Genomic DNA, 144,179 nt, shown 5'->3' on the forward strand with positions numbered 1-144,179 from the left:
GTAACAGGAAAGAATAGCCAGAGGGCTTAAGTGATTACTAGTAAAGTTCCTGTCACTATGATGAGCTGTATTTATTTTCTCTGTTAGACATTAATGGCAGCTGTTCACTTCTGTGGGAACAAAGTAAGTGGTTGCAGTTAGGGACACAGTGGAGGTAAGGAGAAAACATACCTCCCCCTGACATTAGGGTGCCACTAAAGGGGCAGACGGCAGACTGAAATATTGCTTCATCTCCTATGTGTTTCCATTTGAAGCTACTTCCTTCCACAGAAGTGAATGAGTGCCATTATATTCTAAGAGAGAAAGTAAGTACATTCTACATGGGAACACTTTGCTAGTTTGAAATGAGAGAACCCTGTGGGAGCATCTGTTGTATATGCACCCTCAACAGGAGAGAAATGTGCAGTGCTGTGCCTGAGAGTCAATTGGCTGATAAACCATTGTACATTAGGCAGGTATTAGGGTTGCCATATTTCAAAAAGGTAAAGGTAAAGGACCCCTGGACAATTAAGTCCAGTCAAAGGTGACTATGGGGTTGTGGCACTCATCTCGCTTTCAGGCCAAGGGAGACAGCATTTGTCCACAGACAGTTTTCTGGGTCATGTGGCCAGCATGACTAAACCACTACTGACGCATGGAGGACTGTGACAAGTGCCTGAGTACACGAAAACCTTCAACAAAAATCCCCCCTGACACCATTTTTACATCCAAAAACCAGGACATGTCAGGAATTTTCCTGACATATGGCAAGCCTACAGGTATAAATCACAAAGAGTTTCTCAGTTTCTTACAAATACCTTTAGTGATCTATTATGGAGCCTGTCCTGTCTGAAACCATTATAATGTAATCTGTCTACAGTAAACATAAAAGGTGAACAAAAGTCTGAGTAACATTAATTAAATAAGTAGACTAGTCTTGGTGTATTACGGTGTTCTTTGGTGCGGGAAGTTATTGCTACCAGATAATGGTGCCAGCAGAGGAGGGGCTCTAATGCCTTACATATGGTGTAAAAATCAGGCCATATTTTTTATGATAGTGGTCATGTTAGAGTGGTTGTTGTTTAATTCATGAACACTTCATTTTTCTGTTCTTGATAGAGACATTTATGGAGCTAATATGTCTTAGGTGAGATATACCCCTAAGTTCTTCTCTGGTTTGGATTTCACCCTTTCACCCTCCTCCCTCCCATCCAGATAGGCCCTCATCCCCACTCATCTCCAATCTCCCAGATTCCCTTTTCCCTCTGACCCATTTCCCTGGTAGCTGTTATTGCCTCAGTGTCAGAGATAGAAGGCGTAGAGGTCTCCCCACTCCCCACTCTGGTACCTGGTCATGTGATGACAACTGTAGCACAAACGTGTGGGATAGTGAACTTCTTCTTGCTGCTCTTGCTGCAATCTCCTCCACCTGCCCCCTAAAGTCATTGGAAAAGACTCCCTTTACTTTCCTCATTAATAATCTTTGAAGCACATTCAGCTCCTTATCTAGGAAAATAGATTTCTTGTGGGATTTTCTGACACTTTTACCTGCAGCAAATTTCAAAGCATATTCGCCAAACATCTTTTAGACAAGAAGGGGATTTGACAGCCTAAAACTATAACCTTTTTTTTTTTTTTTTTTTTGCCACTTGAGGCCTGCAATCTTTACAGTCAGAAAATGTTTCCGACATTTAAATGATCAATGTGATCCCCCTTTTATCTGCTCCTCATGCCTATTCTAAATTTCTGCCATGGAAAGTTGCCACTAAAACAAGCAAGAATTCTCTTATCTATAGCACTACCACTTCCCCCACCCTTTTGGAGCATATTAGTTTTGTGGGTAATTCATTTTATCTGACTAAGGAGCAATAGCTCATTGCCTTTATGCATACTCCAGAATGCCAAGTGACCATTTTTCATTGAGGATGGTTACAGCATTTATAACCATAAGGATGCCTCCGTTGACAATGCAGTACAGTTTGTGGTACCTGGTCTTCTACATTTCTTCATGTTCATATAATTTTTCTAACAACTTAGAAATGGAAAGGCTTAGTGTACATATAGGGTTGCTTTTAAAGCAGCGTTTGGATTGTCAAGGGTTTTGAACTTAATTGGTCAGCACCAGGAACTGTAGACGGAGATATAAGAACAGGAGTTTGTGAAAATACTAGAGGAGCTATGGGGAGGAAGAACAAGAAAATCATTAGAAGCTGGCATGGAAGCCCCATACGGTCATCACCTGACATTTGCTCCCATTGCCCAAGTCCCTAAATTCCAATATTAACAGGAACACAATGTCAGGTTCAGGTTTCACCACAAGTAAGAGTGAGATATTAATTCTCATCAATATCTAGAGCACATATTAGAAACATGCAGCCCTCCAGATGTTCTTGGACTTCAGTTCCCTCAGAGCCACATGGCATGGCCAATGACCAGGGATGATCAGGGATGACAGAATTCATTCCACAGCAGAACTGTGAGGTTTACTTTATATTCACCATGGAAGACACTGAACGCATTATCACACTGCAGTGGTGGCACATGGTGCAATGCAATACTGAGAACTATCTGAGATTTGGATTGTCACCAGTCAAAGGGAGAGTCTCCAAACCAGTGCCACATATTCCTTTTGTTCATTGGTTCAGCCACAGAAGCTATCCAAGCTATCAAAAAGACCATGGCTAGGGTGGGGATCCTGTGGGACTCCTTAATGTTATTGGCCTCCATCAACTCCAGCCAGCATGGCCAATGGACAGGGAAGGCAGAGGTTGTGGTGCAGTTAATATAAAGGGCCATCCCTGGACTTTGGGTTAAGAAACGCTCATGGTCACTGTATGGAGCTCCTACTTTGTGAATTGAGAGCAACAACAAGGATTCATGTTCCATTTATTTATACAGTAATGTCCCCTTCACCTGAAGATCCTGGGGCAAAAATATACATAGCTCAAACAAACAAAAAGTTAAACAATAAAACTGAAAGTTAAGATATAGCTTCAGAATCCTTGATTTTCCATGTCTAGTAAAAAGATAGCAAGTTCCCAATATCAACCAGATGTTTCTAGGCAACTTAATTGCTTTTCATTTCAACTCCCGCTCAATTATTTGACTGCTGTGTTGTTGGATATCTCATGGCTAAAGTCTACCAGCAGTTAGAGGGAAAATAAACATTAACCTTGCTTGTTATTACATTTCTGTTGGTATGGGGCATAAATGATCTGACTGCTTCCTCATAATTTCTACTGCTTTCCAAGGAAGCATCCTTTTAACATCATACTGTTTCCCACATAACTGTACTATGCATGGATCTCCACAATAGCTTTATGATGCATGCACCATTCCAGCTGGTAACACCCCCTGCCCTCTTCACTTGGTGGTATATTTGTGCTGGTTCTCATCTAGCACCCATTACACAGGAACATATCCCCAGGTAGTGAAAGATAGCTGTGCTAAAAGTGCTGCTGAATCATTGCTATTTCCTAAATTACAAAAAGGAAAAAAGAAAAGAAGATGTGTATCTGGATGCTGGTCAAATGAAATGTACAGCTTTCAAAGAAGTCCCTTTTTTAAAGAAGAAAAGAAAGGAAAATGTTCATGAAATTGCTAAGTGGTATGTGCTTCACTCTTGCTGGTGTTCATCACTTTTTTAAAGAAAACTTCTTCAGGGAGACCGAGCACTCTCATCTCCACACTGCATCACTCAAGCACCAAAATGCTTGGGTTGCCCTTTTTAAAATTATTGAGATCATTGCTTGTAGGGCGGCAGCGGGTGGGGAGTCTGTAGAGCTCCTCTTCTGGCATTTAAGAAGAGATTTTCAATCAAACCAATACTCTCCCCATGAAGAGCTATTTCAGCTTGAAATGCATTGTGCTTTGCTGAATATTGTTTCATTAAAGAACGACGTCCTGTTCCAACAGCCATCTGCTCAATTTGAATTTGTAGTGCTGTTCACTTCAGATGTAACTTAAAAATTGCAAGGTTTTTGGTTTTTTTAAAAGTACATGACATTTAAGTTTTCTTTGTATAGAACGTGTGTTTTAGTGTGTGAAAGGGAATAATGCATTCTTCTGCTATTTTTTTCCCCCCGGGGTGGGGAATCATGAAAAAGTGCCATGGAACTTAAAACTTTCAATCAACCAGTCTGAGTGCCGTTTTTACTGAGCATACCACACTGCAAGAGAAGGAGGTCTTCTAGAGATACAGAAGAAAGAGCCCTGCAGGTCTGAAAATTCAAAACTATGCTTTTGTACAGCAATGGAATTCCATTGACTTTAATTGAATCCACTAATGAGGATTCAGAATAAGAATAGAATCGCACTCTCCAGTTCTTAGCATATCAATCACATCATTTTCAGTGACATGCCTGTCCACATTGTGGCCACAACCCAGACATATGATGGCATCAGGCAGGTGTTAGAGGTGCCATTGGATTGCTCTGCCCAAGATTTAGCATTATCATTAGATATATTGTGCTATTTACCCTTATAACGTCAAAGATATGTTCCTATATATAATTTCGATACATTGTATTTTAAAAAATTCTAATTCTTACTTCGTATTTAAAAGCTGTTTTTTATTCATTTCTTTTATTATCTACTTTTATTTAACTGGATATCACCCAATGTTCTGCTAGTTTAATTTTAACCATGACATCTGATTTAAAGGCCTCTTGCTACAAAACATAGCTGTGTCAATTGTGAGATAAACACTCCTATTTAATTAATCTATTTCATGGATTTGCAACAAAATGTATTGGTATAATTAGATAAGTCAAAAGGAAGCACTCTGAGCATTGATACGGCATCCTATCATCTCATCCTATCGTCTCATCTTTTGCTTGACCCAAATTTGGCAAATTAAGCACGAGTATCAATGTAGAAAACTTTCTGCAGTCTTTTATTGGCAGTTTCCTGTCTGTTTAATTTCAGCTGTGATATCTGATTTTCCTGGGCAGCATTCTTAGAAGTTGTGCAGGGGAAAATATAACCTTGAGAACATCAGACGTGCTGTTGTGGGTCAAAGCAATGGTCCATCAATCCCAGCATATCTGTTGTCTCAAACAATAACCAACAGTCGGTACTTCAGAAGAGGCAGACAAGAAACAGGTCAAAAGTGGTCAGGTAGAGGAAGAACAAAGTACAGGCAGCCAAAGATGATTTATTTCCCCAGATTACATCACTTTGATTGTTTCAGCATTGAATTCAATCCAGCAGACTTGGTGGTATCCTAATGTTGATGCTTGAATGAAAAAGGAACTGCGGAATGCCATCGAACTGAAGTTTAATCCAAACAAGACAGATATGCTCCTGATCAGGATGGATGGACAATGGAATAGGGCTTTTGATAAGTCTGACTTATTTGATAAGCCTGACTTACAAACACTGGTTCATAAACTGCAACTCACTACATGGTATTGTTGCATTCTTGCACACTGATGAGAGCCATATGTAATTGATTGCATTTGATGTTGGGCGGCTCCCAACAGACCACCAATAACAATAATAAAAAAGCAACAACTTCAAACATTAAAACTTCCCTAGATAGGGCTGCCTTCAGATGTCCTCTAAAAGTCAGATAGTTGTTTATTTCCTTGACATCTGATGGTAGGGCTTTCCACAGGGCGGGCGCCACAACCAAGAAGGCCCTCTGCCTGGTTCCCTGTAGATTCACTTCTCGCAGTGAGGGAACAGCCAGAAGGCCCTCAGAGCTGGACCTCACTTTAGAAAGGTCTGGATAGGGTTGGTTAAGACAGTGGGGGGGGGGGGGAGCCAAGCATAGATAATGTATCCGTGCACAATCTGTATAAAAATCCATAAAGGGTAATGACATGAACTATAATACTTCTAACAATGTGAGGTACTGTAATTCATTTTAACATCACAAAGACCAGTAATTGAAATGAAAGCCTCTAAATACCCATTTATTCCCCTTAAAACATTGTAATGTGGGATTGTGTGCATGAGCAGGCTATGTTAGCCTAAATCATTCAGTGGAGAAGGCTTAGGAGCTTTGGGACAGAGGAAGGAAGAGGATCTTCCCCAGAACGGTGGGCAACGCTTCCGAGTGCAGACCCATAAAATCAGCAGTAAATAAAATATTGTAGCTAAGAAATGTGCACTATTAAATGATGCACATAAACTCCAGTCAAAGCTATCTTTCTAACAAACCATAAGATGATTAGTAGTTCAGGCAGAATGGTGAGTAGGAGGCAAGACTAATGCCAAGCAGAGTTAAAGAAGCAACTTCTTCCTGCATATAATAGCCCTTTGCTAAAGGCCCTTCTGGGCAAGGTTAATGAAGCAAAGAAGTTGAAGCCACTCAAGAAGAAATGACACATTGTCCCTGAAGAAACAGTCTCAATGGTCTTAGCGAGTCACAGCCAGTATTTCTTCTCCTCTAATGGCAATAAGCAGAGCCGTGACAAATATCTGTTATGATCTGGCAGGCTCTCCAAGGCATGGGCCAAGTAGATCGCATGAGAAAGGCAACAAGCCTCTCATTGAAACTGTGAGGAAATAGCTCATCTAACTTCAGGGTAACATTTTAATAGGACAATTTAGTTGAGCAATCTGAGGAGGCTCAGGTTTGGATGAAAGAACACTGGCCAAAGCTCAAGATGTTTCAAGAACACTGTGCAAAATGTAATTTAGGATTTCCCTTGGTGACAATATTTTCTTCTATGGTTGTTGATTTCAATATCCCCCCTCCCATGATTGTTCATCGCATCATATTCATTTTAGCCTCTCCTGGATTTTGATCTTTTCTCACTGCCCTAGATTTCCCATCTGTCTCTACTATTATGGGTGTTCCACATACAGATGGTCAACCTTCTGCATGGGTATTGCAAACATGATACAGGTAGCTTTCCGTAGCATACTTAGAAAGGAGGGCTCATGGGGAATATTTTACCAGATCAGAAGTTTTGACAGACTCTGGAAGAACATAGTCACTGCTCGATTTTGAGACAGATCAGCATATATCAAGGTGATTGAAATCATTATGTGGTCTTTAAGGCAGAAACAGTAACAGAGAAATCCTAACTTGAGGCCTAAGCAGGCACTTCCACTACATGTGAGTCCCTGCTGGCACCTGCTAGCTACGGTAGTGTCACTGTGCTGAGGATAGCTGTACTGAGGAGGAATGATGGGAGCCTCCCCCTCCCCATGCTTCTGATCAGGATCCTGAATCTTCCCAGGAGCAGGAGGACAGTATAGATTTGGAACACTGGTTTGCAGAGGCACTGGAGGAGGAAGAGGGGGGGGCAGGGGGAGCACATTGCCCCCGGCAGCGCGATCCCGGTGGGGTGCCATCGGGGCTGCCCCCCATGCAGGTGTACACCATGCCCCTGGACGTGCGCCATGTCCCCAGGACGCACGCCAGTCACATGTCTGCCTGCTCCCCCCCCCCCCCAGTGCCGGAGCATGAAGCTCCGCCACTGTGCAGAGGGACATAGTTCAGATGGCAGAAGCTGGGAAATACTGGATGGGGAACAGCTAGGAGAAGAAACACTGGGAGAGAGAGAGTTAACAGCTTTACTGTCTCTGGAAAGCATCCATCCGCTCTCCCCAAGATCAAGAAGAGCTGAGAAAGTGGCAAAACAGAAAGCACAGAGGGTACAAGCTCAGGTTTACAAAACGTAGGAGTGGCGTGGGTGACCAGGGACTTAAGGGGGTCTTAGTGGGGAACACTGCCATTCCTAGGAGATTGGTTCTTTGTTCTCTCGCTGTGAACATTAAAGTTTCTAACTGGTAAGAAGGCTCCTTTTCCTTTGTTCTGCTTATCTACTGCCACAGGGGGAGGAAGCCGATTACCTGAAGCCTGACAGGTGGAAGGCATGAGGGCTTGTCCTTTTTTGCTCCAGGATCCGATCTCTTGCTGGGCTTTGTGATGCCAAGTGCTTGGGACTGACCCACCCATGAGGCACCAACCTCGAGTGGTGGAAACCCATGGGGCAGTGGCACTGGAGAAGCGAGGACAAGCGGTGATGATGACCTCCAGTAAGATCTCACAAGACCCATCCAGAAGCCGCTGCCATGTGACCTCGGTAAGCAAGGCTTTGGTAGAGGGGGGCAGCAAGGGTGTGTGTCGGGGTGGCGTCTTCCCCTTGCTAGGGAAGAAAGGTCTGGCCAAGATGGAGAATCACCAGAGGTAATAAAATAAAAATGGAAGAGCTTAACCCATGCATTTTGGAAGTGACATAAAGGTGTACAATGTAAATACTGATAAGAGAAGATGTAAAAGCAGCTGCCTGGAGCCATGTTATTCTCAGATGTAAACTGCCGCACACAGGGTTGACATCTTCGTTGAGCTATCCATAGTGACTCCAAAGTCTCATTTTATTCCACACATCAATTGTAGAGGTGTGGACCAGGTCAGTTCATATTTGAATTTGCAAAGAACTGAACTCCTTAAGTCTCTTAGGAGTACAGCCTGTTGTGGTGGGATTGCTCTCCAGCTAAAAATCGGATCTCTAGCTTTCAGATATTCCTGGAGAGTCAAGCTGTAGCAGCAGTGACTATGAGTGCCTTTTACTAGCTTTGGCTGGCGCTCCAGCTGTGCGCTTTCCTCAAGCTGCTGTTGCTTAATTCATGCTCTAGTCACTGCCAGGCTACGCTACCATAATGCAATCTATGTGGGGTTGCCTTTGAAAACAGGTGGAAATTTAATTAGAGCAGAAAGTGGCTGCCAAGGATGTTAGCTGGAGCAGGTAGATCAGAACATACAATGCCAACCTACAGTGGCTAACAATTTCATTCTGTGTGCAATTCAGTATGCTGATTTTGACATTTAAATCTCTAGATGACATAAAGAACAGCCTTTACCTACATGGAATTGCCCACCGAGGTCCTGCTGAAATGTGATGAGTAGGCAGAAGAGACAGGGCTGTATCTATTGTGGTACCAAGATGATGGAATGCTGAGTCAAAGGAATAGTGTCTGACCCTTTCATGGCTCCCCTCCTGGTGCTTAGCCAAATCCAATCTCTAAGCAGGTGCTTCTAGGCATTGCCTTTTAAACTGGACCCCGAGTGCTGCTGTTCAAATCAGTCTTGCCTTTTACTTAGTTTTAGGGTAATTTTAAATTGATAATTTTGGATATATTGCTTTAACTTTAGTGTGTTGTTTGCCATCTTGAATTTTTTAAAGAAACATGGGATAGAAATAAAACATGTGTCAAAGGTACAGATTCACTTCCGGGTGAAAATCCCATCTTCACTCATCATCTTCCTGATCCAACTTTGGGACTGAAATGTGCAAAGCAGAGGACCTCCTATAAAAGCCTGCTTCTGTGTGCAATTTCCCTTTCTGGATTAGATATGTATGTAAAAAGGTAAAGGAACCCCTGACCATTAGGTCCAGTCATGGCCAACTCTGGGGTTGCAGCGCTCATCTCGCTTTATTGGCCGAGGGAGCAGGCGTACAGCTTCCGGGTCATGTGGCCAGCATGACTAAGCTGCTTCTAGCGAACCAGAGCAGCACGGAAACGCCGTTTACCTTTCCGCCGGAGCGGTACCTATTTATCTACTTGCACTTTGATGTGCTTTTGAACTGCTAGGTTGGCAGGAGCAGGGACTGAGCAACGGGAGCTCACCCCGTCGCGGGGATTCGAACCACCGACCTTCTGATCGGCAAGTCCTAGGCTCTGGTTTAACCCACAGCACCACCTGCGTCCCTTTTAATTATAGATACTTAGGACCAATTGTTGTCTTCCTTCAGGAAAAGGTTTAGGGTTAGGTATGGGAAATGTGCTGCTTGCACCAAGAAGGAAGAAATGGTGCACAGCAGGAAAGGGAAACTGTCTGACTGATTCACGGGCTCTCTGATCACTCCAGGTAGCTTTCATCTTAAAACAGTATTAGATCTGAGACTATAAAGACTGTCAGATGTTCTGACATAATGTGAAAGAAGGTGAAGTCAGAATTTCTCTGATTTGCTAATAAAGGTTACTTCCCTGCACAGCCAGATGACATGCCGCCCACTACCCCACTCTTCACCTTTCTATAGCTGCCTCCTATTGGGTTCTTATCAATTCAGCATGAAGAAGTCACCTTTCATCATCTTAAAAAAACACACACATTGAGCTGATCTTTAATTAACTAGAGATAAATCTCCTCATGCAGACTCAGCCCTGCTGTGAAGGAGATGCTTTTCTGACTAATCGGATTGTGAAGAAATTTGGGGGAGGCTTTTGTTACATGAAGGAACCAGCTCTTCAGACCATAGAAAGCCAGATCCCAATCTGTTAGAAACCCGCTTTGTGATTCTTTAGTCGTATAAAGCAGCAAATGCTCGCAAAAGGCATCTCAGAATTCTTCTATTCAGGCTCAAACAATATGGTCATGGCTTCCCTCATTTCTGGAAATGTCAGTTAGTGAAGCATCACTGTTTGTCGTATGTGCACTGAAGTCCACGTCCTCACAATTTAAGAGCATCAGAAACACTCAGCTGAGTATCCTGCATATCACAAAGCAAAATAGTAGAATAATAATTTATATTTAAGCCATATTTATCTCTGACAGTTTCACAAATGGGAGAAAATAAGGGTGCAACATTCCAAATGGACTGTTTCAAGACTGAACTGTTTCAAGCTGATTTGGACAGTGTTGGATTTCAACTAAGTCAACTGGAGACCCAGATCAGCTCAGCCTGCTATGGGTTGGACCACCCAGAGTGATCTGGGGTTGTCATGGGGTGGGGTGTTGGATGGAATGAAAGAGAAGCAGGCAGTAGGGAATGTGTCAGGGAAGCAGAGCCCATCAGGATTGCTCCTCCTTGCCAATCTTGCCTTTAGTGTAAGCACCAAGCACGCCCCTTTTCCTTGCAGCAGAGCCCACAGAGGGCACCAAGTCTGGCTGCCTGGCTGGGTTTTGGGGCCTCTTCCACCTTCAACTGATCCTGGTGCTCTTTGTGCTCACTGGTGCCCAGCTGCCCCTTGAGGTCTTTCAGGTGGGACACAGTGTAGCCACCAGCCTTGCCCTCTGGTGCTTCTGCAGCACCTCTTAGCAGTGAGGACAGCGGACGATGCACCTCCCAAAACAGGAGGATTCAGGATTGCTGTTGGCTGCAGGGCTGTGATTCACCAGCATGTTTCCCACAGGGAGTGTGATGGGGAAGCAGACCCAGCGAATGGAATCCTTCACTAACGAGCAGGTCATCATCACAAGAGTTACCTGTTTTAATCAACCAAAATCAGCACAATTAGACAACAAAGAATGGTTGAAACCGGGGATCCCATAACTGTGACCCACGGGCCACATGTAGCCCCTGAGTGCTTTCTGTACAGCCCCCTAGCTGCTTGGTTGCTGCTGTTACCTTCCTGGGTTTTCTCTTAAGCCCTACACTATTCCTCATTGCCCCAAGTGGCACCATGTACTTCCTGGAGGGGAAAAAAAAGGAGGAGGAAAAAAAAAAACCAGCTACATGGTTTCTTCTGATGCCCAAGCAACTCCATGGATGCTTCTGTCAGTCCTCTCTTGGGCTGGATCTAGACACATCAAAGAAGTGTTTCAGTTAAACAGGTTTCAAGCTTTGTATGAGAAATCGGGTTAGCAAAAATGGAACTCCACAGTGCCATCTGGTGCCATAGTGTTAGAATGCATAAACAAGGCATCTAAAGTGCTTTTTCTGTGCCAATGTAGCTGAGTTCTTGGTCTTACCCTCCAAACTAGCATTTTGGCCAGTACGGTGTTTTGCCAAGCAGCAAATCTCATGGATCCATTCACTTATTTGCTTTGGCTCTCTCCTGTGCCCTCACAAACCCTGCAGAGGGCTTTGTGTGGAAGCAGGGGGAAGCAAAGCAGCTGAGTGAATGGGTAGTGGTGTTCTGTAAAAGGTAAAAGACCCCTGGACTGTTAAGTCCAGTCAAAGGCAACTATGGGGTGTGGCGCTCATCTCACTTTTCAGGCCAAGGGAGCCGGCTTTTGTCCACAGACAGCTTTCCAGGTCATGTGGCCAGCATGACTAAACTGCTTCTGGTGCAACTGAACACAGTGACAGAAGCCAGAGCACATGGAAATACCTTCCTGCCATAGCGGTATCTATCTACTAGCACTGGTGTGCTTTCGAACTGCTAGGTTGGCAGAAGCTGAGACAGAGCAATGGGAGCTCACCACTGTCACTTGGATTTGAACTGCCGACCTTCTTATCGGCAAGCCCAAGAGGCTCAGTGGTTTAGACCTGTGTCCACCGTGCTCTGTAGGAGCAGCAAAACTGCTAGTCTGGAGGAAGGATCCAAGAGTGGGTTGGCAGAAGCAATAGCAGATCCACTCTGCAAGCAGAAGAAACAGCCCTCTGGTGTGTTTTTGCAGATGGCTAAGAGCAGGGAAACGCCAGGAGGCGCACTGGCACATTTTTGCAAAAAAAAAAGGGGGGGCATAATGTGTTTTAAATAGTGAACACATCTCAAGGCTCCTCCCACCAAGCCGTCTCCAAGTGGCTTCCAAGGTTCCTGGTGGGGTAGCTGTTGCCATTTGCAGGCAAAGGCATTTTTCCTTCACCACAAGAGCTGCTAGCTCTGACTTCCTGCCTTGCAGGTTCCTGTCTTTTCTCCTGCACCCACTCCAGCTAGGCGTCTTCTCTGTGATTGCAGGACTAAGCCCCATAACATCAGATGCACCTCGGGTTACAACTCTGCTCTGCTATCTTATAGCTTGAATTCTGAATCCAGTTTTTACCTCTAATTCCCCTGTTCTGTGCTTACTTATGATCACACATCACCCTTAATGAGAAGGAATACATTCAAGACTTGTAGGATTTTTTTTTGTTTTCTCCTTAGTCTCTTCCTGAGGAGTAGTGTGTTTTGAGAACTCCCCCTCCCCCCAAGTCACCACTCCTCTGCAAAATATTCTTATTTGTTTTGAAGAAGTATTCAACAGCTTAGCAACTTTATATTATCAGTACTCAGGGAACAAGAGCACAGTTATGTAGTTGTATTCATTTTTCTTGATACCCCCCAGTACAGCATCGTGAACAATGAAAGGGAGCCCCTTAAGTCCTTTTCAACAGCCTCACTATGGATGAAACACAAGCTGTGTAAAAAGGCGCAAGTGCTCATGGCTTGCTTCTGTTGAACTACCAACCCCACAGACACAATGGCTGACTGCCTACACATTTTTGGCAATGCACGGTCTTAAGTAATTTCAAGGACTTCAGACTGTTGTTATCTGCAGGAAGCACCTAGTGACCTGTTGAGCCATATTCCATAATCACAAACATTATCTACTTGAATTGAGGAGGTTGTTGTAAAGAAAGTGTTGCATGAACCCGTCATCTAGCTTTGAAATTGGGAAGGGGTGGGGGGAGCTTAGAGTTTGGCACTTGAGTTTCCAGCAGATCTTCCTCTTGAATCTTTTTTGTTTCTCTTTGAACAAGTTCAGCGAAGATCCATCCCACTGTCATACCAAGTCTTCCTCCACATGGAATCAGAATCTGGCGACAGAAATTGACAGATTCATCCACCTCTCCTTGCCACTTTAGGCCTGGAAAATGCAAAAAGAACTGATGACAGTCTGTTTGCCTTGCATAGCAGTTCTCTAAATCTGTGTGTAATAGTGGCACGTAGTTGAAGTTTCGACAGGAAAAGGTATGCCTCAGCCATCAGAAGTTCCGGAAACAGTAGGCATTTGCAGAGTGGGAAGATCCTGCAGTGTAAGATCAGGGATGATATTATTTTCCCCTTTGTCTGTTCGGACACCCTTGTTGGCATCCATCTGTCTCAGGAGACAACGTAAGTGTGTGCCATTGGGAGTAAAGTCTAACAATTGGAGAGTTACAGCACTTGCTGTGGCTGTAGAGACCAATATGAGACATACATTTTTTAATTGCAGCTAGGGCAGATGAAGGCATCTCGTTTTGCTACTACTATGGCTGTCTCAGAAGTCATTTGTCCTCTGGTCACTACTATGGATACATGACCTGCCTGTCTGTCTCCAGGCAATGCGGTCATCTGCAAGGAATTCCCATACTTAATAAATCAATCAATTATGGTGTTTTAACATATGGCTTTCGCTTTTTCTTAGAGGCCCTTGTAATTTATTGCAAGAACAGTGTGGCCTTACTGTTTGTAAGGTACTGTATATCTGTGATATCCTGTTGCTATATCACTCACCACCACAGGAAGGTTTAAAATAGCAAAAGCGGTTGATATTTAATTTCCTCTCAAATGGAATTAGGTGTTGAACTCTGATTCATCTGCAGTGCACTAATTTTCTAAATTAAAATTCAGGGCTGAACCATCTATGTACCCATTTTTCTTTCAGTTTTCAGAGTGAAAGTAGTTTGTGTGTGAATGTGCAGAAATGTTTTCCAAATCCCTTTAAATATGTGACTGTCCACCTTATTTAGTCCTGTTAATTGACATTCCCCGACCCTAAATCTGCTACTGGTTTGGTGTGTGGGTGGGTTTTCCCCCTCCCTTGTCGGGGATTTCTCCCCCCCTTTACAGAGTGATCCCAACCAATCAGGAATCAGAAAGTGATTGTAAAGATGTTATGATATAAAATAGCCACTCAGATTTTTATATATATTAGCAGCACTTAGTGCAAATGAAACCTAGGGCAGCATATCATAGACATAGGTGAGGTAAGTCAACTGGGAAATCACACAATGAACTTTTTCATATGTGACTTTTAAATATGTGATGGCAAATTATGTTTACCCAGGACAATAAGAGAAATACTTTGTCGTCTTACACAGCTGTCTCCCAAAAGTATCCTAAAAGGCAAAAGAGGCTTTCAGCAATGACAGAAATGTTTTGGTAAATAATTTCATTCAACTCATTCATTTTTAAAAAGCAGAATCTCTAAACCTTGCATGTGCAAGCTTCTAATTGCACCTTAGTTTTATTCATAAACTAGCTTTTATTTGCAAAGTTATTAGAGTTTGTGTGTTTTGTTGTAGTAGTTAATTTTGCTTGCCTCACAAAGGTTGTCACACGTCGTTTTCCCTTCCAGTTCAATAGAAAATAAGAGGTATTAGCCAGGCAGCAGAGGGGAAAAATATCTTACTGTTTTTAGTTCAAAATCCTCTAGAGTACTTTGCATGGAGCTGGATTATACAGCAGCCCAAATCAAAGCTCTGTGCCCTGCAGCTTGCTGGAATCTTAGGAATCTCTAAATTCTGATTATTAGAGTATCAAGCTCTAATTACCCTGCCCAACTGTGCTCATTAGAGCTGACGGCAAAAGATTAAGAGGCCTGCCCCAGCAGCCCCTGCTGCCTTTCAGAGATTCTGATCATATACATTTGGTGTGGATTCACACATGCAAATTGCTTCCACGCAATCCCCCTTAACTGTCCCTGTGCTTTGTGGATGAATTCGCATTGTGACATCTACAATTGCGGAGACACTTTTTAGAGCCAATGCAATTGGGGGAAAGTGCAGTGGGAGCATTTCTATGCACAATATATTTATATTTCACCTTTACACCAAAGAGTTCAAGGCAGCCTACATGATTCTCTCCCACCTTTTATCCTTGCAGCAAGCCAGTGAGGTAGGTGAGGGTAAGAAATAATGTCTGGTCCAGTGTCACCACAGCCATACCCACCCATGGGTCAGTGAGAAAGATTCCGCCTCTGCCATTGATCTCAGGGTCCAAGTAGGCTAATATGTGGGTTCATGTGATTCAGGGAAGAGTTGATCCTACTTGTCCTGTGATCCCATTGCAGATAAGGGTTCCCGTGGCACCACAGAGCAATATGCAGAATAAACTCTACTGTGGCTGCACCTTGCAAGCCAAGATCAGCACTTCTGGGAAAGCTGTTCTTTTGTTTTGTAGTTTTTAGCTAAATTTGCCTATTATTATTCATCTTCCCAACGAAGGTGAAGGTTTCAAAAGGATTTCAGAGTTCCCTAGAACGCAGTTTGAAAACTGCCAGATGTTCTCTTTTTCCAGGACCTGTCCTCTTTTTCATGGGTAGAGTTGTCATAGCAATCCATAGTTAAAAGTAGAAGTCGGCAAATGTGTCCTCTTTTTTGCTCTTCAAAATATGGGAACCCTATAATTAGTTTATATTGAGGATCTTGATCAAAACTCAGCCAGTGGTTTACTATCACCACCATCATGGTACCAGGCTAATAGTGACCTCAACTGAGCTGCCAGCATTTAATAACATGCTGGAAATTTGCCCTTCGTAGTCATTGTATACACTTTTTTGGGATTTATTGTTCCATTAAAAATTTATATCTCTAACTCCTCCCAAGTGTTGGTTTTTTTAAAAACTGGTAGCACTTGAACTAGAACATCAATTATTGGTCTCCAGTTCATGATTATTATTTCTATTTAGTCAGACTGGGTCAAATTTAATTTTCGTCCCCAATATAACATGTTACTTTAAAGCTTTGAAGCAGCAGGATAAAAATTAATGCCATATTACTGACAGAAGTTTAGAAAAATACTAACTCTGAAGTATTTTATCAGTATACACAAATCCTCATATTTTCTTCAGCTGCCTGGCTATAGTTTTTGCTAGATCTACCTTTAATAATTTAGATTTGGTATAATCTCCTTGAAACCCTGATATTTCACTGAATGCACTGGATTATTCCTTTTAGTCATGGACTGTATCAGGTTTGTAACTCTCACCACTACAAAACTCATATAAAGGCATAGTTTTGTGTTCAGCTTTCTTGAACTATTTCTATATCATTTTTTGGAGCCAAGGATTCAATAAAATGGGCAAACTATATAGAACACCCTTGCCTAGCGTTCTGTGAGAAGCAGCACCATTCCCTTGGCTCCAGGCTATTTTTGCTGTTCTAGCTGAAGCCCATTTATCTTGACAGAGCTTTGTTTGAGATTTCCTGTTTTTTGTTGTTCTCCAAAGTACCTAACATTCTACTACCATTTCTCTTGTGCTCCTGACTTTCCAGTTGACTCACATAGTCCTATGCTCTAGAGGGCCACTGCCCTCTTTTTTTGGATCAAAGAGTGGTATTTTGACTTTACATTCCAAGGAGAACCCCCAATTATATTTTTAGTGTCATCGTATTCTTAGGACTGTAGTAGTCTGTTGCAGTTTGTCATGCTTGGTCTAGTTGGTAGGATACCTTCTACTGGGGAAAAGCAAAGTGCCATGAACCTCTTCCATTATTAACTCAAGTTGGGGTGAGGACAAGTGCCAGCAAGCACAACTGTGTCAGTTCCAATGCTTTCTTTGTCTGTTCTTCAAAAGCAGCAGAATGAAGAAGGAATGAGAGTAGAGTAGGATGGCCAGAATCAGAGGCACCAACTTGAAGAAAATATAGAGGGGAGACAGACAAGGACAGCGATGTGGGAGAAGGCCAGGGAGCGGGGAGGAAGAAGGGATGGCAGAAAAGAAACTTGAAAGGAAATGGCGAAACTCTGGAAAATGTCCCTCTCCTCTTCCCTCCTCCCCTAGCTCTTACAGCACATCTTATGTCATTGAAATTGTGGGTCTGGGAGGGATTTAATTGAGAGGAGTCCTTGTTAAATTTTTTAAAATGAAAAGCAACAGGAGACATGTCCTCTCTCATCCCTAACAGAGCTCTGTGAACCTGCCCCGCAGAGCAAGCAGTTTGCATTCTCTCTCTCTCTGCTCTAATCACAAGGGCCGTAAGAAACGATGTTGGAGGTTTTTGCCCAATCCCAGCTCTTTTACAAGTTCTTTTACAGGACTTGTTGGGAAACAAAGTCCAAAGATGGAAAAGAAAGAAAGAAAGAAAGAAAGAAAGAAAGAAAGAAAGAAAGAAAGAAAGAAATGCCCATCAACTTGGGGGAGTAGGGAGAGGGCTCAAATATTTTATGGGGGGGTGGGCAAAGGGACCTGGGCCCCTAGGAGTTGGTGCATATGGCTGGAATACATCACTGGGCAATCCTACGGGAGGGAAAATAGGTGATGGTAGAGCTGCCAAGTCCTGAGCCCTGTGCTGAAGTTTAATAAACATGTCTCACAAGTGTACAGTAAAGTTGGTAGTACAATGGCTTTGGTACTACAAGCCTTTGGTACCACCACTGAAGCATGAAGGTTTCCACAGCCACAATGAGGAAGCTTCATGGTTAGACCTCCTGCTCCACCCATGGATAGGGAGACCTTCAAAACCCAAGGGCCCTCTGTAGGATTGTGACTTAAGATTAAAAAGTGCAGGTGAAGAAACAACCTTAAAATATGCACCCCAGACCTAGCAAAGCAAAGCAAAGCAAAGCAAAGCAAAGCAAAGCAAAGGAAAGGAAAGGAAAGGAAAGGAAAGGAAAGGAAAGGAAAGCGTACGCGCACACACCTATTAGAGTAGGAAGCAGTGTGAGCTAAAATCTTTCTACCCAGTGTGATAGCTTTCTACTTTATGTGGAACATTCAAAACTTCCAAACTTGCATTTTCAAGTGGTGCAGTCCAGTGTGCCACCTCAGCACTCTTGCGCCTCATTCCTATTCCACTTGAAGCTCTATGTGAAGGCCAGGTCCTTATCTCAGGAAAGATAGGCATGTCTTGTTCTACAGAGAAAAGGCATCTCGAAAAGGATCTGCTTCATTTGCATTTCCCCCAGTAGTTTAAGGTGTTGGATAAGTGCTCCTTAGAATCGACAAAAGTTTTTAGATGTGTATTTTGGGTAGGGCAGCCGAGGGCAATGAGTTCTCCTGGATAGTTTAGGAAACCCAAAGTGAGGAAGACAGTTGTAGATTAGCTCAAGAATCACCCAGGCCCTTTGATAATGGCAATGTAGGAGCTGCTTTATTGGCCATGAAATATCAGCTTCATTTTCACCTAATTTTTCCAACTCTGCAGTTGCCGCTGGGGAAACTGCAGCCCACTATCAAACGAATTTGCTTTTAATGTGTCCCATTAATTGTTAATGTTGTTTCTCTGGCTTAATTTGCAAATTTTCTAAATAAAACATTGTATGAAGGAGAGTATGTTTCCCCCCAAGTAACAAATCTGCTGTTTCTCACACATTTCTGAAACGGCCCTGTTATTCTGATTAATTTCCCCCTTGCTGTGTGATCCTTCATCAAACCAATTGCACCAGATTCCTTTACCACATTTGTTGAGATGATAAATATAAAGCAAGTGGGGTTGTGTAATGCATGGCAGGGCTGTTCTCCATCATCCAAACAGCCTGGGAGATTTTTTCAGAGTCACAAGGCAAGCTCAAGAACAGAAGCAGAGCCTTGCTAGATCAGACCAAAGATCCATCTGGTTCACAGATGGGAAATCTTTTTCGGTCTGAGGGCAGCATTCCTTGCTGGGCTGCTTTCTGGGGCCACATGCTTATGGTGAGTAGGGCCAGAGGCAAAAGTGAGTAGAACGACAAAGATATAAATTTGACCTTTGTAGGTAGTCTACTGTGCTGTAGACACACCTCCCTGTCCAGGGCAAGCAAGAAGTGGCAGTAGCAGAATCCTCCAGCAAGGTAAAAAGACTCAGTGTCATGGACTGGCTGAATGCAGAGGAGTGGGGAGAGGCACCAGCTGGGGAGCCCCCAAGGGAACCTCCAGGGGAAGAAGGCTCAGAGCCAGGGAATTTGTGGTGGGACAACAATGAGTGTTCAGAGAGAAAAGAGGGAGAAGACGGGGGGGAGAAGGTGTCAGCAGCAGAAGAGGTGACAGGATTTAGTGAGCAGGAAAAGGCTGGGGCAGAGGGCAGTTCACCCTCAGAGGCAGGAGGACGGGATCCAGGAGACAGAGATGAGGCAGGATGCTGAAAATACTGGGAGTCTCCCCCTCCTGCTGTAACCAGCTCCCCTCCCTCCTGGTCTCCCAGAACACAGAGAGGAATGAAGAGAGCAGGGCAATGAGAGGGAAGGGAACCATGGGAGGAGCCTTAGAGAGTGGTGGGAAGGCAGAGACCTTCAGTCCTCGCAACTGCCTCATTGGGGCTAGGCCTACTGTGACCACTAGGTCTGCGCTGTTTTAGTTTCTTTGAATAAAGAGTTAACTTCACTTACACTGTGTGTTATTGCTGACCTACAGTACCAGTAACTCTGACTCCTGACATCAAGGAGGGTGCAACTGGGGGAGGGGCATGGCCTGGAGAATGTCCTGAGGGCCAGATACAGAGTCTTGGAGGCTCACATTCATAACATGAACTCATTTCCTTAATGACTGTTGCAAAAACCTGTATGGCAACATTCACCCCAAAAGATGACTGTTGCCATACACTCGTTCACCCCCCAGGTCTCTCAACTTGACCATCTACACTGTTATGTTACACTGGGGTGATAGAAATTATATTCTGACAACATCTTGTGGACATCATGTTCATTACTCCTGCCTTAGGGAGTTTAGCAGTGGCCATATATAGCAGTATTCTCCAGCATCTTTCTCTCGCTAGCATTTGCTGTCTGAGGCAGTAGCTCCCTCTGTCCAACAGCAGAGCTGTCCCTGGTGCTGACATGGCTCACTTTCCACTGATGACAATCTGGGCTTATGCACAGCACAGCACCACTCACACTGGGAGCTGGAATACTCCATTAGCTGTGATAACTAGAGACCAGCTCTAATTAGAATTTGATTAAAATATAGATTTTGAATGTGGTTAATGAATTAATCATGCTAGGTAATCAATCAGAGCTTGGTGCCAAGAAGTGTTTTAGACTTCTCTTTGTGTTGGGAGAAATGTTTATGGTGTAGGATTTCCAGCTGGTCAAAGATGGTTTCAGCTTCCTGAATGCTGAAAGGGAGGAATTAAATATAGATGATACAATTGGAAATGCCTTTTGCATGCTGTAAGCCCGTTGCTAATGTAAAGGCAATTTGTTTGCTTTTATTGGAAAATAAATAAATTATAAATTTTAAAACTGATCTCCAGTTGGTGCCTCATCTGAGCAAACACAAACTATATATTACCGAAGCAGCAATATATAGTTAGCGCCAAGCCTTCTCACTTATCTTCTTTGCAGTCAAATGGGGGAAATTGCAAAAAGGATATTTTTCTTTGCGTTTTAAAGCCAACTGAAACCAAGTAAAGGACGTTCCCATCAATTATGAGCTCAGCTTTCCCAAACAGCTGTTTTTCTAAGCTATAGGAGGGAAATGAATTTATAGACTGAACTGCTGTTTTATGTATCTTCTCACCATAGATATGCCAATTTCAACTTAAATGAGACCAAAATTGGAATTTCCTTGAGAAATGCAAAGAAGTGTGCAAACATTTTATCAGCTTCACTCTCCATCACTTGAATCCACACGTAACTCCTTGAGCCTTGAGTGTGGGGTCTCCAAGATGGCATCCACAGACACTCCCCCACCAGCTGCAAAGGCACCTGTACAAATCCAGATTTCTATTTTTTTATTTTTTTACATGGGGTTGGGTTTATTTATCTTGGGTTGCAGTTGTGGTGGCTGAAAAGAAACATTCAGGCCTCTAGCTACCCTGCCCTCTTTCCTTCCTTTATCCAGATTGCCTTTCTGGTCCTCATGTGGACCCAAATACACTCTTCATTGGAGTGGAAGAGGGCAGAGCTGCTGGGATGCCCTTTGCATACTCTGACATGCCTGGTATGTTTGGGGATGGAGGCATGACCTGGGTATGTAAAATTTGCTTGCTTTTTCAAGGGGAAGGGGATGCCTGCTTTTTCATTTGTCCCCCCTGCTTTTTCCCTATGCTGGGAGGGATTATTTCTCCTTGTTTGTTTGTTTGATTCAGTGGATGTGTTTTGCCTATTTTGTTTCGTTGCAGGGCGTGGGTGTCTCCTATTTTGTTTTGTATGATTGAGAATATGTCTTTGGAGGGGGAGTGTTTTGCCTCTGAGGTTATTTTGTTTTTTGTTTCGGGGAATGTACATTTCTCTGAGCACCATCCAGTTTTCTCACTGAGAAATGGATAGTTTGTGATGCCTATGACATTTTCTCAGATTTCCAAATGTATTTCCAAAAAACCCAAATAGTGTTTTTTTTTTGGGGGGGGGGGAAGGCTTTAGACTGTTGCTTAATAAAGCAGCTGTATTTTTTTACAAAGAGAACACACCTGAATTTGAAACATAGATCACTCAGGCATTTACCTCAGAAACTGAGTTCAATGTAAATAGGAGGCAGTGTGTATGGTGGGTATGATATCTGGCTTGGACTTGGGAGAGTGAGGGTGAAATCTTTTCTTATCCATGAAGTTCATGGGATAGTTACTATTTCCCACCCTGCTGTACCTCACATGGTTTTTTTTGAAGATAAAGTAGGTAAAGGTAAAGGTAAAGGTACCCCTGCCCGTACGGGCCAGTCTTGACAGACTCTAGGGTTGTGCGCTCATCTCACTCTATAGGCCGGGAGCCAGCGCTGTCCGCAGACACTTCCGGGTCACGTGGCCAGCGTGACAAGCTGCATCTGGCGAGCCAGCGCAGCACACGGAACGCCGTTTACCTTCCCGCTGGTAAGCGGTCCCTATTTATCTACTTGCACCCGGGGGCGCTTTTGAACTGCTAGGTTGGCAGGCGCTGGGACCGAACGACGGGAGCGCACCCTGCCGCGGGGATTCGAACCGCCGACCATGCGATCAGCAAGTCCTAGGCGCTGAGGTTTTACCCACAGCGCCACCCGCGTCCCGAAGATAAAGTAGGAGAATCCAATTTCAGCCCCCTAAGCTCCTTATTTAACCAAGACCTGCCCATTGTCTGTGTTTGCTCCTTTGGCAGGGAGTACTGAAACTCAACCCATTTCTTCTAATGAATAATGTCACTTTTATGCTTAGCGTGTCTGGATTGTTCCATTACAGAATATGATTGAAACAAATACCATTTCAGATACAAAAATATTGTTGACTTTGTAAGTTTAAAAATAGACTCAGCCATTGCACAGAGCACTCTGTCTAAAGTTTTCACTTAGGCTGGCTAGCTATGTGTTCATGGCTCCCTGGCTTTCAATATGGGGATATGCTAGCGCAGACCAAAAAATGAGTTGTTCATCTGAGTGTGAAGCCCACAGAGACACAAACTTCCAATTGCAATGTTTATTTGATTATCTTTCTCGAGGTCGTTTTCTCTCTGTGTTGAGTAAATCAGTATTTGCAGTGATCTTCAAGAAGATGAAAAGCCAAGAAAATGTAGACGTCAGATGATAGCCCTGGAATGCAAAGTTACTCCTGAACAAATAGAGCATATGCTTGGAGGATCCCCCCCTTCTTTTTTGCTAGTATTAGCCTCCTGCTGGCACCTGAAAGTTTATTTGTGCTTTGGAAAGCATTATGTGACTTGGTTCTTGCCAAGTTGTGATGGTGTGAGATCAAGGTGAAAGTAGCCAGTAGTGCTAGCCAGCATGAACAGCATCAATAGCAGAATAGGAGGAGCGGATAAGCTGGCTGGGTTGAGGAGACAATTATCTAGTTCCAGCCCTCCCTCTCCTAAAGAAATTCTCCTTTAACCCAAAGGACCATAATACTTATCAAGTAATTGCAAATGAAACATTCCTTTCTTGGGCAAAGTGCCTGAGTGGGTGTTTGCTATGCACTTGCAGGAACTAGTTAGATCCATTCTAATCTGGTTTCAGACCTGGTTTGCACCAACATTGTATTGGATGCCCTGAATGGATGACCTATAAGGAAGGTACAATTCTGCCAATTATCCTGGACCTCTCAGTGGCTATTGTTGCCACCAATTATTGTATCCTTCTGCATAGCTATCCATGCTGGGGATTGAAGGTGTTGTTTTCCCACTGCTTCCTAGAGGACCAGTAGTAGAGGGTGGGCCTGGGGACCTACTGCTTGATTCGGTGGAACTTGTGCTAGAGCTGTACATGAATCTCCTTTGTCATCTTCTTTCTCTCCTGGGAAAGGAGGTGGGAAGTGGATTTCTGCGACTTTCCAAAGAGCAAAAAATTGCACTTTCAGGTGGAGGGTACTTATTATTTCAACAAGTTGAGCAGGTGATCTTGGCTGCCCTAACTTTGAAAATGGAGCCAAGAATGGAGCACTGCTTTCATCATCACTGTTCCCAGGTGCATACTTAGTTCCATTTGAAAAGAAAAGAAAAGAGGAAATGCCACCAGGCTACTGCATGTAAAAGACCCCTCACACCTGAAAGATCCTCTCACCTGAATATTCACCCTTCCGACCTTTAAAGGCCCCACCATCCCAAATGTGCCCAACAAGAGCTACTTTAGGACCCAGCCATAATTTAACCCACTGGACTGCCAGGTTTCCATCTTGTCTCCCATACTTGTTAAATATGTATAATATTGTATTATATTATATTATATTATATTATATTATATTATATTATATTATATTATATTATTATATTATATTATATTATATTATATTATATTATATTATATTATATTATATTATATTATATTATATTATAGCACAGCACAGCACAGCACAGCATAGCATAGCATAGCATAGCATATAAATACTAAATAAATTAATTAATAACTCCCCTCCACTCTTTGAGGTAATTTTTAAAGGAAAGCTGGGAACAGAGGCAGAAATATTTACACATTCAGAGAAAGGTCAGTTTCTTCCTGCCCTCACCCTGGGTTGTCTTCATGACATGGCTATATAATAGCGGTTGACATTTGCACACAAGGAGTCAACTCTGTCATTTCCAGTGGCAGATCTGGCTGTTCTAGAACAGTAATCTTTACCATTTTTATCCAAGATACTTTAACTTTACGTTAAAATGTTCAGCGAAAGTCTATAATTTGTGAGCCAATTACGTGAGAACAGCCCCTTTCTAACTCTCGCGCTTTAATGATAGCTTCTTACATAAAGATGTGGCCTTTCAGTTAGTGTGAAGAGGGGGAGGCACAAAGTGGCTGATATATTTTATATAGGAGGTTGATATATTTTATCTTCCCTATTCAGCTTAATGACCCTTGCCACACGTGTCTAGGGCCTGAGTAATAGGATGGTTGAAAATTTATGCTATCCATAAGTTGACTCTGCATCGTTCACTTGCAAACATCCATGCCGTTGACTTTAAAAAGTACAAACTGAGAAATCAAAAGCAAACATACACACAAATCCACATTAAAAACTAAATGTCAGGGAGAAGTGTTCTAGGCTGCCTTCTCCTTGAGACCTAGATTTAAAAATTAAAATAAGCAGAGAGTTCTTTCTGGGTGGAGGAGCAGGCGGCCACATGAGACCCTCACCTGCAGCCTGATGAAGTGGCGTAGCCCAAAACAGGTTTACTTCCTCACTGAAGACTATCCCTAAGGCCACTGTGGTGTTGACTTTGGTTTATACCTCTGAAAGTCAGTGGCAAGAATATTTGAGAGTAAATTATGGATCTGCACCTGGATATCTTAAGACTTTAATCATTCTCAGTGCTTTTCCTTGGTACAAATGAGATGCAGACACTCTAAAGAACATAAGATGAGCCTGCTGGATCATGGCCCATCTAGTCCAGCATCCTGTTCTCACAGTGGTCTGTCAAATGCCTGTGGGAAGCCTTCAAGCTGGACATGAGCACAAGAGCACTCTGGCCAGCTGCGATTCCCAGCCACTGGTATTCAGAGGCATAATGTTGTCATGGAATTCTACTCAATATTGATCCAGAGTAGATTCCAATGTATAGTTAGCAGAGTAACAAACACGTTGCAGGATTCCCCCCCAAAATAGACCAGAGGCAATTGTATTTCAACCAGCAGAGCTTTACTGCTTCTGAAGGCAAATGAGCATAATGGTCACAAATCCAATACATTCAGGATTGGCACTGTCCATAAAACATCCAGTTGCAGCAGACTTAATTTAAACTTACAATAACTTACAATAAGACTAAACCTTAACACTCAGCATACTATGTGCATAACACCACGCCAGAAAGAATGGAGATAGAAAAAGAAAAGAGTGAAACCCAGGCTCCTTCTGGCCTCTTATTATAGCCAGCATGACCTTGAAGAAGAGATAACAGAACCAGTTTAAACCAGCTGTACTCAGCTTCTCTGAAGGTATAACCAATGGGTAGGCAAACTAAGGCCCGGGGGCTGGATCTGGCCCAATCGCCTTCTAAATCTGGCCTGTGGACGGTCCAGGAATCAACTTGTTTTTACATGAGTAGAATGTGTCCTTTTATTTAAAATGCATCTCTGGGTTATTTGTGGGGCCTGCCTGGTGTTTTTACATGAGTAGAATGTGTGTTTTTATTTAAAATGCATCTCTGGGTTATTTGTGGGGCATAGGAATTTGTTAGTCCCCCCCCCCAAAAAAAATATAGTCCGTCCCCCCCACAAGGTCTGAGGGACAGTGGACTGGTCCCCTGCTGAAAAAGTTTGCTAACCCCTGGTATAACCCAAACATCATGAACCTTCTGCTTGCTTCTTTCACACAGAGGCTTCCAGAATCCTCTTGAATTAAGTAGAACAGGAAAGGTCCCTACTTTCTGTACCAAGAAATGCAAACTAACAAATGTCTCTGGCAGTGGAGGTAGAACACAGCCACCATGGCCATCGTCATCATCATCATCATCATCATCATCAATTAATTTGTTAGTCATTTTATCTTCCCCAGGGCAACCCAAAGGGCCTTACAACCAAATGGACAGAACAAAAAACTCCACATAGATACATTAAAACTGAGAGGAAAAAGAAAACATCCCACCCACTTCAAAAAGGCCACAAGAAGAAGAAGAAGAAGAAGAGTTTGGATTTGATATCCCGCCTTTCACTCCCTTTAAGGAGTCTCAAAGCTGCTAACATTCTCCTTTCCCTTCCTCCCCCACAACAAACACTCTGTGAGGTGAGTGGGGCTGAGAGACTTCAAAGAAGTGTGACTGGCCCAAGGTCACCCAGCAGCTGCATGTGGAGGAGCGGGGAAGTGAACCCGGTTCACCAGATTACGAGACTACCGCTCTTAACCACTACATCACACTGGCTCTCAATAGTTTAAAGGCCCAAGGCCTGGTTATAGAGGAAAGTTTTTGCCTGGCGCCTAAAGATTGATAATGATGGTGTCAGGTAAGCCTCCCTAGGGAGAGTGAGCATTCCACATAGAGCTAGTAGTCACTCTTAGCCTTGTATTCCATGAATTTATCTATTCCTCTTTTAAAGCTATTCCAGTTGGTAGCCATCGCAGCCTCCTATGAGAGTAATGCCGCAGTTTAGCTATGCACTCATTGAAGTGGTCAAGTGAGTATATATGGAGGCAATCCTTCAAGCATAAATACACAGTGTAAATACATATATGATAACTTTTCACTAAGGTGAGACAGTCGTTTTAGAAATTAAAAGTCTTTTTTTTAAAGAAAAAAAATTAAGCACAGCGCTATCCAACAGTGAGGAGAAGGGGATGTTGTGATGAACTGTTGGGAGCCTGCATGACTCCACACAAAAATGTTCTGTTCATTTACCAAGTCATTAAACTGGAGCTGATTTTATGATCATAATTTTTTCCCCCGCTGGCATGTGAGGAAGCTTTATAGCCTTCAATAAAGCACTCTGACTTCTACGAAACCAGTTTGATTTTTACTACAGCAGCTTCTGGCAAGATTTATGCTCTTGTTTTGCTTAAGATTCACATTTTAATGTAGCTATAAAAACAAGTTAGATTTGCTTATTTCAGGGAATCTTATTTAGTTATTTATCAGGCCCCACATGGCAAATCATTTCATTTGGATTCTATTATAAAACAATCAGTACTTGTATTCTTGGTTGCTTCCCAGTGAGGATTTTTTTAAAAAAAGAAAAACAACAACAGCAACCATAAACATTGCAAAAATCCACTTAATAACTAAAGCCCCCCACTTGCATTATTTGGAGGAGAGGCAATTTGGATTAATAATGTGCCATCCTGTCCAGTGCAAAGCAGCCCATAATGCTTGAATGGTAAAACTTTTTAAAATGCATGTCTCTTGTCTTGATGCTGATACCTCCTCTTCAGTCTGAATTTGAATTACTCAGATTATGGAATGCCAAGAGGTGGGATTTTCTCATAATATGATCTGGAGTGAAGTTTGGCATGAAGCCTACAACTGTTAGTATTTTAGACCCCCCCCCAAAAAAAACCCCACATACATATATGCTGTGTAGGCAGAAGGTAGATGTTTATTCCTAATTCAGTTTTGACAAAAATATAATTATTTTGAATTCCGAAATCTGATAGCCAAATGATATAAAGAAACTGAAGCCTCTCCTTGCTCAGCCTTTTTACATTTCTTAACAGCTGGCTGCTAAAAGAGTTATAACCCTGGGGGGGGGGCAGGATTATGTTCATGGGGACCAAGTCCCTTGCGAGCATAATATTACAGTGGTACCTCGGGTTACATACACTTCAGGTTACAGACTCTGCTAACCCAGAAATAGTGTGTCAGGTTAAGAACTTTGCTTCAGGATGAGAACAGAAATTGTGCTCCGGCGGCGCAGCAGCAGCAGGAGGCCCCATTAGCTAAAGTGGTGCTTCAGGTTAAGAACTGTTTCCGGTTAAGTACGGACCTCCGAAACAAATTAAGTACTTAACCCGAGGTACCACTGTATATAAAATTGCTGGGGCATACAAAAAAAGATCATTATCCGCCTTCTTATTATCCCACCGCGCCTGGTTCCAGGAAAAAGGTTAAGATTTTTCTGGGTGTTTTCTAGTCAGTTATTGTACCCTAAAGGAGAGCTAACGGTATCATAATTTGCTTTTTTATAATTATCCCTAGCAGTGCTATTTTTCTAGAAAAAGAGGTGCTTGTTCTCTTATAATGGCAATGGTACCCACCTGAGAGGCGCCGGACCTTACTGAGAACTGCAACAAGATTCTTTAAAGTGCTGGCCCTATCAAGGGAGGGCAGGATATTAGCACAGCATCACTTGCCTCGCTTGTGCTCCCCCGCAACTGATGTTCCAGATACTGCCTCTGACACTGGAGGTGGAATATTACCATTGTGGCTAGTAGCCGTTGATAGCCATGAATCTATATGAATCTATATAATGAATCTATGAATCTATAATGAATCTATGAATCTATATAATCCTATTTTAATGTCATCCTGGTTGGCAGCCATCATTCTGGTTTGTGGAAGCCAACTCCATAGTGTAACTATGTGCTGCGTAAAGAAGTAGGTTCCTCGTTCAGTCCTGAATCTTCCTCCATTTAGCTTCATTGGATGCCCAATGAGTTCTAATAGAGAAGGAGAAAAGCTTCTCATTGTCAACTTTCTCCATGCTCTGCATAATTTTATGTCTCTTTCTCTTGCCCTCCTCACAACTGCTCAGCTTTAGGGAGGGGGAAGCCCCAAATGCTGCAATCTTTCCTCAAAGGCTCCAACCCCTTCATCACTTTGGTTGCCCTTTTCTGAACCTCTTCCAACTCTGCAATATGGTTTTTTAAGGTGAGGCGGCCAGAATTTCTGAAGCAGGGAGCTTCCTGCACTCTTGGAGCAAGTTTCATTCACATGACCCGATGGATCTGAATGCTTCTCAGCTTGCTGCTTCATCTCATGGGAGTTCTTCTGTGGAGTGCTGCAGTATTCCAGCTTGTCCCCCATGTTGTTTGATATCTGCCACCGAGAGAAGTACCGTGAGGCTTTGGAATGCACTGCACTATATTTCTCATTTTCCTCAAACCCTAGTGAGACTGTGGAATCTCTGGCCAGATGTCTAGAGTCAGTAATGAGCTGGATGGGGACCAATAAACTAAAACCCAATCCACATATACTAATGGTAGGGGGAGTTTTAATCAGGAAGTAGTTGCTAAGCCTCCTCTGGATGCGGTTGTGCTCCTCATGACAATCATAGATGCAGTTAGGGGCTGCTTCTGCACCCAGCTATGCTACTTGAGATCTAGGCCTGTTTGCTTGCTTTTACATTTATTTCGTATGTATAATTCCCACTTTGCAACTGCTGTTCAAAATCTCCGAGCCAGATTTCAGAAACAGTTTGTATACCTTCAGCCTGAAGACATCCATCTTAACATCTAAGAATGCCTATGAGCATTCAACATTTAAGCTGCTTTTCAAGGACAAAATCACTGGGTGATTTCAAAATATGGTCCAGGCTATGCCCTCTCTGGGAATTTTAATGTGCCTGCAAAAGTGACCGATAGGGGGGGGGGCTATTTTTCTTTAAAGAATCCAGTGTGTCCCAAAATGTTAACTTCTTTACTTTCCAAAGGGGAGTTATTTAGGAGTCATATGTATATATATAGGTCTTGCAATCCTTTGGTCCCTGAGATGGTGCCCCAGGGGTCAAAGGAAGTATTGGATTTCCCTCTCTTAGGACACAGAGAGGGAGGTCTCTATTTCTCTGCCATTGTTCCCAGGGGGAGAGAGACTGCTTAAACAACAACAAGAACAGAGTTGAGTCCTCGCTATTTGCAGTAAAAAGGATGTCAGGTAGCAGGACTGGCAAAAGCTCCTTCTGCGGTCTTGGAGAACCACTGTCAATCATAGTAAACAATCCTACGCTAGATGGACAGCAAAAAGAGTCTTTGTGTATCAATTAGCGCCACAGCACCAGCTTTTCTGAGTCTTGTGGCCATATTGGACAGTTCTGAAAACTTCAGAGGCAGAAAATGTATAGTACACTCAACTACAGTTCCATCCCTTTGGGATATGGCTTCTGGACCTCAGCTGGAGATGGAGTTGCTTGATGTATAGAGATTGACAGCTCCATCCTATATATAGCAGAATGACCAAATATAAATTCGCGCCATCCAAGTCCGCTCATTTATTGCTGCTCTTTATTCTGTTCCTTTCCTGAAGGAAAATATATAGCTCACATCCTTCACTTACCACAAGTTTTCAGGGAAGTGCGGAAGGAGGCAACATCTACTATAAAATATCAGCTCTTGACATATGCTGGCTCTGCAGCTGCTGTTTGGTATTACTCAGATTAGACTGAGATTTCTCTCAGTATTCCCATACAGCATGTGCAGTTCTATACACAGTACTAATGAAGGGAATTGTGTGTGTTTATGAATGTGCTACACCAGCGGGGCTTTTTATGTCAGGCAGGCAGAAAGACCACCTGAAATCCCTTTTCCAAGCCAAATTTGGCTATTTCTCAGATCTTTTCTAGCCTACTCATTCATTCGACATGTGGAGTGCCTTTTCTTATAAACAATAAAGGCCAAGCTAGATGAGATTCTGTAAAGCTGCAGGGTGGTGCAATTTAAAATGTAATGTGAGCAACTTTCCTCCTCCAGTCCATTCTTTTAAAGCCATTTTTCTTCTAGTGCAGCTCAGTGTCTGGAAGAAAAGAGAAATGCAGCTTAAAAAATGATTTGGGGCAGAAAAGTATGAGCAAGAATGGGGAAAATTTAGTTTGGTCTCTTTGTAATGTCGACCTACCTAATTTGTACATCCCCTCCAAAGAAACAACAACCACCCACTGCTTTCAGCCCCACAATTGAAATCCAGTACTTGTATAGTTTGCTTGGCTTCCCACACAGGTATCTTGTCGGCCATTTTGAGAGCACGATGTTGCATTAGATGGGCCATTGGCCTGATCCAACAGGCTTGTCTTATGTTCTTTATGCTCTGGGATCAGCTTAGCCATTTGTACTTTCCAAAGCTGCAGGGTGGTGGACATGAAAATCCCAGCCATCTTTTTAACCTTCAAGTGAACTATGCTCCAATTCCCATTTAAATCTAAGACAAGTGGTTTTCTTCTGCACTTGTTCATCATCAATCCCTGAAAAGTCAGCAACATTATCTGAGCCAAAGGATGTTTTATTCATTGTGCTGACCCATATTCTTATAGCTATAGAATAGTTATTTAAGTATTCTGAGGGTAAGCACTTTTGGAATCATTAAGGCCTTGAAGATTCATCAGTTGTGCCAATACTAGGAAAACGACTCAATCTGTGCAAGACCTTTTAAAGATAGGTGTGATGTTGATAGGGAATCGTTGTCCTAAACATATAGGCTTTTAATTAATCTCCTTCAAGGCCAGAATCCATTGGATCCCTTTATTAAAAGATGGAATTCTGTTTCCATCATAGAAAAGGAAACAAAATTCAAAGAATTGCATTTTGAGTAAGGGGAATGTGCTGAGTTAGGATTAAAGAATGTCATATGGTATCAATTATTTATATGTTTTTCCTGAAAGTAGTTGCTTGAATTGTTCTTTTCCATTTTTGTTCCAAAATTGGTCCAGCCCAACCCATTCTGGTTTTGTGGGATTCTTTTCTTTTCTTTGCTATGATGGATTGATGGAAACAAAGATTTGGCTCCACCACTGAAGATCAGGTGTACAAGTATAGTGGTACCTCGGGTTACAGACTCTTCAGGTTACAGACGCTTCAGGTTACAGACTCTGCTAACCCAGAAATAGTACCTCGGGTTAAGAACTTTGCTTCAGGATGAGAACAGAAATTGTGCAGCGGCGGCACGGCAGCAGCAGGAGGCCCCATTAGCTAAAGTGGTACCTCGGGTTAAGAACAGTTTCAGGTTAAGAATGGACCTCTGGAACGAATTAAGTTCTTAACCCGAGGTACCACTGTAATTTCTTTCCTTTCATCTAATCTAGTGATTTAGCTAATTTGGCGGTTTTAAAGAAGAAGTGTTTGACAATGCTGGTTTCCAGTTCTCCCAATTAATAACTAAATAAAGGCTCTGGGATGCTGTGGTGATTTTTCTGTGGCCTCAGCACTGCACACTGCTGGCTTTCTGCTTATTAATGCACTGGAAGCATTTGATAGTAATGGAGAAGTGACAGTCAATGTTGTAATGGAAAGCATGTCAATATTGGCTGCCTTGTTGAAGGCATTTATTTAAATATTGATAGAGATTATATTAAATATTTAGAGATGACAGTCTTTATTAAGATGGCTTTTCCATTGCCTTTATTAAGTTGCTCTGGCCATTTATGCCACTTACTCTATATTGCTTTCATGAGGCAGAGAATGCTGATGATAAACAAAAGGGGGAGGTCATAGCAGTCATGCTCTGTCTTCTGAGAGTCTACACCAGTGGTTTCCAAACTTTTTCTTCCACAGACCACTTGGAAATTGGTAAAAGTCTTGGCAGACCATTTAACTATTTTTCTGCCTGTTGTAGTGATTGCAATGTGCTAGATGCTGTATGATTTTAAAGTGCTTTTTGTTGCTTCTTTTATTTCTTATATATTGTATTTTATTGCATTACCATCTGAATTAAACAGATTTTGAATACAGTGGTACCTTGGGTTAAGAACTTAATTAGTTCTGGAGGTCCGTTCTTAACCTGAAACTGTTCTTAACCTGAGGTACCACTTTAGCTAATGGGGCCTCCCGCTGCTGCCACACCGCGATTTCTGTTCTCATCCTGAAGCAAAGTTCTTAACCCGAGGTACTATTTCTGGGTTAGCAGAGTCTGTAACCTGAAGTGTCTGTAACCCAAGGTACAGTAAGATACAGTATAAGAAATAAAAGAAGCAATAAAAATATGATTTAAAATCACTGGATGGAATTTGACATCACATTCTTCCATTCATTCTATCTGCGCAAACATTCCAGCTTGCAGGATGGAAGGATCCTCCCTTTCTTCTGTACTGTTCCAGGGATTCTCCTGATCCAACTCCACCAATCCAATTTCAGGGGATGCATAGTGGGAATGGAGAAAGCCCCATTGCACAAGCAAAAGTCCTTGTACATGGTTTCACTGCTGGGGCTGGTTAGGTGAATCCCACTCATTTTTAATATTTAATGTGATGGATGTACTGTCTCTTGTCTTCAACCACAAATCTACAGATGTGTTGTGGACCACTTGAATGAAACTCGCAGACTGCAGACCACAGTTTGGGAACCTCTGGTCTAGATGCAAGCAGCTGACCACCATTGGAAAAAGAATGCTAATTCAGCAAAGCAATTTTGATATAGGGGGTGGAGTTAGTAGGTCTGGAGAACCTGTGTCCTTCCAGATCCGGTTGAATCCATAGCCATCCATAACCATTGGCCAGCTGGCTGTGCAATCCCTATATGGACAATATGGACACAGAATCCCTAGCCTTGGCTTATAGATAGGCTTGTGGTGAGCATCTAACAAACAAAAAGCAGATTTTGATCCTGGCGCACTACAATTATGCTGGACTGTGGTTAGTTTTATTTTTTGATTTGGAGCTTCGTATTTTTATATTGAGGGTGCTAAAATGTTTTCATAGCAACTTCCCATGAAGAAGAGCATTATTTAGAATAAAATGACAGGTCTGCTTGCAGGTGTTTACTCTAACCCTTTACATATTGGACTTCTGGCCAAATCTCGGGGTGTCCAATGCTCCATCCTTCAAACTGGTCTCATTCATCCAACGCCATCTCAAAACCCTATTATTTGCCTACATTCTGATACACCAGGGACAGGGCAGCTCCCATTAATTTGTTCCCCTACAATGCCACCACTGTTAAATGTGCACAATGTCAGCCACTGAATTTTCGGAAGAGAGACTGTTTTTGAGTGTGCATGGGCATGCTATTATTTTTGTTAGTAGCATTTACTTACATCCCTTGCTTCCAAGTTCAGGGCCCCCCCAAATTTAGCAACATGCTCAAGAGTGTGAGCACTAGAAGCGTCAGGTCTAGGTTGAGGAGTGATAACATAGTATGTCTCCATGGACTAAGAGTTGTTGGTCTAGTTGTAAGTTAACAATTCCTGATATTCCTTCAATACCAGCAGTTGTGGTTAGGGTGTGGTTTAGGAGTACAAAGCCTTTAAGTCTTCCCTTGCAGATCTCTGATTCCTTGTTCCCTGTAGCCTCGTTCTGTGTCCCTGACTCTAGTCACTCCTCCTTGCTCTGTTCTACCTTGTAAAATACCATGTAATATTGACCTTGAGCTTGCTTCTGGATCAGGTTTGGACTTATACTGATTTCTTGTGTTTGACCTTGGTTTGTTTAGACTGTGTGGCACCAGAAATCCTGTCTGTGCTGGTAAGTGCTTTAGAGATAGGATTTTATTTCTCAGGTCTGGGACTCTAGCTCCTGAGAACACCCATTGGAGTGTGACACCTAGCCTGAAAACCCCTGGAGGTCACCAAAGCCAGAGAAGGCTCATTCAGATTCCAACAAGGGCATTCTGCTAGCTGTGACTACAACTGTGACTGCAGCAATTTGCCCTGACAACCTGAAGAGGTCCAATAAGTAATATTGGCTTTCTTGAGTTTCACATAGTGAATTGAACCAGCCAGCCAGTTCTCTGGCTTTGAATCTCTCTTAGACTTTATATCCAGAACTTTAAAAAATAATTGCCAATAGATAGACCCCTGTCTATAGCCCACAGTGTCCTGCTGAAGTACAGCAATCTGCTTAAATAAGACATTCTGCTGGAATTTTATGCTGCAATTTGCCATTTTATGATCTCATATTTTTTAAATGTATGTTATTTTATTTGCAAGCTGCTCAGAGAACATTGTTTGATGGCCTTATATAAATATAGTAAGTAAAAAACTCTCCTTCACAGGAACTTGTTAGTTCCATTGGAGACTTGATTAGAAACTCCATAGAGGAATAGCTTTTCAAGCCTCTCCTGTTGTGCATTTACGGTATGTCTCTGTGCTATTTCTCAGAAAGGCAATGCTTCCCTCTAACTTTACCGCAACTGTCTTTTTAATCCTGTCATTATAGTGCTGTTCTGGTTGGTGTCATGAATTGTTAACTGAATATTGCATTGATGATTGAAAGTGCCTGTCCTGCAATCATTTGTGTTGGTGTCTTTTTCATTTTTGTAATGACCTTAATCATTGTGACACACACACATACACAGAGACACACACATGGTGTTGTGAACTCATTTTGAATGCAGTAACTGCAGAAATAGAGAGGTCTAAGCAAAAGAGTGCTCCATGATCACTGCAGATGGTGACAGCAGTCATGAAATTAAAATACACCTGCTTCTTGGGAGAAAAGCGATGACAAACCTAAACAGCAGCTTAAAAAGCAGAGACATCACCTTGCCAACAAAGGTCCGTATAGTTAAAGCTATGGTTTTCCCAGTAGTGATGTATGGAAGTGAGAGCTGGACCATAAAAAAGGCTGATCGCTGAAGAATTGATGCTTTTGAATTATGGTTCTGGATGAGACTACTGAGAGTCCCATGGACTGCAAAAAGATCAAACCAATCCATCCTGAAGGAAATCAGCCCTGAGTGCTCACTGGAAGGACAGATCGTGAAGCTGAGGCTACAAAACTTTGGCCACCTCATGAGAAGAGAAGACTCCCTGGAAAAGACCCTGATGTTGGGAAAGATGGAGGGCACAAGGAGAAGGGGATGACAGAGGATGAGATGGTTGGACAGTGTTCTCGAAGCTACCAATATGAATTTGACGAAACTCCGGGAGGCAGTGGAAGACAGGAGTGCCAGGCGTGCTCTGGTCCATGGGATCACGAAGAGTCAGACAAGACTAAACGACTAAACAACAACAACAAAACAAAAGAGAGGTCATCTGCAAGAGAAGCTCAAGGAGGCATGATTTGTCAGCAGGTCTTCTCAGCAATGGTACCCCCTTTATGAACACACACCCCTTGAAGGTTTGGTCGGCTCCAACTCTGTTCAGTTCTAGATGCCAGATGAAAACCTGTCTCTTTCAACAGGTTTTTGAACATAAACTTCAGTCCTTGGACTACAGAAATGTGGTACCCTGAGTAGATGTATGTTTTTACTGAGATTGATTTTAATATCATATTGTTGATTGTATATTTTATTGTAGTAAATGATCCCAGGGCATTTGGATGAGGTGTGGGTAGAAGTCTTTAAAACAAATAACTAAGTGCCGCCATCCTTCCTCTTCTTTTTCTTGCTTCCTAGATCATAGGAAGGCAGAGGGAATGGCGTTGACCAGCCACAACCCAGAGACACCCTAGGTAGCATCATCGGTAACAGCAAAAGGGTCACAGCATAAGACTTGTAATTAGAAGTCTGCCTTTTTCCTCTCTCCGCCGTCATAAAGTCAGAAAATGATCAAAAATATATTTGGAGAAAAGCATACTGTATTCTCCACAGGCTTGACTATTCTTTCTTCGTTTATCTTGAACTGCTGATATCTAATATGATCTCTCCAAATTAGATGGGGGTGAATCAATACATGATCTAAGTCTCATGGACACAGAGGAGAGTTACAGAAAAGGTGAATCTGACCTAGTGCTGCTCATTGTAACTGAGAAGGCAGGCTCCTGGTGTTAGTCTTCTTGCTTCACTCCTCGAGTTTATAATCCTAGCAGTCCTCAGAGACAATCCTCTGCTGGTGAGAAAAAAAATATTTTGAGAATAGGGGAAATGGTGGGAGGGAGGCAATATGGAGGGAAAGCAGAGGTGTCCAATTAAATGTAAGCAGTGTATTATTAATTCATACGTGGTGGCAGTTCTGTTTTACATTGAATGGCAGCCTGCAGCATGTTCTTCTGTGTTCTCCTTCAGATGGATTTTCCCCATAGTGAAGGATCTGCAGTTGCGGATAGCAGCCATGTCTGATCAGATATTCATAGCCAAGCACATCATAACCCAACAATAGTGAAGCTGCATAATTAACACAACAGTGGGTGGGTAGAACTTCTGTGTCGACTTTCCCTTGGCTTCACTGCAGAAGCTTTGATTCTGGATATGACATTGTCTTCTCAGCTACAAAATGGACCAGAACCAGTAGGATCTGTACAAAGAGCATAAGATTAAATCTATGACATGGTTTCTTCTTCCTCCTGATGCTCACAAACTGCAGGTACACATGAGTGTTTATCATGATCCTAGGGATGGATTCCCCATGCTTGGGGGAATTAAGTTGTAGAATTTAAGGAAGAAGCAGAGTGGGGATGAGATTCACCTTTCATATAGGCCCCAGAAGCCCCTGCTTCCCTGATTAAACCCCGGGAATTCATCCTACTTCCTCTTCTCCAAACTTCTTACCATCACCCTCAGATTCCAAGCATTCCATCCTAGAAATGCCAGTCAAGCCGCAATCCCCTCCCCCGCCACTCAGTCCTGTTGGACCCAGCACTTGCAGAATAAGGCATATCCCCTTTAAATACAGGGGTGCGTGTGTTTCCCAGTGGGGTCATACTTATCAAATAAATTCTGTTATTTATTAAATTTATATACTGACCTTCATCATAAGTTCTCGGGGCTGTTCATAGAATAAAATACGAGATAAAAACACGAGTAAATAATGAAAACAAAACAGCAAAACAATGACACCCCCCCACACACATTTAGACTGAGCTGCACCGTATTTAAAGGCATAGTGGTCACAGATCACAACATCTGGGCCCTTAGCATCCGTCCTGACCAACGTCCTGCATGTGCTGGAGACTCTCTTTGGGCCTGAATGCCCGTCATTATCTGTATTCCCAGCTGAATCCCTGCTCAGGCTTGCACACGAACCCGGCTGCAATCACTGCCTTGGACAGAATAATAGAGAGTGGAAGTATTGTACACATAATCACTCTAATCATTGCACTCGCCATTAACTCTGAATTATACATGTGGATAAGGAATTGTGCAGGCTGCATCCAGCCTGCCAGACTTTTCCTCTGGAAAACATTCCAATCCCCTGTTTTCTAGTGAGCAAAGAATAAGAAGAGCAGGCTCACACAACCATTGTTTAATTTAATTCAATCTTTATTCCAAATAGGTTTTTTTAATTGGCTCTCGTGGAGGATACCCATGGGAAGGCAATTTTTCTGCTCAGATGTCCTTCTGCCAACTTTATTTCCTTGGCATGTATTGTCGAGGCTGCTAAGACTGCTTAACTCATTTACACAAAAAGCTTTTATATGACTCTTCTGTAGAAGGCCTTTTGTGGCAAAAATGTGTGTAAGTTGCCTCCCAGCTTGTTCCTCTTACCAGCAAGTATCCACTATTCACAAATCCTGTGCTGCCAACCAGTTTCCATTGTGTACATCAATACACGGTTGTGCTCCATGTTAAATGTCATGCCATTGTCAGGGTCTGGGCAGAGGAAGAATGGTGGAGACCGCCTCCCCAACCTGACCCTTCCAGAGAAGAAGAAGACAGTTCAGAACTACAACAGGGGTTTGAGGGAGATCACAGCTCAGAGGAAGATGAGGGAGAAAATTGGGAAATAATGAGAGAGGAGGAGGAGGCAGAGCCGGAGCAGCTGGCTGACACGTTATCACTAGAAACCATTCCAGACCCACTATCTCCTAAAACCTGGCAAGCCTTAAAAGTAGGAGAGCAAAGGACTCAGAAGCGAAGGGCCCTCAGTGCCACCCATAGAAGAGGTGACAAATGAGGAAGTGGGAGAGAAGGGGAGGGGACCGCTTCTCCTGGTATGTCCCACGGAGGACCTTACGGTCTTCAAATAAAAGCATCTTGGAGGTCCCAGGCCACAGGAAGGTTAGGCTGGCCTCAACCAGAGCCAGGGCTTTTTCAGCTGTGGCCCCGATCTGGTGGAACTCTCTGTCACAAGAGTCTAGGGCCCTGAAGGACTTGACATCTTTCCGCAGGTCCTGCAAGACAGAGCTGTTCCACCAGGCCTTTGGCCAAGGCACTGTCTGACCCCCTCCTTTGGTAATCCTCACAGAACTCTAGCCCAATGGTTGCCATTAATTTGATTCAGAATTGATTTTAGCATGAATTGATTTTAGAATGTATTTCAATTAATTGATTGTGATTTTATGTAAACTGTGTTATTTTTACTGTTGATAGCCGCTCTGAGCCCGGCTTCGGCTGGGGAGGGCGGGATATAAATAAATTATTATTATTATTATTATTATTATTATTATTATTATTATTATTATTCCAAGAGGCTGCATTCCCAAGCCTCTCTCTGTAAATATTGAATAAAAGCAGATGGTAAGGACTTTTCCTTGTCTTATCCGTTCCTGGAAACCTGCCATGGGGGCTGGTTCCTCTGCTGCCTGACAGCCATGCACATCTCAGGGCTGTGCTCAGAGGTCTGCTGCCTCATGCATGCACTTATTATTTCCACCACTGAGCATGTGTGGCATTGAGCATGTGAACTGGCTCTTTCTTTCAAATGCAGTTTAGAACTGAAGTGCAATGACATAAATGCAGAAACATTTTCAACCCGGTTTGATGTGTGCACAAAGTTTTCGTTCTTGTTTTAAACTGGCTTCAGCGATGAAGTAAAATGTTCTCAGTGAAAACTAAACCCTTTCTCCCTCTTTGTGTGTACTCACATCTGATCTCTTAATGCTTTCTAGATCCTCTTGGCTTACAGGCACATGAAATCAAAAGCAACTTTGCTTTTATCTTGCTGGTCTTGCTTTGGGTAATACACAAGCAGTAGTAAAGGCCAGTGTCGAGAAGCACCTCTAAAAGAAAATTAAAAAACCTAACCAAGTACAAGAACACTTTCTACTGCTTCTGAAGTCCGATCCCCTGGTAGCTGAATGCTGCAAGCCGATTGCCTCTCTCTGGCATTTCCTCCTTATCTAATGGAAAGAACAGGCATCAATAAATAGCTGTGTCAATCAAAATTTTGAAAAACCACACACACACACACACAAACACACACACCCCACTGCGTAAAAGTGGAAGTAAATATTTTTGAACAATAGAGCTCCCCCCCCTGGATGAAGCTAGTTATCTTCCTCAGCTTGGAATGGGAAGTGTTTCTTACCTATTGCCCTTCAGAAAGATTCTCTTGGACTTTAAGTGCAAGGAGGATTTGTTTTTGTTTGGTTTGGTTTTGATTGGCACCCAAGTGCCTCCGAGCTGCCCCAGTTCTCTGCAAGCTGTGAAAAGCCGAGGGAAGCCAACTGAATCAGCCTATAACCTTAAGCTGCTGTGGGACACGCTCTCAATGAGCAGGGGTATTCATTGGAATAACTCTCCAAGCATTGCAATAATAATCTCACTGAGCCTGGTTGTCCGCTTCTGATGGCTACAAGGTTCACAAAGGCCCCAAGGTTTTGTGATGAGGATAGAGAGATGGAATCATCTCTGAGTGTATCTCATTGGGGTGAAAAGAAAATATTTTATTTTATTTTAACAGCTCAATTCTCCAAACAGTGCTTTAAAACAAAAACAAAAACAAAAAACAATTTTTTGAAGAGCAATACATTAGCCAACATAGCCACAACATTTATTTATTTGATTTATTTCATAAAATTTAAATACTGCTTGACTGTGAAACACACAAACACACAAACTTCAAAGTGGTTTTACACATTTCACTTGCTTATTTCAGAGTTAACTTTTCAGAGTTACAAGAGAGCATATTCATTGAACATATAGCCCATGCAGCAAACTTGCATCGCCTTCACCAACATCTCATAAATGTGGTCAAACATATAATATCACTGTATAAATTGTATAAATCAAGTCTAGCAGACATTTACCCTCCTTTTATAGTTATCATGTAACAGATATTGTTAGCAAGAATTAGAAATAACTTGCCTGTTGAAGGCCACAGAGGTGAGGTCTGGGCTGTGTGGGTGTACTGGTGGAAGTGCCAGATGGGAAGGTCTGGGCTGTGTGGGTGTACTGGTGGAAGTGCCAGACGGTCTGGGCTGTGTGGGTGTACTGGTGGAAGTTCCAGTGTGCCTGTACCGCCTTGGCTTCATTGCCATTTTGGCTTTCCCTCTCTGGCTATGCAGCAGCAATGCTGTTGCCCAGAAGCTATTGTTGGGGCTTACCCACCCCAGTGAGCTATTCTTGGAGTCAGTCTCACTGTATAAATATAAAACTGAGCCTATCAGGCTTTAAGGACTACTTTTATAGCCAATATATGGCATAAATAGGAATAATGTCCCCAATAAATCATTAAAATTAGGGTGCAGAGTGGTCCATATTTGCATAGCCACACTTAAAGCAAAGGGACGCGCGTGGAGCTGTGGGTTAAACCACAGAGCCTAGGGCTTGCCGATCAGAAGGTCGGCGGTTCGATTCCCTGTGACGGGGTGAGCTCCCGTTGCTCAGTCCCTGCTCCTGCCAACCTAGCAGTTCGAAAGCATGTCAAAGTGCAAGTAGATAAATAGGTACCACTCCGGCGGGAAGGTAAATGGTGTTTCCGTGTGCTGGTCTGGTTCGCCAGAAGCGGCTTAGTCATGCTGGCCACATGACCCGGAAGCTGTATGCCGGCTCCCTCGGCCAATAAAGCAAGATGAGCGCCGCAACCCCAGAGTCAGTTGTCTTTGGACATGACCATCATATATGTATGTTTGTTCCTATATTGCCACACCACTTCCAACATTTATTGGGATGCTTACTGTTAATATGGTATCATCTTGTCATTGCTTTAAAAGTGATTTCCCTGATATTGGTGGATGTTGAGGAAAGAGACGATGAATTCCATATATCTTTGGATTCCTTCCTCTTTCCATTTCATTTCATATGATGGATGAGTATCCCAGTAGCACAAACTCAAAAGTTTTTACAGAAATGAAGCAGCAGCTTTGAAGTCAGTGTGTCTACAAGCTATTACACTATCAAAACTCATAAGGCTCCTGCAGACTACAGCGCTTGTACAACAGGATGGTGTGTGTTATGACAGCAGAATGCACAGGAAGTGATACCTGAAGGAGCGTCTCCACCCCCATCATTCTGCCCGTTTTTGGTTTTTGTGGAAGCCACCCAGAGTGGCTGGGGAAACCCAGCCAGATGGGCGGGGTACAAATAAATTATTATTATTATTATTATTATTATTATTATTATTATTATTATTACTATACTAGTACAAATACTGCTCCTGTAGGCATGCATGAGGCTGTGCAGTTAAGGAATTTAACAGTGTGTGTTTGTGCACATGTGTGTGTGCATACAACACATCAGAAAAGGCAAATGGGTCACACATACATCCATGAAAAATTTGGAAGGAAGGGAATAAATGTGAACACTGATAAAAGACTTGTGCTACCTTTGAAGCCTTATATTATCGTTAATTATCTCTGAGATTCACTTGAATATCTGGATTGCACCTGACAGGCTGCAAATTTACATCAAAGTTTTTTTGAAGATGAAATGAAGAATCCAGGTCTTTCTGTCCAAGGTGCCATGCCTGCCCCCAACTTGTCAGGATGAAGAGAAATGGTTCACAGTTGAACGGAGACAATTTATGTGACAGGAAATCCAAAGTCAAATGTCACTGTCACTCTATATAAATATTCAGCAAGTGTGCAGTCCCTCATAGGCAAGTTGTTGTTTTCTATTTTGGGGGCTTGGCTAGCTTCATATCTGTTAATAAAAACAACCTAGAAGGGAAGCTGGATTAATGTTTCCAAAGGGCTCATTATGACACTTCCACATTATTTCCCCAGGTAGGAATGCAGAAGTGTTGTTGTTTTTTAAATTAAAAAATGATAAAGTAAGCTATGGATTAAATGGTCATCAGGAGATGCTTTAAATTGCTGTTGTGAAAACTGTCTAGAAGCATGAAATTTCACAATCCTCCTAACTTCCAGTTTAAGGAGGCTGTTCCCAAAGCCACTGAACCAATGTTCAGTCTTACTTCTGGGTCAAAGGTGATGATGCAAAATGGTGATATTGCAGAAACAGTTACTGGAAATTGGTGTGACATGTCATCATACAGGATGATTTCTTTGTCTCAGTCTGCTATTTTAGTTGTGTTTCCTGTACTGCAGGGGGTTGGAGTAGATAACCATTGTGGTTCCTTCCAACTATACAGTTCTATGATTTTCACATACATAGAAGGGAGGACAAAGGAAATACAGTGGTACCTTGGTTTTCGAGCATCTTGGAAGCTGAACGTTTCGGTTTTCAAACTCTGAAAACCCAGAAGTAAATGTGTCCGTTTTTGAACGCGCCTTGGAAGTCAAGTGGCTTCTGCTGTGTTTACATGATATTTTGTTCAGTTTTTTGCAGACTGTCCTTTGCGCCTCAGTTTTTGAACAGTCTTTCGGAACAGATTACGTTTGAAAACTGAGGTGCCACTGTACTAAGAAGCAGTAGACATAAGTCTGCAACTGTCCCCCACCCAGTTCATTAAAGCTTCTTATCCCCTGCAGCTGTTCTTCTGAAATTTAACATACTACTTTCCTAGGGGTCCTTCTTGACGTGTGCCATTTTCATACATAAAAGTAGTTCCAAAAAAAACACCCCAAACTAAATCCTGTGGCTGGTATACAAGCTTGCTTAAGAAACATGCATTACCTCAGTGTGAGCTGTGCAATCTTGCACTAGTGTAGAATTTGGGATAGTTTCATCTTATCTCCTTAATCCATACATTGCTGTTGGAGGCGCTATCAGTTCAGAGAGGCATTAGGCTGAATTTCAACTAGAAGAGACTCTTCAGCACTTGGACAGCTCCCTGTATTTTGCACATCGCTTGCCTCCTTCAAAGCCTAGCCACAATGCCGGTTGCACTTTGATGTACTGCGTATGTTAGCATATTTGGAGAACCTTTCCAGCTAGAAACAGGGGGCTTTGGGGAGGTGAAAGTTTCACTTCTTGCTGCTACTGGTCACTATTATCTCTCTCAAGATGTCAGAGAGGCCCAGAAGCATTGCCTGAACCTCTGATTGGCTTTGTAATTATGCCACACAGCCAATGATATTTGGGTAACTGATGATGTCAAACACCAAAACAGAGTTAGGACAACATTCCCTACCCTCACTCTGGCATTCTGTGGGCCATAATAGAGACAAAATGATACCAAGTAGCAGAAGGGAGTGTGCTAACTACCAATTGTGAGTGGGGAAGAACCTTCACCTCCTGTTCACAGCCTTATTAGTTTATTTCAATGACTTCTACCCCACGAAAAGGTAAAGGGACCCCTGACAGTTGAGTCCAGTTGCAAACAACTCTGGGGTTGTGGCGCTCATCTTGGTTTACAGGCTGAGGGAGCCGGCGTTTGTCCGCAGACAGTTTTTCTGGGTCATGGGGCCAGCATGACTAAGCCGCTTCTGGCACAAGGGAACACCGACACCAGAGCAGCGCATGAAAATGTCATTTACCTTCCTGCCAGAGTGGTACCTACTAATCTACTTGCACTTCTGGGCGTGCTTTCAAACTGCTAGGTGGGCAGGAGCTGGGACCGAGTAACAGGAGCTCACCCCGTCACGGGGATTCCAACCGCCGACCTTTTGATCAGCAAGCCCAATCCTCAGTGGTTTAGACCACAGCGCCACCCGCGTCCCTCTACCCCACATACGCACTCCAAAAGGCTCTCAAGCATGGGCGCCTGCAGAGCATTTTCCCAGTATAGTTGCTTTATAATCAGAATAGCATGCTTCAGTTTCCTGACCCTTTCAAAAACCTTGCCTTAATAGGTTTTTTTTTAAAAAAAATTATTTAAAACAATCCTATATAATCCTTCATTAAAAATTCCAGAACAGTTCACTACAATATAAACAATTTCTCAGTAAAATCAGTATGTTAAGATAGAGACTACCAATGGCTTCTAATCATGATGGCTACATGAATACCTGTTACTGTGGACCATGAGTGGGAGAGGGTTGTTGCACTCATGTCATACTTATTACTTCCCCATAGGCATCTGGCTGCCCACTGTGAGAACAGAATGCTGGACTAGGCAGCCTTTGGTTTGATCCAGCAGGGCTCTTCTTATTTAGAAGTTTCTGAAACACCTTCAATATTAGCTCCACATAGATGCCATGCAGAATCCCGCCCTGGAGTCACTTACCACAGCGTGAATAATTGAATCTAGGTCTAGCTCATCCGATGGTGTTGGTAGACCACTCCCTCCTGGGCTAGAACTCTGGATCCAGCACCCATAAGTTGAAAACATGCTGTTTTCAGTGGAGTGATACCCCATATAAAATAGGGTATATACAGTATCCCCAATCAAAATAGGTTAAATTATCCAATCCCAGTATGAATATTCATGTCAGTCTTGCCCAGTTCTTCCTTTTAGACATTTTTATGGGCAATGTTAAGGTTGGATACCATATTATCTGTTGGTTTCTAGCTTTTTCTTTTCTTTTTTAGAACAGTTGGGTTGTTGTTTAAAATAGTATACTTTATTGTACATTTAGCTGTTCAACCAGCAAGAGGTGTTTATCCCCTTCTGAATCTACTTTTGATTTGGGTTAGATGTGTTTGCTTTTTGCTATAACGTAAGAGGCATCTTTGATAAACCTTCAATTGAAACATGTCTCAGAAGTGAAAATGCACATTCTTTAATGTAGAAGATAAAGGTCAAAAGAGGGGGGGATCCCAATTTCTTAGGTGAATTGCACATCCAAAGGGCAGAGTATAGAGAAATTTAATTTTAAAATGTTTCAGGATGAAAGCTGGTATTTAAAAACGAATAAAAACCCTGCATTTTTATGTCACACAGATGTGGGTACCAGGAAAATCTGTAAAAGTAGAGGTATAGAAATAATGCATTAGACTTTAGCCCTATTGAAGTGTTCTAACTCTTCATGTGATGATGGAGAGTGGGGATGAGCAAGATTCTATATCACACAGTGTACCTGTGATGGCCTGGGATTCAGACTCGAATGCTGAACCTGAGGGATCCCAGCCTGCACAAGATTCCCCGCCTCCCAAACCAGCTGAGCTGGGGCAGGGGCACGAGCCTGAAGGGTCCTCACCTGTGCTGGATCCTCAGGTGCAGGCATCAGCTGAGTCTGCTCTGGCTCCTGAGGTGATGGAGGACCCATTGCCTGCAGGTGCTCCACTCTCAGCCCCATCAGGGGAAGCTGAGGTTACCTCTGGGTCCGGTAACCCTCCAGCCTCTCCTGAGCTGCAGAGGCTCAGGGCAGAGAGGCGGAGGGAACTAAGTTCCCGCAGGAGGAGTGCTGGCCTCCAGGCCAGGAGAGGCGAGTCACCTGTGGACTGGGGCTGCCCTATGCCTCGGGGCAGATAAAAGCCAGCCAGCCCCAGTCCCAAGTTGCGGGAGCAATGTTGTTGGTAGCCAGTTCCTGCCTGAACCCTGTCCTGCTTTCCTGCCTGAGCTCCTGACCTGCCCTGGTTCCCTGCTTGCAAGCCTGTTCCTAACTTCACCCGACTCCCTGCCCTGCACCCAGCTTCAGCTACTACAGACTGCCTCCACGTTGCACCTTTGACCACGGACCGGACTTGGACCTTGCCTCTCGGGTAATCCACAGGACCAGCACAGTACCCACATAAGCTGAAATGTCTCTCTACTGCAGTCCATGGGAACTGGGAAAACAGCTTCAATGGGGAAACAGAGCTAATGTGTTCCTTCTCACTGTCCCTCATTGAAGGGGGGATTGTGCAGCACTTTATAAGGCTACTGCTCAGTTCTGCTGAGATCTATGCTGCAATGGCTTCCAGACACAAGATAGAGCAGTTGTGGAAGAATCCTGGCCTGGATTCCTCCACTTGACTAGAGTTCCCATGGTATTACCCTAGAACAGGAATGGGGAACCTTTTTCTCTCCAGATGTTGCTGAACAACAATGCCCATTATCCTTGGCCATTGGCCATGCTTGCTTGGGCTGATGAGAGTTGTAGTTTAGCAACATCTGAGGGCCAAAAGGTTCCTCACACCTGCCCTGAAGTCTTCCCATACATGGGCAAGGCCTTTACTGTATGTAAACTGACATGCTTCAGTCTGAACATCACATTGCAGTGTAGCTAGCAAGTTGTGTTGGGGAGAGCAATGTTAGTTTCAGGTTTCTCTACTGAAATGTTTTTGATGCAAGCAGCTTCTGCCCTTTCTTTGTCACACAAAGAACATGAGAAAAGCTCCTTTAGCCCAGAATCCTGTTCCTGTGGTGCCCAGCCAGGTGCCTTAGGGAAGCTCACAAGCAGGTCATGGAGGCTATCATCCTGCCCTACTCATGACTGCTCCTTAGCAGCTGGTAATTCAGAGGCATAAATCACCTCCAAAGCTGGAAGGAGCATATAGCTGTCATCATGACTAGTATCCACTGATATCTTCTATGAATTTGTCTTATCTCCTTTCACAGCCCTTTAAGCATGTGGTCACTGCATCTCCTGACAGCAAATTCTGTAAGTTAATTACAAAACGACTTGATACAAGTATGATAATTTTATAGCATTTTGTTATTTAGAGAAATTCTTTGCCACATTTCCCCTACCAAAGTGGTTTACATATAAAAGATAGTTCAATGCAATGCAATCAATATTATCCAATTATTAAAACCAGATCAGAATGGGAAGGGGGAAGGGAGGGATACAGAGTCAATACTGGAACATCAGAACAGGTCAGGAAATTGCCTGTATAAATGAGTACATTTTTAACTTCCGATGGAAACCATCCAGTGTTGGAGATTGCCTGATCTCTCCCAGAATGTCATTCTACTTCACAGCTTCACAGTACCCTTAGGCTGGAGGAGTTGACTTGCCCATGGCCATCTAATACAATTCATAGTGAAGTAGGGATTTGAATCCTGCATCTAAAGCTAACAAACCATCCATTATGCCACAGTAGCTCTGTTTAGTAGTCCTGTTCAATTGTTAGCCCTCTCGTGGTTCAAATCAGGTGAGGGGAGAGCATGCCTGTGCTTGTTGGCCCATCACCAAGCCCCACTGTCCTACATGTGTTGGTGCTGGGGCATCTGAAGCTCTATGACCACCTCCTCCTTCTATGGCCTGATTTCCAGACTCTAATGATTATCTTAGGCATGTTCTGGAACTATTCACATACAGTACTTTGTCATAAGCTTAACATAAAATCTCGACATTGGTGCATAATGTTAATATTATTACTCATTCTTCACTGGTGAAGATTCATGAGAAATCTTGTTTTGTGTACTAAATTGATAAAGCAATAAAACGTAGCTCTGTTCTGCACTGTGCTTTCCTATAGGATTATGTTCTATTGCGCCAGAATATAGCCGATTGATTAAAAGAATAAAAAAAATGAGAACAAAATGAACAAAATGGTATAGGAAATCCATATATAACAACACATGGTGTGGCTTTTATGAATGACATTTCCAAAAACTTATTAGTAACCAATATTGACAATGCATTCATGGCAATATGCTTTTTATGATCAAATGCTCCCAGAATAACATGCAGAGTAGATATGCTGAGCTGGGTTTCCTTACAGTCCATGGATGAATCTATTAAAACTTCCAATCCATCAATTACAGTTTTTGCTTAATCTGATTTACTGCAAAATACTGAATATAGGGGCCATCTTACTGCTGGATTCTATGGGGCTGTTCCAGATGCTGAAGGTTCAGTGGGATTGGTAGCACTTCATTTAAAGAAGTGTCCTGTGCTAGGCAATGGGTCAGAGCTTGCTGCTGAAAAGCCATACAATGCCCCTCACTGAAAGAAATCAAGGCAGGGTAATATACTCATATCAGAAGCAGCCTTATGCTGAGTCAGAGTATTGGACCATCTAGCTCAGTATTGTCTATGTTGACTGGCACTGGCTCTCCAGAATTTCAGGCAGGGATCTCTCCTACCTCTGCCTGGAGCTGGATCGAACCTGGGACCAGCAGCATGCAGTGCAGATCAATTGGCACCCTACACAGTGGCAACTACCCTCCACCCTCTATTGGTTTAACTGTTTGCTTTGTCACCCACTCCCACCACCCACTCCTCACATGGCACAACTAAGCTGATATCAGACCAGCAAAAATGCAGCAGAAAGAGTCAGTTGGCTCCTCTTCAGAGTATGTGGACTTGATTATGATCGACACAGGTAAAATCATTCTTCCCTTTCCTCTGTAGAGACTTGTTTCTCCATTTGGACATTCTGTTTGCTGTATATAGTCAATCCAGGGCCAGCCCGAGACATTTTGGCACCTGAGGAGAACCACAACATGGCGCTTCCTCCCTGTTAGGGTAGAGTGGAGTGGAGTGAATGGAGATCTACATCAGAAACAATTAAATATCTACACTGGGGCCTGCTGCCCCTGTGGATTTTTCCATCTGAGGCGCTCACCTCATCTTGCCTCATGGGTGGGCTGGCCCTAATGAAAGACAGCGACAGATGGTGGGTGGTGCATCTATCTAGTGGACTCTGTGTACAGATCATCTGTTGGCTGTATGCAAAAGCTCAGCATGGTATGTTGGCAACGCACACATTTGCCTTTGAATGATGGTACATTTAGCATGGAAGCTTGATGCAATCACGTCAGAGTACTCATCCAAGTGAGCGGAGTGAGCATTGTACTGCAGTGATCTTCAGCATCAAATATTGATACTTAGATGTAACCCAGCTGCCCTTAAATTATTCAGAACTAACAAGCAGCAAACAGAGAAGGAGAAAAGTCAGACACCTTTCGAAATGCCATTTAAATTTGCTTGTGAGGTATAAAAGTTGAGAGAAACACAACACTGACTGCTAACTTTTCTTTATCCCCAAAATGAATCATAGTTAAGTATATACCAGTAAATATAATCAAAGTTATTTCTAAAACTCTTTAAAGCAAGAATTTGCTGAAGTGTCAGTGGGTTCTCTGGGGAAGGAAGGAAGATAGAAAGAGGGAGAAGAAGGGAGATTTTATTGGTTTGGCTTCTGAAGAATTGCAGGCTTCTTATTTCACACCACTGATTGACATTCCCAGGAAACTGGACAAGTATGTGCAGGGAATTTATTAAATGAATGTTACAGATTGTCATTTTCATGAAAACTTCACCTGAAATTTGACTTGTATCTAAAATTCATATCACACACCCCTCTAATCTATTGGATTTAGGACCAAACCAGACATGTCAGCTATGGGATCTGGCACTATGTCGTGGTTTTTCTTTAACAAATACCGGTAGCAGCCCAGGGGTGGGGGACATGGCATAGGAACAGGGCATAGGTTTTATACCCACTGTGGTCCTGATCAGAATCCCTCTTTCATGCCTACTGTTTGTAATTGGGGGAGAGCTGGTAAGAAAAGAGTGTGTGGTCATTTTTGCATTCAGCTAGCAGTACAGGAGTGCCATGTTATAATGGGCAAATTCCAATTTAGAATTGCCCACCTTGCACCATCAGCCAAATGGGGAAGTGACCACATGGTTGGCTAGCTGCATTATCATATCTGAAGACAAGTTCAGTGTTATACTGTATTACGCCCCACTCTGGCTTGTTCTTCTGGTACTGAATCAAGTATTCCAGGCTACTTTGCTAGGTGAAATTACTAGGTGGGGGGGGGGGAGAAAGCGCCAGGCACAGGGTGCAAAACAGCTTTCATGGCTGGTTTCTGGAGTTACTAGTACTCAGAGATGAATAGGATGTTGCATCTCCACAGATGACTAAAGTCCAATCCTAAAACAGGATCAAAATTTGACACTTGATGAGTCACTAAAGACTGTTTCAAATTTGTTTAGGAGCCCATAGTTATTCTCTGATCATAATAGTAAGGAATGCCTTCATATCTAGTCTTCAAATCTGAGATTACACAATGTACAGTGACCAAGGATTTACTCTGTATGTGAAGCAGAAGGAGAATGTTTCCTTGTTGGAATGCAGTTAAATCCATGGCAGTCCAATCAACAGAGATATTGCCATGTTATGTTTCAATGTGTTCTGTACCAAATCTGCAAAATGCCGATAGTTTCATTGGAGAAGAGCCTTCCCTTCAAATCACAGCTTCCCTCGGTTCGATAATTTGGAAAAGTTTTATCCTGAGTCTCCATAAGAGCCCAAAGCTATTTGAGAAGTTTCTTTTAGCTTTGCCAAGTCTATGCTCCCGAAAGCCAGGCCATTCCTTCAGTGGGATTTGGGGGTTTGGGTTGGGGGGTTTTGTGTGTGCTGCAAATCACTTCCACAGCTGCACAGCAGGATTGGTTAACCATGACGAAGACAAAGTTCCTTAAGAGGCTTACTGTGACTTGGGATGGCTTCCTCTAAGTCAATTTATACTGGAAGTCATTGCTGCTTTGGGCCTTGGGAGGAAGAGATATGAAAAAAAGTGGGGGGGACCTTAAATCTTAATGAGAGAAAGTCATGTCTGAGTCGACACATCTTAAGCTTAGCATATTTCCAAAGATTACATTACCCATTTGTCTCAGAAATACCTTTATTCTCCTTGTTCTGGATTTTGACTTAATTGGAAAATGAAATGTGCACCTTTATCCCGGCTAAGCAATGATAGATTGCAAGGAAGTTTCATGCTGCTCAAGACAGCAAAGGTTAGCTCGCATCTCCAGACACACTGCTCTATTAACTTGAATTGACAAGCAAACGGTGTTTGGTGCTTTTGCCCAACTTGTTCATGGGGCTGAACTCGGTCTCTGTGCTGAAATCCAGTTGCAGAAGAGGGAGGCGATCACAGCAAACAGTGGCAAGTGCACAAAAGGTGCTCTTGTAACAACTCATCATGGCCAACTACCTCATGCAACTGCAAATAAGCAGGCTCTTCTGTGCATGAATAGCCATAATCAGATGGGTGTGTGTGTGTGTGTGTGTGTGTGTGTGTGTGTGGATTAAATCCAGCCCCAGGCTTCCCTTCCTCAAAAACTAATTGAAGCTCTTTTCAACATTCTGACCACAACTACACACCTGCAGTCTCAGAAGGTGTATTGGGCAAGAAACTGCATATGCATACAATTTTGAATGTGTTTTTCTTCATTCAGCTAGGGATATGTTTACAGTAGGTTGCGTCTGTACAGGTATCTGTTCTGCCTGCCTAATCTAATAGAGGTCAGTTGAGGGTAGCATTGCAGCCAGCCCAGGTTGTGGCCAGGACACATGTGATCACCAGCATGCAGATGCATACTATGCCAACTCTGGCTGGAGTGGGGCCAGAAGCCTGTGTCATCTTAACCACCATTCTTTGTTCACGTCTCGACTTAGTTAACCCAGTGACTCACATTTTGTCTCATGATTCTGGGTGTGAGTTCAGATATGTCTACTTGGAGCAGGGTACATGTGTCAAATGTGTGATGCCCAGTTGAAATATGTGCAGACAGTCAAGAAAAAATGTTAACAATTCAGTCAAAACTAAGTACAGTGGAACCTTGGGTTGCGAACGTGATCCATGCAGGAGGCACGTTCGCAACCCACAGTGCCGCACCTGTGCATGCGCGGGTCACGATTTGGCGCTTCTGCACATGTGCAAAGCGCAATTTAGTGTTTCTGCGCATGCACAAGTGCCGAAACCCGGAAGCAACCCGTTCTGGTACTTCCGGGTTCGGCACGGTGCGCAACCCGAAAACGCGTAACCTGAAGCGTCTGTAACCTGAGGTACCAGTGTAATTGCTACCCAATAAGAGGCCAAGGCTAATGCATGTTTCAGCACAAAGCATACTGTTGAGGACCATGCAGTTATTCTACAGATATGGTTATAAGAATAATAGAACAAATTAGAAATTAGAAATCATTGTGTATCAAGGTATGGTGACATCCTTGTAACCTCATATGAAGCACAATGTGACCAGAAAAAGATATAACGCCCCACCCTCTCCAAGATCATGTAAAATAATAGTAATACAATTCCATAAGGTGATGGATCTAGATGTTTTCCTAACAGGTGAGTTCACAAAGGGTACTGAGTGATTATTGTTTTTATTTTGCTTGGTACATGCAGTATATATATTATAGTTGCACTGGTTGCTGATATGACAAATAATTTTATTAAAGTAGAGCTCTAAAAATGTGGAAATTTATTTTTCAACCATTGAGTGGGTGGGTATGAAATGAAATCCTCCCAAAGATAATTGGAGATCTGAGAAGGAGATAAGTTGCTACTTATCTTATTTACCCTCATCATGTGGCCACAGGCTTTCTCTCCAGCTTCCTACTGGGTGTTTTTTTCTGGAGTGCCTTAGGGGCAATGTCACATTCCAAGTCATTCCAGGAAGTGTGGCCAAAGGAAAATGGTGGAAGCCTCCCCCCATAGCTTCCTACCGGTTGTGTCTCCTGACCACTCCCAGTAAGGTAAACCCTTCCAGAAAATTTCAGAGAAGTTTCCCCTTCCCCAAGGAAGCAGCAGAAAGTTACATCCCATTTTCATAGGGAAATAATATTCTGGGGAAATTTGGGGGCAGGACTTTGGCCCAACTTGGTTTAAAGCAGACCATTATTCTATTAAAGGGTTATATTCTTGCAGAGTCACTTTGTGGAGACATGTGTCTCAGAACTACTGTGATTAAAGTGTTTATTATGTCTCTTTGGAAAGAGACTATCACAGCCGTATGCATGGTCAGTACTCTTTACTTATTATATTTGGGATATATCATCAGTGAATGAAACTATATTTTTCTTCATATTTTCATAGCCTAGTCCCACCCTACTAGATCCCTAAAAATTGATTTGAGTCCCTCATCCCTCTGAGTTCATCCTTGCAAGGGCCTGCATTACTCGGTGAGAAACAGCAAGAAAATTGTAATTCTTGTGGCTTTGTTTGGACACTGCTCCACTGCAGCTATGTTTGTTTCCACCAAGTGCCAAAAACACACGGTGGTTCCAACTGTGTGATGGAAGCTTTCCACCTGTCCTGTGAGGCAGCGCAGGGGGAGATTGGCTTCTTTGTCCAGTTATCCAGTAATTGCCATCAACAGTGCTCAACTGACCTTTGTCACTGCAGCTTACTGGTCTAGGCAGAATTCATTCATGTACTCCATTTTCCAATTTTCAGAGCATTCTTAACTATTCAAGGGAGATGAGTAAAAGAAATAAAAAGCAGCCAAAGACAAAATAAATATATGCAGTCTAGGGACTGACAGAGCAGTCTGTTTCCAGTCTTTCTCAATTTTGCATATGTTCATTCATTAATCCATGGCCTCCCGTTTCTACATTACTGGATGAAGTTTTAAAACGTACCCAAAAAAATCATATTTAAAGGTAAATATTGCATCCCAGTGGGCTGGATTCAGCTAACCTGTTCTGCTAGTGGAAGTGAGCACAAGGACTCCCACTTGCAAAATGGGGCTTTCCCCCTCTCCTCCGCCTGCACCCCACTGTGCCTCCCTAAAATCCACTCTGAAAAGTGGGGAGGGCTGAGAGAACAGCATGCAGGGGGGAGGGGAAACCAATCCTTCATGCTTGCCCTGATGGAATTATCTCCTTGGTGCTACATTGAATTCCACCCAATGTACACATTTCTGAACATATGTAAACCTAAAATACATTTTTAAACACATCACAGTGTGTGTGCTTTGAGCCGATAACTGTATTGCAAAATCTGGAGAAGTGTGAAATCTGACGGATAATTAATGACATTCCAATCTGTGCATTAGTCCAGGAGGTGCAAATTAGGCCAGTTTGCTTTAAAATGCTGACTGAAATGAAAGTTCGCCTTTGTCCCTCATTCTACTTAACTTTACTCTAGTACGATTCTAAAGTAGATTCAAGAACTCACAAACAAAGCACCATCTGTTTACAGGCAGGATTGCACAGGGCTCATTTGGTGGTTCAAGAGGGAACAAGTGAAGACAACAACATATTAAATCCACCCCATTGATGTGCTGTATGCATTCAGGTGGAACATGAGTGGCAATTTAGCAGGTGGTTAGCAGGATTTGGTGTGACCATCACATATGCTGCGGTGTCTAGGAGACAGACCAATTGTGGTGCTCATCACTGGTCAGGAAAAGAAGAGGAGGTGAGAAACTCTGGGTGCCATTTTCCCTCTGTGTTCTTGGGAAAGTGCAGGATCTACGTGGCTTGTTCTCTTCCTTATGATGGAGGAAGGCGTTTTGGTGGGTGGGATAGGAGTTTATCCATAAGAGATTCATCTTCTTCACAATCCTACTGTCTTTCTTTTAGTGGGCCTCTGAGCTCCATTCCCCAGGTTATATCCCTGAATCTTCCTTTATAGCAGGTGTGAGGAATGTTTGGCCCTCCTGATGTTGCTAAACTACAACTCCCACCATCCCTGGGTATTGGCCATGCTTGTTAGGGCTAATGGAGCTTGTAGTTCAACAACATCTGTACCACTAAGGTTCCTCTCACCTGCTTTATACTGTATTATCCAGTCTCCTGTCTCCCTGTATATAGGTCTCTCATTTTCTCCCTTGGGTCCCTCTGATCCTTTTCCTGACCAATCTTATATATCTATCGCTTGGTTTCAGTGGTGAAGAGTGAACTCCTTTATCTGTCTGTCTCAGGACAAACTCATAAACAAAGTGTACCGCCCCTAGATGGGAATTGTTAAAAAAACCCACATACCTTAAGTAATATAAGAACCTTAGATAAAATAACAACCTTAAATAAAAGAGCAACCACCATCACCACCAGCACATCAGCAGCACACTAGTTGGGGTTCTGTCGTTAGTGGTACGGTGTCACAAGTTAAATTTAGTGTGGTAGAGAATGTACTGCAATGGTTATAAGAATAGGTTCAGGGACTGCTGCTGGCTTGCTGTTCGTTACTTGTTTCCGTACTTGAAGAATGAGGTCCTAGTAAAGAGAGTTCAAAGGAAAGCCACACAAATCATCCAAAGACTAGAAAATAGGCAATCTGACAGTGATGGGAGCTTGTTGAGAAATATGAAGGGTTAGTGTGAAGTGCGCTGTAGACGAGACACCCAGTGCATGGATTCATGCACATCAAAAGCCATCTCATAAAAGTGTACCTCTCAGAACTAGGGGAATTATCACCTGAACAGGCTATATTTTTTTTTCTGCTGCTGCTAGTCTGTTAACATTCAATAATCAGGCATTAAGGATTCTGGATCCATGCCTGCATTTGCTATTCAGCTGCTATAAATCTAGGGAACCCTCACCCGACTTCATCAGCTAGGCAGCCTTATGTTTTATTGGGATTACCCTCTTCTTGGGTCTCAGCCAATCTGCTAAATGCTTTCCGTATTGGAACATGCCTCTGTGAATTTCAGGAAGAACACTCTAAAGAAAGAACTAGGAATGTGTGCGCCAGGGCTTTTTTTCCAGCCTGAACTCATGGGAACTCAGTTCTGGCACTTCTCAGGTGGGCACCATTGCCATTATAAGAGAACAAGGGAGGTGTTCATCGTGAGTTCTGTCACCTCTTTTTCTAGAAAACTAGAACTGGTGTGCGTGCAAGTTCAAATAAATCCTGAATCAGCCTGCCAAAGGTTACCACAGGGGAATTCTGTCACCTGATAGGAGGGGACAGGATGACAAATGTATCCATAAGGACATAACGAGAGTCCTGCTGGCTCAGGCCAAAGGCCCTTCTAGTGCAGCACTCAGTGCTAACAGTGGCCAACCAGAAACTTTGTGAAACCAAAAGTAGGACATGGACACAACAGCATCCTCCTCACTTGTGCTTTGCAACAACTGGTATTTGAAGGCATGAAGAAGCCTCTGATACTGTGGGTAGTACACCTCTAGCATGGCTAGTAAGGTAAGGTAATGCTAAAGGACCCCTGGACTATGGGGTGTAGCGCTCATCTCGCTTCAGGCTGAGGGAGCCGGCGTTTGTCCATAGACAGCTTTCCGGGTCACTTCTGGCACAACGGGACACCGTGACGGAAGCCAGAGTGCACGGAAATGACATTTACCTTCCTGCCACAGCAGTACCTATTTATCTACTTGCACTGGTATGCTTTCAAACTTCTAGGTTGGCAGAAACTGGGATTGAGCAACGAGAGCTCACCCCATTGCACAGATTCGAACCGCTGACCTTCCAATTGGCAAGCCCAAGAGGCTCAGTGGTATAGACCATAACACTTTCCCTCCCTGAGTTTGTCTATCCCCCTTTAAAGCCATCCAAGTTGGTGGTGATGGCTACCACTTGTGGGAGCGAATTTCATAGTCTAATATTATATATGGAATTTTTATCCCACCCTTCCTTCCAAAGGAGCCCCATGCCTCCTTTTTTCTGTCCTGAATCTTTCGACATTAAGCTTCACTGGATGACCCTAAGTTCAAGTATTATGGGTAGAGAAAAGAGCCCCCCCCCTCTCTCCTCACAACATGCATGCGTTTATAACTACCATATCCCACCCCACTTTTTTCTAAACTAAAAAGCCCTTATGGCCTTCCCTGATGGGTGAGATGTTCTGGATGTCTGATCATTTGGTTGCCCTTTTCTAAACCTTTCCCACTGCTGTGATATACTTTTTGTGGTGCAGTGAGCAGAACAGCTATATGACATGATAGCTCAGTGAAACTTCTGTGTCTGGAAGGGAAATACAGCTGAAGATCAGAAGCTGGTCATCATAAATATATGATAGGGTGGCTATATTTTAACCCTGACACCAAGGAGTGTTCCTTCTCATACCATTTTAATGTTCCTGCACTGAGCTTGACAGGCACAAGAGTGAATTCGTGGTTTCTCAGCTTTGAGATTGTAAATGCTATGATGTACTACTGCAACACTGAACAAAATACGCACATGCAGGAAGCTATGGTCTATACTAATCCAATGTGGTGGTATTACTGCACACTGAAAATGCACACATAACATCATCCAGGGCATAGGCTGCATTAAATTATTCCGACAGCAATGAACTAGATATGTACACACAGAAGCAGGTAGGCGTCTCTTCATTCTGTGGATTTCTCATAGAAAAAAGTTGCTGGAAAATGAACCTGTCAGTGGAATTCTATCAGTAGGTTTGGCCCACCACCTTTTTCTAAAACTGGGTACCTCAAGTCACCTCTGAAAAGTGCCACTTCTCCCTCTAGCATGGAAGAAATAGCTAAGCTTATAAAAGATAAGAAGTGACCTATTTGGAAAGGCTATCAGTCCTGGGCAAGAAGGCTCTTCTCCTAGCCCATAATTGCTATGGGTGGGTGGGGGAGAATGCAATAATTCCGCCAGAGGCAGATTTAAAGCAGCACGGCCGGTTCCCCCACACTGGGTGCCGAGCTGAGGGGGACCGCCAGTCGTTGCAACTATGACATAAGGCATGCATAGTACGGAAGGCAAGAGGTGGTAGTGGGCTTTTCAGGTCGAATTTTGCCTTGCACAGGGCACCGCTGAAATTTGAAAGACCAATGTCCACCCTGATTCCCCTCCCCATCACAGTGTTGAGCTAAGAAGTGAGTGTACCACCCCAGCACTGTGATATGTATGTGTGCAACATGTGTGCACTTTATATAGAGCAGGGGGTGGGCAAATCGGTCTATTTTCGTTTGTCCGGATGGAATTCAACTAACCTGTTTCCCAAGCAGAAGCTGGGGTAAGGTCTTATGGTGCAACAGGGCTGCACCCCTGATCTTTCCCCATATCCATTATGGAGGGCCAGGAGACACACTAGAGCAGCACACAGGGAGGAGAGGGGAGATCATTCCTTCAGGCAAGCAGAAACGCTTGCATTGACAGAACAATCTCTTTAGTGCCATGCTGAACTCCACCCTCTCTTTCTCATTTTTCCACTCTTAACTCCGCATTTCCATCTCTCTCTCTGTGTGTGTTTGTAAATTCATCATGATTTTAGTGCAAATTGCATTTTTGCCTCATATACACATTTTTGCAAGCCAGTTGCTGGAAACAAGAGGCAGGGAGATTGCTATTGTGCTGGAGTCCTGCTTGCATGCTCCCCATAGGCATCTGGTTGGCCACTGTGAGAATAGGATATTGGACTAGATGGGCCATTGGCCTGATCCAGCAGGCTCCTCTTACATTATTAGGTTCCATTTCCCCTAATGTAATGAATTTCTCTGTGTTATTTTCACTAATATGTGTATATTTCTGCACATGTTACTCCAGTACAGTGGTACCTCGGGTTACAAACTTAATTCGTTCTGGAGGTCCATTCTTAACCTGAAACTGTTCTTAACCTGAGGTACCACTTTAGTTAATGGGGCCTCCCGCTGTGCTGCCACCATGTGATTTCTGCTCTCATCCTGAGGCAAAGTTCTTAACCCGAGGTAATATTTCTGGGTTAGCGGAGTCTGTAACCTGAAGCGTCTGTAACCCGAGGTACCACTGCATATGTATATGTGTACACATTACTTGGCTTTGCAAAATTTGGAAAAGTGCAAATTTTGAAGGATGGTTGAATATTGTTTTGGGAAGTCGGAATGAAAAAGGTTTGCCTTTAAAGGCAGACTGACCTAAATTTCTCCCACACCCCTAATGGTGAGTGTGTGCATGTGTGTGTGCACATGCATGAATAAGTGTGCGTTGACCACTTTAGCTATGCCCACCAGTAGCAACCCTCAGCGTGGCTCTCAGGCTGAACAAGGGTTAGCCATCCCTAGTTTAGAAGGCATTGTCTGAATGTTTCTTTCCTCTTAGTGTCTTATTAAACATTTATCACTTGCCCAACATGAAATAACAGCCAACTTTAAACAAAAGTACATCAAACTCCTTGATAGCAAGCCATCAAGGGAAGGAACTTGATTGTCGGCTGGTTAGCTAGTTATGGGAGAGATCTAGCTGCTTGGGAACTAAATCCAGGAGGAACAAACAGGAAATGGTTCACTTAAATACCTTGGGAGATCTAAGAAAATTGTTATTAGCAGAGCTCTCCCTGCTTTAGCCATGAATAAATAACTGGCTAATAGGATGAAGGCATCCCTGCTAGGTGGTTTTTTAAAAGTGCATTTTCTTATATATTCTTGTGAGAATTCACTTTCCTTAAGTACATGATTACCGACACAATGGAACAATGTTATGAGAATCATGGTCAGTTACCCCTACTGCTTACAGGAAGAGCGTATAGGATTATAATGAAAAAGAATGCCTGAGTCCGATAAGATGAAACAAATTAGCTTAGTCAGGGACCACTTGGCATAAAGTGAGTCTAATAAACCTATAATTTCTAAAATGTTCATATTACACAGAGTACAAATGGATTCCAGAGTGATTCCAAGCTATTGCACCTTAATAGTTGGGCAGAAGTGGCTTTCTTCCTTTTTTTGTAAAAACAACCCTGTAACCTTTTGGTGAAGGACAGGCTGTAAATTGAATGAATGAACGAACAAACAAACAAACAAACAAACAAACAAACAAAAAAGAAGGGATTGTGGATCTTTGCTGTAATCAAACGCCATCCCATAAACCCTTTTTCATAATGTACAATCAAGTACAAATATTTCATTTTGTCCCAAATGACATCCCCTCCCCACCCCACCCCTTTAAGTAAATGAAGGTGGCTAGACTGGGAAATCAGTTTGGTATTTGCTCCTGTAGCAATTTAGTGAGTTTCTTGACTTGAATATTCTGATGGGGGAAAGACAATTACTACTTCCAAAAGATTTCCCTGCAGCCTACCACCAAACAATATGCTATTTACAATATTGGATTAAAACACAAACTTGCTAGAGTTCCATTCAGTTTTCCTACAACTGAGGGCCACTTAATGTGAACAATTTGTTCCTGGGACTACTAATGGTGGGGACGAAGACTTCCCATACACCCAGCAGGGCTGAGTATATTATGGCCCATCCATGGAGTACCACCACATGGAAACAGTTCTCAGTAGCATCCATCCCTAGGTTTCATTTATTTCATTTCATTTATTTTATTCTGATATTCAGAATTTCTGAGTGACATCAGGTTATTCAGAGTTTAAACCAGCAGCAGGCACATGATTATCTCCAGTCTTAGCAATGTAGTCCCACAGCACTAAGATCAGAAAACAGCACCCTCTTGCTCTTGGAAAGGAAGTAGGCAGAAACTACTCTGTGATCACTGCAATGCTTGGTGCTAAGATCAGAGGTGCTGGATCTCCAACCTTAGCACTTAGTGCTTAAATCAGAGATAACAGATCTCTTGTCAGCGACTAGCTGGATGATGATGAAGAGTGGTGGGAGGATCCAGCCAGAGAACTCCCCAGGGAAGCCTCAGAGGAGGAAGGATCAGCATCAGGGAGGGGACAGTGAAGACAGGTCAGAGGATGAAGCAGGGGCAGAACGGTTGGAAGCTGAACAAGCAACAGGCTTGAGTGTGAGAGAAGAACCAGAGGCAGAAAGCACTGCAGACACAGGACAGGCAGCTGAGGAGGAGGAAGGGACAGAGGCTGCAACAACTTTACAAGAGCCTGGCAGTTCTCCTACATTAAGGTCCCGTCCTCCCTTGTCTCCAAGGGCATGGAGGGCCCTGAATGAAGCAAAACAAAGAGCACAGAGAACACAGCTCCCCAAACCCCCAACAGAGTTTAAGGCTGCTTGGAAAAGATCCGGCCAAGGAGGAGATGTAGAGGGAAGTGGGAAGCACAGATTGTCAGTTCTGGAAATGGCTTTACTGAGAGCCAGTCTTGCCTGTAGGTTTCTCTGTTTGTATTCTGTTTCCTTGAATAAATAATTAACTTTCTACTTGTCTCTGAGATTCTGTGCTGACCTGCAGCTGAACTAGCCCTGACATCTTGGCACCTCACCTCACATGGTATGGCATCAGGTGACTCACAGGTGGGTGTGATTTGTCCAAAAGGGCCTGGCAGCCCAAATTCAGAGGCCTGGCAGGTCTAATAATGGCCTCAAGCTGGAAGTTTGTTGCCCTAAAATGAGGATTTGCCTATTGGCATGTTAGTGGCCAATTTTTGAAAAGATATATGTTGCTCCTGACAATTGTTCACTTGTTCTACCAAACAAATGTCACATCCAGCATTTGCACCTGGAAGCATGAATACATAATCAGGCAAGAAGTCAGCTTCCTGGGGGTTGTGTTTTTTTCCTAGATCTGCCGTTGAGATACTGCATGTTGAGTCCCCATCCAATTGTAATCTAACTGCAAAGCTCTGATCGATTAATGGATGAGGATTGCACAGTGTGTCTCAGGAGGAAATCAATCAGCTCCTTTGGAGCAGTCTCTGTCACTCTCTGTACAATGGAACAAATTGTTTATTTAACTTTGTGCCGGTTTTTCTTTTCTTTGATGTCATCAGCAAAGGCTCCTACAAAAAGAGAGTAAACTTGTTTTTCAGTAATTGGAGATGTTTCTTTAAAACATATAATTTTGCTAGTGTCAAGCTGGCATACCATAGCTATTTACTTATGGACGACTGTTTCTTGAACTGAATATCTTGACTCACTCTGCTTTTGATTGCAGTGCAAGCACAGGATCAATTAGCAATGGATCAGCTAATTCCATCTAGACATGAATTTCTGTAATTCTGTATCGTTGCAGAATAAAGGGGAGAAATTGTGAATAAATAACACAATGAAGTGTGTGTGAGCTGATCCAAACAATAAGAAAAGAAAAGAAAAGCACATGACACAGTCAGTCAGTGTAGTCAAGATGGACCAATGGTCTGACTTGGTATAAGGTAGCTTTATTTGAACAAAGAAATACAGACGTTCCAGGGTTTCCATTATTACCTGATGACTTGGGAGAGAGCTAATCCTTTTCTCTAGCCAGCTGGAGTTTCAGTTGTGGGGCAGGGTGGTGCACAGTAAATACCAACGCCAGAAAATCTACTGGTGAAAGATGTGTCTTTAGTACTCAGTGCATGCTTGTTTTTCTGTAACTTTTTTATCTTTTTTGCCTTGGATTCCAAACTTCTCTTATCCCTTAATCCATCATTAGGGACTCACATGGCTATGATGCCAGCGAACAGCTTCTTTCATCTGCACCTTGTGATGCTGTTTTGTCAGAATTCTGTTTCTAAACTGGGTTCAGGCTCGGTTAATACTGTGATTAGAAATCTGCAGGAGAAGCCTGAAGGGTCATAGGAGACTGCTTGGAGATTTAATCCTCACTGCTTTCCTTCCTCAGCGGCACCAGAGGAATGAGCCAGAATTGAGTTGGGGTGCAGAGCAGTTCTGGAAGTGCCAAATCTCTTTCATCTGAGACGGGAAATTCAACTCCACAGTTTGGGCCCATTAAAGATCAGAAACTGCACAAGACTCGACACAAAACAGGTCATAAGGGCTTGAAGTTGCAGAGTGCTCAGAATCTCACTCGGCTTGTTACATGAGTCTCTTGAGGACATGCTTAACTTTAAACAGCTGAGTTCCATTAATGTCAATGGGGTTAGGCTGGTATCCACAGAGGTTTCTGCTTTGTGGGATCAAGCTAGTGTCCTCAGCACTTTCTAAGGAAGCAGCCCTGAGTCCTTAAGCCCCGGCATAATTCTAAGCAGCATAGCTATTGTTGGTCTCATCTGAACTTCTTGTTTTTGTTTTGACAGAAAGGTCCTTTTTGGATCTAATTTTTATGCAAGTCTTCTAGATATCCAACCTGACTCCCTGGTTGCCATCAAAGCAGGCTGACACATTACACACACAGCCACCTTTGTTTTGCAAACATGCCCTCCGCAGTGACAATCCGAGGAAATGTGGGTTTCGAACTAATTGTCAAACTGTCATCTTATCTAGTTATCACTTGCTCCAGTTGTTTACCAAATGTGTATTGCCACTCATTTGCTTTTTCTCTTATCTTGGTGGCCCATCACTCTGGCTTGAATTGTCAGCTAGACTGCTTGGGTTTCAAAGGAATCCATAGGGGGATCCTTTGTGACTGCTAAAAGCATATAAAGTAAATTATTGCTTCAGGGGAAGAATTGTCACTGCTTACCTGACCATGGAGTCTCATCTATATTGACTGATCCCAAGAAGCTCAGCTTTCCTGTGAAATGATTGGAAGCACGACTCCAAAAGCTAAACTCTTCCTTCCCCACCATCCAGATTGAAAAGGAGATGCCTTTTGTGCCTGTGAAAAGAATCAGAGTTTACCCATCGGTCTTTGGTAGCAGCTTACAGAGTAGAGCAAACATCGGCTTTGCTCCCTGCTGTTCACCCCAGTCCCGCTTATGAGCATTTAAAGAGGGGTGCTCCCCTAAGCCTAAGATGTTGTCATATTTTTTTCCTTGTAGGTAAGTACAGTCATACCTCGGGTTACAGCCACTTCAGGTTGCCTTTTTTTGTATTGTGGACCACCGAAACCCAGAAGTACCAGAACAGGTTACTTCTGGGTTTCGGCGGTCGAGCATGCGCAGAAGCACTAAATCGCACTTTGCGCATGCGCAGAAGCACCGAATCGCAACCCGCTGATGCGCAGACACGGGTTGCAAATGCTGTGGGTTGCAAATGTGCATCCTGCACAGATCATGTTCAAAACCCGAGTGTCCACTGTACTGAGGAGAAGTTCTCAAATAACTAAAATGTGAGATAAGGCAACTTATCTCTTGGATCAGCCTCCATACCTATGGAGTGGAGAGTTTCCAAGGTAACACCATTTTTTAAAGGGATTGGTGGGAGGGGGGAATCCTGAAAATTATAGGTTGGTTAGCTGGTGGAAAGTATTGTTAAAGATAAAATAACGAAGCATATAGAAGAACAAGCGTCACTGAAGCAGAGCCAGAATGGCTTCTGCAAGGACAAGTCCTGTTTCCTGTTTTTGAGAGTGTTAACAAGCATATAGAGAAGTGATTCAGTTGACTTAGCGTGTGTGGACTTTCAAAAAGCTTTGGCCAAAGTATCTCACCAAAGACTCCCGAGAAACCTTAGTAGTCAGAGAATGAGAGGAGAGGTCCTCATGTGGATCAGGAAATGTTTAAGTTGCAGGAAGCAAAGAGTAGGAATAAATGGACAATTCTCTAAATGGAGAGAAGTAGAAAGTGGTGTTCCCCAAGGATCAGTATTGGGACATGTGTTTTTAAACATGTTCATAAATTATCTAGAGTTAGCAGTGATTCAGTCTGAACAGCATCTCCTGATTTAGATAACAATTGAGACCAATGATCCTGTTCACCAAATCCCCATATAACTTCACCCAGCATCTGAATATAATACCATAAGGAATGTGAGCTCTGAACGGGGGACGGATGTAATACAGAGAGAAGAGAGGCAGGGATCTGTTAAAAGGTCTATTGGAGCTGCAGCAGAGATGGCCAAGGAGGAAACAAGGGCAGCTGAGGAAAAGTGCAAGCAGAGTGGCAAAGCCAAGTGTGAAGAGACAGGAGGAGCAGTCAAGGGGAGCAGCCCCCAGCCCCAGTGAGGAACAGTGAAACTCAGCAGCAGAAGCCACTGACAGCCTGAGAAACTGTGGAAGTGACACTGCGATTCATAATGAACTGTGGTTAGTTGTGCTTGGCTTGCATAGTTACATTTGCTATTTAGAATTAATGTTGCTGTTCATTGAGTATGTGTGTGTGTTGGTCAGTGGGGTGGGGCTGTGGCATGCACCTGACCTCCCATTGCCCAGATCACTGCTGCTTACTAGGAAGGAAGAGGGGGAGGGGGGAGTCAGTAGTGATGTCAGTGCTGTACAAATGCATCAGAGGAGCCAATCAGCTGAGTGTTGCCATCTTGCTGACTATAACCAATACTTAGTTGACTTCAGAGTGGATGCTAGAAGTCAGTGCATTATGAGGGGAGGGCTCCTCAGAGGTCCATATGCCAACTGGCCCTGTAGACCTGGAGCAGCTGTGGTGAGGGGCTTAGAATAACTATTACACTGAGCCTCACATCCAGCAGAATGAGAGAAGCAAAAGATATTCCATCCAAGAGGAGGAGAAGAAGATAGGTGAACAAGTTGGCTAAACAGGCAAAATCTAGGGCAAGTCAGATCTCATATAGGCTTCTTCAATATTGCAAGGTTTTACAAGTTGCTTGGAGACAACCAGCAAAGGAAAGACAAGATGTTATAAACTGTGAAGGGTAATGTGGTTGATGTAATATTTTTTTTTATCTGTTAGCAGGAGTCTCTCACTGTGTCTCCGTTGGAGTGACTGTAATTCCCTGGTTGGCCTCTGAAGTTGCCTGAGTTGTAGTTCCATAAGTGACTTGGATCCCTCTGTAAGGATCATAGTTCAGACTCTGTGATGTCTGACAAGTACAGTGGTTGTTTTCCCTTTATAAACCTAGTAAATCTGGGGCATTGTCTAGTCATCAAAAGGATTTTAAAAACAAATAAAAAAAGGGGACTTTTCTCTAATCTGCCATAGCACAGTCAGGAAAGCTATGTGTTGTTTTTTTTTTAATAATTAAAAAACACTTTCCAGTCAGAAGTTCTCAAACCTTATTGATAATGTGCTCTCTTACTAAACATGGCATCATTGTTTCAATGAGCCTTTCTCCAAATCTAACAAGTAAACAGAATTTATAGCGCTATTTATAAAATTGCTTTCTGGGCTGACTTCCAGTATTTTAACTGATTGGAAGATAGTTTCTGCCACTATTGGATTCTCCTCCATGTCATGCAGCAAAATACTGCATCCATTTGTCTCCATTATTTCTAGCAGGTCTGAATGTTATCCACTGCAGGAGGAATGCAGCAACTGGTATTGCCTTCTCTAATGTGTATGTATTTTCCACCCATGTGGCTAACAGTAGTTGCAGGGGTGGGGCTTGATTTAGATTGCAGAAATGGCATGGGGATGTCAGAATAGGGCCATTGGTAGACCACCCAGGTCCTGGAAACCAGAAGCCATGGGACAAGCGGGTAGTCAGGAGTTAGGACTGAAGATCAAGTCAGAACTGAAGAACAAGTCATGAAGTAGGATCAAGAACAAGCCAGAAGTCAGGACTAAGAGCTAGTCCATACATAAGGATATGCAAGGAGGCAGGCTCAAGGAGCAAGTGAGAAAACTGAGCCAAAGAGCATGTTAAAATGGGAGAATTAGGCAAAAGGTAGGACCAAGGATACAGGAAGACACCAGAATTCAGGAACACCAGGTTCCTTAGGCAAGGCTCACCTGTAACAAGATACTTTTATACACTTTTCCCAGAATGATCCAATGATCAGCCTGGGTAGTTGGAGTCAGTTCAGGGCCTGAAGCTACTTCACTAGGAAGTTCAGTAGTTCACCAAATAGAAGACCTTTACACAGATCCAGCAACTTCTAACAGTAGGCAAGGATAAAACATCCCCTCTTTTTTTAGGTTAAACATCATCACATGTGGAGATTTAAAACAACAGTACTTAGATGTATGCTGACAGCATATGAAGAGACAATCTCACCAGTTTGTGGGGAGCTTTTGGCACCTGCTAAGTGTGACCATAATACATTTATTCATGGTGTTTATAATAAATAGTGCATTGCATGCATGCATCTAATTTAAATATAAGCCTCAGTGGTCTTTCCCACATTCACATATTACCCAGCCAATTTCGCCTGGCCATTACCAGCTCTTGTAAGATTTCTAAATTGGGCACCATTTTAAAGCTGTAGTGTCATCTTTTTTGCTGCTCCAGTTGATACAGCAACGAGAATATTCATGAAAAGATGGAATAACTCATCATTACCCAGGCGCAACATGGATGACATGTTTTATTCGGGTCTGTATAGAAAAGAGATATTGCTGTTACAAAGCACCATGATCAAGAATTTCTTTCTGCTTTGTTGGCTTACTTTTTAGCCCATTCCATCCAGGGGGATGACAGAGGCTAATGGTATTTTAAGATCAATAGAAGGTCTACAACACAACATAAAATCATTACATTCTGAATAGGAAACCATACTGAACCTACTTCATTCTGACTATTACAAGATTGCAGAGCAGCTCCTAGAGGTTTGCTACTGGGGGCCCGAACTCACAGGATCATAAGAAGCTGCCTTCTACCAAGTCAGATAATTGATTCATCTACTGACTACACAGACAGGCAGCAGCATCCCAGGGTTTTAGACAGCACTATTTCTCAGCCCTACCTGGAGATACCAGGGATTGAATTGGTGGCCTTCAGCATGCAAACACCAGGCTGCACCCAGTGGGCTGCCTTGCTGCCCATCAGGCCCTCTGCACCAAGATCACCAGAATAATAAACAAAACAGCATCCAAGATTAATGTTGCCCCTGGCAGCTTGCCAGGCCTTTGTAGTACATGCCCACTTTCATTCTGATTGGACGGCAACAGGCTTTGGGTTGGCTGTATGGAAGGGGGAAGAACAGGTGGTGGCTGGACTTTGTGTGTGAAGGGAAAGGTAGGAAGCATAGAGTCAGCAGGGACAGAAAATGGGGTGAATGGGGTCAGAGATGTGAAAAGAAAGCATATGGGAGGGAGGGCAGGAAAGGGAAAGCTGGAGCTAGAGGGGATGGCAGGAATGGGGTTGATGGGGCTATATAAGGCAGGAGGGAGGGAGGAGTAAATTTTAGTTCTCCATGTTTACACCTTGCTTCTTTGCCTGGAAGGCTAAACATTAGGAAGTCTAGAATTCTCTTCAAAAAATTGAAACATTTATTTTTGGTTTGTTTACAAAAGGCATAGGAATATCCCTTTTTACCCACAGGAAGGAAGAGATTGAAGTGGTCTCCAGCCCAGATCTTACAGCTTCACACCTCTTCTAGCAATGTTCTCTTGCTCTAGGTGATTTAGCTCACTTGTATCCTTGTCCTTTTTGGAGCTCTAACCCTGGTTTCGGATCTGTCACTTTGCATTGGCCTCTCTAGACAAGAAGGCAGCTTGTCTGAGGAAAGGAACAATAATTTGTGTCAGTTCATTAAGTCAGCAGGCTGCTGATTCAGGCGCTGAGCTCTGAAGAAGCACTTTGTTCCAGCTCTTTAAATGCCTCTCCTCTTTATCCTCTGGGGGGCACTTGGGACGAGAGCCCGTAGAGAAAGGTCAGAAAATTGAAGAAAGCTGGTGGGTGCCAGTTTGAATGAAAATTAAACTGGGCAACAAGTGACATAAATAGCCTTCTGATTTGAACTACATGTGTGAGAGGACAAAAATAATGAGGACTAACCCTAACATCTTGGATAAACATTAGCTTATCCATCTGAGCAAAGCTGCATCCCAATAATTTATGGATGCCCTGTAATGGGAGACTCCAAGGGGATATGGAAAGAGCTCAGCCAACTGTGACCATGAGGACATCTCTTGGCCTTGTCTCCTGTTTGTGGACTTCCAATTGGCATCTGGTTGACCACTGTGGAAAACAGCACGCTGGACTAGAGAGGCCTTTTGTCTGATCCAGTAGGCCTCTTATTTTCCTGTGATCCCATATGCCACTTCTCCTCCCCACTCCAAAAGTGGATTTTCTTCCTCAAAAGCACCACTGAGTTATGTTTATACAAGTTTGCCCATATTGCCTAGAGAATGGCTAAAGGCACATGCTGCAGTTCTGTTACTGACTTGCAAGCACAATCTTAAAAAAAAAAAAACCACAAATGAAAATGAAAACATTTCCTTCAGCGACAGCATACAGGGTGCAATATAGCCAAAGATTTTGTTGGTCCAGTGGCTAGGTAAAATTGTAGTTGTCCTTCAGAATCTGCAATTCCTTGAACGACGAGAGTGAGTGAGAGAGAGATTTTAATTTCTTACTTATTTGGATTTTCAGATCTCCATGAAAGCAAACAGTTAATGGCTGATGGGTAAGGCAGACACAGCTCATAAATGGAGAGAGAGACTTTAATCTTCAGCAGTGTTGAAATGATGTGAAGAATCAAAATTGACTCAACCAGAGAGTGCTGAGGGTCACTATGAAAGCTATGGTCCTATTATCCATATAGTGAACACCACTCTAGGCTGGCAAGAGCTCTTGCCTAATGCAATTCTAATAGCCGTGTGCTTGCTTAATAGGAGTGTTCAATTCTGATATGCACTTCTCCTCAGAAAGAGGAATGCTGGGCAGAGGCAGGACCATTAGCTCTTGACAGATGGGGAAGAAAGTGCAAGACTGCCATCCAATGACCACTGTAATGACTTTGCCACCTCATTTGCAGGCAAAATGATTTATATTCACTTATCTTGGGTGGCGGTGGGTACAAATTTAAATACAGTCTCAGGATCAAGTTATATGTTTTAAATGTTTCCTAATTTCTGTCTCAGGCAAGTGGTCTTGGCAGCATAAAACAAATGAGATGGGAACCCTTGTTTCTCTTGTGTGCAAAATGTGCTTGCATGTGGGAAATCCTCTATGTTTGGCTGTTCTTGGCATACGGCAGGGAGCAAGATAATAAAGCCTACAAGCTCCACCTACGGAAGCCCACCCACCCACATTTTAGCACACCCACCCAGTAGGCTTCTAAAAGCAATAGCTGGGGGAACAGCAACAGATAAGGGGGGACGTGCTCATTCTGGTATCTTTGTATTTTAAGCATTGCTGCATGGGGAATAGAGGTGACCACTAGTGAGTTAAATCCCTGGCTGGGAAAAGCCATTCAAGATAAGCAAGGCATTACTGATCTCTTTGGAAACGAAAGATCGCCTCCACCAATGTGGTGTCCTCCAAGTGTTTTGCATTACAATTCCCACAAACCCCACCATGGCCAGTGATGGTGGGAACTGCAGTAGCAAACACCTAGAGGTTGGGGGAGGCTGTGCATTCATTCTACCCCTGTAGCTTTTTTGTGTTTATTTTTTTGATAAATATAAACCTGATTACTCCACCCACCCACTGTCTGCCTTCCAATCTTGCCTTATTAGTGAAGGATGCTGACTGAGCAGTTGTCCTATAATAGGAGTTTAGCCCTCCAGATGCTCCTGAACTACAACTCCCATCAACCTCAGCAAGCATGGCCAATGGCCAGGGATGATGAATCCTGCAGTTCAGCAACACTGAGAGGGCCTGCTACATGGCTTTGGCAGTTAGGTACCATTATCTGAACCTCTGTCAATATCTGCTTTGCTTTCCATGTGATATTGGCATTGTGTGGCTTTATCAGTGACCTCGATCTATACATTGATGCAGCAGTTGTGCTCTCTTGATCCTGTTAGATCTTTATGTTGTCCTTGATACCAGTAACCACAAGGTAATGCTATCAAGAGACCTGGCAGACATTCACAGGAGTGCTTTTGACCGGCTCCGCTCATTTTGAGTTTAAGATGCAGATGATGCAGGAGAATTCTTCATCACTGAACCATACTCAGTGGCAAATGGGCTGTTCACTAGCAGCACAATTTGCATCTTGTTTAGAAGATTTGTGGTAGCCTGAAAAATTGTGACAGATGCACAGAGCTGACCTTGATTTAGAAACAAACAAAACTGAAATTATGCATACCATTTTTTATTTATTTAAAAACCCTGTTTCTAAAAAATAAAAATAAAAAAATCTGAAAATGTCTTTCTGATTGAAATCTCAAGCTAAGCCTGGAGCAGAACAGCAGCATGCTGGGAAAACTTTTTTTTAAAAAAAGAAGAAGCATGGAGTATTTTTTTAAAAAAATATGAGCATGAACATGTGCCATTGGCGCTGACACTGTGTGTTAAATGAAGTTCTTAAACCATCTCTCCGTATATTAAATAACTGTACTCAAATCCCACTGCTACAATCCTTATTTCTTTGGGTCCAAAATCAAAGGGATTAAAACTTGTAATTAAGACACCAGAGGAAGGAATGATCGGTCAGGCAAGTGCAAATTAGTTCAGCCACACAGAACTGCCACAGTCCCGTTTGCTGGTTAGGCAACCCTATTTGGCTTAATCTGATTTTCAGGAGAGAAATCATTTCCCCAAGACAAAGAACTAATATAACTGCAGGATAAGGAGGGGTGAGGAGGAGAAGCATAACGATTCTTAGCTGGAAATATCAAATGTAGCAACAGCAACAAGAAGGACAGAGTGAGAACATATATGTGTGAAGCAAAATATTGGAGATTCTGCTCATATGCAAAACAACAACAACAACAACAGAAAATGCAGTCTGTTGTGCAAATTGACAAAATCGAAGCCTCTCAGTGCCCTCCACCCCCGAGAAATCAAGGCAATGCTTTCTTTGCATCCCCATTTGCTACTTGGAGACAGGAGAAAGAATATTTTGTAGAACAGACCCGGCTTCATTCCCTTCATTTTCCACAAAGGAGAATAATGTCCTAAGCAGGTATTATTGAAGCAGCAGGTTCACTTTCAAGACCATCAATAAGTTAGCCAATGTTTTCAGTGGAGTGGTAATTTTGGCTTCGATAGGGAGGGACCTGCTCTTTCAAAGGTGGACAATCACCGCTTTGAGAACAGATCCCCTTCACAGAATCTGTCTTGTAATAGCCTGAATGAATTTATATGACCCACTTGCATCTTTAGGTATCCAAAATCGAATTTTAAGACAATTCTTGCTTCAATTGTAACAGAACATAAAATTATACTATTGGAACAATACTCAGGGCTTAGGAGGGAAGGACATCTCTCTGATACATAATGCCTCAGCTCTAGAGGGCCAAACCAGCACATTTGCATGCCCAAGTGCTATGAGCTAGGCACTACGCAAAGACCACTCATGACAACAAAGTATGGTTCAAATTAGGCCACAACTTTATTGATTACAGATGTAAGAGGTTTGGCTTAGGCATTGGCTCATAACCGTTATCAACCAACACACCTGCTGAATGATCAACAATTAGGACCTTCTGCATGTGCTCCCAATGAACTTACTGTACTTCCTTTTACCCTTATCAGCAGACAGGTTGCACGAACTGAAGCTTTGGGACACTTATCAACAGCAGCTCCATGTACAGCCCATTCAAAGATGTGAATGACAGTCCTGAGATTGAAGTATGGGCTTCTTCAAAAGATGAAGAATTTTGACAAAGGTATTGTGGACATTCACAGTACACACAAACTTGAAGTAAATGGCATAAGTGGTCATTTCATGTGGAAAAATTAAAATTCCAGTCCTCAGTAAAACCGATTGCTCTCTCTGAGAGATATTAGTCAAATATAGAAATGTGAAGTCATTGTTTTCTTCTTTTTTCTTTTTTGAGTTGGAATAAATCAACAATAAGAGGGACACAGGTGGCGCTGTGGTCTAAACCACTGAGCCTAGGGCTTGCCGATCAGAAGCTCAACTGTTCGAATCCCCGTGATGGGGTGAGCTCCTGTTGCTCGGTCCCTGCTCCTGCCAACCTAGCAGTTCAAAAGCACATCAAAGTGCAAGTAGATAAATAGGTACCGCTTCAGCGGGAAGGTAAACAGCGTTTCCGTGCACTTCTCTGGTTCGCCAGAAGCGGCTTAGTCATGCTGGCCACATGACCCAAAAGCTGTATGCCGGCTCCCTCGGCCAATGAAGCGAGATGAGCGCCGCAACCCCAGAGTCATTTGCGACTGGACCTAACAGTCAGGGGTCCCTTTACCTTTTAAAAGGAAAACCAAGGGCTATGAATCTCTGTTAGGACCAAACTTCATCCAGCATCAAATGCATGTGGTCATTTATCATGTGCATTTATACTTCTTTAAGAATAAGTAATAGGTACTGCTCCGGCAGGAAGGTAAATGGTGTTTCTGTGCACTGCTCTGGTTTCGCCAGAAGCGGCTTAGTCATGCTGGCCACATGACCCAGAAAAACTGTCTGTGGACAAACGTTGGCTCCCTCGGGCAGTCAAATGAGATGAGTGCCACAACCCCAGAGTCGTTCATGACTGGACTTAACAGTCAGAGGTCCTTTTACCTTTTTACCCTTCTGTTAATATTAGATTATATTATAATTATCAGATTGACTGTCTAGAGTTTTATTGTGCATTTTGTTATGATTAATGTTACTCCTTTATGATGCTAGGGATTTAATGATTTTCTCTGATATTATGGATGTATAGAAGTATTGTGTGAATAAATGAAACGCAATACAAAAAACTCCTGATTGCTCAGTAACTGTGTACTCACTACATCTGTGATAGTGGTACACTCTGGGCTAGCAAGACTGGGGAATGAAGGCCATGAAACAGATTGTGTATCTTGACCGTTTCCCATGACCCACAAAGGCAGCAAATTAAATGGGCTTAGGATGCAGAAAGAATAAGGCATGATTCTCTTGGTGAAAAACAAATAGACTCCCTGCATAGTGACACAGTATCTGAGACCAAGCTTCTGAATGGGTTCTTGTTTGGGGCTTATAACAAATGGTATTGAGGTCTATACATCTGTGTGGGGCTGATGGTGGAAGACGCAATCTGACAGTGTCTTTTAATTATTGTCAACTTGGGCCTTTCTTAATACAGTTGCTTTCTTAGCCTCCAGCATTTGGACGCTCATTCTAACAATTGCTTATATGATGAAATGAGTTATTGGGAATGCTGTGACATTCCTTGAAGTAACACAGTATAAGGGCACACCAGAAGCACTTCTCCTTTTTTTCAAGAAGGGAGAAAGGCAAGTCACATTGCTGACACTTTGCAATCGATCTCAAACATCATCAACAAGCTGAACCAATCCTATCAGAAGTGTTCATACAGCAGTAGGCATGAAATGCAGGAAGTTCCTGACAGCTATCAGTAAAAGGTATAATACCATATGCCAATTAAATATTAAGGCAATCCAGAACAGTTGCTGCTCCGTTACTATCCAGGCATTAGTTTCTTCCAAATAAAGGGAAAGGACGAGGAATGAAAGCTTGCAAATAAAGTTAGTTATGCCCAGGGGCAATGTCATTTCTGACATATCTGAAAACACCATCAAGTCTATGACTTGAAAAATGGAGCCTAGTGCGCACACAGATTTTTGGGTTTGTGTGTGTGTTTACTGCCAAAATGAGATCATTAAAGTTATTTATTTCAGGACCGGAATCACACTGTGTACCAAAAATGGAATTTTTCCTTGACTATAAAAAACAAAAAGAATCCATAAAGGCAAAAAAAATGAAGACAAGAAGACCATGTGGCTTGAAAGCACAAAATAACAAAGGCAAAATGGTATTGAATATTCAATCATACCTGGGAGGGAGAGGGAGAGGGGTCACCAATGTTACTGTATTTATGTGAATCTAATGCGCTATTGAATCTAATGCGCACTTCAATTTTCTAAACCTATTTGCTATGTCAGCAGTGTTTTTCAAGCTTGCAATCAAACCTAATGCACCATCAAATCCAATGTGCACCCTAATTTTTGCAACGCAGTTTGGCAAAAAAAAGGTGTGCATTACATTCAAGTAAATATGGTATATCCATGCAGGAAAGCAAATGTTTGATTTGACCCTGAAAAGCTTGCATGCTGTTGCACTTGCCCCAGTCCTCCAAACAACGAGAAGTTTCAAGGGTGTGGCACTTACCCAGGTTTCCTTTGGAAGGAGGTCACTGGAAGTTTACTGGTGTTTTATAATGTTTCCATCTACAAATGTGCGGGTTGAGCATAGGTGGAGGTACAGCTTAAAATACCTCAAAAAATTCATTTCACTGAACCACATCACCTTCAGATCTCCAAAAATCAGAACTCTGTGCTCATCTCTCTCTGAGTCAAACTGCAGTCCTATCCATTTGCTTTCTTTTACTCAGACACTTGGCTTACACCTTCCCCTGCGGCTACTGGGGAAAATCAGGATAAGTCATACTTGTCCATCATGTATGTCATCCTGGGCCATCCGATATCCCATTGAGGCACATTATCTGATTATTACAGGTTATCAACACTCTTTTGTGATGAGGTGTTGCCTCTGGGCAATGCATGCTGATAACTCTACTTACAGAACTCTGATAGGAAATCCATAACAATATATTGTATGTCCACTCATAAATCCTGTGCTTGGTTAAGGAGTGGAAGGTTCCTTTGAGAGTATCTGTTGGGTTTTTTAAAAAAGCACACACACACACTTAAATATAGTTAATTGTAATACAGTATGTGAGAGGGACGCGGGTGGCACTGTGGGTAAAAGCCTCAGCACCTAGGGCTTGCCGATCGAAAGGTCGGCAGTTCGAATCCCCACGGCGGGGTGCGCTCCCATTGTTCGGTCCCAGCGCCTGCCAACCTAGCAGTTCGAAAGCACTCCCGGGTGCAAGTAGATAAATAGGGACCGCTTACTAGCGGGAAGGTAAACGGCGTTTCCATGTGCAGCTCTGGCTCGCCAGAGCAGCGATGTCACGCTGGCCACGTGACCCGGAAGTGTCTCCGGACAGCGCTGGCCCCCGGCCTCTTGAGTGAGATGGGCGCACAACCCTAGAGTCTGTCAAGACTGGCCCGTACGGGCAGGGGTACCTTTACCTTTTTAATACAGTATGTGACATTCATGCCCTTGTTTTGCCCTAGTTTCCTTTGGGGAAGAGGAAACATGGTCCCACCTTCATTTTCAGAGGCTTCCCATGGTAAAACTGAGCAGGATGTCAGTGTCAATTCATACACACTGCATACAGGCATCTGGACAGGGGGCCCCAGAAGCAAATTTCCAGTCACCCAGTCCATCCATTCACTGGGTATTTTTGTCAGATTAACCATGGGCAGGGGGTGGTTCACATAGCATGTATGCTGACATCATTCACATAAAACCTTCTCCTTTGTTTTGGATGTCCCAGCCAGAGGCTCATATACCATCACATGTTGAGCATGCAAACCAGGAGAAGCTGTGATCTGGCCATTAAAAACCCCCTGCAAGTATCCTAAATAACTAATAATATCGTATTATAGATCTTAGGGAGGCTTGTGCAGGTTCAAAATAATAGGAAATTTTAATTTTAATTTCATGACAAGGCAAGAGATCACATAATCATAAAGTTTTTTGGTGGTCCAGCTGACATCATTTAGTTACAGACCACCTAAATTTTTGCTTCCATACTACTGTTAAGTAAATCAAAGACTATGCAAAATAAGGATACTGTTGTTGTTGTTGTTGTTGGCATCAGTCTGTCTCGAGAGACAATGGAGTGCGCCTCTGGGGGTGAAGTCAAACACCAAAGTGACCTCCTCAGGTCACAAGCCTGGGCAGTGTCCAAATGACAAGACCCCCTCTTGGCCTCGCTGATGTGGTCCAAAGGAAAGCAGAGCAATACATTTGGCACCACTGTGGCCACATGAGTTGCCAGAAGGAGGTATACAAGACACCATCCTACCATCTTAGGGACTTCACTGTGGATTTGTGTAGGATTTACTCCTTAGCCTGAAGTTATCCTGCAAGACAGCAGAGGTTTAGGATCAGAGTTTTCCTTTTCCTAGATGGGCTAGCTTCCCAGGTTGATAAGCCCCACCTGCCCCTCAATTCCCTCTACTTTGTGTGCAGAAACTGCCATGTTGACCATTGGACCCGCTATTAATCTTATCTACTCAATCTGCCAGAGCCTTTCTTCATATGCAGGAGAAGTGCCTAATCAATGCATTGAGGGTTTGAGACCCATCAGCTACCCTCACCTTGTTTAGCCGGCCAGTCACAGCTGTTTCCTGGGGGTGGCCACTGTCACATGCTGACAGTTTCTAGGAGCCACAGGTGAGAGCTGAGTGTGGGCTGGGGACCAAAGGTGGACAAAGTACCCCAGAAGGAGCATGACATGTCCTCCACCAGAGGTACTACCTCTCCCCTAACATCTGCAGGGTAACATAGTAGAGAAAACAATTCATATGCAACTCTGGTAGTGCTCTAGGTTATGTTAAGGTAGATGGAACTGAGACAGAAGGAAGTGTGTCTACTGCAGCCAAATGTCTAAACAGCTGCCTGGCCAGAATAGTTAAAAGCTTTATTCTTGATCTTCTGATTCACAGAAAATAGTCTGAAAGTTCCCTTTTTATTTTTGAGAATGGAGCTACTAGTGTTGGTCTTGAGCTGTGCCCAGCTCATATTTTTGAGCTGCCCTTACACTTTAGAAATGCTGGCTCGTAAAAATGCCCCAATTTAACCCACTAGCTTTTCCAAAGCCCATGAACTGTAAGTATCAAGGTCATTGCAAGCGTAGCCCAGCTGTGTTCATTCTGCCCAGTCCTGCAGTCATCGCAGGTCAGCTTACATTTAGCTCTGAGCTGAGCAGATGCTCTCTATATTCATCTCTGTACACAGCCATTTCCAAAAGGGAAGAGATGTAGCTCAGGGCCAGAGCAGGCCAATCCCCTATAACAAAACAGTTGCAACATTTGGGGCTTTTTCGTACAGTATAGGGAAAGGGCATGTAAGGGGGAACATGATAGAAGTGCATAAAATTATGCATTGTGTGGAGAATGTGGACGGAGAAAGTTTTCCTCCCTATCTTATAATAATAGATCCTGTGGGGAAATCAAATAAAACTGGATGTTGGAAGATTCAGGACAGAAAAAAGAAAGTGTGTAAATAAAACCTGAAATTTTCTCCCACAAAGCTATCCAAGATGGTCCCCAACTTGGATAGCTTTGAAAGAACATTAGGCACATTCTTGGAGGATAAGGCTATCAATGGCCACTAGACACAATGACTATGTTCTACCTTCTACTGTTAGAGGCAGAATGTCTCTGACTACCAGTTGCTGAGAATTGCAAGGGGAAGAGTGTGGTTGTACTCAGGCCTTGCTTGTGGTCCTCACAGAGGCATCTGTTTGGCCACTGTGAGAATAGGATGCTGGACAATGGATCCAGCAGACAGGCTCATCTTATGTACCTTTTTGTGTGTTTGTGGCAACAGACGAACCCAGCTACCCCTCTGGAAGATGCAATGACTTTTTCTTGTTGAGTGAAGGCGGTTAGATAAAGTGAGCTTGGGATATTAGTATAAGGGTAGAAAGATAAAAGGTAGACAGATGAGAAATTTTTATTTATGGACAAAGTTGATGTTGCTGTGCTTCATTTCTCTTCCAACGAGCTATTTCTTCCTGCCCTGCTCTTTTAGGAGCAATTTTTTCTTCTGCCGGAAAAATCTTCCATCTTGAACTCACCAAATTTGCTGTGAAGCAGCACAGGGGGCTAATTACCAGTTACTGACAACCACAAGAGCTTCATTTTTCAAAAGTGTGGGTTTATAAACCGATCTATCTGTTGTTTGTGAGATATGTCAGCCTTTCACAATCTAAGACCCCTCTGAGCTCCTCATTTCAGACAGGAAAGATAAATTGTTACAGATGTTTCCAACTACAGAGGATGAGAGCTTTACAGGGATGGGAGCACAAATCCTGCTGACAAGCACTCTTCCGTCTTCAGTTTTTATCAGATGAAAGTTGCTTTAGGAGGGATTGTGGTTACATTCTCCGGTAAATAGGAGAAACCTAGCTTTTTCTTCCAGCAGTGCAATCTGGCACATGTTTACTCAGAAATAAGCCCAGTTTTCAGTGGGGCTTAGTCTCAGGTAAGTATGTATTGTGAGGGGCACAGGAGCATTTTCAGTCCACGTGCCACTGGTGGGCAAAAGTGGGTGGAGCAAGAAATGCAAATTTTACATTTTGTACGAAAGGCTAGCCTCTACAGATATTCACACACTTCCCTGTGTGTGTATCACCCAGCCAGAGAAGCAAGAGGCATTATCACAAGTTCAAGGACACATTCCAACCAGCAAAAACAGTGAAGGAGGATGCAAAGTAGGGCTAGTGAGTTCTTCCTTTGGCGATCACTCGTAGCCGTGTAAGATTGTCTTCCATGAACACGATCTTAACAGTGAGTCTGTAAGTGACTGTGGAGGCCAATTCTGGATCTACACACCCTTCCACACTGGGGACATAGGATTCTGGGTGGGAGTTGATCATGGTAAGGGTTTGTCAAACGTGCCTTCCTCTTAGCTTGTTTCTTCCTTTTGTCCTGAGTTTGAGCGGTGTGGGATCGGTATGGGGAGTTCTAAGGGTCTGATAAAGAGGCCTTAGGGCTGCATTTGGCCCACAGGGTTGAGGCTTTGCACCCCTAACATGTAGGGTTGGTTTGCAGCCTAAATATCCCAAATTATAGCCTACTTGTAACTGCAGTTCTCTGCTAGGCGCGTTTGCCTCCTGAAGAATTTAAATTAATTAGATTAGAGGGAGTTTATTCGCTACATATAAATGTTCCATCCATAATGTTTTAGCTATTTAGGAAGGGCTTTTTACCTTAAAGTAATCCCTTGTAATTATATTAAATGTATTAAAGTGTTCTGGTGCAACAAATCCTTTTCTTAATGGAAGTTTTGCAGTTAGGAAAGTGGCACCTGCAAAGTGTGGGGTAGTGATCAATCGACACAAAGTCCTATAACCTCTGCCCAAACAAATCAGGATGAGCACTCGTTGTTGTATAACCTCCCTGCAAACCCGTCAGAATGAATGTCCAATGAAGACTGGGCATTGTATAACCTCAGGGCCGTCTTTAGCATATGAACCGCCAGGGTGCAAAGATCCGCCCAGGGCCCCCAAAATTAGTTTAGCCACCCCCAATCGAGAGGGACCGGTATACAGTAGGTGTACATTTGACACCCCCCAAATACATTTGGCATCCCCCAGAATTTGGGGCCCATGTGCCCCACACCCCTTGCACCCCTGGGTAAAGACGGCTCTGTATAACCTCCAGGCAAGCTTTGTACAAGCAAATCAGGATGAACGCTCAAGAAACAAGTCTGGAGAAACTGCAAAAGTGCCTCATTTTCTTCTTTGGAGACTGCAGCTATCTTGTACAATTGCATTAGACTTTGTAAAGGTCTCCCAAGAAATACTGAAGAAGCCCCACTGAGCAGCTTATTAAAAACTGCACAGAGCAATAGAAAACCACAACCTTGGGAAGCCATGCTGCCTTGACAAGGTCAAGTCATTAGCCAACATGGATTATCTAGTTTGAGAGGCGGATTTGAAGTATAGTCATATTCACTTTATAACATTTTACTGTTTAACATACCAAAAAAAATTTGAAATAGATAAACAAAAAACCCCTTGGCTTCAGCTAGCTGATCATTAGTCTAAGCCCATTAGTTTTGTGATAAACAAGATCTTAATTAAATATGCCTTTTTAAAATGGCAAAACACACCAGCAAGCCTATGGAGTCAAAAGGAACATGATGTCAAATCACTGGGGGAATTCCCAGAAAGCTATTAGACTCCAACCGAAAGTGGCAGAGCATTTTATCAATTTCGTTCCAGCACAATACCGAACATTTTTAATTGTAACCATCCAGTTGGGTCTAATTTATTTTTCATCAGTGAAGGCACCACTCCCCAGCTCATCACTGCATATATTTTCAAGTACAAAGGATATGTGGAGAGTCAACAGGATGGAGATTTATGGAGAAGGAGTAGTAAATCTGGACTGGGATTGAATTTTCAGAACATCTCGATGAGCAGCTTACTCACATGAATTTTTGTAAAAAAGAAAAAAAAGAAAGATCCTGATTATTCCTTGCTTATGATGAAAAGCTAGTTATTTCTTTACTGGTTCCACTAAAAAGATGAACAATTCCAGTATATTATCCCTCTCTCCAGGTTTCCTAAAGCAACCAGCACTTAAACAGCAATGCATATAACTGTGTAAAAATGCTTATGTATTAAATAATGCTTATAAAATTACATCATAGAAACATAGTACAGCATATCGCTTGACAGTTTTATACATATTATACATTACTTCCTTGGGTATGATTTTTCCATAAATTTTTTGCATATATTTAGATGAACTTTTTTTAAATACACACACACACACACACACACACACACACACACACACAAACTTCCAATGCACAAGCAGCTGGTACATAAGCAGGTGTTCAAAGCAAAAGGTGGTCTGATGTGGGCAAGGCTAGATTAGGTAAGATGACAGGGATGCAAGAAGGCAGAAATTCTTCTGTTCCAACCTACATTCAACGCTGTTTCCATTCCACTGCAGTTCATTTCCGGCCAAATACTACATCTTCCTATTTCCTATTTAGCTTATTTATGTACCTTACATAACTTACATTCATTTCAACATCAAAACAATATTTTAAAAAATCATTAATGATATGTTTGTAGACTTAAAACAACAGCGAAGTATACTAATACGGATCATCTTTGCTTGAGCAATGTCCGTCCTGCCCACAGATGAAAATGCAAACTGCAGCAATTTCCTTTTCCATTTTTGTTGGAATTCTGACATCCTTAGTCCAGAAGCACCAAATTCCATGCATAAATACATTTAAAACAGATCACCATAGATTAGTAATTCTTTATTGTAATAAGTGTAAACTGTTTAATTATTATTTGCTGATCTTTAATTTTACTGTTTACTATTGGATTCTAATGGATTATTGAATATTGAGGTAAGTTGTTTATTTTAAGGTTATTGTGACTTTTTATATTGGATCAGATTGTTACCATTAATGTTTGATGTTTTATTGTTATTTTTATACGTGTTGGAAGCCACCCAGAGTGGCTGGGGCAACCCAGCCAGAAGGGCAGGGTATAAATAAAAAATTATTATTATTATTATTATTATTATTATTATTATTATTATTATCACTATTCATAGTCTAAACAAATGAAATCTAATCAGCACCAAAGACAATGCAATGCACATGCTTCTATCCTGCCCTCACTCCAAAGAAAAACGTGACTTTTCAGATATTGGACTACAATTTCTATCCCCCTTAACTTTTACTAACACTGACTGCGGCTGAGGGGGGTCAGGAAACAAAGAACATATGTTTGGCCTGTGATTCCTTGCTTGTTTTAGAATATGGGAAATCATATAAATTATTATATAAATAGATACATCTTACATTTAGATAATGCACATATGTGCTGCTGCACCTAAATTCTAATAATCGTCATATAAAGCTAGAAGGCCCAAAGATGGCTTGTGTAATACTTTCTCCATTGGGGGTAAGGGATTTCAGTGCTACTTTTGAATAATGTTTTCAAATTCTATAAAAGTTGGGGAGGGGTAGTGTTATCCCCGAAACCTGAACATGAAAAAAGAAAGGGAACAATTAACAAAAGAGCACTGGGCATGTTGCTAATAGGGATGCGGGTGGCACTGTGGGTTAAACCACAGAGCCTAGAACTTGCCAATCAGAAGGTCGGCGGTTCGAATCCCTGCAATGGGGTGAGCTCCCGTTGCTCGTTCCCTGCTCCTGCCAACCTAGCAGTTTGAAAGTACATCAAAGTGCAAGTAGATGAATAGGTACCACTCCGGCGGGAAGGTAAATGGCTTTTCCGTGCGCTGCTATGGTTTGCCAGAAGCGGCTTAGTCATGCTGGCCACATGACCCGGAAGCTGTACACCGGCTCCCTCGGCCAATAAAGCGAGATGAACGCCGCAACCCCAGAGTCGCCACGACTGGACTTAATGGTCAGGGGTCCCTTTACCTTTACCTCTACCTAGTGAAATAGTTTGCCCAGAGCATCTGCTTTAGGTGTAATTTGTCTCTGGATATGAGATGAAATATTTGTTTCTTCATTTAAAAATCTATACCTTGTCTACTTGCCCTCCAGTAGCCTTCAAAACGGCTTACAATATTGCCAATTATAATAATTATTTAAGAACACAGCAGCCATCAACCATGATCAACTGTGTGACCTGCCCCACCACATTACTGTGAATTATCTTTATTTCTAGGTTCCTGTAACATAAATACCTCATTAACCCCCTATCCTAACCTCCTTTCAGTGTTCCTTGCTCATGGTTGGGTGAACATATCATGGTGTCTCTCTCTGCAATTATCTCTCCCCTTTCATAAACACAGCTGTTTTCTTTCTGTTAATTTTGTACATGACTACCTGTTTATACATGGAGCCCTTGCTAATTTCTTTTGGGATTGAGGAGTTTCGCTCTGACCCTGCCCAAGCACTACCCATTTTTATTCCACAACCCCCTTTAGGGCGTTTTGACTGCTGTTGCTTTTCACCCTAGAGCTTCTTAACATTGCTAACTTTAGTTCGTTTTTATTGAATAGAATTTTTAACCCTGCACTGTGCTGCCATTCTGTTATATTAGTTCAGGTTGGGGAAATCATACATGATTCTCAGGGCCTTCCCATTTGGATCAGGGTTTGAATTTCTGGGAATACTTGCCCCACCCCAGGCATCATACATCTTTAATCCTAGGCATCAGACATACTATTTATTTCTTAAATCTCCCAGATGTTCTTTTGATTGAGCAAGGCATTATGGGCAGCAGTTGAATCATCCTTAAACTTCACGTTCTCCTTCAAACTTCTACAGATTGAAGAAGAAATGGTGGGGGGGGGGCAGTGGTTCTGAAATCCTTTGTAAACATCCCATGTGAGGATGTTTACAAAGGGCTGTTTGAAAGCCCCCCAGTTCAATCTGAAGTCCCAAAAATCTGGGCTTCAAAGGGAAGCATCACCTGACATCACAATGACAGCAGTGCCCACCAGTCAAGTTTGGTCCACCAGGGCGAGGGGAGATGAAAACAGAAAAAGATTCCCCATTTCTCTTTCAGTCGACTTGTATTTATTTGTGTTTTGCTTTCTGTTTTTTGTTTTACTCTTTTCTATAACATCCTGGGAATGCCAATAAATCCTGGAAAGATTTTGCGTTGTTATTATTCAGATGAATCACTTCCCATAGAGATTTATAGTACTATAAAAACATACACCGAACAATTGTGCACACACGTCTATAAAGCAAACAATTTAAAAACACCACATATAAAATCATTTCAAAGGTGGGGCAGATAGTTTTCATAAATAAATGGATAAATCTTGCAACAAATTAGTATTCCACTTCCACTGGGTTTATGTGGATCTGTAAACGTACCCCAATAAAAATTTACGAATTTTGGCTAATATCCTTAAACACTGTCTAGGACAGGGGTCTGCAACCTTTAAGACAAAAAGAGCCACTTGGACCCGTTTCCGAAGGGGGAAAAAACCTGGGAGCCGCAAAACCATTGCGACATTTAAAGCATGCGCGCCGCTGCCCTCTGATCTGACAGCGGGTGCGAAGGTGACGTCGGGACGGTGCGTGACTAACGCACGCACCGCCCCCATGCGATGTCACAGCCAGTACAGCGCCCGCCACAGTGGGGAGTGTCGGGGCGCACAATGTGCCTCCTCCCCTCGCTAGTATCCACCCCGGAGCCGCGGCAAAGGTGTAAAAGAGCCACATGCGGCTCCGGAGCCGCGGGTTGCAGACCCCTGGTCTAGGATCTGTGTGTGCTTGTGGGACATAGTTGGTAGGATCAGCTGGGGTAGCATGTAATTGGCAGTGCAATTCTATCCATGTCTACTCAAAAGTAAGCCCCACTGAATTCACAAACTATGTCTAAACTTGTCACCAAATTGCAACTGGTTTATGGACATCCATAGCCTTAACCATGCATTTTAGATAAAATCAGGTTCCCTTAACTTCAGAGATACTGTAGATGAAACAATAAAGGAGCAACTATGCCAATTCATACATCCAGGAAGGAATAACTCATGAAGAAAGTACAAAAATAGAAAAGACAAAAAAAAAAAAAAAAAACGACCAAAAGAAAATACCAAAGGTTATTTGAAGTGAAGCAAAATGATGAGAAAAGGACATGGAAGTTTGTGATGTGTCAGAAGGATTGGCACAAGATAAAAATAAAATAAAAAGGACAAAGACAGGCTCTAACCAGGGAAACTGCTCAAGGCAAAAAACAGGTTTCTTTATTATTCTTATTGGAATCCAATATAATAGCTATGTGTGCAGCCAGTTTTATTGACTTAAGGGAGTTGCATTTATTTTCATACTTCTGTCTGGTTTTGAATATATATCCAGAAAGTTATAAAAGGAAGATGAAATCAATTATTAGACTGCAGGGAATCTGATGTCAATGTGTGCTTTGAGATAATGTAGAAATGACACACAATTGTATTGTTCCACCGACGAATTCCAGGTATATTATCATGGGTTGGACTGTCATGAGATGAATATTTACCTCAACCAATGAGAGGTGAGGCTCCAGAGGAGCCAGAACTCAAGAGGAACATTTTTCCCTTGCAACCCTGGATTGACATGCCATCATATAATATCAGGTGATTGACAGCTAGACACTCACTCACTTGTCAAAGGGTCCCATGACAGGTTGGCCATGACTGGATACAGCTGGAGAGATTCCTCTCCCACCCTGCAGCAGAACTCAGCTCTAAATATTTCTTCCTGTAGTTAAACCCACAGGGTGCGATGGTCATAAGCTAGAAAACCTTCATGCATCTCATGCAAGAGATTTCCCAACCTAACTTAAGTTTGCAGGTGTAAGAGGGCACCCTCTGCTTTCCAGAGCCCTTTTTTCAGCCAGAACTCACTAGAACTCAGTTCCGGCACCTCTCAGATGGGCGCCATTGCTATTCTAAGAAAATGAGGGAGGTGTTTGTAGTGAGTTCCAGCACCTCTTTTTCTAGAAAAATACCTTTGCTGCTTGCTAACTTTTTCCCAAGAGCTTTTTCCTCTCAACATTCTCTCCAGGTGGAGTGGGATGATGGAGAAGAAGAGTTTGGATTTGATATCCCGCTTTATCACTACCCTAAGGAGTCTCAAAGCGACTAACATTCTCCTTTCCCTTCCTCCCCCACAACAAACACTCTGTGAGGTGAGTGAGGCTGAGAGATTTCAGAGAAGTGTGACTAGCCCAAGGTCACCCAGCAGCTGCATGTGGAGGAGCGGGAAATCGAACCCGGTTAACCAGATTACGAGTCCACTGCTCTTAACCACTACACCACACTGGGATGAGGTAAATGGACAGAGAGTGCTGCAGGGCATTCCAGAGAATTCTCCTCTTTCTGATGAGTGAAGTCTCCAACTGAAGGGGAAGAGTAAAGAAGGAGAGCAGAGTCTGTCCCTAGTGAGGGAACAGTGGGGGGGCTTGGCCCTTCATCCCCATTCACAGTTGTCTCCTGCTAAATATAGGTGCTGACTGTGGCCACCATGCTAATATAAAATTATACACTTCCTGTGCAGGACTTTCATGTTGCAACCTCAAAGTACTTTATAAATATTCATTCCGGCTATTACTAATAAATGTATAAATAAACCAATCAAATGATATGAGGCCTGCCTGGAGCTTTCAATGTAACCCAACCAAATCTGATAAAGAATTAATGGTATACAAATATAGCTGGCAAGATGAAAGTTTCAGCTGAAGAAGCAGTTCCAAACTGATTTGATTTGAAGATACACACTCCAACTTTCAAATCTGAGATGGAAAAATACAGTGTTACTGAGAGTGGACTGGCAAATCCAGTCCTTAGGGAAAGAGGTTTCTTGAGTCCACACCATAAGATACTGGAGCATTATCCTAAGACAGTCTCCTTCGGGTTTAAATTTGCTATATTGCACAGAAAAATGGATATTACTTCTCCAGACCTTTCATCCATTGTTTTCATCATGCAACATCTGCCCTGCAGATGTTTTTGAACCAACTTCCATGTTGGCCAGCATATTCCATAGTCAGGGAATGGGAGTTGTTCCAGCAACACCATCTCAGGGCATCTGGTTGGGGAAGATTGATCTAGATACCATCATTTGGCCAGGATCCTAAGCTTTCTTTCTTGTTAAGCAAGCTTATAGTCCTCATTATTGTTGAGAAAGACTGTAAAATGTCCACTGACTGGTGGGACTCAGTAAGAATGAATGCTGCTCCCTCTACAGGCTATTCTGGCCAATGGGAGCAAACTTGCAGTGTTGAAATACCCTCTAATCCCCTAGAGTGAATAGGAAGAATGGGTCTTTATGTCAGTTAGAGCTCTCAATTACTTTTAATGTCAGTTACAGCTCTAGTCATGCAGCAGAATGAAATGGGAAAGAACAAGGCAGTGCCATGCTAAGGCCCTGGCACTCAATGCCTACTTTCACTCTTGTTGAATCCCCCCCCCCCCAAGGCAGCCAGTGGCACAATGCTCATTATGCCCTTTGCAATGTCACGTCGAGTTAGAAATGCCCACCATCCGTCAGCCATTAGATTCATAAGACGGCTAAAGTCTTATGGAATCATTTGCCAGTGATTCCAATGTCTCAAAATGTTGAAGCATCATTTCTGGAGCAGTGAAAAATCCCTGTCTGAGTTACTGTTCCACAGGAAACTGAGAATATGGTCTCAAAACCTAGCAGATATAGCTTCGCCCATAAAGGACAAGACAAAAATGGGCAAAATGGCAAATCTTTATGATATTGCAGGCTTTGAAGGCTAACAATAAAGCATTCCTGCATGCTGTTAGCTGCTGGGGAACCAGGAAGAAGTAATTACTAGAGACCTTGCTCCACATTCATGTGAAGTGATAATGCTCAGTGATCTTATATTTCAACGTAATAGCAGACCTTTCAAATGATGCTAGAAAAAAGAAGAGACTGAGGTAGTGCAGCTGCCAGAAAGACGCCAACAAGTTAGTTGGGTGGAGCTCTGATCACTTCGTAGATCAAAACAGCAGCATATACTGTAGTTGAGCTTTTGTTTTATGCAGAGATTGAGGCAGGGTGTTGTGGATCAAGGAGACTATACCGCGCAGGTAAAGGTAAAAAGTAAAGGACCCTTGGGCAGTTAAGTCCAGTCAAAGACAACCATGGGGTCATCTTTCAGGCCAAGGGAGCTGGCATTTGTCCATAGACAGATTTCCCGGTCCTGTAGGCTGCATGACTAAGCCGCTACTGGCACACGGAGGACCGTGATGAGTGCCAGAGCGCACGGAAACACCGTTTACCTTCCCACTGCAGCAGTAACTATTTATCTACTTGCACTGGTATGCTTTTGAACTGCTAGGTTGGCAGGGGCTAGGAGCTCACCCCATCACGTGGATTCAAACTGCCAACTCTTCGGCAAGCCCAAGAGGCTCGGTGGGTTTAGACCACAGTGCCACCCGCTCCCCGCAAAGACTAATTGAACAATGTGAAGTTAATAATTGAAGAATGTCAATACAATGCACCATTTGTAAATCAGTGTTTGTGTTCCTGATTACATTCAAATAGCTGTAAATTACCGTATTTGGTTTGAATGAAGAGATGCAGGAAAAAACCCTTCAAGAGAGATGGATTATGTTCTACTACATAGTATCCTAGCTGGCATATCCAAGCTGACAGACCTAAAATAAGGCCAGGTTGGTAAGACCATACAGTTCTGGAGTGGTTTGGTGCACATTAGACTGGGAAGGGTCACAGCTTAGTGTTAGAGCAGAGCTTTGCATGCAAAGCGTCCCAGGTTAAGTTCCTGGCATCTTCAAGCAGGACTAAAAGCGTATGTCAGAGAACTGCTGCCAGTCAGTGTAGCTAACGCTACACTGGGAAGCGATCAGCAAGTACCAGGTGCCCCATCTTGTTCAAGCGGAAATGCTTTCTGCTCGTGCAAAGCAACCACTGGATACAAGCAATGATTGTTGTGTTCTTAATACAACAACAACAAATCTTTATTACGGTCATAGACCAGCATTTAAAATCTAAACAGGTATTAAAACACAAGGTGAATATAAAAATCTATAAGAATTTAAAAGAAGCTAAAAGAATCCAAAATAAGGGTCAGGAACATTGGACGGGTGTGGAAGAGCACAAAATGTTTTTTTTGTTTTTATTTTAAATTGCGGGAAAAGCCAGTGACACTAGACACCACAAGATCAAACAAAAAGAGATCAACAACAACATCAGAAAAGAAAGAAAAAAAGAAAAAAGGATTACACAGGGGAACTTCGCAGTGTGCCGTTCAACAGAGGAGATTTGCGCTTCCTGATTACTAAAGTGCAAAATTTGGCCACCTCATATGATATTGAGCTTGAGGAATCTTCCAGAAGGTATTTTCGTAGAATTTCGGGGGAGGATTCCAAATAATGTTGTAGGGGTATAAATTTTGATAGAAGCGGCAAAATAAGTTGAGCTCGTTCTTTACTATAAAATTCGCAAAATAGAAGGATGTGTGTAACAGATTCTACCTTATTAGACATACAGGGGCAGAGACGCGCATGCATTGGTACCCGCGTGAATTTGCCGTGCAACACTGCTGAGGGCATTGTCTCAAAGCGGGCTCTAGAGAAAGCCCATCTATAAGCTTTTATTTAACATCTATGTTAACTCCCTGGTCACATGTTGCCGTGAAATCGAAACCCACCCCCCCGTGTTTTCTAACGGCAGAAAAGTACCAGTTTTAATGTATGCGGATGACGCTGTTCTTCTCTCTCAAACCAAAGTGGGTCTGAAACGTGCCTTAGGAAAGTTTAGTGACCAATGTAACACTGAACTGTTAACAATTAACTTTGCCAAAACCAAAATTGTACATTTTAACCGCTCTTTCAGGAAAGATAATTGGAGCGTAAAGGGAAACGCCTTGTGTTCTTAATAATAATAATAATAATAATAATAATAATAATAATAATAATTTATACCCCACCCATCTGGCTGGGCTTCCCCAGCCACTCTGGGTGGCTTCCAACAAACATTAAAATACCGTAATACATCAAACACTAAAAGCTTCCCTAAACAGGGCTGCCTTCAGATGTCTTCTAAAAGTCTGGTAGTTGTTGTTCTCTTTGACATCTGGTGGGAGGGCGTTCCACAGGGCGGGTGCCACCACCGAGAAGGCCCTCTGCCTGGTTCCCTGTAACTTGGCTTCTCACAGTGAGGGAACCGCTAGAAGGCCCTCAGAGCTGGACCTCAGTGTCCGGGTAGAACAATGGGGGTGGAGACGCTCCTTCAGATATACTGGACTGAGGCCGTACTTCTGCTGTTAGAGGCAGCATGCCTGTGAATACCACCTGCTGGGGGTCCCAAGTTGGGAAGACAATGGTAGTACTCATTTCCTGCTTGCATCTAGTTGGTGACTGTGAGAACAGGATGTTGGACTAAATGGGCCTTTATGTTCTTACAACCAGTGCTATTTTTCTAGAAAAAGAGATGCTGGAGCTCACCACGAACTTCTCCCTTGTTCTCTTACAATGGCAATGGTGCCCACCTGAGAGGTGCTGTAGCTGAGCTCCGGTGAGCTCCAGCTGAAAAAACAGTCCTCCTGACAACCCATTGTACTTTGAAGCCACCAAGTTAAAGGAAGAGATAAAGTGCTCTGGCAGTTATTGGTAGGTGCAACAGACTCATGGGGGTCTTGATGTGAGCCTCTTCCAGTGAGAAGATCCAAGGGCATCAGGTTGCTCTATTGCGGCCTGGTGTGTTGGTTGTGTGCCCAGCATGCTGACAGAGCGAGATTGCATCTGATAACATCATCTCCAAGAACAGGCTTAAGTGCACTTAACTCTAAATTGAATTATGGCCAGCCTCAGAGTCTTGCTGTACGCAGGTCTTCTGTCAGGAAAGGATATGCAAATTGAAATGCCATGAATGCTAAAGTGATGTGAGAAGAAGCAGCGCCGATAAGAGCGCGCAATTTTACAACCAATTTCAGGTTCACGGCAAGTTTCCTGTAATGCAAAAGGAAATGAGTCCCCAGTAGCACACTGGCTGCCCGTTTCACATAAGTTACTCTTGAGCAGTTAGTAAATTGTGTCTGGAAATCAACATGTTATGGTTTCCAATTTAAAAAGATTTAATAGCATATTTAAGTTATAATTAAAAGCTCCGTTTAGCACTCCAGGTTGTAAATCCTCCAGTTGCCAGCACTCAAAACAACAAAAAATCTCCTAACCCGGTATGCAGGGAAGAACTCAAGTCTGTAATTACTGTTATACACCCAGGGTTATTTTTAATTAACAAGAGCAGAGCGATTTTAAGGAAAAAAGGGTAGGGAGTCATATTTAAACAAAAATAATCTAAAGGGAGTTCAGGCACAAATGATCCCAAGGGGAACATTTCTTATTTCATAAGAAAAACCAATAATAACAAGGGAAATATAGGAAGTGAAAGCCTTTTTATAGAAAAAAAGAACAAGTCCCCGCTAAATTATGGCATTGGTAAAGAGAAGGCCTTACACAGCTAGAAAGTGTAACTTTTCATTTCCATTCTCTTCCAGGGGGTTCAGCACTAGAGAATGTGACTTAAAAATAAGAACAGCTAAAAACATATGGAAAAATCATTAGAGTACACACACACACACACACACACACACACACACACACACATGCATATATGAGAATACACACACACATAAGAAAATAATTACAATCAAAGCAGCATAGCACCATCCCTTTCATGAAAATCAGTCAGTTTTCTTGTTTCTATTGGAACAAGAAAGTCTTCACCTGACAGCAAAAGGACAACAAGGAGGGAGCCACTCTAACTTCTGGGTGAGCCCCCCCCCCCCAAAAAAAAGTTTGGAGCAGCCCATTTTGGCACTCTTAAGAGGACTACCATACTGTATAAATGGGTTCAGCATCACAGGTCACAACACAGGCCTCTTGTTATTATAGCAAAAGGATGGGCAGGTATACCTGTCAGCATGGGTGGGAATGAACAGCCCAGAGTAATCACAAACTCGCTATAAAAAAAATAGGGGGAGTTGTGATGGCTGCCACTTTGACTCCACTAATTAAAAAACAAATTAACCCAGCTTTACTGAACAATAAAGGCCTATTAGATTGCACATTTCATTGTAGGGATTACTTTGACGCTTAGGGTGCCTTTGTACATTCCTTTAGTAAGCCGTAAATTTGTTCGTTGCTAATAAAGTGTTTGTTCCTAAGTAGCCTTGGTCTTATGAAGACAGCACAGCAGTAACCAATCACACGATGGTTACAGATCAGCAACATGGATCCAAAGAATAGAGGAGAAAAGGTTTTAGAGAAGCCTGTCGATTAGTGTCACCATTAGGAAATGCCATAAAATAATATCTATACAGAGGGTGATACAATTATTATTATTACATCACCTTGCCAGCAAAGGTCCGCATAGTTAAAACTATGGTTTTCCCAGTAGTGATGTATGGAAGTGAGAGCTGGACCATAAAGAAGGCTGATCGCCGAAGAATTAATGCTTTTGAATTATGGTGCTGGAGGAGACTCTTGAGAGTCCCATGGACTGCAAGAAGATCAAACCTATCCATTCTTAAGGAAATCAGCCCTGAGTGCTCACTGGAAGGACAGATCCAGAAGCTGAGGCTCCAATACCTCATGAGAAGAGAAGACTCCCTGGAAAAGACCCTGATGTTGGGAAAGATGGAGGGCACAAGGAGAAGGGGACAACAGAGGACGAGATGGTTGGACAGTGTTCTCGAAGCTACCAGCATGAGTTTGACCAAACTGCAGGAAGCAGTGGAAGACAGTAGTGCCTGGTGTGCTCTTTTCCATGGGGTCACGAAGAGACGGACACGACTAAACGACTAAACAACAACAACAACATTATTATTATTATTATTATTACTATTAACCTACTCACCCTAAGGTTCCAGGGTGAGTTACAACATTAAAACTCAATACTAAAAACAATGCAATACAACTTACAGTACAACTTACAATTACAAAAATAATCTGAGTCCTAAAAATAAACACCTCAAAAGCCAGAGTCATCTTCTGCTTCCTGATCACCATCACTGTCATTGTTGCTTGACAATGGTGAAGGAAATGGCAGACAACAGATCAGTGGCAGAGGTGAAATGGGGACCACTGCCACCAACTCATCTTAGTGCCCTCTCCTTCACCAGCCTTCACTGCTGCAGGAAATGAGGAAGCCAAGCCCTAATAACTTCATCTTGACCTCCTCCTTGCCAATGCAAAAGCAGCTAAGAGACAGATGGAAGCAAAGCTGCCAACTCAGATTTTTCTCACCTTTGCGGCAGGAGGCATCACCAGTCATTGCCCCCACCCTTTCCCCCTTTGCGGCAGGCCCAGACTGAGAGTGTGAGCAAGAGTGTGGGGGGTAATGAACAGCAGTAACAAAGGGATCTGGTTAGTTGAAGGGTTTCCTTTGACGCCCATCTTTGACGCCAGACCTATGTCAGAAATAATAAGTGCATCATTCACAATGCAATTTACAGTATGATGCCATGCATGCTTACTAGGAATTAACTCCCACTGACTGCAAAGGGACTTACTTCAACACTGAAGTGTGCCTAGGATTGCAATCTAAAAATCTATGAAAGGGCAAAGGGACATGTTTTTAAGGACCCCCCAAAAACTGAATTGTGCTTATGCAAAGTAATATGGCTATTTCATGCTAAGCAGTTCTACTAACAGGGATTTTTTTTTAGTGCGTAGTTCATACCATATCTCATAAGAGTTGTTTTCCAAATGCTCATGACTCCTCTCCCAGCATTAGCACTATCCCTGATGCATCATTTCACACTGTAAGCTAATCTTTCCTTTGTGTTGTAAAACTTCAATAATAGAGGATTTTGAATATTCCTTTCTGTTGCCTCAAAAAGCATTTTCTTGTACTTTTGTCCATTGCTGCACGACTTCCTTACAGATTATTTCTCTCAAAGTGAATGCAAAGTCTCCATTAGTGAATGCAAATTTTTGACAGGCCTGGGCTGTTACATTTCACAATGAATCGCTGAACATTCCATCTGTGCATTGCAGCCCCTCCGGACTCAGAGGCCTATAGCTTCATTGAGCTATGAACATTTCTGAATGAATCTCTCTCTCTCTTTTTATTTCAGTACTCAACTCTCCAGTTTCACTAGTACTACAGCTAAATATCAATCTTTGTTATGTCTTCTGAATAACAGCATCTCTAAGTACAGAGTGTCATCTGCTATCTTCCTGGTCAGAATAAAGCACTCCAAGCATGCTTGTCTGTGGGGTACATCTATCATAGAATCATGGAATTGTAGAGCTGGAATGGACCTCAAGAGTCATATAGTCCAGCCAAAGTTGATGGGTTCACTCACCCCTACTAGCAACTAAAAATGGCCAAACAGAAGAAGAGGCATAGAACAGACTGTGGACAAAAGCACCACACAAGTACATATCAGGAACGACCAGAGAAAGAGCCCTCTAAATTGTGCACAGCTGGACACCTAGGCTGGATCTAGACACATCAAAAAAGCTCTTCAGAAAAACTCACTGTAAACCCCAAAGGGGGAAATCACGTTGAAGAAGAAGAAGAAGAAGAGTTTGGATTTGATATCCCGCTTTATCACTACCCGAAGGAGTCTCAAAGCGGCTAACATTCTCCTTTCCCTTCCTCCCCCACAACAAACACTCTGTGAGGTGAGTGGGGCTGAGAGACTTCAAAGAAGTGTGACTGGCCCAAGGTCACCCAGCAGCTGCATGTGGAGGAGCGGAGACGCGAACCCGGTTCCCCAGATTACGAGACTACCACTCTTAACCACTACGTTGGCAAAAGATGGAACTCCACAGCGCCACCTGGTATTGCAGTGTTACAGAGTGAGTCCTTTAAAAGAGGCCCCATGGATACAGAGTACACATGTTCCAAGTGGCCTCTTTTAAAAGACTCACTCTGTATAACACATATAAAATACTTCTTGTTTACTAATGTAGCGGAGTCCTGATGTATATAATACCAAACAGTTCTCCCATGGGTTGGAAAGGATGCCCCATTATAGGAACATATCAGCATATGTAGTGGGAGTGTCCCAAAATAGAAAAGTTCTGGAAAAATTGTATTTACAGAAATATCTTTGATTGCAAGACAGAAAGTCCTCATGACTCCATGTCATCCTATACCCTTTTAAAATGTGGCTGTTTGGGGGGGTGTTATTGGGTTATTACTCTTATTTTGATTTTATATATTATTATCTTTTCTGTGACCCACCCTGAGACCTCGGGGCATAGGGTGGTATATAAATTCAGTAAATAAAATAAATAAATAAATGTCCTGGCTCACCCCAGCCAAGAAGGGCGCACATCTGATAGTTAAGTCTTGATTGACAAAAGAAGTACTTAAAGCAACTCCCGGATGCACACACACACATTAAAAAAAAAAAAAGGTAAAAGGTAAAGGACCCCTGGACAGTTAAGTCCAGTCAAAGGCGACTGTGGGATTGCGGTACTCATCTTGCTTTCAGGCCGAGGGAGCCTGCGCTTGTCCATAGACAGTTTTCCTGGTCATGTGGTCAGCGTGACTAAACCGCTACTGGTGCACGGAGGACCATGATGAGTGCCAGAGCGCACGGAAATGCTGTTTACCTTCCCGACACAGCGGTACCTATTTATCTACTTGCACTGGCATGCTTTCGAACTGCTAGGTTGGCAGGAGCTGGCACCGAACAACGGGAGCTCACCCCTTTGTGGGGATTTGAACCACCAACCTTCCGATCAACAAACCCAAGAGGCTCAGTGGTTTAGACCACAGCGCCACCTGCATCCCTACACATACACCTGTAACCACTACTAAGCAACTGTCTCCCAGAGATCTGGGCCCTGCAGAGCAGTTGCAGCAGTAGTGATAGCCTGCCCCACTGCTGGCTTATTTACCCTCCCCTGCTGGGTTGCACACCTGCACCCTGAGACTTCTCCTGCACAAAAGTTGTTGTTGCTCTTCCTGCTTCAAGCGCCTCCTGGTTCTAGGAGACTGCAGGGCAGGAGAAGGGGGGGGGGGGTCCAATTGATATGTCTGTTGCCTGAGAAGCGTTTTCTGCCCCCACATCCTGCACGCCTTCCTCTTTCCTGGACTGCCCTGACTCTCCCGCCTCCACCACACACGCCTCAGAGCCCTGCCAGTCCCTCACAGCCCAGAACTGGCGCTACTTAACTTGTATAGTCACAGCATTTTGCAAATTAGAAACAAAGAACTCATAACTGATCTACTAAACAGTGGCGTAGCGTGGGGGGTGCGGGGGGGCGGGCGCAACATCTGGGGGTTAGGGTTAGGGGGCGCAAATCCACGGGTTAGGGGGCGCAAATTACTTTCCTTGCCCCGGGTGCTGACAACCCACGCTATGCCACTGCTACTAAACACTGCAAAAACAACTATTGCCAGGAAATGGAAATCATTACAATTATTAATGATGGACCAATGGTATAATGCAATTTGGCAAACAGTGTTATTGGAAAAACTGACACAAAAAATAAAAGTAGCAAGATGCCAAAAGAAACATGGCAAGTTATGTGCAGTCTGGTGTGACTTTATTGATTACACAAATAAGGAGGCATATGGTAGAACAGTACCCATAGTTTACAGCACAGTCTGGCATGCATGAAGTACGTATTTTCAGTTTTTTCCTTCCCCCCTCCTACCAATTCCCATAAATTCTAACTGTTATTGATATAAAATACCTTTTACTTGTAGTCACTGATCTAAGCAATGCATGTTACTATGCATCATTTCATTTCTGTAATAACTGTGATAATTTTGGTATATATACTTTGGCACAACTGTGTTAATATATTCAGGAATGTTTATCTGAGTGTTAGTTGTTACTTTTAATTTTAATGTTATGTAATTTTTGCATATGCTCTAATGTAAACAAAGATATATATCAATGCAACCATGTTAAGTAGTTTAAAGATGAAAATGAAAAGAAACTATGTTACAAAGAAAGAAAAGAGACCAATGGAAATACAGTGGTACCTCGGGTTACATACGCTTCAGGTTACAGACTCCGCTAACCCAGGAACAGTGCTTCAGGTTAAGAACTTTGCTTCAGGATGAGAACAGAAATCGTGTTCCGGTGGTGCGGCAGCAGCAGGAGGCCCCATTAGCTAAAGTGGTGCTTCAGGTTAAGAACAGTTTCAGGTTAAGTACGGACCTCCAGAACGAATTAAGTACTTAACCCGCTGTGGGTAAAAGCCTCAGCGCCTAGGGCTTGCCGATCGAAAGGTCGGCGGTTCGAATCCCCACGACGGGGTGCGCTCCCGTCGTTCGGTCCCAGCGCCTGCCAACCTAGCAGTTCGAAAGCACCCCCGGGTGCAAGTAGATAAATAGGGACTGCTTACTGGCGAAGGGGCTTGAAGAACTCAGAGAAGCTATGAACTATGCCAAGCAGGGCACACAAGATGAACAGGTCATAGTGGAGAGTTTTGACCAAACGTGATCCACCTGGAGGAGGAACCGGCAAGCCACTCCAGTATCCTTGCCAAGAAAACTCCATGGACAAAGACAACAGGCATATAAAATTTATGACGCTGGAAGATGAGCCCCTCAGGTCGGAAGGTGTCCAACATGCTACTGGGGAAGAGCGGAGGACAAGTACAAGTAGATCCAGAGCTGATGAAGCGGCTGGGCCAAAGCCGAAAGGACGCTCAGTTGCGGATATGCCTGGAAGTGAAAGGAAAGTCCAATGCTGTAAAGAAAGATATTGCATAGGAACCTGGAATGTAAGAACCATGAACCTGGGTAAGTTGGAGGTGGTCAAAAATGAGATGGCAAGAATAAATATTGACATCCTGGGCATCAGTGAACTAAAATGGACGGGAATGGGCGAATTCAGTTCGGATGACCATCACATCTACTACTGTGGGCAAGAAACCCGTAAAAGAAATGGAGTGGCCCTCATAGTCAACAAAAGAGTGGCGAAAGCTGTACTGGGATGCAATCTCAAAAATGATAGAATGATCTCGATACGAATCCAAGGTAATCCAAGTTTATGCACCAACTACTGGTGCTGAAGAATCTGAAATTGACCAATTCTATGAAGACTTACAACACCTTATAGAAGTGACACCAAAGAAGGATGTTCTTCTCATTATAGGGGACTGGAATGCTAAAGTAGGGAATCAAGAGATAAAAGGAACAACTGGCAAGTTTGGCCTTGGAGATCAAAACGAAGCAGGGCAAAGGCTAATAGAGTTCTGTCAAGAGAACAAGCTGGTCATCACAAACACGCTTTTCCAACAACACAAGAGACGACTCTACACATGGACATCACCAGATGGGCAGCATCGAAATCAGATTGATTATATTCTCTGCAGCCAAAGATGGAGAAGCTCTATACAGTCAGCAAAAACAAGACCTGGAGCTGACTGTGGCTCAGATCATCAGCTTCTTATAGCAAAATTCAAGCTTAAACTGAAGAAAGTAGGAAAAACCACTGGGCCGGTAAGATACAATCTAAGTCAAATCCCTTATGAATACACAGTGGAAGTGACGAACAGGTTTAAGGATTTAGATTTGGTGGACAGAGTGCCTGAAGAACTATGGATGGAGGCTCGTAACATTGTACAGGAGGCAGCAACGAAAACCATCCCAATGAAAAGGAAATGCAAGAAAGCAAAGTGGCTGTCCAACGAGGCCTTACAAATAGCAGAGGAGAGAAGGCAAGCAAAATGCGAGGGAGATTGTGAAAGATACAGGAAATTGAATGCAGATTTCCAAAGAACAGCAAGGAGAGACAAGAAGGCCTTCTTAAACGAGCAATGCAAACAAATAGAGGAAAACAACAGAATGGGAAGAACCAGAGATCTGTTCAAGAAAATTGGAGATATGAAAGGAACATTTCGTACAAAGATTACCATAATAAAAGACAAAAGTGGAAAGGACCTAACAGAAGCAGAAGACATCAAGAAGAGGTGGCAAGAATACACAGAGGAACTATACCAGAAAGAAATGGATGCCTCGTACACCCTAGGTAGTGTGGTTGCTGACCTTGAGCCAGACATCCTGGAAAGTGAAGTCAAATGGGCCTTAGAAAGCACTGCAAATAACAAGGCCAGTGGAAGTGATGGTATTCCAGCTGAACTATTTAAAATTTTAAAAGATGATGCTGTTAAGGTGCTACACTCAATATGCCAGCAAATTTGGAAAACTCAGCAGTGGCCAGAAGATTGGAGAAGATCAGTCTACATCCCAATCCCAAAGAAGGGCAGTGCCAAAGAATGCTCCAACTACCGCACAATTGCACTCATTTCACACGCTAGCAAGGTTATGCTTAAAATTCTACAAGGAAGGCTCAAGCAGTATGTGGATCGAGGACTCCCAGAAGTGCAAGCTGGATTTAGAAGAGGCAGAGGAACCAGAGACCAAATTGCAAACATGTGCTGGATTATGGAGAAAGCTAGAGAGTTCCAGAAAGACATATACTTCTGCTTCATTGACTATGCAAAAGCCTTTGACTGTGTCGACCACAGCAAACTATGGCAAGTTCTTAAAGAAATGGGAGTGCCTGATCACCTCATCTGTCTCCTGAGAAATCTCTATGTGGGACAAGAAGCTACAGTTAGAACTGGATATGGAACAACTGATTGGTTCAAAATTGGGAAAGGAGTACGACAAGGCTGTATTTTGTCTCCCTGCTTATTTAATTTATATGCAGAATACATCATGCGAAAGGCTGGGCTGGATGAATCCCAAGCTGGAATTAAGATTGCCGGAAGAAATATCAACAACCTCAGATATGCAGATGACACAACCTTGATGGCAGAAAGTGAGGAGGAATTAAAGAACCTTTTAATGAGGGTGAAAGAGGAGAGCGCAAAATATGGTCTGAAGCTCAACATCAAAAAAACGAAGATCATGGCCACTGGTCCCATCACCTCCTGGCAAATAGAAGGGGAAGAAATGGAGGCAGTGAGAGATTTTACTTTCTTGGGCGCCATGATCACTGCAGATGGTGACAGCAGCCACGAAATTAAAAGACGCCTGCTTCTTGGGAGAAGGGCAATGACAGGCCTAGACAGCATCTTGAGAAGTAGAGATGTCACCTTGCCAACAAAGGTCCGTATAGTTAAAGCCATGGTCTTCCCAGTAGTGATGTATGGAAGTGAGAGCTGGACCATAAAGAAGGCTGATCGCCGAAGAATTGATGCTTTTGAATTATGGTGCTGGAGAAGACTCTTGAGAGTCCCATGGACGGCAAGAAGATCAAATGCATCCATTCTTAAGGAAATCAGACCTGAGTGCTCACTGGAAGGACAGATCGTGAAGTTGAGACTCCAGTACTTTGGCCACCTCATGAGAAGAGAAGACTCCCTGGAGAAGACACTGATGCTGGGAAAGATGGAGGGCACAAGGAGAAGGGGGCGACAGAGGACGAGATGGTTGGATAGCGTTTTTGAGGTTACCAGCATGAGTTTGACCAAACTGCGGGAGGTGGTGGAGGACAGGGGTGCCTGGCGTGCTCTGGTCCATGGGGTCATGAGGAGTCGGACACGACTGAACGACTAAACAACAACAACAACTGGCGGGAAGGTAAACGGCGTTTCCGTGTGCAGCTCTGGCTCGCCAGAGCAGCGATGTCATGCTGGCCACGTGACCTGGAAGTGCCTCCAGACAGCGCTGGCCCCCGGCCTCTTGAGTGAGATGGGCGCACAACCCTAGAGTCTGTCAAGACTGGCCTGTACGGGCAGGGGTACCTTTACCTTTACCTTTACCACTGTACATTGAGCTGGTTGCAGAGGGGAGTGGGTTCCTCTGCGACTCCTTCAACAGTCTGCTTGATTTCTTCTGTGACCACCACAGAAATTTAGCAGGCTGGTGGAGGAATCTCCTTTGTAAAAGGTTATTATTATTATTTTAGCACTAGGTCTCATGTCCATCCTTATCATGGAGGAGAGGTTTGGCCTTCTTTGCAGCCAGCATGGGGATGCAGCCTACCAACCTCCTAACACACTAGTTACAAACAAAGTACAGGCTAGAATGTTTTGTAGGTTAATTTACAAGGCCAGCATTCCAGACTGGGAGCCTGGCCTAGTTTCTGGTGTAATGGAAAAGAAATCTGTCACTATTTTTAAAATACAACCTTTGGGAAATTTGCCAAATGAACATCCTCACACAGCCTGCTAAGGATGTATCACAGTGGACAGGGATTGGGCCTTTAAATCAATTCCACTTTCATCTGATGGTATTCCCTATTCTAATCCAATCATTCATTTGATTTATAAATGAAATATCTTTTTCAGTCCCGGGTGCATTCAACAAAGGCAGCAAGCAGGTGCTCCGTGCTGTCTTCGGATATCATTTTTATCCTATACACGTCGCTGTGTGTATCTTTAAAATCTTAATTGAAAGAAATTATGAAGCTGGCAGGATACACTCATCTGTGGTTGGGCTGGGGAAGCTGCAATCCCACTAGCCAAGGGAGAAGGCAGTGTTTAACTGGCACTTTTTAAAATCTGAGATTTCCCACTTTTTAAAGTCGAGTGGATCTATATGCAAAACACACTAATCTATGTGCTCCTGAATACTGAGCAGCCTGTATACAAAGCAAACAGCTCTTATGTGTGTGGTTATTTCTGCCCTTTGCCCGCACCTCAGAAGATATTCCCAGAATTAGCCCTTGGAGGCAGTAGCTTAGTGAGTCACTGCTTGGGCGATCTTCATAAAATGCTAGATGCAAGGAGAACTAATGTCTATGATGCATTCAATGTTAGCCCCTAATCAGCTGGGCTCGGGGAGGACTCTGGAGAGCCTGCTGTTACGGAAACCTTATTCCGGAGAGATGTGTTGAATCACTCTGGGTAATTCAATTTATGGGATGCAAAAGGAGGAATTCAATACTATAGTTAAAACAGTGCACCAGCAGGCCTTGCAAAAAGGCAGGATGGCTCTGTTAGTCTGGAGCTTAAAAAAGGAAGGAAAGGGAAAAGGAAGAAGGGTATTGTAATGGGTATGAGTTACTCGTGCGTAAACTGCCGCCTCTCTAGGCTAAATTGCCTTGTTAAACCGTTCTGACTGCACAGCCCATCTCAACGTGGCTGCCTCAGTCGCTAGCAGAATCCGTCAGTGGGCGTTTCTTAAACCTCTTCCAACATAAAAGCTGTTTGACTCCCAGTCTCCTCCTCCTCTCACTGCACGGGAGTCTTCTGCGCAGGGAGGGCGTGGGTAGCGGGGGACCTGTGCTGTCCTCACTGATGTCCAGTGAAGAGTCCTGGAGCCCTCTCTCCGCTTCCCCCATCTGCTCCCCTTTATCCCTGGTGCTGCGCTGATTTCCTTCCCCCTCTCCTGAGCTACTTCTCCCCCTTCTGCTGGGTCCTTTGCCAGCATCATCTGGGAGCCTCCCCTTTGCCTCTCGCTCCGATGTCAGTTCCCTGACAGGTATGCTTAAAGTTACCAGGACCATAGAAAAGAAAGGAGAAGACCTGTCTGTTTTAGGACTTCCAGGTAACTCTGCTTTCACCCTCTGAGGCTCTTCTCCTTGTGCCTTCTCCATAAGAGGTCTGGAGGGTGGCAACATGAGAGCAGGCCTTTTCTGTGGTGACTCCCCATTTGTGGAATGCTCTCCCCAAGGGAGGCTCACCTGGCACCTTCATTACATAACTCTAGGCTCTAGGCAAAAATATTCCTCTTCTCCCAGGCCTTTGGCTATGATTTTTTGTGTTTTTATATTATAAACTGTTTTTATATTATATTATATGTGATCCTCAGATGAAGGATGGTATAGAAATCTAATAAATAAATGAAATGAATAAAATAAAATAAATACAGTGGTACCTCGGGTTACATACGCTTCAGGTTACATACGCTTCAGGTTACAGACTCCGCTAACCCAGAAATAGTGTGTCAGGTTAAGAACTTTGCTTCAGGATGAGAACAGAAATTGTGCTCCGGCGGCACAGCAGCAGCAGGAGGCCCCATTGGCTAAAGTGGTGCTTCAGGTTAAGAACAGTTTCAGGTTAAGTACGGACCTCCGGAACGAATTAAGTACTTAACCCGAGGTACCACTGTAGTAGGCAGATGAAAGAAATGGACAATGTATAGAATTGTGTTAACCTATTCTCTCATGGAGCAACTATCTGATGTCATTGTATATCTTAACTGCAAAACAAATATTTGAGAGAGTCTATTTACAGCCGTTTTATGGAATTGCTTTGTTTGTTGCATGCAGATACCATCCCCTATATTTTACATGCTCCTCCTGGTTACGGCCCTCCTTTGCCTTTGAGGAAGAACATCATGGGAAAGTGGGCGGGGACTGACCTGGTCCCATTCATCACCCAATAAATGTGCAACTGTTTGTGACTGACAGTGCAATCCTGACAGGAAGGGAAAGGAGAATGTTAGCCTCTTTGAGACTCCTTTGGGTAGTGATAAAGCAGGATATCAAATCAAATACAAAAAATAAAAACACTTTTCAATTGATTTCTGAATATGCATCTATCATGGTTTTTGGATGATACCTTTATTTCCCCCTTAATCAGCTTAAATAAGTGTTATGAAAGGTGTGATTCCCTTTGGACATGGTATTCACTTGAATTATCTTTTAATTTTCAAAATATATTTTTTGTTGGTTCCTTCTTGCTAGATCATGAAAGGGTCTGCAATACCCAGTGTGAAAACAATATTAGTATAATTGTGAAAATACCATCCAACTTATCAGACTGCTAAAACCTTTTCTAAATGGTATTCACCATCACAGAAGAAAGAGATGTAGTAATTATCAAGGAAGAAAAGGGGAAATTAAGTAGGCAGGGGACTGTGAGCCAGGCATGAGGATGCTGACTGGAATCAGTTTATCCGAGAATAGTTTAATAAGGGATTTAGCAAATACCAATCCAGGAGAAGAACAGAAGATAAACCCAACTCTCCCAAGAACGTTCTACTGTGGGATATAAGGGAACTGAAGTTCTTGGCTCCCTTGATAATTGAGTCTGATTTGGAACCTCTCAATGGCAACCCACAATGAATTTGGGGTTGTGGGGTGTGGGTGTGGTGGACAAAGGAGCCTCGTTACTTTGCTCTCTTTTTGTTCTACCTGCTGTGAATCCTAGGCTGCCAAAAGACATTTTGGAACAATTTGGCACCTTCCCATTCCACAAACAGAAACCAATCAGACCAGTGAAGTGAAGGACATGAGGTAGGAGTTGATAAAGCAGGTGAGCTGTGCACAGGTGAGCTGCAAGCAAGCTGCCGGCCAGCTCTGTGGAGCCTCCTTTTATTGACACAAATATGCAAACCCAGGCAGATACATTTTGGGCTGTGACCTTTACACATCTTCCAGTCTCGAGATCGTGGGGTGGTACAAAGCTATTTTGGCACCTGTTTCCAGCACGTCATTTTCCCCTTGCACAGTGTATGACGGAGACAAAAGGTCTCAGAGACAAAGGTCACAGACAAAGCACCGCAGACTACTGAGACCACAAAAGGTTAGACAGAGGGTACGGTGTTCAGACAGCTGTGGTTTTGTGAGGTTGAGTGTGCTCCGCACCCCAAGGTCATGCGTGCAGGCAGATGAGGCTGCCTGCGGGTGGGGAGTGTCCTCCCTCCAGACTCAGCGATCATCACTACAGACCAGCAGCTGAATCTCATTTTAGGATGAGCATTTGGAACAGCAGGCAAGCTGAGGGTCCATAGGGCAAAGCACATGACACACAGAGCTCTCGTCTCCAACCCATCATCACTGCCCTCTAGGGTCTGCTGTCTGAGGCAGCTACCTTATAAGAATAGAAGAAGATCAGGCCACTGTCCCATCTAGACCAACTTCACAGTGGCCAACCAGATGTCCAGGAGAAACCAACAAGCAGGACCTGAACGTAACAACACTCTTCCCTTCTGCAGTTTCAAGCAACTATTATTCAGAAGCCTATTGTCTCTGGCAGTGGAGGAAGTACACAGCCCTCATGACTAGGAGTCATTGATTGCCTTGTCCTCTGTGAATCCTAATGCCATCCAAGTTGCTGGCCCTCACTGCCACATGTGGGAACGAATTCCATAGTGTAAGTATGTACTGAATGAAGTATTTTCTTTTATCTGCCACAATCTTCCAACATTCTGCTTCACTGGATGTCCACAAATTCTAATTCTTTTCTCCATCAACGTAACTTCATACCATTTTTTGTTTCCCCTCTTATTTGTCTTTTTTCTAAACTAAAAAGCCCTCAATACATAGAGCTAGCAATCCATCATGAGTGAAAGTTAGAAGAATCCTTTCCCCTGGCATGCAGATGTTCCACATCAGGAATGTTTTAATGTGGGGGAAACAGTCAATTAAGCCTCCTCCTCCTTCCTCCTCCTCCTCCTTCCTCTTCCTCTTCAAATTTTATTTATCAATTTTTCAGTTGTATAACCAGCATACAAATCAAATAATTTTTCCAATAAGAATACATCCTTTGACTTCCCGTTCCCCTTCCGTGGTTTCTTATGTTTTATTTTCCCTTACTGCATCTCCACGTTAATTCCAGTTATTATTTACTCCCTAAAATTTTCTAGACAAATATGTTTAACTGCTTGTTTTAAATTAATTCTGCTAATGAATTCAGTTGATTACAATAGTTTTTTTTAGATATTCCACAATTTTTTGCCATTCTTTATTAAAAGTTTTTTCCTTTCTTTTTGGTTTCTTATTCTTCCAGTAAGTTTTGCCATTTCACAATTAAGCCATCTTCTTCCTCTGGGTCTGAATTGATATAATCCCACTAAGGGGGCTGTTATGTGTGGATTTTTTCTCCACTTTCTTTTTAAAAAAGAAATTACAGCTAATTGTATAACATTATCACATTATGCACTGATATATTTTCAGAGTACATACATACCAAAAAATAATATGTAACAAATATTAGAGTGGGTAGGATGAAATATTTAACAGAAAGTGAAACCAATAAATGAAGGATATTAATATTCTATAGAACACCTACATCAATTTATGCAGTGCTATTATAAAGGCAATAGCACACACCTGAGAGGTGCTGCAACTGAGTTCCAGTGAATTCTGGCTGGGAAAAAGCCCTGGATTTATGTATGTTGCATGATTATTTACAGTAATTAATGAAATGCGAATAACATATCTCAAAGTATTGCTACTTCACCCCTTCAGCCTTCTCTCAACTGTACAACATAATTTGCTGAAATGTACCGTATTTTTTGCTCTATAAGACGCACCAGACCATAAGATGCACCTAGTGTTTGGAGGAGGAAAACAAGAAAAAAATATTCTGAATCCCAGAAGCCAGAACAGCAAGAGGGATCTGGCTTCTGGGATAGCCTCTTGCTGTTCTGGCTTCTGGGACAGCCGTGCGAAGCCTCTTCAGGACAGCGGGATGAAGGCTCCCCCTGCCCAGAAGAGGCTGTGCGCGGCTAAGCCAGAAGTCAGGACAGCAATCGCCCTGCACAGGAGAGGCTGTGCGTGGCTAAGCCATAGAAGCCAGGACAGCAAGAGGGATCGCTGCGCAGCAATCCCTTTTGCTGTCCTGGCTTATGGGATAGCCGCACGAAGCCTCTTTCAGGCAGCGGGAGGAAGGCTCCCCCAAGAGCTGCGCTCCCTTTAAAGAGCGTGCGGGGCAGCCCTTCTCTCTCCTCGGGGAAAAGCCCCCAAGAGCCGCACACACGCTCCATGCGGCTCTTTAAAGGGCCTCCTGCCTGCATTTGCTCCATAAGACGCACACACATTTCCCCTTACTTTTTAGGAGGGGAAAAGTGCATCTTATAGAGCGAAAAATACGGTAACTCCCATAAGCTCCAGCTAGCATGGTCAGTGGTCAGGGATGAAGGGAGTTGTAACTCAGCAACATCTGGAGGTCCAAAGGTTCCCCACATCTGCCTAAAGGAATCAGTTTCTTTCTTCATTTAATTGCTGCTCTGCTGACAAGCAGCTTATCTACCTTATTACCTCAAAGAAATCCGTTTTGTTGAAGGCGTCTACTGAGTGTTTCTTAAGTGTAATTGATTCCTAGCTTTTTAGTTCTTCCAAGATTTAAAAAATGTAATTACTTCTATTGGTAAGTTCTAGTTTACTGCATTATATCAGTCCAAGTTTATTTTTGCTTCTCATTTCTTTTGATTTCTACATCCGGCTGGCGATGGAAGGGGGGGGGATCCTTTATTCTTTTTGCACCTGAAGTCATAGACAGGATGGTGTTAACATGAAAATACTTTATTACAGTGTTACTTTCGTGTTGTAGCAATAATGTGTTTAGTCCCCCTTGCCGAGTTTTGAAATGGAGTTGCTTGAGAAGGTCCCCATGTAAACACTGATCTCTGCAAAATCAGGAACAGATTCAATTCCAATTTTAGCTTTTACCACTCATGGTGTAAAGCAATTAGAGCAACCAAGATCAAATCCATTCTTGAACAACCTGTGTGCCACAGAATAAAAAGAAACAGTTCTTGTATTGGGATGTGAGATTCTCCAAGAACCAATTAAATGTAAATTGTCTACTTCTTTCTGAAAACTCCAAGGTAGAGGGCTTGACTATGTTCCTCTTTTAATTGATCTACCTCCCATTCATCTCTCTCGTCGGCAAACAATTGTGAACTATCAAAGAAAGAACAGAAATCTGTAGAGCTTTGTTTGGGGCCTTATGTACAGGCTAAAGTTAACTTTAATCAAAATTGGTTTTCTTTGACTTCTACAAATCTCTCATTTAGGTCAGGTACAAGGTCACATCACATATTAAGTTAATAGTTTGTTTGAAGGCAGTTCTTTGGATTCCCCACATCTTTTTCTTTATAAGAAACATCCATGGAGGGCCTCATCTGGATCAAAATAGTGGCATGGAGGGAGGAGAGTCTAACCCGCCCCATGCTGCCCTCCGGAAGCAGTTTTTCATTGAAACATCACTCTCCACAGGGCTATTTTCTGCACATTTTTCAACAGGGGGAAATGGCACAAGAGAAAGGGTGGTCCAAATCTAACTTGTCCCCATGCTGTGGCTGTTGAATATAAAGGAAAATGTGGTGATTCAAACATATTTTTAATATAATGTGTAGTTTGAGCTTTTGTGTCCTCTAGGACAAGGATGGGCAGAAAATGGATTGACTCCACTGGAAAGTGCCTGGGGGATTTGCTGTAAATCATCATGGGTTTCTGATTCCCAATTATTTAACAAAAGCTACAACAAAATAGCGATGCGAGTGGTGCTGTGATCTAAACCACAGAGCCTAGGGCTTGTTGATCAGAAGGTCAGCGGTTCGAATCCCCGTGACGGGGTGAGCTCCCATTGTTTGCTCCCTGCTCCAGCCAACCTAGCAGTTCCAAAGCACGTCAGAGTGCAAGTAGATAAATAGGTACCGCTCCGGTGGGAAGGTAAACGGTGTTTCTGTGCGCTGCTCTGGTTCGCCAGAAGCGGCTTAGTCATGCTGGCCACATGACCCGGAAGCAGTACGCCGGCTCCCTCAGCCAATAAAGCAAGATGAGCACCGCAACCCCAGAGTCGTTCATGACTGGACCTAAAGGTCAGGGGTCCCTTTACCCTTTACCTTTACATCAAAATAACCTCTCTCACACACATTCCTGAAATGATGGAAGTTGAATGTTTAATCCTTTTAATATTCAGGGTTCAAAGTGGTTGTTTTACTCATTTTCCTCTAGAAATTAGAAAAGTGAATTACATGTAGGGGTTGGAGAAATTCTAATTTTGGCTTCTCTCAGTTTCTCATTTTTCAAATCTTCAGTTTAGTTTGTCATATTTTTAAAAAATGTTCTCATGAAAACCCAGTATCTTAAGTGTGATTTTCTCCTAATTTTGTAATCAATTTTGCCTAATACACACATTTTTGTATATGTGCATAAAAATTACTAAGCCACCTAGTTTTAATTCATCAAAGCTCCACTGACTTTAGCAGGATTGCTCCTTTTAACACTAGTTGTTAGTATGTCCTTGTATGTCAATACACAATAATGCTCAATTTAGCCTCACAGGCAGAGACCTCATTGACGTCAATGGAAGTACACTGATTTAGCAGAGAGCACAATTTGTCCTACTCCATTTATCCTTTCATTGATTAAAAAAAAATCTTTTTACCTCTACTCTCCCCATTACTGCTCTCTTTTTCACCTTTATTTTAATTGGCACTTTATCTGTTTGCCATCCCTCATTCAAGTGCCCTCTGTCATTTAATATAAAGTGATCTCCACCCAAGTTTGAAGATCTTGTGTTATTCGAATCCACATTAAACTCAGAACCACATAGCTATGAGTCTTCAATAATTCCTATATTTTAAATACAAGCTTAGTAATAGGTGGTGCTGTGGTCTAAACCACTGTGCCTCTTGGGCTTGCCAATTGGAAGGTTGGCAGCTTGAATCCCCACAATGGAGTAAGCTCCTGTTGCTCTGTCCCAGCTTCTGTCAACCTAGTCATTTGAAAGCACACCAGTGCAAGGAGATAAATAGGTACTGTAGTGGCAGGAAGGTAAACTGTTTCCGTGCTCTCTGGTTTCCGTCACAGTGTTTCGTTGCACCAGAAATGGTTTAGTCATGCTGGCAACATGACCCGGAAAGCTGTCTGTGGACAAACACCAGCTTCCTCGGCCTGAAAGCGAGATGAGCGCCACAACCCCATAGTCACCTTTGACTGGACTTAACCATTCAGGGGTAGAACAGTTTGTCAAGGTGTCCTGTTGATCCTGAACCAGTATGGTTTAGTAGAGTGCTTTGTTTTGGAAAACTGGGTTCAGGTTTGTATCTCACAAGGTTGTTCTGAGGATAAAACAAGACAACCCCTTACATGCCACTCTGAGATGCCATCTGCTACACCAGGGATAGACAATGTGGTGCTTCTGATATTCATAGACTCCAATCCCCATCAGGCCCAACCAGCATGGCCAATGGTCAGAGATTATGAGAGTTGTAATCCAAAAACATATAGAAGGCATTACACCAAGCTATAAATGTCACAATGACAAGGATGTGTCTTCTGAATAGTCTTGCAGGAATGGGACTGGCAAGCACCACTCCCAGAATTCAGGGAGAGCTCTATTGCACCCCATCTCCTTTGGAAAGCCAAAACAACTTATGTATTTGTAAGGAAAATCACCCAAAATGACACTGCTGAGATGGCTTGCCATAAGTCCGGATATTCCCAGACATTCTAAGTGATTTGCGCTCAGACACTGCTTCCGATTGGCAACCTTACCTATTAGGGCAGAGGCCCCCCCCCCCCCCCGCTGATGATTTCAAACAATATATAAGATATAATCAGTTTACAGCTTAAAAACACAATAATGAATAAGTAACAGTAACTGACAATAACAATACAAACCATCAGCCCAGCAAAAACATAAATCACTACAATAGTTAAAGGTAATGCAACACCAAAAATATAGCAGCCCTATTAAAATCCCTGGACGGCATTCAACCGAGTACTTCAACTAGGCTTAAGATTTCTGTCGGTGATGTAGAACTTTCCTTCCCTCTGCTTCTGTTCCCCACAACCTCCTCAAACCTCCTCCCTTCACATCCTGCCTGTTCCTTGAGTTCTGATGAAGAAGCCCATCTTAGCATCCCAAACTGGACCAATCCTAGGTTAGTAAGGCCACATGAGAGGGTGTTGTCTGTAGCTAAACCACAGTAAAAAAAAATCTGTTCCGTGGGAGATTTCTCTTTTCCCCGAATTAGGTTCAGATGGGCATTTTAAACCCCCTATGCTGTTTTAATCATCTGTTTGAGTGCTATTCTGATAAGAAAAAAGGGAATACTTTTTTTAAAAAAAAGTAAACAAACAGTAATAAATGTTTAAGCAGCTGGCAATAGTTCGGCATCATTTAGTAGGGTAGAAGAACCTAAATGCTGTGCCACTATTGCATTGCTTTCACTTGCAATTCATTTTGTTCACTAAGCAATTGAGCTGAATCCCAGAAGGCAGCTCTGCCTCCCAAGAGACAGCTGAGCACTTGTATTAAGGGAGATGTTCCTTGCAAGTCTGAAGCATCCAGCAAGGGAAACACTGGAGGTGAAGTATCAAAGTCCTTATTCTCTCTGCTTTGATTCCTGTGTCAGATAACACACCATTGGCTGCTTGCTCGAGAAGGTGACATATTTCCATTTGTCTTTGTATGCCAAGTGTTTGATAAAGAGTACAAATGTTTCCCATCCAATCATCCTTTTGTCTCCCATGCCACCTTCCTCACTCAAAATCGTCGCTACCAGTTGTACTTCTTCTGATTACACAGCTCCGTACAGGAGGAGGAGCCAAGATGAATGGGGCATCTTTGCCACAGCCATCATGCAATCATCTGGGAATCTAATTAATCTCTTCTTTAGGCACACTGGCAGCCATCTGCTCCAAAGATATGCTCCAAGGTAGCTGCCAACATAGAACAGACTCTCTGCTGTTGGGAAACTAATTGCTTTTATTGGATTGACACAGGCTACGCATCTCGTACGGCACTATATTGCTCTCCTAAAACGATGAGATAAGCACATACAAACACAAAGGGAAATGGAATGGAATGCAATCCACTCGTGACCCAGCAAAGGAGGAATGGAAACCCAAATGCCATCCAAAATAAAATTAAGGAATCAAACTGGCTGTTTGTGTGCAGCAGGGTGAGTGAGGATCCAACAGATTTCAGAGCCGTTTGTATAAGAGAGCCTGCAATCCCATTCACACCACTTACATGGCAGTGTCTCACCGCCCCCCAAAAAGGAAAAACACCACAGTGGAACTTACTTTTGAGTAGGCACCATTGGTACTTATTTTTGAATGGCACCGCTGGTACTTAAAATGGTGGTGACTGTGTTAGTTGGGGGCGGTACCAAATGTTTTGTTAGTACATGGGGCAAATCAGCGTGTCTTGTACAATTAAAAAAGCTAGAGCAGCAACGTGGCTTTCAAAAAACTGCATGTACAAACAACAACAAACCTGAAGCACTTTGCTAGAAACTATTTCTTTTCTTTTCTTTTCTTTATATGCCACTCTTTTCCAAGGATCCCAGGGTATTCACAGTATAAAAACACACAAACATATAACATAACAACAAAGAAAACTATAACACCCCCCAAGCACACACACAGTTCAAAAGGCCATAGATTGCTTAATCAGCCAAAGGCCTGGATGAAGAGGACTGTTTTTGCCTGGTGCCTAAAGACATGTTGTGATGGCACCAGGCAAGGCTCCCTGGGGAGAGCATTCCACAAATGGGGAACAGAAAAAGCCTGTTTTCGTGTAGCCACCCTCCAAACCTCTCATGGAGGAGGCACACAAAGAAGGGCCTCAGATGACGAGTGCAGGGTCCGGATCAGTTCATATAAGGAGAGGCAGTCCCTGAGGTATTGCAGTCTTGAGCTGTTTCTAGGTCAAAGACAGCACTTTGAATTCGAAACTAATTGACAGTCAGTGCAGTCAGGCTAGGATTATATGCCATTTCACCCTTCCCACTTATCTAGGGGCAGTTCTGCCATTAGGTAGGGTTGCCATATTTCAAAAAGTGAAAATCCAGACACAAAAGTTGTTGAACTTTTATGCGTGTTTGTGTTGAGCTTCTTTTGCAAAACCGCAAAAAAATGCTGTTTGAGAGCTATTTGGAGCTATTGTTTAGGGAAATTGGCAAAAACGACACTGCTGACATGGCTTGCCGTATGTCCGGATTTTCCCGGACATTTTTGCCAATTTCTGCCTGCACACTGCTTCCAATTACAGTATTCTGGGTGTGTTTGGGAAATTCCGGACGTATGGCAACCCTACTGCTGGAGAAGGGGACAACAATAGCAGCCAACCACCCATTCCTCCTGAGCCTCCTGGCCATTTCCCTCTGTTGGGGAGCAGGGCTATGTCTACCAGATATGTCATATACTGCTTAAATTAGCCCTCCAGTGCAGTGGATGATGATATTCTGTTGCCACTTCTGAAGTAAGATTCATCTGCCAGCACAGGCAGCTTCTGTATTTGCAATTGGGTGGGGGGTGGGAGTGGGGGTCTTGCCTTTTATCTCAAGCAGGAAATGTATTGGGCTGGCCCAGCACTTATCAGTATGCAGCAGTTAAAACTGAAACAACTCAAAACCAAGGGATGCAGAAAAGCAGTGAAAGGATAGAGGAATGAAGACACAACCCTACAATTTAAGTAGCTCAGATGCAGAATTAACAAAGAGCAATTACTGATGCTGCACATTCACCCACAGAGCGGAAATGGGACCAGTGCACTTTTCAACCTAGAATAAGCTGGGGGATTACAGGTTCACCGCTGAAAAGCAAAGCCTCCTTGTATGCAAATAGCATGCTGGCTGGGTCTCTGCTGAATGATAAATGGATCAAAAGCATCTAAGACAACTTAAATCCACAGCCAATTAGAAGCCCAGGGCAGGTAACAGGATTTTCAATTATGAAAGCGCTTCCCTGCCACTGGCATCCCCTCTAATCTAGTTTGCAAGGTTATAGGAAGTCAGTGGGGTTTGCTGGGTATTTCAGCTCAGCTAGGAAAGTGGTGGAGTGGAGGCAGGGGGAGAACTGTAAGTGATAACAAATAAAATGTGTTCAATTACTGCATTTAAAAAAAACACAGTTCTGGAAGACAAGAGCCTAGCTGACAGATTGTAATGATGGGCTGCTCAGATTACTATGCCAGAAGCAGGCCCCTGGCCACATTGCTTGTAGGAAATACTTCTTAATGTAGAGAAAATGGCCCATCTAGTCCAGCATTTTGTGTGCAGTGATGGCCAACCTGATGCCTCTGAGAGCCCACAAGCCAGACATGTAGCTGATGATCAGCACTGCTGTTTCTCCCAGGCACCCATCAGTCACTAGATGCGTGACCCTAAACATGGAGATTCCATGTAACTATAACAGTTCATAGCCATCAATAGACATAGCTTCCATGAATCTGTCTAATTGGCTGGCTTGTTTTTTAAGCCAACTGCGGAACCACCAAGGGAAGAAGGCTCAGAGCCCAGGGAGTAGTGGTGGGATAACAGTGAGTGGTCACAGGGAGAAGAGGGAGAAGGCTGGGAAGAGCAGGTGTCGGAACCTGAGATGGAAATGAATTAGGATGCTCAATCCACCCATAAGCATTGGGATACACCCAGAATTTGCAAAGGGTCGCATTAAGAGAATTTATTTATTATTTATTAATTTATACCCCACCCTTCCTCCCCAAAAAAGGCAATTTGGAAACACATGCTTTAGCTCTCACCATGTTCATTTCCTCAAAGGGATTTCAACATTCAGTAAGGTTAACAGATAGGTGAGGAGTAAAAGGAAAACTGATAAGGACGCGGGTGGCACTGTGGTCTAAAACACAGAGCCTAGGGCTTGCCGATCAGAAGGTCGGCAGTTCGAATCCCCACGACGGGGTGAGCTCCCGTTGCTCGGTCCCTGCTCCTGCCAACCTAGCAGTTTGAAAGCACGTCAAAATGCAAGTAGATAAATAGGTACCGCTCTGGAGGGAAAGGAAAATGGTGTTTCCGTGTGCTGCTCTGGTTCGCCAGAAGCGGCTTAGTCATGCTGGCCACATGACCCGGAAGCTGTACACCGGCTCGCTCGGCCAATAAAGCAAGATGAGCGCCGCAACCCCAGAGTTGTCCGCGACTAGACCTAAAGGTCAGGAGTCCCTTTACCTTTTAAAAGGAAAACCAAGGGCTATGAATCTCTGTTAGGGCCAAACTTCATCCAGTATCAAATGCATGTAGTCATTTATCATGTGCATTTATACTTCTTTAAGTAACAGGCATTTTCCAGGGAGCTGAGCTCTAACGGGCTCAAGACCAGGGCCAGAATATCCCCCTCCCTGAACTTCCTTAGCTCTGGTTTGGAAGCCTTTGGTCCCAACCCTGCCCCCTCCATGGTTGCTATTTTTAAAAATAATAATAATACAATAATAATAAATAATATGCACATTAATTGCCTACACACATTTACAGCACAATCCTATGCATACCTACTTAGAAGTCTGCCCTGTTCAGTTCAATGAGATTTGTTGCCAAGCAAGTGTGCACAGGGTTGTAGTCTTAATGTCACATGAAGTTTGGCCCTTAGCCAAAAGCTATGGGTTTACAAGCCCACGCAGATGTCCCCTTTAGTCTTAAATTGGCTATGACTAATAGCATACAAAATTAAGTAATTCACCTCACAGCATCAGTCAGCTTGCAAAGATAGCATGTATTCATTATTTCTTTTTATTATGACTGTAGCAGCTAACTATATGCATGGTACTGTTTTATCATCAGAAGAATAACAGAAGCAAATAAAGTCCCTGTCCAAAGTGGTATGCCTGGTTATTAACTGGATGCCGAGAGAGAGAGAGAGAGAGAGAGAGAGAGAGAGAGAGAGAGAGAGAGAGAGAGATGAGAATGAGCAAATAATAGAGAACTCCAGGAGGTGGCAGGCAGGGGGTGGGGAAGAGGAGATGAAAGGTACAAAAGGCCACAGACTTCGAAGTGCAAAGGAGACTCAATGCAGCCAGCAGGAGTCTTTAAGAGACAAGCCTCACCGTTGTAGAAGGCAGAAGGAGCCCACGTTATGCAGTCCTGGGCAGAACTGGTGATATGGGGGAAGGAAACCAGAGACTACTTTTCAAGTGTGAATAACAAAAATTAGAAAAGGAAGTGTGTGTGTGTGTGTGTGTGTGTGTGTGTGTGTGTGTGAGAGAGAGAGAGAGAGAGAGAGAAGGAGAGAGAGAGAGACAGACAGACAGACAGACAGACAGAGAAAACATGTCCAACAATACACTTAAAGCCTGGCATGGTGTTATGTACTGAGTTGAATAGGATTCAGAATGCAGCAGTCTGATTGGTCCTAGAACAATAGAATCCAGAATGCAGCAATCCTGATTGGTCAACAGGAGCCACCCAATCCAGCTCCAGGTGGAAGGGAATCCGCAACAGGATAATCCCGGAATTAGCCAATCACGTGGGGCCCATTGTGTAAATAATGTATATAAGGCAGACATTCTGGGGGAACTTCCATTCCTCTTCACCACTATGAGCTGAATAAAGAGCATGAAATCCACTCTCGACTCCGAGTATATTTCCCTCCTTCCCCTGTGGAGGGCTTTGGAGAATTGCCCCCTTGCCCTCCAGTGCCATCTTCATTTATGCATTGCTTAAAGGGGGGGAGGGTGCATCATCAAAAGGGGGGAGAAAAGAGGACCATGGTTCACATAAATTTTGCATATAGTTATTATTATTTTTATTATTTTACTATTATGTTGTTGTTGTTGTTGTTGTTGTTTGTTGTTGTTACCATCTCATTTTCCCCGTCTGGAGAGAGGAGGAAGCCTTTGCATATACACTGTATAGGTTTCCACATGATCTTGAATGTCGTGCATGCAAACGTTTCCTCCTCCCTTCAGACATTCGCATCCTATGTGCAGAGGAGCTACTTAGTGCTTTTCGCTCGCTCATATGTTGGTGCTACCTGTGAACAGCACATACTCAAACAGGGAAAATGTCCACCTGCTTTCCTCTATTGGTCTTGTTGTGTTCTTCATGCAAGTGCCAATTACAATCTGTCATGGGCTGGCTGGATGCAGAGGAGTGGTGGGAGGCATCAGTTGGGGAACCCCCAAGGAAGGCTCGGAGCCCGGGGATTGGTGGTGGGATGACAATGAGTGGTCAGAGGGAGAGGCCTGGGTGGGAGGAGCTGTTGGATGCTGAAGAGACAACAGGGTTTAGTGAGCAGGAAGAGCCTGTGGCAGGGAGCAATTCAGACTCTGAGGCCGACTCAGAGGCTGGAGAGGTGTGTGTCTAGAGATAACTGAAGAATGCAGGTAGGCTCCCTCTCCTGCTACAACAAGTTCCCTTTCTCCCTGGTCTCCAAGAATGCGGCAGAGTAATGAGAAGAGCAGGACAGGGGTCAGAGACATACGGTAGTTTGAGACTGTTTGGGCAATATCCTCAAGAGGGGGAGCCTTAACAAGGGGTAGAATGTGGGGACCTTCAGTACTAGCAACTGCTCCACAGGGCAAGACCTAATGGGAAGGGTTTCTGAGGCTACTAGGCCAAGCCGTGTTTTTGTTTCCCTGAATAAAATGTTAAACTTCACTGGCACTGGTGAGTTGCTCCCTTTATTGCTGACCCACACTTAACTCCTGCCCTGACACTATCTAAAGCACTCCAGATATGATTCTACAATAACTTCCTGACTGCTGTAAGAGAGAGCCAGAGGTGTTCTTGGTACACATTTTTAGTGATTTTTGTTGTTGTTGTTGTTGTTCCTTTAATGTATGAGACAACTGAGGCCTAGAGCCTCTAACTCCAGCCAGCCATCTTAACAGTCAAAACTGCCACGCAAGGACCACCAGGGTTTCGTCTTCTTTTCACACTACCTCTGAAAGGCAGATGAGCCCACCTATAGTTATTAACTGCCCACTGTACTGCTACATGGGTTTTGGCACACTCCTCCCCATCAAAATTGGTTGAGGACACAGGTATTCAACTTCTTACTATTTTGTATCACGCTAGGGCCAAATTGACATGATGTTTAATGCCTCTTTGCCCTTTTTGCACATGACTTTGAATGCAAACAGCAGTCATGGGGTGGAGGGGGTGTCTCATTATGATCAAGATTGCAACAGGAATTGGTGGGAATTTAACCCTTTCCTTTGCAGCTGCAATCCTGAGGAATGTTTGCACTGGAAGGAATTCCCTTACTGGAATTGTTCCTCTTGCTGTTCTCTTGTTCAGACTAGTTAAGATATGACCCGTTCTTGCAAATAAGCCCACAATTAGGTTTATTGCACCCATCCACATACAGAGAGATGCAATGCTTGTCAGGCAATCTGCCTACACAACATTTACAGCAACACACCTACTTCCATTCTCCAGCCTGGTCTTCTAAAGCGATTCCCGCTTCCTACAAGTCTGTATTTTAAGTGACAAACCTCCAAGGAATTATTGATGTTTCTTATGTCGTTGTTTGTTCTGGGTATTCGAATTCACTTCTAATAAGGATGCCCCAGGATTTGGCCCAAATCCTTGTGATAAAGCTGCTTTCTCTCCCTCAGATTCTCACTACAAGCTGTTCCCTCATCTCAGGCCAAAATAAATAGGAGAGCTGCAAGGTCACAAATAGAGCTTGTGTTGGAGGAATTCCCAGTGGACTACATCCATTGGCACGGCTCACTAAATCTGTCTTTGGAGCTCAGGACTCTGCAAATTTGCCATGAATACATACCATGAATTCAAAACTCCCCTAGCCCTCTGGTGAATTTTAAAGCCTCGGTCAATCATATTTAAGATATAAAACGTATTGCTACTGGCCACCCCAATCTCTGCTGAGCGGTGCAGCAGATTCCAATAGGTCTTAGTACTCAACCAGGGTCTGTGTTCCTGGGGAGAAATGAGGCATGGTGGAGTCTGCAGGGTCCTTGAAATATGATTTATTGACACACATTTACACCAGAAGCTTTCAAAGGAGAGAAATTTCACAGCATTCACATCTCCAGGAGAAGCCCATCCTTTACAGCAGCTCAGCAATGGATTCCCAGATACCTCTGTGCCTCTCTCCCATCCTGCTCTTCACCAGCTTACCATGAGGGCTCTGGCATTCACAGCAACTTGTGGAGTCCTCCCCCTTCTTCTTCCACCTCTAAATTTCAAAGGGACACCTTTTTTCTGTATGACATCACCCCCCCCCCGTTACTCTGACCACCTCCTCTTCCTCTCAGCTCTGCTATTGTCTTCTGCTAGCTAACACACAGCTGGATGTGAGGGCGATCTGGCTGTGACAACTGTCACCCCATTGATTGCCAGGGTTGATTCAACTGATCTGGCTGGCTAGATAGGTGTCCCTTTCCTCCCTCACTGCTCTATGTGCATCTCACCCAAAGCTGCACGCTTGGTGGAAAAGGATGACCATCCCAGATAGGAGTGTACCATTCTTCAGTCAAGAGTATACAACAGCTGCACTCTTCTGCTAGAACCTCCAAAAAAAGCTCAGTGCCCATTTGTAGGAGAACATAGGGTAGTCAAGCTTCCAAGACTCTGGACATATCCAAGTAAGGTGCTGCATATAGCAGTTTGCCCTGTCTATTGTTCTTCAATGGCCCAGCACTTAGTTCTCCTTGTGTTCTTAATGGCATCACAACCAGCGATCTCCTGAACAAGAGAACCAGTTCAGCCCATATTTTTTTTGCTGGAAGTTAGCTCCCCTGAGTTTACTGCAATCTATCCCCCCCATGCCTGAGCGTATGTAAACGCAGTTAGTGCACTCTGTGTTAGTGCACTTCTCTGAACATTTTCAAACCTACAGTGGTACCTCAGGTTAAGAACTTAATTCGTCCCGGAAGTCTGTTCTTAACCTGAAACTGTTCTTAACCTGAAGCACCACTTTAGCTAATGGGGCCTCCTGCTGCTGCCGCACATCTGCTGCACTATTTCTGTTCTCATCCTGAAGCAAAGTTCTTAACCCAAGGTAATATTTCTGGGTTAGCGGAGTCTGTAACCTGAAGCGTCTGTAACCTGAAGCATCTGAAACCCAAGGTACCACTGTATTTCAAACAAGGAAGCTGAGGGATAATTTGGATGCTGATGAGTTGCTCAGTGGTGAAGCATAATCTTTTCATGCAGAAGGTTCTACAATTACTATGTTCTACCTCCGCTGCCAGACACAGTAGGACATTGAATACGAGCTGCTAGGAATCAGAAGTGGGCAGAGTTCTGTTGTGCTCAGGTCCTGTTTTGGGCTTCCCATCGGCAACTGGTTGGCCACTGCGAAATCAGGATGCTAGACTAGATGGGCCATTGACTTCATCCAGAGGGCTTTTCTTACATTCCTACTTCAATCCTAACCAGTTAATACATTTTGATTGCCTAAAACCTCCACCTAGAATGAAGGTAAAGGTAAAGGTACCCCTGCCCGTACGGGCCAGTCGTGTCCGACTCTAGGGTTGTGCGCCCATCTCACTTAAGAGGCTGGGGGCCAGCGCTGTCCGGAGACACTTCCGGGTCACGTGGCCAGCGTGACGAAGCTGCTCTGGCGAGCCGGCACCAGCGCAGCACACGGAAACGCCATTTACCTTCCCGCTAGAAAGCGGTGCCTATTTATCTACTTGCACTTAAGAGTGCTTTCGAACTGCTAGGTGGGCAGGAGCTGGGACCGAAAGACGGGAGCTCACCCCGCCGCGGGGATTCGAACCGCCGACCATGCGATCGGCAAGCCCTAGTCGCTGAGGTTTTACCCACAGCACCACCCGCGTCCCCACCACCTAGAATACTAGAGAGCTAATATCAATCACAGCTGATTGCAGGGGGCCCATCCAAGACCTCAGCTCCGTATGTCCATATATGTAAAGGATATATACACACAGCTTGGTGGATGTTATGCGTGGTGCAATTTCGGTCATGTCCCTTTTTACACATACAACTGCCTTTGCTTTCTAGCACCCATAGACAGGCCTGAACAGGATCTGCAATGCAAAGCAGTTGCTCTGGAAAGTAATGTGCAGCTTAAATTACAACCGAATATTGTACCACAGTTCCATTAACGCTGACAGAAAGATTAGTTACTTTAAATATTTCCTTCCCATGCCATTATGACAATTTATGGGCAAGGGCTGATGGTGCTGCTGCTGATAGATTCAACTGTCAGGAAATAATAATCCAGTGCAAATTTCCCAAAGTGAAGTTGCCTTCAAGTCAATGAAATTAAGGAAAGGCGATCTCAGTCAATAGTGTTATTCAGTCAATGATGGCTAACTAATTAAATGAATAGAAACAGATCCTGCCAAGAAGGCTGCTGGAAAGGGAAAGCTTAGGCAAAGGACATCAAGGTAACCCAGAAAGGTTACACACACCTCACTGCCCACATGAAATTGCTGATGCTAATGGTGACCATGCAGCCAGCAAAGATGGAGAGGCTATAAAGAATTAAAGAGCTATTAAGGATGTCAGGGTGCTCTCTATACCCTTTAAGTCTTGGAACCCTGTTTGCAACAGGACAGGCATTCATCTTTCTCTTTATTCATTATCTCCAACACTAATGCTGGCAGGGACTCGGCGAAAAGGGATAGAGATTAAGAGCCACCTGATGGTGAGTAGAATGAATGAGATGGCAGAAAACACCAGCCCATAAAAAGTGGGGCTGTTCGAGAACGACTGCCACCAACATAATGTATTAAATATTATTTATTAAATGTATTCCATGCCCGTCACCTGCAGGTGCCTGGGCAGGTTACAACAATTTAAAAATCAATATTAAAGACAGTTAAAAGAAACCTCTCTTGCAGGAATATGGTGAGCCCTGAAAATGCACATCTCAGGTCACTGGTTCCATTGTCAATTTGCTCTTAGCAATAAAATGGCGCCCTAATGCTCAGCCCATAGCTACCCTCCTCTAATTTGCCCATCAGATCTTGTCCAACCTTCTGCAGCAGCAAAGAACAAGCCTTTGCCCTTGTAAGTGGCGGGGCTGCTTTGGAGTGCTATTGGGTGGTAGTCAACTAAGTTTTAGCCAATTGAAGTTAATGGATCTAGCTTAATTGTGTTAATTCAGTTCTGTACATCTACTGTGAGTAAAATTTAGCTGCATACAACCCACTCAGTCTTCTCTTATCCAGCATAAACATGCTCAGTTGTTTCTCCCTTTGCTTGTCTTTTTCTATGCTAGGGAAAGCGGGAAGTTTTGGAACTCACAAGGGCATATGAGAACTTTAATACCTAGATCTTTAAAAACTAGACCTTTAAATATAGACCTAGCCTATATTTCCACACTTTACTTTGCTGGACATTTTGTGATTTTAAGTCTCTGCTAAGATTCTTTCACCAAGTAGTAGTAGTAGTAATAATAATAACAACAACAACAATAATAATAATTTATTTATACCCCACCCGTTTGGCTGGGTTTCCCCAGCCACTCTGGGTGGCTCCCAACAGAAGAAGAAGAAGAAGAAGAAGAAGAAGAAGAAGAAGAAGAAGAAGAAGAAGAAGAAGAAGAAGTGCTTGCCCCAAACTTGGATCTTGGCATCCAGGAGAACCCCCAAAACAGTACATGGGTGATGGAGGGCAGCTGTTCCATTGGACAAGGATAAATGCTTATGCTGACAGAATTATCCCCTTAGCAATGTGCTGAATTCCACCCACTGCACTCCAGAAAAGGCTTGTGCAGTGTAGAATAAAATGAATGTGCCCAAATATTGCAGTGTTGTGTGCTTCTGTTAAGAATCCGTTAGCCAGCCGTTCTCTTACAAGATACCCCATTCCTCTACGCTTCCCTCCAACAGTCAGTCAAAATTTTGTGCCCACTGAACATACCTAGTCCTTTACCTGTTTCTGTCACACTCCCTCTTTAAGCCCCCCCCCCCCAGCTTCTTGTATTCCTGCAGTCAGGGACTTTTAAAATCCACTGTATGGATGGGTGAACTCAGAAGGACTCCATGTGAAAAAACATTACTAATCTTCATTTTAAATAATTAAGCACACATTTATTTAAATAAAGAAATGTCGTGAAACATATGTTTTAATAGTAACTGATTGCAATTTTTAAAACTTGGCATTTAAAATTTACCTAAAAATATGCAGAACACACACACTCCAATCCTTCTCCCTCCCTCCCTCTCTTTTCTTTTTTACAAATCACACTCAGCATAAATCTGAGAAGAATCAGCAACCCACAGATGTTGCTCCAGAAAGTAATATGTAGGAGAAATGCCTAATAAAATGTTGCACTTGACTGTAACCCTGTAGAGAAAGCATGGCTTAGAAGGAGAAGATAGATTTTGCTGTCTCTTTAAAAGAAAAAGAAAAGACGCCAAGGTCAGGAACAGCATAGCTGCCATCAGGGGTTAGGTAAGGTTACAAGGTTCCTGATAAGTAAATGTCATGATATTTGCATGAGCAGTCGTGTAAATGTTATTGTGCCAAATATGTTTCCAAAGCAGATGTCTCCTACAATTTATTTTCTCAGCTGCATCAAAATGAAATAGTTACAGTTCAAGCCTCCTGGCAATATTGCCATTCACTGGCTTCCGGAATGCCAGATCATTGCAAAACTGGAGAACAATGTTGTTCTCTCTTTCTGGGTACCCTTCAGGTTCTCTTTTGTGTTTCAGAAGAGGGTCACATGACTCCCATCAGGCCAAGTCTTTTGCCCCACTCCAAACAAGCATCTGTGTGTGTTCGCACAAGCATCAAAAGAAAGAAGTCTTCTTGTACATGGACATTTGGAGATTTTTATTGAATCTGGCAATACCCTTGGCATTGCCAAGGTGGCAGTGCTGGCCAGGAAGACATTTTACCAGCTTCATCTGGCTTCTGTCACCCATACTGCCCTGGTCATCTCTCACTGGGACTACTGCAATCCAGCCTCTGTACTCTCTTTGCATAGGCTGTCCTGAAAGATTGTCCAAGAAAATTCGGTTGCAGCAGAATGAGATAACATAGTTTTATCTGGGGTTAGATCGTATTAGGGCACTTCCAGACTGCCGATATTTTGTGGGAGGGATTTAAGCACAGACTGGGACATTTAGGTTTGCACAATTTAAAGGAATTGAACCCAAGCACAACAAATCTACTTTGCAGTTGGGGAAGTGATGGGGAAAATGCACTGAAAAGTGTGAGATGAATGAATAACAGGAAGATGTATAAACATCCCACAAGCAGATCAGGGTGGATGCTCAATAAAGAGGACATCTGCAGGAAGCCTTGGCTGTATATTTAAAGAGTTTGACTTGTTATCAGTTTTTTGTTTTTGTATTTTCGCTCCCCCCCTTTTTTTTAGCAGTTCCATTCAAGGTACTGATTTTTATTTTTTAAGTCTTAAACACCTTGACCCCTGTAAACATAGATAAATTCTTAGGCAATATTCAACTAAAGCAGGCATCTCCAAACTCGGCCCGCCAGCTGTTTTGGGACTACAATTCCCACCATCCCTGACAACTGGTCCTGTTAGCTAGGGATGATGGGAGTTGTAGTCCCAAAACAGCTGGAGGGCCGAGTTTGGGGGTGCCTGAACTAAAAAGTTGTGCTACTGCAAAGATTAGCACTAACACAACAGGATCCCCACCTCTCTAGTTCCCTTGTGTATGGCTCATGTGGTCCTCAAATCTGCTCCAGAGGGCTAGAAGGGCAGTTCAGAACAGATTTAAAGGGCAGGAGGAGTGGGAACAGGGAGGATGTTCTGTTGCACAAGGAGATGTTTTTGCATTTGTCTTAGTGCTATGTTGACTACAACTCCTTGCTCTTATGCAAGCCTCCTTCTTCTGGGCCAACTAGAGTCCTCACACACCCAAAAAGACTAGCCCAGAATGTTAAAGAATAAGGAGAGGTTGGCAATATAGCAACAGTGTATGAACTGGGATACTATCCCATGTCTTTTCAGGTGGACATAACTGAGTCTGGCCTCACCATGATCCCACTCCAGGCATTGCATGCACCAAGATCATTGGCTTCAAACTAATGTCTCCATTCAATTTTAATCTATGTTCGGTCTTTATTAGCACCGTGTGTCTTAGACTACATCCTATGTGCAGCTACAGTACCGCAAGTCACACATCAATTTTATTAGTGCGCCAACTAAAGGGTAGTCTGCAGGGGCAAATTTTAATCAGTGAGGCTCAAACCTAGCAGCATTGTTGTGTGTGTGTGTGTGTGTGTGTGTGTGTGTGTGTGTGTGTGTGTGTTTTAAGCCTCCTGGCACTGGTATATTACTGCAATTGTGAATGGAAAAGAAAGTATTAAATAGAGCCTTTGTTAGCCATCTAACTGTCCTCCTTTGTCTGAGCAGAATCTGTTACTCTTTAAATTATATTATCTCACACTTCCTTTAGCACCCTCAGAAAGACACCTGTACATATTGCAGTTTTCATAATGTGATCACAATTTGGTTAACCAATTAAAAGTCAGGTGGTGAATATTTTACTGGTGATCCATTATAATATCAATTTGGCAGTCAATGAGAACTCAACTGTTTTGCTCCAGGGGGTGCCCTCATGGACTAGGACTCAGCCCAATGAGGTAAAGGCCTTTTACAAAAACACTTACTTAAAAGAGTGGGGTTCAAAATGTAGCATAGTCTCAAGAACCCAGGAACAAACACAGAATCAGGATGAGTCCAAATTGTGTTCCAGAAACTTCTGCAAAGGAGGACCTGAGTGCAACAGCACTTCCCCCACTTGTGATTCCCAACAACTTATATTCAAAGACAAATGGCCTATTGTTATGAGTTTGCAGATGCCAGACTGCCCTAAATTTCTGAATACAGTAAGTGTTAGAATTTAATCAGGGCATGGATGGTTAAATTGGGTGTCGGACCTTTCTGACCCCTGGACCCAGCAAGTGTTAAAATATAAGCCAGGCTAGCTTCCTCATGAACAGGGGTGCTAGCTGGGGGAGCTGAGGGACCTTGGTCCCCCCCCAAAAAAAAAATTCAAGGAGGCAGCTGGGCTCCTCCAATATCCCATGGCAACATGTGCACACAGCATGCTGGGCTCACATCACGTATGAAAGCCACACAGCATGCGTGCAACACATCAGCAGGTTACACAGCATGCACACATGATGTGAGCATGGCACACAGTGCTGGCCCCTTCAGTCGCAGGGGCAAGCTTGCACACCTGCTCATGGGGTAATCGTCTGGGAGATGAGCCATTAAGAAAATAAAGGAAAGGTAATGAGCTAGCAGAGAGCCAGGAGCGGGGGGCTCTGTGCCAGATCGCAAATGGGTGGGGCCCCTCCTGCAGTTCTTAGATAGTTTGGATGACAAAGTCTAATATTAGAGTTGTATTTTGGCTGTGATATGACCTAGAGAGAAAAAAGATTTCAGGCTGTAAAAGGCAGGGAGAGAGCCATGGCTGGAGAAAAAAGTACAGATATCTGAAACACACAGCACAGTCCTACACTTTACAAGTCTACTCGTAAGGAAATCCCATTAAGCGATAGATGTGCAAGGCCAATTCTGTGTTTCCTTGGAAGTAATCTGCTGATTTCACTAGGATTTCCACCAGGTGTGTGCACAAAGGATTGTGGCATCCTCTGTAACCCTTTCTTTCTCAACTAATTCAGCAGGCATCTCACTTTAATAATAAGAGCTGCAGGGTTTGACATTTTAGAGGCTTAATGATAAAGAAACGTACTCTTCAGGCTTGAGGTTTTGCCCATTATGAAGGTATTTTCTTTATCCTTCTGGCCTTTTAAAATTCATGACTGGATTTATCATCCACCACATAGCTGAGAGGACAACAGGTTTTGTGAGCATGCTGGCTCTTGAAATAGTTGCTGAAACGCCTCTTGGAATAGTTCCTTACTATTTATTTTCCACCCTGCCTAGCTCTTGCATGTAGCACAGGGCAGCATGGCCACCCAAAGCAACAAATGGGTGAGGCAGACATAGGATATGAAAAAAGCAGGGACTTTGTTTTTAACCCTGTGTCCTAAATGGATTGCAAACCATCCAACATCTCTGTAATACCAAATACTACAGTGTGAGCTCCAGATGTTGGCCTACAACTCCCACCATCACCAGCCGATAATTGCTTTCTTAGCAGCCCTGGAAAAAGCAAAGTCCTAAGCGTGGAGAGTTTGGGTGTCACTACATTATTTTCTTAATTCAAAATCTGTAAATCTGTGCTTTTCTAATTTCTTTCTGAAGCAACTCTAGTTGATAGCATGGTAGTTGTCATGGTGACTGATAGCTCTCTCCCTCCCTCCCTCCCTCCCTCCCTCTCTCTCTCTCTCTCTCTCTCTCTCTCACACACACACACACACACACACACACACACACACACACACACGTTAATAAGCAGCTTCAATGACAAGCAGCTTCTTTTTGGCTACCTGGACTGAGGTCACTTGTTAATTTGCAGTATCCATACTGGGACTGTTTCAAGTAGTGAATGGACTGCAGTGAGCCAGTCCTTGAGTCATTAGCACTAACATGGAGACCACAGAGCACCGCCAAGGCAGCTTCATTTGTTCAGGAAAGAGCAAGGTTTTGGTTCTTTTTCAAGGGCTTGATGTGTTTGGCACTCAAGGAAATAGAAGCCTAATCAACTGTGGTAAATTAAAAGTTGCTGCAAATTCTAAATGGCAGTTGTGTTTGGCTTGCATTCAGTTCTTCACATGCACAAGTAATCTCAAACTGTAAGGTGGCTGCTTTGCACCTTAACAGAACTAATGTTAAGCTTGTGTCTCCCTTATTATTTGCCCAGTCATTAAAGAAGACAGTCCACTGAAAGGCTATGGGATAAATCTGTTCTAGGGTTTCCCCTCAACCCTCCAGAACAGATTTGGGGATGGCATGGGGGGAAGAGAGGGGAAGAAATCACCTTGCACTAGTCCTAATCCTTGTCCTAGTGCCAAAAGTTTACCCCATAATCTATAAACCATGGTCAATTAAAATCTATTCCATACATTACAATACAAACAGTACAGGATCAAAGCAATGTAAATACACACAGCTGGAGCCTGTTCCAAAAGAGGAGCATCAGCTGACCTGACTATGGCAATGTCCTGTCTGAGGAAAGCAAAGTATATTTGTCATCCTGTTTTTGGAGCGTTTGGAGCAAACATTAGCTGCAGAAATTGGTGCTAACATAACTAGCTCTTTAGTGGCCAAACTACCTGCCTCTGCTCATGGTGACCCAAGAAATAGAAGCTGCTGCATAACATGTCCATCCAACATGATACAGCTATGGGGGGCCTCATCCAACCCAAGCACCAGGTTTGTTATCACTGATCTAGATGGTATCCATCTGATAGTTCTTAAGGAATTCAAATGTGAAATTGCTGAACAAAAGCAACAAAAGCATTGTGTGCCTAAGTTTGATCTCCATAGCAGAAACACCAGCCAGGGGATCCAGGAAATTACATGCCAGCTGGCTCACTGTCTCAAAGCTACAGGTTCCTCAGCCTGGATACAGAAGAACAAGTCTTGTTGAGCATGGCTTCTGCAAAGTTAAGTCCTTCTTTGAAAGTACACAGGAAGCTGCCTTATACAGAACCAGACTGTTGATCGATCTCCCTCAGTATTAGTCATACCCTCCAACTTTTCTTCAGTGAAAATAAGGACATCCTTCCATCCTTCCATACCCTCCAACATTTATCCAATGCATTCACAATAACTGGCAGCAGTTCAGACAGAGGACATCACCACCCCCACCTGGAAATGAACCTGAGACCTTCTGAATGCAAAGCAGATGCTCTCCCACTGATTTACGGCCCTTCCCTATCCTGATTGTGTGGAAGCTACACACACATAGGCCTCTTCACATGCCAGCAGGATGTCCAGTGCTGGGGGCGGGGCAAGAGACAAAGTTGTATTTTTCAGTAGTTGTATGATACTGCCTTTACACTACATGCCAAGATCTGCAACAGAATTATGGATTTTCCAATATTTTTCATATGGATTATTCCCCAGTGGGATTTCTAGAGGGGAACAAGATGGTGTCTGAATTCCTTTAGACACCAAGGGACACACAAATCCTATAGGTAAACCTATGAGAGTGTTACCATGAATTTATTTTCACTGCTTCACTGTGCATGGTTTGTACCAAACAGTATCCTATATGATATTGTGTTAGACTACCATCTTTAGTAGGCTACATTACACATTTTCATAAAGATGCTGTTTCTTTTCGTAAGACCAAGATGACAAAAAGTGATGCTGCCCCTTAAGGGACTGATTCACTGTGGCATGAGCTTTCATAGGCAATAGCCTACTTTATTAGATGCATAAAATTACCAGAGAAAGAGGTATGCATGGATACACATGGGCTGAAATACAGTGGAGGATAAACTGTCAACATGGCGAGAACTTAAGATGACAGGAATAAAAATTGGTTGCGAGAGCAATTAATATATCATGACCACAACACATAACTAATGGGTAAATACAGCCCCTCAGGGCTTAGACTGCAGCCAGCATAGAAACAAGTATATTTATTTGCAAAGAGGCCTTGTATTTTGTCAAGAGAGTTCATGCTTAACATCTGTAGCTGGGTTCATGATTTAAGCCATTGCCAGACATACAGGGCTCTTTATGATCACAGAGATAAACCATGGAGTTTTGTAAGGGGCTAAACCAATATATCACCTGTTACCTTGAACTAAAATACAACATGCAAGCAAATTCTTAGTGAAGAAGGTGAGCATGGCAGGGTTGTTCATTTCAGTTTTACAAATGATTTCTCAGGATCTGCTCTGTTTTATGGCACCCACAGCAAAATTTAGGATGATATAAAGGGTTTTACTGAAACCAATAGACTCATCCTCCAGTGGGATTATCTCCACTTCAATTCATCTAGGAATCCACCCACCATCTAAACACCACCTGTACATCTATTATAACTATTTTTTCACTCAGCGCAACCAGTGACCTGTCCACATAGCACTTTTCAGTGCTAGTTAAGTGAGAGCACCTTCCTCCATATATGCCCACTGGACCACTTCAATCTGCAGAACTGCTGCAGGAACCACATCATACTCATTCCACATTTGTAGGAAATCAGTCTTTTAACGTGGCAGCACCCACACTTTGCAACTCCCTTCCTTTTGACATCTGCCAGGTGCCTTCACTGTACAGTGATACCTCGGGTTACATACGCTTCAGGTTACAGACTCCGCTAACCCAGAAATAGTGCTTCGGGTTAAGAACTTTGCTTCAGGATGAGAACAGAAATCGTGCAGAGGCGGCAGCAGGAGGCCCCATTAGCTAAAGTGGTGCTTCAGGTTAAGAACAGTTTCAGGTTAAGAACGGACCTCCAGAACGAATTAAGTTCTTAACCCGAGGTACCACTGTATTATTTTTGGCAACTGTGAATAACATTTTTGTTTAGGCAAGCCTATTCCAACATGTAGAATGTTGGTGTGTGCCTTAATCTGGTTTTTAGCTTATTGTTGGTTTTAATTAGTATTTTTTTGAATGTTTTAAAGAGTCGTTTTGCACTGCTTTTTTCTGATAATTTTGGGCTCATCCACATTTCCATTTGTCCCATGCCTAGAAAGCACAGGTCTGAGTGGTTTTGCCTTTGTCCCCCCCCCCCCACTTTCCCCCAGAAAACCTGCTCTTTAATGCTAAATCAGAGCAACCATCAATCCAAAGAAAATCCGATTGACATTTGCTTTGATTCAGCACTAAACAGTGAGTTTCCCCAGGGGAAAGTGGCAGGGGGAGCAGAAGTGTGGAAGAGCCCTGGATAGTGTTATTCTTTTTGTAACCCACTTTGAAGTTTTATCACAACCAAGCAGTATATAAATCTTGTGAAATTAAACAAATAATGAAAAACCTCCCCCTCGCCAAGGCAGGTTCCTACTCTCAAATCTTAGGTAATATGCAAAGTTGTTTGAAGTTTTTTTGGGGGGGGTAGGAGATTCTTAAATGGAGTAGAACTTCTCATAAACACATCATGTGCTTCTTTGGGCAAGAGTGATTCTCATATGCATACATGGGTTTAGGGGTTTACCTTTTTTTATTGTTTCTACTATGGCTGTGGCCTCCAGCTAAAACTGCTATGCAGTCCTGAGCAAATAAGGTCAAAATAGCTTCCAATTGATTTGGCACTAATGCTAAATTGGACTGATGAAGCATGGGAAGGAGGCTTGGCAGCTGGCTCCTGTTGCCGGCCCTGCTAATGAATTCCTGTGTGGCCCATGGCAAGACATTTAATTTTCATCATTCTCATTTTCTTCCCTTACAGAATGGGAATAAAATGTATTTGTTCGCTGGTGTAATGCAAAAACCTAACCTAGGGTGGAAGAGGGTGATATGCATGTTAACATAATTTTGCTAGGTCTAATGAAACAGTGAGGGTTTATTTAAGATTCCGTGCAGCTCTTCTGCAGCAAATGGACAATCTATAGAATGGCAAAGTTCATAAGCACGTGTAGCATTTGATGCAGTATTATTAATTACTACAGTATCTCAGGAAGGGCAGAATTTGCAGATAAATGTTGCCTTAAAGGGGGGGGGGGATGTAACCAAATGGCAACGTGAGCTTGGAAGCAAATTTAGAAGGGAATAGCTACACTTTCCCAGTGACCTACAACTTTGCTTTAAATAAATACTCTCTAATCTCTCCCAGCCACCTTGAAAGAGTCATTTCCCCCCCTCTTACCAGGCAACCAGATATAGTGAGCGTCACCCAGGGCAAATGGATTAAATAAGATGACTAAGTACTGAGATAACAAGACTCAGGCATGGCCATGGCATTATTCATTGGCTGTTGGGTTTGGCAGAAAGGCAAGAGTTTAAGGTGCCTTTTTTGGGGGGGGGGGGGAATATCCGCAGCCATGTGGGAGACGCTTTTGCATAAAACAATTATACATAGCTGGGGGTTGCATCTAAATGACACTCATGGGCGAGGGCAATAGTGTAAGCTTGCCCCGAAATCACATGGCACAAGAAAGCCCCACCCAGGTGGTTGTGACATTCCATTGCAAGCAACCCTCAGCTGCATGACACCAGCTTCACAGAAAATGGACTCTTGCTTAACTGTGGGTACTTCTGAAAGGGCGCTTAAAGGCTAGGCTGTACCCCACTCTGGTGACATTTTAAGGAGCAGGTAACGGACTCTGAGCTGTGCTTTGCTTTTCTCCCTTGGGCCACTAGGCATGAAGCTGCTGCTCTCCGTTGCTGTCCATGGTAGCTGCCTCTGCATGCCCAGCTTTCTCTGTCACAACTCTGTAGTGCTGCACAGAGGTGGAGGGGTGGCTTTGTCAGGCCAGCGCAGCCCTTTGAAGGAAATCTATAGAAATCCACATGGCAAGCTGCTGCAGATGGAGAGCTGTCTGCAGGTCACCAGCCACTACAGGGAACGATTTAATGCAACATACGGTTTAACATGCACAGACCCCTTGGGACTGCATTTGTTTCAACACTGAAATACCTCCCCTCACCCCAAAAAAGACCCAAGTTTAAGTGAGGCTGCATTGGAAGCCCAGCTCTTCTCCCTCCTCCATTTCTCAACTCCTGCATCAAAGGAGAAAAGGAGAAAGGTTTTCCCCTGCCTTGCATTGGCATATGTAAGTTAGTATTTGGTAGCTTTGTTTTCTTTTGTCCCGCCCACTGCTGCCCTTGGTTCATTTTTCTTTGTCTGCATTACACAGTTCTGATATTGATCTGACAGTATTTGTGAATTTATCTTCTGACGTTGCCCGGGGAGATGTTTGTGTAATTTAGATGCCTATTTCTTTCTTTTTCTAATGATCTCTTCTGAGATGCACCATTTCCTCCCTTCCGCACTTCGCTTAAGAAAAGAAGATGATTATATTATTCTGCTTTCTGATCAGTATTTAAAAGGGAAACTCCTTACTTGCCAGGCACAGGCTTCTGAACCTTGTCTTTTCCCTTCTAACAGCAGAGCATGTTACTTAGGGGCTGCTCAGCGCTGCAATTCTTCAGGGGACGAATCCTGGAATAGATCAAAGGGAGGCAGCAGAGAAATCAGACTGTAGGCCTGATACTCCCTCCTGGTTTTGTAATCTGCATGGCAGCCAGAAAGCTAAATTAGTTCACACCACTTCTCATTGCCCAGCTAATCTTCTCCTTATCCCCATCCCCAATCTACATGCTGCGACACTTTGTTGGATATCTTATTAAATTTAAACCCAGACTCAGTGCCTGCCTTCTGGAAAGGACATCTCAGGCCCTCCAAATGTTGTTGGACTCAGCCACGATGACCACAGGCTCCCCTTCCCCATTCTAGAGCAGGGGTGGGCAACCTCTGGTCTTTGGGCCAAACCTGGCCCAACAGGGCTTCAAATTTGGTCTGTGAGGTTGTTCCCCCCCAAACCACACCCACCTACCCCACATCATATGAGACACAAGGTAAAGATGTGACTGTCAGTGCATTATTGAGAGGCTTAAGGTGTGCCCCCAATTGCGTAGCTCAGGTGGAAAAGCGTGAGACTCTGAATCTGAGGGCAATGGGTTCGAGCCCCATGTTGGGCAAAAAGATACTTGTGTTTCAGGGGTTGGCCTAGATGACCTTTGTGGTGTCTTCCAGCTCTATGATTCTGTGCATTGGCAAGGAAATGAAAAATTCGGCTGTGCCAAAGCCTACCGAATTGATTGCCAATAAAGCCCAAACCTCAGGTGCTTTAGAGCAGTGTTTCCCAACCTTGTGCCTCCAGCTGTTTTTGGCCTACAATTCCCATCATCCCTTGCCACTGGTCTTGCTAGTCAGGGATGATGGGAGTTGTAGGCCAAAAACATCTGGAGGCACAAGGTTGGGAAACACTACTTTAGAGAACCATGTAAAGCTGTTTACTAGATGTCGTGTGTGGGAAAAGCCAGTGGTGATGACTGTGGCAGCACTGATGAGACCTGGAACAGGCTGACACAAAAATTAGGGTTTGATCCATATGCACAAGATGTCATTTAATAAATAATAATATCCATAACCAGGCCTTTGGCTGATTAACATCCCATGGTCTTTTAAATGTGTTTGTAGGAGAGGGGCTTTGTTTTTGTTTTATTATGTATTTTTTGTTCTCATTTTTGTATTTTTATGTTGTGAACCACCCTGTGATCTTCAGATGAAGGGCGGTATAAAAATGTAATAAATAATAATGATAATAAGATAAACAGGCTGCCAGGTTTAACCCTAGGCCAGAATTGGTGGGTACTTTTGGGGAGAAATGGGGTGATACAGGTGTGTTTGCCTTAAATCAGCTGACTGGAGAAAAATGATGAAATTCTCCCTTTTTCTAACCTGAGTGAAGCACACTCCCTCCCATCAGCTGTAAGAGCTAGATCACCAATTAAAACATACATATGTTATCTAATTTGGCCCTGAAGCACTGCCTCAGAAGCCCCTTAATCAACACCCTAAACAAATGATATATGTCTTTACCAAACCCAGACTAGTTTTAAACCAGATCTAAAGGCACTCAGAGGGACGCAGGTGGCACTGTGGGTTAAACCACAGAGCCTAGGACTTGCCGATCAGAAGGTCGGCGGTTCGAATCCCCGCTATGGGGTGAGCTCCCGTTGCTTGGTCCCTGCTCCTGCCAACCTAGCAGTTCGAAAGCACATCAAAATGCAAGTAGATAAATAGGTACTGCTCCGGCGGGAAGGTAAAAGGCATTTCCATGCGCTGCTCTTGTTCGCCAGAAGCGGCTGAATCATGCTGGCCACATGACCCAGAAGCTGGACGCCGGCTCCCTCGGCCAATAAAGTGAGATGAGCGCCACAACCCCAGAGTCAGCCACGACTGGACCTAATGGTCAGGAGTGGAGTGGTGAAGTTGAGCATCCAGTTCATATTCAAAGATGAAACCAAACATTGTCCTCTGTCAGGACAATATATATTTCCACATATATTGAACTGCGCTTGATGCAACAAAAAGTTATTTTCAGAGTTCACTGGACTCCACACTATCCCTTCAAGAAAAAAAATTACTTGTGCTGACAGGTGCTGGTGTTGTAATGTCTCACATGCAATGCTTCACCACATGATTTGGTCTTGTGCTACATTCACAGCCACAGCCTTATGCATATGGTTTTGGATACGTCCTTGAGATTTTACAGAGGGACAATTGAACTGGTTTGTAAGGGTGCTCTTGGTGACTAAGTGTCTAACAATTCAATGCTGGAAGGAGAAATTTACAACAACACCCCCACTCACCTTCTTACTTTTATGCATAGGACACATTGTCTAGGTTTATTATGATTTAGTTTTTATTGTTTGACTATATCTGTTGTTTTCTTTTTGAAAATTCAATGAAAAAACTATACATACACAAATGAATAAACTATACATACACTCACTCACACGTGGATCCCTTCTTAAGGGGTTGGTTAGTCAAGGGGCAAGTTTTCCTAGGTCAAAAGGAGAAGCAGAAGCATTCAAGTTGCTAGTAGGATCAAAGTATTCCCACCATGGGTGCCAGGTGTAACATGTAGGGAGTTGCATAGGCATAATTTGGATGGAGGTTTCTAACCCTGGCGGTTGTGAATGCTGGTGGCCAGCTAAGTCCCTTTAATGTGTTGTTGTCAGTTGGTCTCCCAGTGCTTTGAGCCAAGCAGCTTCCCTTTGCCAGTGCCCTGAAATGGTCAGTTAATGGATCTCCTCAATGCAAATTGAAATCCCTTTCTCAGTGAGCCGCCCACATTTAGCTTTCCCAAACAAGCAATCTAGTTGCACGGTGGCAATTAACAGGAAAAGGAGTGCTGATATTTATGGCACATCTCTCAGGAAACGTATTCTGTTCCCACAGTAACACCTGCTACTTACCTAACTTCCACAACCCACACATTATCCTATAGCAGAGGTTTTCAACCTTTTTGGGTCCACGGCTCCCTTGACCAACTGCATTCTTTCTGTGGCACCCCTGTGGGGCTCAGGAAAACAGTTATGTCTCCCTTTGCTTGCAGAGCTGGCAGCCTCTCATCCTTTTTCAAACACTCCCCTTGTGGAGTGTTCTCTCAGCCTCCTCTCCTCTCCCCTCTTCTTGGGAGGCCTGGGCAGCCACTGCTGCCCCCTGGTCTCTGAGCTGCCCCCCCCCCAAAGAGAGGTGCCTCCTCACACTGCCCCACAGGGGTCTGGGAAGCACCCCCTGGCCAGCCCCAAAGGCACCATACTCCTGAGGAGCTTGTAGCCAGATCTGCTGCAACAAACAGCTGTGCAAGCAGAGACGTGAGGGGGCATCAGAGGAGGGAAGGAAGGAAAGAGGGACAGAGGCCAATGTTTCCTGCAGCACCCCTGACCATCATTCAAGGCACCCCAGGGTGCCACAGCACATTGGTTGAAAACCACTGTCCTATAGGATAAACTCATGACTGTCAGTAGTTTCAAACACACAGAGGACATGGGATTCTCCCTTGGAAAATAAAATACTGCTGTACTGCATCACCCGTTGAAATATTATTTCCTCCTCTTAGGCATTACTTAGAAATGGACTCACCATTACCTAAAACAATAAAATAAATGCAAATTACTTATTGGAACTGCAATCAAGAGGTAAAGCAGAAAGGGGCATTTGAGAAGCCTTTCGCATTACAACACAGCATAATTTTTATTTCAGACATGGAATAATTCATATAGGTTTTTACCTGCATCACTGATGGATATATATCTTTAATGCAGGAGCACCTGTGCACACATTGATTATCGTCGCATTTTATTCATCCTTTTTTAAGTCCCCATTAACATTTTGGAAAAGTCAACAGTCCTTGAAATAAAGCACAAATTAATTAAAGTTTACTGGTTTCAATCATAAATGATGTTGATGGGGCAAGGCAATCAATACTGCTAGTGATTTATGATTCTGTCTCGGCAAGGAAAGAGCCCTCACCACTTCACCTCCATGAGCACCCAGTGGCCTAGGTCACCAGCTGCATTTGTATGTAGGATAGCACAGAGGGCCCACATGGTGACAGCCTGGAGACCTAGCCCATGTTGAGGGCACTGCCACAAGCAGTAGAGGAGCAAGGAGGCTAGTCCACACTGGCCCAATGTTGTCATTGGGTCATAGTCACCTAGTCTGCTGGGGACACTGCAGGCAGACCTACTCACCTTCCTCACTGCCATGCTAACAACTGAGTTAGTGCCCTCTGGCATGGCTTTTAGTAGTAGTAGTAGTAGTATACTGCCCTATACCCACAGGTTTCATGGATTGCAATGATTTTATTCTGTGCTGAGCTTTATTCTCGCCTGTCCAGTTGTAAGGTTGGTTTTATTTCTATGCTACACAAGGTTGTACGGACTGTTTTTATGAAGCATTTAGTCAGTGCTTTTTTCTGGGGGTAAGCAGGGGTACGCATACCCCTAAACATTTTGTGGATCTTTGCGCTTTTCTCCATTTACTATATTTATTTTTCCAGGTTTGAACTATAAAATGATAATTTTCTTGAGTCAAAATGAGAGTACCCCTAAACATTTTTAAAGGAAAAAAGCACTGCATTTACTTATGGATATTATGATTATTTGTAACTGTTCCCAATGCTTTTTATATTTAATTGGTATTCTTTTGATGCTTTGGAGACAAATTTGTAGAAAAGCAGTAAACATATAATCCAATCAATGGCTGATTAGTATTCAACTAACAAGTCCCATCAGGTCAAGGATTTCTGCTTCAGCAATGGGACTTTCCCCTTCTTCTCCCTTCATGAGTGCCATGTCTCCTCCCAAAATCTGCTCCAGGGAGTGAGGGGAAACTCCTAGAATAGATTTAGGGGGAATGTTCCATCATGCAGGAGAAACTTTAGCACTATGTCGGATGCAACCCTGTAGGGAAACCCAGCCAGATGGGCAGAGTATAAATAAATAACAACAACAACAACAACAACAACAACAACAATTTCTCTAAATAAACCAGTCATCCATAGTTCAGAAACTGGAAGCTTCCCTCAAGTGGTATATTGCTGGACAGTTCTTAGTAGTAGTGTAAACTTTCCTATTCACTCCCCAGCTCAACTAAAGACCCTCCAAGACTGCCCTTTATTTTTGGATGGGATTCAATCGCAGGTTCAGGTGCACAATTATAGTTGATTGGAATTTGCACAAGAAACCCACTTCCCCAAAAGATCAGGCTTCTTGTGATTTGGGAAATAATGGAGAAATGCACTGGAAAGTATAGCCAATGCTGGGAGTTGTAGTCCAAAACACCTGAAGGGCACCAGGTTGGCAAAGGCTGCGCTATAGGAAATCAAACCAAACAATCCAAAATTAGATTTAAAACAAAAACCAACCACTGTGAAGGCATGTACCATACTTTTCCGCCTATAAGATGCCCCCATGGATAAGACGCCCCCTAATTTTGGGGACTCAATATTAAGAAAATGGGGGTGTGTGTCTAGAATGGGAGGAATGCCAAAAAAAGCTCACCCAAATTCCAAACGCTTGCAATCGAACACAACACAGAAGCCTCCTATCTATTTGCGATTGACACCAGCAGCCGCCAATCACACACCCAATTGCTGCAGCAGAACCCAATTACCAGCAACCATTGCTGCAGCAGTGACCAATCACCAGCGGACATTCTCACACAGCGACCAATCACAAGTGGACACTGCTGCAGCGACGCCCAATCACAAGCGGACATTGTTGCAGCCGCACCTAGTCGCAAGTGGACATTGTTGCAGCAGCATCCAATCGTAAGTGGACATTGCTGCAGCAGCCTATCACCCGCAATAACGCCAGTGACAATCTACTACTCAAGACAGAAATCATTTCCACTGTCCCCCCTCTGCACTACCCATGTATAAGACGACCCCAATTTTTAAGCATTGTTTTAAGTTAAAAAAACATCGTCTTATACACGGAAGAGTACGGTAATTCAAAGGACAAATGAGGAGGAAATCAACAGCACCAAATGTCAGTAAACTTCACATTGAGCTCCCTCAAGTTCTCAAGAATCGAAAGAATCACTGATGGCAGCATCTTCCAATCTTTTAGAAACCACCTAGTATATATTTTCCCACCTTGATTGGTTATTGGGTGTGGCTTTAACATGTGGTTCTATTGGGTTTTCTTTTCAAAAGATTTGAACAAATTTATCAAATTAATTGCAATCCTCTATGTGTTTACTTCGAAGTTTGTGTCATTGAGTTCCATAGGGCTTTACTCTGAGGTAAGTGGGTACATAATTACCACATTGGTCAATCCATTAAAGCTTCAAGTGCAGATTATGTTTAACTGGTGAGGTTGACATTGTGGAGTAAACTTCTGTGCAGAGCAAACTACAGAGATGTACTTGATCTCTCCCAACACAGTGCGGCAAACTTTGTTTAAAGAAGGAACCTGAAAGATGATGTTCCCTTCCAGTTTGTATGCAAAGCTCACAGCCATTTTTCAATTCCAGGGCAAAACCTCTGTGGTTTCCCCTCTAGCAATCAGAGCCGTGTGTGACGAAAACCAACAGTGTTCAGCCAAAATCAATGGCTGCAATCTTGCACAAGTATACGTGCAGGTGGAAGAGATGTGCTCACAGTCAGAGGTGTTTTAAAGGGTGTTTTTTTATTGCACTCAAATCACCTGGCTGAACAGATATGCCATTTCTAAACGGAAACACAGATAATCTATTTTGCCAGGTTATCAGCTGTAAGATCTTCAGAACACCTCTGTCTGTGTGGATCTTTCTTCCCAGCTTGTGTACATATGGCTACCTAGGACTGTAGCCAATGTCAATTTATCTCTTTCGTAATCTTAATGCAATTTCAACTTTTCCTTTTCTGAAAGGCCTTGGTGCAGTACTGACATTGGAATGTAGAATTTTCCCTGATTCCCAAAGTGAATAAAAGGGGAAAGTTTGAAGATAGGTTTCCTTTCAGGCAGGTAGTAATTTTCTGTTTATCTGATGGCAGGCTAACCCCCACTTAGCACACAGGTGGGGAGCCTGTAGCCCCACCCCCCACCCCAATGTCCCTGAAGTACAGCTCCTATCATCTCTGATGATTGGCAATGCTGGCTGGGTCTGGTGGGATTTGAGTCTAACAACATCTGTAGGGCCAAGGTTTTGTCATCTCCAACTTGAGAAGCTATGTACTTCTTTCAACCGGTGCACCAGGCTTCGCCCAACGTTGTGGGTGCCTGGCGTGTGTGATGTACGTGCATCACACATGTGGCATCACACAGCGGGTGGAAGCCAACGGGGCCTGTTGCACTCTCTGAAAGGCCTAAGGGGGCCAGCTGTGACTGCAGTGGGCTCCACTGGGCCCTCCTGCTGCAGAGACGGGTTCTGTTGGGTCCTCCCATGCAGCGGGAGGGCCCAAGGGAGCCCATTCCAGTCACAGCAGCCCCCCCCGGGCCTTTTGGAGGGTGCAGTGTGCCCTTCGGGCCTCCTTTCACTGTGTGGGTTGTGGAATATTGAGGGGGGGTCAGTCCCCTCATTCAAAATGGCGGGGGGGGGGGCTCTTCGGCTCCCATGGCCCTGCAGAGATGGTGCCCCTGTCTTTCAATATCCTAAGAATAAATGTGGCATGCACATTTATTTAAATTTAGTGGACTATAAATTAAGGATGGCCTTCAGCTAAGTTTTACCAGGAGTAGACATTTTGAGATTAATTAACATGACTAAGTTGGGTCCATTAATTTCATTGGGTTTACTCTGAGTAAAACTTAGCTGAATGCCACTCTAGCTGTAACTACAGACTCCTAATTTAAAAAAAATATCACAATAACAACCACCACCGTACACACAGCTCCTAAAGATGAGAGTGTGAGGCATCCAAGTAAGTGGATACATTTAAAGGATATGTTTAATAGCTTCAGAGAACTTTGATTCAAGTGTGGCCTGACCTTTAAAGTTTCAAAGCTACCTGGGTGAAAATCAATGAGAGTTTTACAGCTACCCTCCCTGGCAACACATTCGAGACCAGCTGGCAGATGTGAGCAAAGATACCTTAGCTTAATAAAGGTTACCTGATCTACCACAGGTTTTGGTCATCTACTCCTTACTTAATTGACTTCTTCCTGGGTTTCTAGAAGGATTCTTTAATCATGTAGCTTACATTAAAGGAGACTGCTAGCAAGTCCTTCCAGTCTTCCAAGTTTAAAGCCTAGAAATGTGTCAATAAAGGGGAAGAGGCTCCTTTCTGTAATTTTTCTCTCTTTCCTCCCCACTGTTACTTTTAACACACCATGAGAATACAACTATAGAGCTAACCACAAACGATTCACCTTTTCTTTTGGCAAACATTTTGGCAATGCCACAAAATGCCTCTCTTCTGTGGCAATTTTCCTGCACCCTGAGGAACTGTTTGCATAATCTTTAACATGGCCCCTGTTGCTCTCACTGATATTAGCATGTGTTGTTGTTGTTTAGTCGTTTAGTCGTGTCCGACTCTTCGTGACCCCATGGACCAGAGCACGCCAGGCACTCCTGTCTTCCACTGCCTCCCGCAGTTTGGTCAACGTTTAGCATGTTTAGCATGTAGCCTGATCCAGTTGGCTAGGTCAACATTGTAATGTCTTCCGCACACTGTGTGATGCAAGACTGGGTAACCTCACCTAATCCAGGATGAAAAAGCAGCTGAGAAACAATGGTGCCAAATGGGATTCAAAAAGGGGGCATATAGAATAACTTAAGTTTTCTTTCCTTTTGTTTGTTCATTTATACCCCCAATGAAAGGGGGTTAAAACTGGAGATCATCCATACAGTTGTTTAATGTAGATGGTAGTCTTCCTGTAGCTTCATTAATTTTCTGTTGACCACATGACACTCTCCTCTAAATCCCTGTATTCCCACATGTTCTATGACACTGTGGTCTAAACCACTGAGCCTCTTGGGCTTGTCAATCAGAAGGTCAGCAATTAGAATCCCTGCAATGGGGTGAGCTCTTGTTACTCTGTCCCTGCTCCTGCCAACCTAGCAGTTTGAAAGCACACCAGTGCAAGTAGATAAATAGGTACTGCTGTGGCAGGAAGGTAAACGGTGTTTCCATGTGCTCTGGTTTCTGTCACGGTGTTCTGTTGCGCCAGAAGCGGTTTAGTCATGCTGGCCACACGACCCGGAAAGCTGTCTGTGGACAAACACCGGCTCCCTCGGCCCAAAAGCAAGATGAGCGCCTCAACCCCATAGTCGCCTTTGACTGGACTTAACCGTCCAGGCATCCTTTACCTTTACCTTTATTATGGGATAGGGTGGCTTGGAGGGAGGGTCATTCAGCATATTCTCCTGTTTCCATTTGACTTCTTTGTTAGTCTCAATGGCAATCCCAGCCTGGTGGGAACTGCATAGTAGAAGGATGTCATGATGACTAAATAGCCAATCAGATTTGGTCACTGAGATGATATACACAGAGCAAACAAAGCTTGCTGAAGGGGATGGCAGTGCCTTCTTGATTGATTCTCAATTGGTGGGGGCCACCCATGTGACCAGTCAGTGAACAAAATACCTTGATGCTATGAAGCCAATCAGATTTAACTAAGCAATGACATGAGAGAGAGCAAATTGAGTTAATTTGGAGTGAGAGCAAACCACTTGGACTGCAGTTTTAAAGCAATCACTGCAGATTTGCCAGAAGGGAGGGAATGTTTTTTGGTGCTGGGAAATATTCATGCACCCCCCCTCCCCGTTAAGCTCCGTCCTACTTGGAAGTTTACGGAAAGATTTTTGTAAGTGCTATATTCGTTTTTCTGAACTGCAGCTCAGAGTCACGCCGAAGCCTTTAAACCTACTATTCCTAGCTGCAGTTGGGCATCCAGGGCACTGAAAGTCATCCCACAGCACTCAGGCCTCCCTGACACAATCCATTAGCAAACGTCTATTCTGTCTCATCCTCAGCAGGCTGTGGCTCCTGCAATTGTAGCTATTCTTCTTCCTCTGCAGGATTCGGAGCTCCCGGGTAAAGCCTGGACATACGAATGAATGCAAGAGCAATTAAATCTTTTATGAAGCAGTTTGGCACTATGGATGTGCAAGAGGTGTTGGGATACCACTTGGTATTTTAAAGCTATTTGGCACTTTTATAAGCAATGAGAAGCCCCAGAAAATGAAGAAATAAGGGGGGGGGGGAGAGAAGTGGTGGTGAAGAGCAGAAAGAGTGGTGCCATTTGTGGACAGATGTGTGGTATACAGGAGGGGGAGGAGGTATACAGTGGTCCCTCTGGTTAAGAACTTAATTCGTTCCAGAGGTCCGTTCTTAACCTGAGGTACCACTTTAGCTAATGGGGCCTCCTGCTGCCGCTGCACTGCCGCCACGCGATTTCTGTTCTCATCCTGAGGTAAAGTTCTTAACCTGAGGTACTACTTCAGGGTTAGCGGAGTTTGTAACCCAAAGTGTTTGTAACCCGAGGTGTTTGTAACCCGAGATACCACTGTATAGGGTTGCTTACACTGATAAAGAAGTCTAGCCATGGTAACTACTCCCAGCCCTCAGTCAATTGCGTAACTGCTTTGCATTTATCAAGGCTCGGTGCCTGCAGATGCAAAGAAATAGCTTGAAGCAGCTCCAAAGTTAACCAAGTTTTGCATAAATAGGGACTTCTGGGAAATGCCAGCTGAGGTAACATTCAAATCCGAGGGCAATTGTTTCAGCGATCGTTTCTTTAAGGAGAAAAGTAACAGGGTTTTTTTCCTAATTCATTACCAAAATCTGAATAATTCCTAAGCCTAATTAATAGAGAGATTTCCCCCCCACCTGCAACGACATACCATATGAAAGAACAGTTGCAACCTGTTGCTTCCTCAAGGGCATATTTGATGAAGAATTTTAACTAGCCTTTAATTAATACAATATTAATTGTAACATTTTATCAGCTCAGCTAAGAGCTCTGCATCCCAAGCATGGGGCATTCCTAATTAGCAGTTACAAAGTCTCAGCAGAGACTGGTTGAGCTGAATGAAGTGCTTTCATCAGAGCAAGAACAGAAGATGGTATTTACTTAAGCCACACAGTCAGAAGGAGGAAGGTCAAATTCTGCTAACACAGGCAAGTCGATAGTAATACTTGAAAATGAACATGTTGATGTATGGTGTAGTGCAGGGGCTAAGAATGCAACCCTTCTCAGGTCTATTCAGACAAAAGTAAATGCCCATTGAGACCAATGAGGGTTATTCCCAGGTTGCGATATAAGACGGCGTCCTTTTCTGTTCCGCCCTGTTGTCACCTGCAGCTGTGTTTTCGTTCCAGCGCAGGCCACCTTCTTCCCCAAACTACACTATTTCTCTTACTGTTGTTGTTGTTTAGTCGTTTAGTCGTGTCCGACTCTTCGTGACCCCATGGACCAGAGCACGCCAGGCACTTCTGTCTTCCACTGTCTCCCGCAGTTTGGTCAGACTCATGTTTGTAGCTTCGAGAACACTGTCCAACCATCTCGTCCTCTGTCGTCCCCTTCTCCTTGTGCCCTCCATCTTTCCCAAAATCAGGGTCTTTTCCAGGGAGTCTTCTCTTCTCATGAGGTGGCCAAAGTATTGGAGCCTCAGCTTCACGATCTGTCCTTCCAGTGAACACTCAGGGCTAATTTCCTTAAGAATGGATGCGTTTGATCTTCTTGCAGTCCATGGGACTCTCAAGAGTCTCCTCCAGCACCATAATTCAAAAGCATCTCTTACTGTACACTGTGGCAAAATTATGTAATTAAATAAGTTGCATTGCCATTACGTGATTCCACTCCATTAATTTCAGCACAAAAGAAACACAATGCGAATCGGAAGGGCTTGGCAGTCAATTATGTA

The sequence above is a fragment of the Podarcis muralis genome, chromosome 1 (assembly GCF_964188315.1).
Source record: "Podarcis muralis chromosome 1, rPodMur119.hap1.1, whole genome shotgun sequence".
In the NCBI taxonomy this organism is placed as follows: domain Eukaryota; kingdom Metazoa; phylum Chordata; class Lepidosauria; order Squamata; family Lacertidae; genus Podarcis; species Podarcis muralis.